Genomic DNA, 144,179 nt, shown 5'->3' on the forward strand with positions numbered 1-144,179 from the left:
GGCAGGGGGTTGGGGCACCCTCTCACTCCCTGAGCTTTTGCCTTCGCAGCTTTGCCGCTTTAGGAAGGGTCCCCCAGTGCGATCCTCCGCTCCAGAGCCCTTTGCCTGGGTGGCTTCGCTGAAATGGTGGGTACACTGTATCGACACATCCATCAGAGGCAAAACATCTGGCTTGTGTATTCCTGAAGTAAACTGTAATGAACCACATGATGTACGTTTTTGAAATAACATTAACGCTGCCAGTATTAGATGAACCAACCACAAACATTAAACTGACGGCTGAAGTCCAAAGCAGAGTTAGAAGAAGTCAAGAAGGGAAAGGCTTGTGATTTTCTTGGAGGTGGCAGGGGCAGGCAGGGGTAAGATGAGAATTCAGCACTTAGTAAAAACAAAGTCAATGAACCAAAAGGATGGACAGTGTTCCTCGACAGGTATGCAGCATGGTTTGGGGATCATTCCCCCAGGAAATAAGGTTCAAGTGAAAATTGAGGTTGAGCCTCTCACAGAGGTAGAGATCTGGTCGTTAAACCAGCACTTTTGTCCAGATAGCCTCTCTTTTCAGCCTTATAAAATGAGCAATGGAAATTAATGTATCTAATTCTGTAATTTGACAAATTATTATGTGTTGAAGGAAGCAATTGCTTTCAAAAATAAATATTTTCCTGTATAACAAAATTGACCTTTCTTTTCTTCCAGTGACAAAAGCAAAGCAGCAGTTATTTCCATGGTCTTCCTTAGGAGGAGAATTGAGTACCTCAGGAAAGCAAGTTCTTCCAGCAGCTGCTGACTTCAGATTTTGCAGTCTGTATGCCACTCTTGCTACTCTATGCAAGAGTACACAAAAGGGTGCACAGAGGCGCCTGTTTGGTCAGTGATTAATTCCTCATCTTTTAAACAGGAGTACTGCAGGCACAGCAGAGCGCTAACTCCCTGCTAGTCAGGAGAAAGCCAACAACTAGCAAGGTGACCCTGTGCTTCTTCCCTAACAAATACCTGCAAGATCCTGCTACCTCCAACAAAAAGCAAGCCTCCAGCACTCAAGGTAAGCCCCTTGCCTCCAGGCTGATGGCCAGCTGCTTCTTCATACCCTTTTGCCAGGATGGCAACAGCAGGGGAGGATGACAAGACCCTGGAGGTGCACAGTCCTTTGCCCCTTCCCTGTCTGGCAGCAGACTCTCTGCCCCATAATTGCACATCAGACTTCTGGGTGTCTCTTCTGGGTGTCTACGCAGTGCTGGGACAGAAACACTCATCAGCATCAGTTCACCTCCCAAGGGCTTTACTCACCGCCTGCTCATGAATCCACGCCTCCAGAGGCACTGTCCTCATTCAAAAAGGGAAGAGATGTAGTGTGCCCTCTGTGCACTTCACCAACCCCATGGAGGTCAACATATTGAATTTGCACACTTGGTATGTAGGTACAATCTCCTGCACCTCCTTTCTCCTTTTCCAAGCGAGGGTTTATCAAAGCCATTTGGAGAGTGGGGGAGGGAGGGTAATTGAGCATTCACAGCCAGAGCTACACTGTGTACAGGTTCTCTTTGATTAATTTTGCCTTTTCTTCCTCCTCATTGCTGCAAAACATCTTCAGTCTTATGAATTATCTCCAGCCATGATCTATCTGTGGAAGTGAATTATCCCTACGACCTGTGTGTTTGTTTAATCCAGAATTTACTGGCTGCCTTCAATGAGAATTTTGCCTGGGTATTAGTTGCAAACTCTTACATCCTGTAACACGGCTAACAGGACTGCAGTCCCCACTCTCGGTAGAGGTGATGGCCCAAGACAACAGCAATCAGCCAGAAGGACACAGAAAGACAACCTCCACCCGACAGGAACACTGTGTAATGCGTTTGTGTTCATGTCATGGCCTAACAAACACAAAGTAACTCAGCACCAAACACACAGTGGGTCAATTAGCTCCTCTTTTCCAGGGAAATCTTTATCTTCTAATCATGTATAAACAGATAATAAACATTAAAACATGATAGGGTAAAACTATCAAGTTCACAGTACCTTCTTCTACAGACTTTAATTTAGAAAAATCCAAACAAAAAGATGCATTTCTTCTTCAGGCAGCTCCTGCTCCACGCTTGGATGACCTGTTTGAGACTCTTAATGTCTTTTTTGCTGGGGTCAGGGCAAAACAAGGCCTTACTGTTATTTTTTCCCAATGTTTTATAGCACGTGATACTTTCCATTTAACCAGTTTTGAGTTGCTGCCCAAGGAAAATGACTCTTCCTGCTAAAAATTAACAAACAACAAAAGAGAAGCCTGGACTAGTCAAGCAAATGTCCTATCAAAATGTTTCTGACAACGTTGTGGTGCTTCAGTAGATGGCGTCCACTGCCAGGCTGAGTGCGGATCCAGCAGAGCCAGCACAAGTCCGGAGCAGCTGCCGGTCCCGGCTTTGGGAACAAAAGCCTCATACCTTTTGCAAGACTAACAGAAGTTCAGCAACCCATCTTATTGCCTCCCTTTAAGTTTCAACTGTGAAAAGGTAGGATTTCCTTTTCTAAAGTGCGTTCCTCCACCCTGCTTTGTTACGATTTTACAAAGCAAATTGAAATTGTTTTTTGGATGGAGAGTATTTTACCCAGGTGGTATTACAGTGGGACATGCAGGTACCTCTCAGGCAGGACCATATGCAAAGCAACCACTACAGCTTTATCCTGTCAGCCTTGCAGAGCTTTCAAAACCTGACACAACAGTCTAATATGATATCCTTTTTGTTTTCTTCAAGACTGTTGTAACATTCTACATAGATTGCCTGGTATTATTGTAGCAACGGGGAGAAAATATTAGCACCCTGCAGCATTTAATTAGAAAACATGACATCATCTGACACAGAACAGGCTCTTCCATTAGATAAGAAGGAACATAAAAACTGGGGACTGGCAGCTGTGCCAGTGAATACCTACCCAGTCAGATTTATTGGTTGGCTACTGCGTGATCTGCCACGTTGCAGCAGCTCTTCATTTTGCAGGTTCTTTCTGAACAATTTATTGGAGAGTGTTTAGCCTGTTGAGGCCAGAAATGAAGAAAGCATAATAAGAAAAGCAATCAGTGGCTTTTTAAAATGTTGGGTTCACTTTGGCTCTTTTTGATAGGCTACAGCACTCGGTCAGAGAGTAATGTTTCCTACTGCTGCAGTGCTGTGCTGCCAGGAAAAACATGGTCCAAAGATAAAGAAGTATCATAGTTAAAATGTGACATACCTGGGAATGCAAGAGACAATGGAGATTGTCTCCAGCTGTAGTGCTGTGTTTTCCAACTGAAAATACAAGTCAACATTTACCCACAGATACCACAGCGGGAAAATGAATCATGCCCAATAATGAGAGTAAGAAAAAAGTATTTCATAAATAAATGTTGACTTTTTCTTGGCATCTCCATGATAAAACAACAACTAATTATAGCTTAAGAAAATACTGACATCTCCAGTTTAACAATGTATGTACACCAAACCTTAAATTTACACCGTATGAGCCACAGATGAGAAAACAATGTTTGTTTGCAATCATCTGAGACACTTTTTGATCATTCTAGTTGGAGTTCAGGTGTACCCCTCCTGTCCCTAGCTGTACCCTTCCCTGCCAATAATTGTGCTCCTAAGATTGCTTATACATTTTATGTTAAGTAGAAAAGAAGGACTGCAGGGACAGGGACTAGAGGGTAATTACCCAGGCCCCGCACAGTGCCTTCATCAGGATTACTGCAGTATTATTGTACTTGTTTTACAGGCCTCATGAGTATCGTCTTTTTCCCTGGATACAGACCCAAGCAGCAAGAAAAAAAGAAAGGTGGCCTACACAGAAGTTAAAGTGTGAGACAGATATATATAGATAGATAGATAGATGTATTTATAAAACTTGAGGGGTAGGATGATGTGGGAATGGAAGGTTTTGTGAAAAGGCATGTATCCTCACTTTGTGGGCAAGCTTCTTTTCCTCTAGATCATTACACACTTGCCCACGAACACAACTCTAATGTGACAGACAGCAAGGCTTTGGTTTCTTGTACAGGCTGTTAAATCTCTGAATGATTCACCATGTCCTCTGTGGAAAAAGGATATTTACACTTCGACCTCCTCATATAATTTTTTTTTAAAAACAGATTGTTTCTGACCACTTTGCATATGAAAATTGCCATTTATTAAGTTGACTTGCAAAAAATATCTGAAAATAACAGGACATAACCTGCTTTCTTTTCTTTCCAGGAACCTTACATACAGTGTTTAGGGGTTGTGAGAAATAGATGTGCATTTCTTCACACTTAGTACATTGCATATTTCAGTGAGATTTATGAAGGTGATTTGATTTTTCACACAGTTCATTGCAACACTATGCTTATATTGACATAGGGGCTGAAGCCAGCAATACTGAACTCAAACAGAGTTTTATTTCTCACCTGAAAACTATGGCTGTGTATTTTTTCTGTGGGTTTTTTTGTTTGGTTTTTATTTTTAAACAAAGGCTCACGGGCTATTGACTTAATTGGTCTTCAGTTCAGGATTATGATTAACGCCAGCTAGGAACTATGAACACTTTCAGTCTTTTGTCTGCACTCAGCTAAATTCTGTCATTTTAATCAAAGGTCAGTTGTTTGAGCACTAGACAGGATACCACACTTAATGAAAGTGTAAAATCAGTTTTGGAAGGCTAGAATGACCCTGAGAACCTGCAATATAAAAAAAACCACACAGGCTTCATGCCAGAGGTGTCCAGCACATGAACAGATAAAAACAAATGTGTCCTAGCATCGGCTGACTGCTGCAAGTTTATAGACTCTCATCACACAAAATCGCTTCCCTTGAGAGTACCATTGTACTGTAGCGTAAAATTTGTACTAGGTGCTTTATATATATTGAAATCCCCATAATCATCTCTGCAAAAGAACAATAACAAAGGCAATCTGACTGCTGGATATGTGGAATAGTCGGAACAAAACCTTTATAACAGAGAACACACGTCTTCATCCCAGAATAATAATCACAAAATTGTTCTTACATTCCCTGGTTGTCGTTATCTCCAAAACAGCCACATTGGCAGAAAGACCCATTGACCATTATGATGAAAATGAACATTAGCCTTTTCCTGCTAATAACAAACAAAGAGTGAATTGGTGGAGACAGCACGTATTGTTGCAGTTTTTCCACAACTGTCACCCAAAGCCAGCCAGAAGTCTGAAGAACAATAGAGAAAAAAAATAGTGCCTTGTATGTGCAGCTATAAATTGGGCAATGTTTGTTTTTCTTTACAGTTGGATTAGCCTGGCTCTGTTTACTGGCTTATTACTTGCTCCCCTCTCATTGGCAGGTAGGTGCATGAAAAGACAACAATTTCAGACTCTCCCCCAGGAAAGAAAGGATCTTGTTAATGGAAAAATAGTAACAATTGAATAACCATTTTACAGTTTGTGACTATATACGTATGATGTTGACCTGGCTACATGATGAATGCAAAACACATTAGGATATGGATGCCTCAGGCCGTGCTCTGGCTCCATGGAGATAGGTGTTATTGCCAAGGCTATCAAAGTTTCAGAGTACAAGAGTGTATATTGCAGTGCACAGCTTGGCTGCAGCGCACTCGAATGTTTATTAGCTTTAGATTTTACTAGTTTTGTTCAAAGAAGAGGTTCTGGGGCCTCAAGCTCCATCCAGCTCTTAAGCTCTTACTCACATCAGATGCTAGCATATCCCTTCCTATTTCCTTCTTGTGCATATGATTGTCTTTCAAACGTGAGCTTGTAACTAGTCAGATATGTTTTGTACTACCACCTACATTAAACACTGTAACCAAGTAATGAAAAAAATCTCGCATAACCTAATCGGTTTTTGCACTTTTTTCTTCATGACTCCTTCCTGGAGGATGTCCTTTATATGTGTGTATATATAAATAGAAGGTACATGTTATATATATGTATATAAGAGCTAAATTGACTTTTCTGGGTGCTAATAAACCATTGCTGCCAATGACGCCTTTGTGAGGTAAGAATAAAAACATGTAGTTCCTCTAAAAACAAACAAACGAATGAACAAAATATAGCCCAACAGCAGCAGGGTGAATGAACAGCCTTCTGTGCAACGGTTTTTATTACCGTACTCAGGTCTAAGACACATACTGCTGCCTCCTGTTCCTACAAACCTGTAGTGAAGGTGAACAAAAAGTCCCCAGATCCTGCAAAATTTAAGTGTCTATTCAGCTGGACTTAGTGGATAGTCCCAACAGAAATCGCAGCAATAAGGATAAAGGCCACTACTTTAATGAATAATGCATCACTCTCTTACATCATCAAATTTGGGGGCAAGGGAGAAACACTACACCTCTAAGACCATTACAGCTAAGCTGGTGATGGATACAGGAGGGAAAAGAATTGGACTATGAGCTGTGCAATAGCTCGTGATATCAATCAGGGAGATCAGAGCTGCAGTCCTGACATTCAGTCTTCTGTTCTAGCTGCTGACTTGTTTGCGCTTTCCAGCTACATCCCAATTATGACATCTGTAGATGTGTTTGCCAGAATGGCAAAGTTTGCAAGCCCACACTCTCCTAAAAGAAAATGGAGTTCTGCTTGTGTAGCTTATTGTTTGGTCTGTCCCCATGTGTAACTTTTCAGAAACATATATGGAGTTAAAACCAGCAGTATTCCACCCGTGCCCTTCCCGTTTCTTGAAGTTTCAAGACAGTTTTCAAGTTATTCTTATTTATAAAGCCTTTCTAGTTCCCTAACCACAGTAGTACAACATTTTAATTTCCTTTTGTAAGTAAAAAATTGTGATAATATGTAAATGGATATCCAAATGAGTGTCTCATTCATTGTTTATCATTCTGTTTCTTCCCCCAAAATTATCAAACATGAAATTATGTTCCCCGAGTTTGTTCCCACTGAGGACTGGGTTTACAGCTTTTACCTTATGACATACAAACATAAATAAAAATTGACCGCATAAGGCTCATAACTTGTCATCCCAACAGAGCCTATGAGAAGTGATTAAAAAGTAAATATAGTAATAATACATCCCTCTTACTATGCTAGAATTGATAATATTTTGGCTAAAAAAGTAAACCCATATAAATTTTAAAAAATCAAGTTTTTATAGAATTCCACATGGGGAAGGTCAATGAAAAGATCAGCATCTAAAAATATGGGCCATATTATCAAATGGCCTCAGCGGTTGCGGAAGTCTTTATGATGTAACTTCTAAAGATTGACAGTGTGCGCTTAATAAGCTTGCTTCAAAATTTACTGAAGCCAGTGAGAGCCCTTCTGCTGTTTTTCAAGCCCTGTATTAGGGAAAAAAGGGAGTATATTATCCAAGAAACTATCCTAGCAACAATCAGACTGCTCAGCCTTGCATTATGGAAGCCAACCGCAGTGCCAAATTTAAGATAGCAGTAGAGTAGCAGAGTCCCCTGCATGGCCACAGTGTTAGCTAATAATACCACAGAAACCTGAATTATTTTGTTTATCTGAATTCAAAGGAAAGTACATGATCCAGAAGATTACAAATTTGCAATTCCATTGCTGTTTTTCCCTTTCTTCTCCTTGTTTCAACTTTTTCACGAAAAATACTAACATAAACCCAATGCATTTGTAAATGCCTTTGAAACAGACTTTGGTAATTATTCTGCCTCATGTTTCAGCTAGAGAGCTTCTATTGAAAAAGTAAATCACTATAGTTAAATAAAAGAGGCAACAGAGCACACATAAAAGAACTAAATACCTGCAGAAGTTCTTAACTGTTATCTGAGAGTAATATTTAACCAAAGTATAATTTCAGTAGCTGAATGTGGCATTTAAGTGAAGACCAGTTTTAGTAATAAAAGTGGTTAAGTGCCTAAATCGTACTGGTTTCCTTGAGATAAAAAGCTCTTATATATACACGAAATATGAGCTATTATTCTAGTTGTCCTGGTTTCGGCTGGGATAGAGTTAAATTTCTTCCTAGTGCTGTGTTTTGGATTCACTATGAGAAGAATGTTGATAACACACTGATGTTTCCAGTTGTAGCTATGTACCTTGTCAAGGACAACTACCCCCTGCTACCAAGCTAGACTGGGAGGAGGGAACACAGCCAGGACAGCTAGCCCAGTTGACCAACGGGGTATTCCATACCATGTGACGTCATGCTCAGTAGATGAATGGTAGGCGTGTTCCAGTAAGTAGCGATCGCTACTTGGTTATCAGCCAGCACGGGTGGTGAGCAATTGCATTGTGCATCACTCATTTTGTATATTCTATCATTATTATTATTATTTTCCCTTTTCTGTTCTATTAAACTGTCTTTATCTCAGCCCACGAGTTTTTCTCACTCTCACCCTCCCGATTCCCTCCCTGCCCCACCAGTGGGGGGAGTGAGCGAGTGGCTGCGTGGTATTTGGCTGCCTGCCAGGTTAAACCACGACACTAGTGCTTTAGGAAATTGGTTATGTTACAGAGTAGCTTAACAGGAGCTTTAATACTTTGAAATAATTAAGGAGGTAAAATATAAACTCAGAGCATTATTTGAGTTTTCTGGCATGCCATCTTCCATCAGATTGAAGCGTAATACAGGAACTTCAGTTACTTCACATCCATTTGCATGTATTATGTCAATGCACAACCACAGCCATCACAAATTCCATGTCTTTAGGAGCCACCATCCAAGTTTTGGTAAGCTTGATCAACTTCAAGTGCAAATTGCTGTTGTGTATTAGAGCAAGGGCAATCTCTCATGGAGTGCTGGGATGCATTGCTGTCCAACAGTGAGATGATGGAAAGGAATGTATGTGGTTTCCTCTCTTCATTTCCCATTCCTAAAGCTTTGACTGGTAATGTACATCCTGCTCAAAGTGGATAGCTAATAATTTTTGATTGTTAAATATTGTCCAAGAGTTTCAAAGAAATGTATGCATTTTTGTGACCTTGTCTACTATTTTTGGAGCATTAATTTACACAGTTTGAACACTACTTTAATCTGAGGGTGTGATCCATTAACCTGAATGTGGGAGGCTCTTGGACATTTGCAAACATTGGAACAATGACTCGATAAATTATTTAAACTCGGACTTCAAATTATGGAATGGAGAACATACTTGTTTTCTATCAAACAATGAAATACAGCTTTCACCGAAAAGAAAATCCCAAAATTTCTGTAAGTCAGTGGAAAAAATAATTTATTGCAATTTCTTTTGCACATTAACATAAAACATTTATACATATATATTCTGTGCTGATAAGGTATACTAGATATAGACAATGTTTATACACAAAGTAATTGCACCATCCTATTTTATAATGCAAATATTCAGAAATTATGAGTCAGATAAGAACAGGTATTATTCACATAAAAATGCACTGTATGTTGAAGTTATGGAAGGTCTACACATCTGAAACCTTGTCCACTTTTACTAACTTTTATCAGCTGATAAAAGACACCATGTCCCCTTAAAGCTTTACATCCCTTAATTATGCCATGATGCCTAGAATATTATCAGGTCCTCCCAAGGAATAAAGTAAGATTATTTCTGAAAATGAGAGAGACCAAACCAAAAGGCAACCATGACAACCGTGTCCCAGCAGCATGCCTTTCAATTCTGGGAGCTCCATCAGAAAAGAATCAAAACACTACAGGTGGTCTAAAATTGTCCAGCAATCTATTATTATTATGACAAATTAATTTAGTTAATATAAATCAATGAGAAATACATTGCAAGTGAACAGCATTTCAGTACAAGTACATTGGCACGTGGTTCAAATGGCAGTATCAGACAAACAACTGCCCCCTTTCAATATAGAAAATGTTTACATAGTGTCTAGAAAGGGAAAATGCAGGATGATATCAAAAGAGGAACCTTTTTCTAACAAGGAATTTACAGTGCATCAAGTGTTAATTCACAAAATGAATGGGAAGCATGGTAACAGCAGAACTAAGTCTGATAAACAACATTTATACAATAATTTTCATAATGCTGCTTTAGTATTATTTTTAAAAATAATTCTTCAGGTTCATTGTTCCGCCCAACAACTGAAATACCTGTCTTTCCAGAAATGTCACTGATTCACGTAACCACTATACTTCAGAGATGAAGATGAAGATGTGAAGCATCAGATTGAAGTGGTTAGTTGTGGTGTGCATACTACAAAATTTTATTCAGTATTATCTTGGTGGTAGACAGGGCCACATGACTGACGTGCAAAAAATGCATATCAAAAAAAGGAAAGCTTGCAATACATGCTCACAGCAGAGATACAACAATACCAAACATTAGGAAAAAAAAAATAGGAAGCGAGCCTGGAGAAAAATGGTGAGTATGATTTCAGAAGTAGGGCAAAAGACAATGTAATGCACATGGCAATGGGAGATACGACATCAAATAACATCCATAACTCAACCTTACTGCCTGGCACGCTATTTGGAGACAGTATTGCACCCTATTCAGCGTCCTCTTCCTCTTCCCTCAGCTCAGAAAGCATCTTGCTTTGCCTCCTTGAGTGCATGCAAGTAGAATTTGAGAAGTAAGGGATTTTATTTGAAGCAACAACATGGTGGGTCAATGCAGTGACAAAACACATTTTACAACTTGCAACTGATATCAGTAAATAATAAAAATAATAAAACACAGCATAGGTAACACAGGTATTTCTTTCGTATGTGTTGTATGTAGGACGGTAACAATTCCTACATTCACTGATGAACTGCTAGCTCTGACTGAGATACTTTAACTTGTTCCCATCAGTAATGTGGGGACAGGGCAGAAGAGAAAGATATTTGAAAGTGGGGAATGATGGAAACCGCAGTCAGACATCTGAGGCTTTCTGCAAGCTTTATTTTTTACAACAAATCTGTTTCTCAAGAGAGAAGCTGCAGCTGAACCTCTGTTAAAATAATAATGATAGTAATAATTAATCTTATAACATGCAAACAAGCGGATGCAAAATGAGTAATTGGTCACAGTTGCTTTTGTTCTATGTATATTTCTGATGCAATTCTAATTTTTGCTGTAATGGTATCACAGAAGAGATACTTAAGTGGAAAAAAGTAAAGGAGCAGCACTCCAAACCAACACTGTTTCTTGTAAATCATGTCTTTCTCAGAAGTAACTACTGCTCATGGTGACTGATACTAGAGATGCCAGCTCAGGAACCAAGTTTGAGGTATGCTGAGCTGCTCCAACCCTATCATTTTCTACAGGCCTAGCAGAGAGACAGCATATTTTAAGCCTTGGTTTCACATCTCTATGCCACTGTAAGTATTTTGCCCTGTTTCCTCACCATATATTAATTACTGGGCTTCACGGTAAAATATTATGCTGACAGATTTGCAAATGCTGAGCTAATCACTCTCTAAGGGATATAATGAAAAGGAGAATATATCACTAATGTGAATCTATCCTAGATTTAAAGATATTGGAGGTAGAAAACTTCACAGTAAAAGAATAATCAGCAGAAATATCTTCAGGATGATTTAAGAAATGTTTTCATGTTTACTTCTATAAGCCACTTCTTGCAATATTCTGGAGTGACCTTTCAAGAAATTTACCATATAGTTTCTGAATATATGTTAACATGCCATATTTGTTGTTATGAACAATGAAATTAACGGCACTGCACATGATAATCCGTTAGCGTGTGTTTGTGTTTGAAAGGTCAGAGAGAATAATATTCTGAAAAGAAAACCAAGACTACACCCTTGCCTAAAGCGAAGCGATTACTCTAAGGTAATCAAACATAAAAGCTGGTTATCTGATTTCCGCTTTTGGATTACAACTATTATGTACAGCCTATAAAATGCCAGAAATAACATGAAGAATACCTTCACAAGACAAAGAGAAACTGCAAACAGTTCAGAAAATCTTAAAGGAGTAAAACTCAGTGCATCTTTTTATGTATGGACAAATGAATTTGTGCAGGGAGTGAAAAAGAATTAAAAGATTAGAGGATTATATTCTTTCACTTTTCAAAATCACCTCTGACAAAATGATTATCAATTCCAATCACCACATGAATGTATCTTTCTCCCAAACTTACTACAATTTAGAAGAGATACCTGTGATGGGAAAAGTCTTTCTATCTATAAGAATTACATGTATATCTGAATTTCAGACTTAACAAAAACTAACAAAAATTAGAGAGACTTTTTGAGTGTGCTTAAACTGTGAGTCTTAAGTGCTCCTGAAAATCAGGCTGACAGTATTTTTCTGCCGGGTTTATTCCTGCCCCCATGTCCCCCTCTACAAAGCTCCATTACTAGATAATAGTATCAGCAAGTACCTCTCAGGACTGCTGTGAGGATTAACAAAACCAATAGTTGTACAAGATCTCTAAAAGGAAATGGCAATGTTTAAAATTCTAAACTAGCTGAACCCTATATTCATATTAAACAGGTGTGAGGCTGAAACAAGGAAAATACCCACGTTCAGTACCTTTCTGAAATTTTACATTTAAAATTACAATGTGCCCTGCTACAATTGACAGGACATAACTTATAATGCAGAAAAAAGTGAAAGGTGATTAATGAAAATACATTTTAAATACAACTATAGATTTGAAAGAATGATAGCCATGTGAAATTATAGTTAATCTTGATATAGAATAAAAAAAGAAAAGTATTATCAAAAGGGCACCCAGAATATTATCGTAATATATACTAAAATACAGACTTCAGCAGAGTTAAAGTACAGGCTCTGCCCTGAAGTTTAATACTGGGGGTTAATACTGGCAGTTACCATTAAAAAGTCAGTATTCATATACTTGGGTACCAGTGGTAAAAAATCTGGATTAGATCTGCTAAAGAGCCCAAAGAGTTTAACAGCCTAATTTTCATTTTCAGAAGCACATGAGTATTCAGACACGTAATTAATTTCCTGTGACTTTCAAGAATTATTTCAGCCAAGGTAATTGATGACTTTCATTATTTTAGTCAAGTGTATTTTTAAGATTAAATACATTAGCTTAAAACTCTCTCTTTTTGTATTACTTCAGGACAAAATTCAAGCGATGCAAATTACTTTTACCCTTTTTTCCTCCCTGTTGCCAACGGGTGGAATGTATGCAACTGCTTAGCTATGGCAAATCAGCTGGCATACTTTACCTGATGAAGTGTCTAAGTTTGTAGCACAATTATGAGGCTAGATCTCATTGGCTTTTAATGAGATTTTGGTTAAAACATGCCCAGACTTCTGAAATTGAATAAGCTTAAAGAACACTCAGTGCTTGAAGAGATTTACCCTACATCATTTTGAGAAGAGGATTTAGGCTCATACGTCATTTAGAAGAAATAGTTTTCACCCTGTATATTTCTAAAGCAAGACCTTTCTCATGCAACAGCCTCTGAACAAGCAGATCCATCTGGGGTTAACAGACCACCATACACATCAGGTGTGAATCTGCCTGCAAGTAGTTGCTGGACTGTTGCCTAAATATTTGAAGGCACATTTATTCTCTCACTGTAAGAAAGCAAATGGTGAATTTTGAAGTGCTGATAACCAGACATGTCAGCTAAACAGAAATTTACATTATATTGCAAAATCTAGAACAGTGGAGAAATCCGTAAGAGGGAGATATAAATATTTAAACACTTGGCATTCCCTCAAGGACTTTTTAAAATATAAAAGTATTTTTTTCAGGGACTGCACAAACTGCAAAGACAAATAATCAAGGACTTTAATGTGCTGTCAAGATAGTAAATGCACTGATGAAATAGTGTCGTACAAAACTTCATTTTTTTCTAGGGAACATTTAGTTTTGCAAATGCAAATGGATCTCAGTGGTTTAGATTAAATTTGTCATGTTTATGCCTTGTTTAAAAAAAAAAAATTACACTCTGGTTAGTCATACCTCTGTCTCTGTACTCTTTCTGGACAAAAACCAAACCTGCATTGGTTCTTTTTTACCCTTCATAGAAACTGGACCCCTGTATTCCAGGTGGAACTGAGGATCTGAATTTTCTGGTGTCATAAGACACCTGAAATTGAAAGAGAAAACATGTAAATGGATGTACTATGCATGCATGCCACACACTATATAAAATATTAAACATGCTACAGATATGTGAGCAAATTAACAAAAGCGTAAAATCTATCTCTAGATCATTATTATACTTGCATACCGATAACGGCATATGATAATATAGTCTGCCACACAGTTTCATGAGAACTCATGTACTTAAATAATGCGTTACACGAGTCCTGTCACTTTCAACTCCAAAGACACTTTGATGTTATGCTGACAATGTGACTTCTTTTAAGATGTCAACACCAATAAAGATACTGCATCACTCACCTGTAAGTATATTCAGAGACGTTGATCTTTCCCTTTTCTCCGGTAGTTTCTGTTCTGCTTGTTAGATTGACAGTATTTCCAAAGAGACAGTAACGTGGCATCCTTTGGCCTATGACACCTGTGACTACCTCACCGGTATGGATTCCTATTGTTATCTTTAGAGAGAAAAAATAACTATTCAAAATCAGCATAACTAATCTGATGCTTCTGACTAAATACAGGTATTATGCTATTTCTATCTACCAGAGTTTATTTTTTCAATGTGCCACTCCTGCTTCTGTGTTTTGTGTCACTTTTTTTTATTGTAGTGCAGTGTCATGGCTCTGCCTCCCACATGAAAGAACAAACTCCATATTTTTCCAGCATGCACCATGCCATGCTGCTATTATGTACCATGAAATTAAAAAAAGTGGAAAGAGAGGCATACTCTGCAGGTCTGTGTTTAATGAGTGCTCAGAAGATGCAGAAATGGATGGTGTAGGTCAAGAAAAAAGATGTTTCTCAGAAGAAACATCATGGTATTTTGCATTTAAAAGCTCAAGAGATAGGACAGGGGTTTGGAGAAGCTCATTCTTATAGCACATTACAGTTACTGTAAAGCCCCAAATCAAACCTTCTCACTTCTTTGCCCAGTGACAAAGTGAAGTACACAGATCTAAGCTAGGTGTTAGACCAATAACATTCATGTAAATAGAAATATGCATCACACTCATTACTTATTTTGCTCTCACAGCCTTCTGATGAGGACAGGTCAATGAAGCCTTCCCAGTTCTGTATTAATGCCACAACATCTTCATAAAATCCCACAATGAGTGAACTTCCACTAAAATACATTGTTGCCAGTAATCATTGCCATAACTGCCTACGGAACTGTATTTTTCTTTTTAATGCAATATTTTCTCATGCTGACGTGAGGATCTAAGTGTGATCAAAAATATCAGTGAGGGAATATTATTGTTCTGTTCATTGAGATGAAGAAGACTCAATGAATTGTACTTGATGAGCAATGGGAATTTGTTGATTAGATTGAAATGATCAGAAAACAGACATAAATGATGCAGACCTAATTTAGTCCTTTAAAAGGTTAAGCACAATAATTAGATTTTAAGGTCTGGGAACTGCACGTGTCACATCTACATGTGACTTTTCATACTATTTGTAGATACCAGTCTCAAAATGTAACAATAACAAAGTTTGCATGGACTGGGACTTGAGCATTATCATATTTCAAGGCATTATCATCATATCAAAGAATGGGCTCTTCATTCAAGCCCACACACTTACTAACCTGTACAGGCTCACCATCTACTTGAACTTGGCCTGCTATTTCCATCATATCCAATGCCAGGTGGCAGATAGATCGTGCATGATGAATGCAAGGCTCTGGTAGACCACTCACTGTCATATACTTGTCCCCAACTGTTTCCACCTATCAAGATACATATTTTTCAATTACTTTATTATCATGGGTTTTAGAATACTAGAATGGACGTAGTGCTTCCTTCAAGACTGCTTGTCCTTTCAAATAGTTTCCCTTCACTTCCATTCAAATCACTCTAATTCCCATCATCGCTGCTTGTTACTGAAGAGAATTTATTGTATGCCCACAATGTAACAAATTAAAATGACACTGTGATTGTGTGAACTTGAGCCTCTCTTTTGGGGTCTTCTGAATTTCTGTAGAAACTGAGCACTATGTTTATTTTGACTCACACCCCTGATTCACTTGGTACAGGACATAAAATTGATTTCTAGTAAAAGCTAGGAATGAATCTTATACATGTAAACACACAAGCATACACATATATATGGGATATCTCTCTCTACCTATCTACCTGCTACCAGCTGCTTCTGCAGCTACACCTCATTCCTAATGAAAGAATGAAATTCACATTGAATAACTAAATAATAAGTTATAATTTACAACCAGGAGAACCAGGTATATGACTGAAAAACTTAAAGCACAGGGTCAGCCGAACCACAAACTGCTTGTATAAGTGTTCACATCTGCTAAACGTGGAAGTAGATTTATATATCCACCTAACGGGTGACTGTGCAGAAATCCTGCTGAGAACTAAGCCCTTTATGTTCCTTCACACATTTAGAGATAAACATACTCTTCTTTAGCTATCAGGTAACACAGTTCGAAGACTGAGAACATAACTCTTTTTTCAAAAAAGCCTAAAATCGAAAGGATGGAAAAGAGTGACATGATAGTAAATTATTGAAAAGTCACAGATTAAATACTTCGAAAAACTTCTGCTTACCTTATAAACAAATGGATTCCTTCGTGAATCAGTCAGAATATCAAATCTCGTGTAAAGATCATTTAAAAGATTAACAATCTTCATGGCTCCCTCTCCAGAGGCATGTTTGCTACAGAAGGCATTGAATCCAACAATGCCACTGAAAAGAATGGTTACATTGTCATACCGCTTAGCTGGAACAGGACGCTTGTGTCTCAGCTCATTTGCCACTGACGGTGGTAGAACAGAGTACAGTAATCTAAACGTGTAAGAAAAGAAAGGCACAAGCAAAACAGAAAGAATGTAGAGAATGGTCTTTATATCAGCACTCTTCAAATATTAACTTAGTACCTCCCCTAGGGTTCATAACATACTTGCATCATCAAAGAGCAATATAAAAGATGTTTACTGAAGAATATGTTATTTGGGAAACACGAACTGATCTACATCAGCATACCTAAAGCCATGACATTTCAAACACACATTAATACATCTAAATTACCAAAAATGAGGCATATATTAGTAATTCTTCTGACATGATCTGTTAATAGTGTCTTGGATCATTTTTCATTATTGCTTAAGCATTTCTGCCATATCCTCAGCTCATATAATCTGGTTTTGCTCACAGAACCATAAAAACTACAAAAAAGGCCATGAAGAGATCAAACGGTTTTCCACCTTTGATCAATTCATGCATTGCTAAATGCTTCCTCTTCTGTTGAGAATGCTGCTCTTAGGGTTTATTGCATGTTTTTTTAATTAATAGTCTGTGTGACGTATTAACACTTCATATTACAAATCATGAAATAAAATCCAAATCACACACAGAGAACTTCACCGTACTCTCATGTGAATTCCTTCAACTTTCTAACTGCCATCTTAAGGTGTATTTCCGTCCTTACACAGCTAAGTGGGCAAGCTGAAGATCTCTGAATGTTTCACAAATCTTGAGCATGATTTTGTACACAGCCTCCTGCACAAACCTTCATTAGTTGCATTTTTGGCAAGTTCACTACTGCATGAGTTATAATTAGTGAATAATTTTGGCACACGATATAGTAACTGACACTGTCTGTTCCAGCGGCTGCCAAGAAGGCTAGAATTCCTGAAGGTAAGATGGCTTTATAAAGCAAGTCAACAGGAATGAATAGAAAAAATATTTTTTAGGCTTCTTTTCTCTCTGACTCTTCCATCCATCCCTTTCAAGTCCTTTTACAATAACTTCCATTACTCTACCACAGAAAAAAAAAATCTGTCAAAAGAATTCATCGCACAACAAATGTGCTACCGCTAAACAAGTATAATCCACAAGAATTTCCTCTATTACAGAGATAGGAACTATGTTTTATAAACGAGAGTCAACCATCAACCCCACACTGCCTGTCACACAAACTTTTGTTTAATTTACCTGCCAGTAGTCCTTGAGCTGAGCTGCCATAGACTAATGCTATGAATCTGATTTTATAGTTACCTGTAGAAACGGATTTGGGGCCCAATGCATATACTTTATTATTGTTTGTTATATACTTATATCTAGATAGTAGTATTATCTAGATAGCCCCAAATACATTTCTACAGGTAACTATAAAATCAAATTCATAGCATTAGCCTATTGCAAAACTTCACCTTTACATAGACGATTTTCAAGGCTTGGAAGATATGTTTTTCTGTTCTATTAACCTGTGAGCATGGCAGTCCAGAAAGACAAAGTGATCTACAGCTGGTTTACAGAACTCTGTCAAACAGTAGCATTTGGGCATTCATCAGATTCATCTTGGTTACAGGGACTGCATGTAAGAAAGTTTGCAAAACTACTGTTTTAGGTAATTTACAAAGCAAAAAAGATTGTCAGTTCACTTCTCACAACTTTCCTTATCAGGGAAGGAGCCATCAAAACACCGGTGCATGTGACAGCTTAGACTGCAGATGACATTTGACAATCTAAATAAAGAAATACCCCATGAGGCATTGAAGTAAAATGTTCTTTCTTGACTTCAAAATTATCAGCCCTGAATATCTCTTATATTCTTTCCAAGATTCTGTTATTTTTGAAGAAGGTAGCTGTAAATAATATATTGCTGTGACTGTTTCAGCTCAAAATCAGGATTTGGTTCTTACGTGTCTGTCTTTTTCTTTTCGTCTTCCAGTGCACGCAGTGTGTGCTGCAGTCTGTCAGTGAGGATCTCAAGCTCTTGAGTCAATTTATATTCCTCTCTGAACTGCTCTCCCAAAAGAACCAGATCACGGGTAGCATCATGCAATGGAATATCACTCAGATATAAACCTCTTCTGGTTAAATCATCCAAGTTCATCACACTGCAATGGGGAGAAATATATAATAATATGGGTGCAATTAAACTTGCCAAAGGAGCATTTAAAACTCAAATGAACAGCAGAGGCTGCTGAATAATAGAAGAAAGATTATGCTTCTGAACTTGTGATGAGCTGTACAACATATCCCTTCTACAAAATACCTTATTTGTGTTCATTCATGTTAACACATGGCTCTTGGTTTTTGCATTTAAATACAGAATTCTCATTGATGCGTTCTGTGGACATACCAAAGGTACACACCTCAGTACACAAATAAAAGTGAGATTACATTAAGGTAGCCTCTTCCTTTTCTGTCTTCATCCACTCTCTCCCTTTTACACAGGAGATTAACATATCATAACTGTATAATCTGATGTGTTAGCTCAACACGCTCTTAGCTAAAGAAGCCCTCCATTCAATCCCCCATTCCAACCACGTCTTTATAATCATCACTGTTCTATTACATTAAAACTACTGCAAAAATCTATGAATCCACATAGGAAACCAAATCATTGCGACATTTCTTAGCATCTCAGAGTAAGAAACAAAGGACAAAACTTGCCAAAAATCATGGAATCATGAGGAATTCCCATTTGTACAAACTAGGCCGGAGCATCCCAATATTTATATTGAATTATTTAATAATCAGTCAAGTTCCGATGTTTAAGTGCTCCTCCCTCTTTTAGTATAAACACATCAAAATCAATGAAATCAATACTTGAACCAATTAATCTCTGTAGTACTACTCTCATAAATGTTCTTAAAATTAGTAACTGTAAAATGAAAATCAATATTATAGAACTCTTAAGGATTAAAGTACCTTGGTGAACAAAGAAAGAGAATGCTGTCTGCTTCAGGCAAGTAGATCATTTGCCCTTTCAGGCGTAAGCAGCTGATTTCTGTGCCCGTCAGTTCATCTTCACACTCCAGCTTTTCCACATCCAACAGCCCCTCCTGGTGATGAAAAGTCACGATTATATAAGGGCAACGGTACATGTTGGAAAGCGTCGCGGTTCTGGTGGCGTCCGGTGAGCTGTCGCTGGCCCATGGAAATCCGGGGGAGGGGGTGTAAGTCTCACGCTGGGCCGTACCCATAGCCGCAGCAGGTCTCCAAGGTGAACAGCCTCTGGCATGTTGGAACAATGAAGCTAAGGGAAGTCGGCAAGCCGGATCCGTAACTTCAGGATAAGGATTGGCTCTAAGGGCTGGGTCGGTTGGGCTGGGGCGTGAAGCGGGGCTGGGCACACACCGCGGCTGGACAAGGCGCCACGCACCGCCAGCACAGGCATGCGTGCGGCGCCGACTCTGGATGCGCGCCAGGCCTCTCCCATAAATTTTATGGAGGACAGGGAGGTGATTCGAGAGCATGGCTTCACCAAGGGCAAGTCCTGCCTGACCAAGCTAGTGGCCTTCTATGATGGAGTGACTACATCAATGGACATGGGAAGGGCTACTGATATCGTCTGTCTGGACCTCTGTAAGGCCTTTGAGACAGTCCCCCAAAACATCCTTCTCTCTAAACTGCAGAGGTATGGATTTGATGGGTGGACTGTCCGGTGGGTGAGGAATTGGTTGGATGGTCACATCCAGAGGGTAGTGGTCAACGGCTCAATGTCCAGACGGAGACTGGTGATGAGTGGTGTCCCGGAGGGGTCTGTATTGGGACCAGTACTGTTTAATATCTTTATCAATGACATTGACAGCGGGAGCGAGTGCACCCTCAGCAAGTTTGCAGATGACACCAAGCTGAGTGGTGCGGTCGACATGCCTGAGGGACGGGATGCCATCCAGAGGGACCTGGACAAGCTCGAGAAGTGGGCTCGTGTGAACCTCATGAGGTTCAACAAGGCCAAGTGCAAGGTCCTGCACCTGGGTCGGGGCAACCCCCAGTATCAACACAGGCTGGGGGATGAAGGGATTGAGAGCAGCCCTGCCGAGAAGCACTTGGGGGTACTGGTGGATGAAAAGCTGGACATGACCCAGCAATGTGCGCTCACAGCCCAGAAGGCCAACCACATCCTGGGCTACATCAAAAGAAGCGTGGCCAGCAGGTCATGGGAGGTAATTCTGCCCCTCTACTCTGCTCTGGTGAGACCCCACCTGGAGTACTGCATCCAGCTCTGGAGTCCTCAGCACAAGAAAGACATGGACCTGTTGGAGCGGGTCCAGAGGAGGGCCACAAAAATGATGAGGGGGATGGAACGCCTCTCCTATGAAGAAAGGCTGAGAGAGATGGAGTTATTCAGCCTGGAGAAGAGAAGACTTTGGGGAGACCTTATTGCAGCCTTTCAGTACTTAAATGGGGCTTATAAGAAAGATGGCGGCAAAGTTTTTAGCAGGGCCTGTTGCAACACGACAAGGGGGAATGGTTTTAAACTAAAAGAAGGTAGATTCAGGCTAGATATAAGAAACAAAATTTTTACAATGAGGGTGGTGCAACACCGGAACAGGTTGCCCAGGGAGGTGGTAGATGCCCCATCCCTGGCAACATTCAAGGTCAGGTTGGACGGGGCTCTGAGCAATGTGATCTAGTTGAAGATGTCCCTGCCCACGGCAGGGGGATTGGACTAGATGACCCTTAAAGATCCCTTCCAACCCAAACTATCCTATGATTCTGTGATTCCATACATGTTACGCACCATGCCATGAACATAAAGTGCCTTCACTATGAAGGCAGTCAGAATGTTTGGAATAGAGTTAGAGTCTACATTAAAAACCAATTAATTTCTTATTTGAACACCATACACTACCTGTATTTGAATAGTGTGATTTGCTATCTCAAAAATATAAAGTATGGTATCTTTTTTTACGTTCATGTTCATAACTTCTTGTTTTCTTCTGCGTCATTTCTTAACAACAGTTTGACAAAAGTATTGCCTATTCTATGAAGTTCTATCTGTGCCTGAGAGCATCTCTAAGAAGTCTTGTTGGTTTCTCTCAGGTACAGTTTTCTATAAATAAATAGGTTCCTTGAGATAGTAAGTGCTACTTTACATGCTGCATTCGTTCATATCATCCGCCTCCTCTCCTGCCCTCTCCAGAGAGAAGGGCACAGAACTGTGTATGAACGTATGAGCCCAAGCAAGAACACATTTCATATTTGTCTCCCATATTGTTATGAAGCAAAAGTAAGTGTAATTGCCTTTCTACATTTACTTTGATACAATGCCATATAATCGGTTGGCCCCTTGCAAAGAAAGCATCAGACATGAAGTATATGTACTTCACCATCCCTATAAATCATTCTACTTAACAGCTACACATGAATTCACACCTGTGACTTTTTCTTGGCTCGAGACTGAAAAGGCACTGAGCGTACTAATGTGCAAAGAATTTTCTCTGAAGACTTCTGAGCTTTCAGCACTTCGTCTTATCTCTCCAAAGCATACTTACTTAAAGAAAAGCCAGGTGAATATTCTCTAGTTACCTTGGTCCTCAGTACAAAGACTGTATTGATATGTGAGAGGATCCCATGGAAACTAATATCAATATGAGGCCGGACCAGGGAGAAAACTGACAACAGACTGCAATTTCCTGGCTGCAGCTAGAATAGAAAAAAAAAAAAAAAGAAAAAGATTGTTATGTTTTATAATAAAAATATACATGGAGTAATTCTATTCAATTTGCTTAGATGACAATACTGAATGGAAAAGAATATGTACTTTATGCGTTTCTCCATTAAAACACAAGGTTTTTAAATTAAGGATTTTACATCAGAAGTATATTGACTTCAAAGTGCAATTCTAGTCTGCAAGATGACTTTGTAAAATTCTGTTAGACTATCACATTTGTTATCTGTCAAACTGTTCCCATTCTACAGTAAAAAAAAAGCTTTCCATGTTTTCCTCCTAAGTGACCTCTTTCAAACTCCCTTTTCAATAAGGTATGTTCTCTAAAGCATCAACTCTGATAATAAGGATTCTGATATCCATCCTCAGTAGGCTGAATAGTTAGTTATAGCTGTTCAGCGAATACCCTTGGGAAAAATCTGGCAGAGCTACTTACAAAGCTCTTCTTTCAAATCTTTCTGCAAAATTCAGAGAGAAATCACCAAAAACAAATTGCAGGAAAAAGCAAGTAACATAAAATTGCATTTTAAAAGTATGTCAATGATTCAGAAACAACATGGTATGTACAGCATCAGCCTACATAATTGTAAAGATCATTTGATGTTTTCATCATCTTTACCTTTTGCTTCTCTCATATTACTACTTTTACCTGTTGCTTATTTTTAGAAACACTGTCAGCTCTTTCAGGCAAAAACTGAGGTATCCTATTCATACACAGAATACATAACATTAAATGGACCTCTGAGTACTCTTTTACTGTAAATAACCAGGGGAAATTGCAGCAGCTGCATTCAGTTCAGAATACATATATATATATCACAAAAATAGTTTGGCTCATCTTAGTTAATACTCATGCTTTTGATGCACAAGCCAAGAAAGTATACCACAATTTCTGTTATTCTGCTCTTCAGTTATTGTGCATCTGACAGCTTAAGTATTTGAAGGCATTACTGTCAAGTAATATAGATAGACTATGTACCTGCTGCTACACTATACAGTAGTATGGGCAAGACCATCTCCTGAACCCCACGCCAAGTTGCACTCTCTCACATCCACTTTAAAGAGTATTCTGCCACTTCCATAGCAAATGTATCTTGGAGTGAGCTACAAGAAAGAATCGGGTATCAACCTAACACCTGAATTGTGGGGGTGATCAGCTTTTCTCTGCTCAAGTTTATTCTCTTACTGCACATGGACATGATAATAAGGAACAGAGCTGTTGTAGAATTAGGGCTATTTTCACAGTCCTTTTTCAACCAAGAGGAGCACAATGTAGTAAATATTATACAGTTACACAAGAACACTGTTTAGACAGAGAATCCTAAAACTATTTTATTAATCTTTAAAATAAACCTAAAGCATCTAGCATTAGGAATCTCTATGATTATTCATGTATGAGAATCATCTAACCTGTGGAAGGACTCTGTATATAGCATTGCCACACTGTGTGACCACCAGATCTCTGTCAAATATTATGTGGAAAGGAAAGGCCTTGCAGAAAGTATAGGGACTGATGCGAGACTCTTGGGTACCATTTTCTTCAAATCTGTCAAGGTCTTCATAGTAGTCCTCTTCTTTAGACTCTTTCTCCTCAATTAAAAACTGAATGTGGTCACATTCTTCATTTCTCAGTTGAATAACCTGGAAAAATGAGGGAAAAAATGAAAAACTGAAAACTCTACTACTCATTAATAACTGGAATGCTACCATGAAGAGAGGAATACATTTAGAGCAGAAAGATGAATTCAAGAATGATATCTGCATCTTGAAAAATATTATATTCTAATAAGTATTTCTGATTTTAGAGAGTCTTTATGACTCCAGGTGAATAATTATGCCTTTGCTTAGCCACAGTTGCTCTTTGCATGATCAACATATTGAAGATCACTCAAATACAATTTGTAAAGCCTGAGTGAAATGCACATCCTGAAATCAGGGGTGAAGGCTCACGTAATGCTTGCTTTTACCGGTATGTACCAGAAAACAGGACTCTCCCCTCCCCTTGAATGAACATGTGGCAAGTCTTGAATTATACAGACCATTTGAATCCTTATTTTGATGAAAGCTGTTTGCAAGGTCTATAACACAACAGCAAACAGTGCTGACCAGAGGATGAGCATGTCACAGTCAGCCAGAAGAAAGGTGGATGGAACAGATGTTTGAATATACAGTCCTGACACATTCAAGCAGTGATGACTGCAAGATTAGGACCAATGGACAAAACTAAAAGCAATGACAATCTTCTCCAAGCTGCATTCCATATTAAATGAAATCACAGCAAAACCAGTGTCATCTACATCAGTTGAATCTCAAAAAAGTGTCTTGAATATAGCATTTCACAATTGAGTAATTTTACTCAAAGTTAGTAGAAAATATGAAATTAATAGGGATTATTTTCTTTGCAGTGAGAGTCATGTATTGCAGTATAATTAAAGCTAATAACTAACAGAACAACATAATTTACCTTGAGAGCCCAAATTCACCTCTTCTCAAGCCTAATTAGATTTAATGACTGGAACAGAACAATTCTATTTACACAGTATTGTTCAGCGGCAACTTTCTGGAACATGTTGCACCTGATTCTACTTTTCATGTAGAGTCTGATCCTAAAGCCACCAAAGCAAAAAAAGACTTCTTAAAATCTCTAATGCATCCTGATTCTGCCCTTTGCACATAGTCTAACCACAGAGATTAACAGTTACAATATGAAAACAGAACGGATATGCACAAACCTGATCCCTAAGGTATTTAGTTCATTAAATATTTCTCCTCCACAATTGTCAGCCATGCTAGCTGATCGGTTGGGGAGTGCTGATTCCTTTATTTGTTCCTATACAAATGGAGGAGTGTAAAACAACAAAACAATATTTTATTGCTAAATGATGCTTAATTTAAGAAGGTAGTGTTCCTTGATCTCCTATTTGACTATTCATTTAAAAGAAAGAGAGGCTTTTCTGGAGGACAGTTCACAGCAGGAGCCTGACTTAGGTGCCCTATACCATGTGGTGCATTAGACTTCTCTTTCTCTTGCATACGTAAGTAACTCAGAGAAAGATCAGCCTACTAAATTTACCAGCTAATGTAGGTATCTAAAGCTGGATGTGTGAACAAGCTCAAACGTTAATGATGATAAAACCTAACTTCCTCAAGAAACTGTGTTGGTAACCCATATGGCAGTGTGTGGCAAAGAGTAGTGGGAAATTATGAATTAATAAGAGGTAAACCTCGGAAAGAATACATGGTGGTCATTTGAGGAAAACAAGTTATGTGGATTTGTCTAGGAAAATGGAACATAGTAGATGGAGTCCTAGTTTTCCTCTGAATTCAGGGTTTAAAGGTTCTCCATGTCTTCCTCTGCTTTTAAATCATTATCCTTGAAACAGTGAGAGACTGTGGCCATACTGAGGATTGATAGAATGCAGTTAAAGTCTTAGTTCTTACTTTCTATCACTCATACACACTCTCACAGGTTTTATTTTATTATTGCTATTATTGTGGCCACGGATAGCTGAGATTATACACAGTAACGTTTTTCAAATTATGTAGAATTATCACTAGAATTGATCTATGCTTCCAGATCATTTCCAGTCTTGGATCTTACTTCAAAGAGTTGCTCTTGCCACAACTGGGAAAAAAGTGCATACTTTGGATGAAAACCTTCTTCATTTGGCAAAGCAGTCCTAAAATTCATTTTTAAAGATCTAATAATTTTTAAGGAAATGTTCATATTAACAGCACATCACCTTCCACAGATATTATCACCTAATGACCATCTTAGTCACTGCATACTAGTATTCTGTCACCAACCTGCACCTGTACTTACATGTTTTTTCCTGCTACCATGCAGCACCTAACAGATTTTTCATAACTTCCCATCTTTTTCCATTTATTAGAAATGAATGATGCATCAATAAACAAAACTCAAGTGTTGGTTAAAAACCAAAACTTATAAAAATAGAACTGCTACATGCTTCAAGACGTTTAGCTAGGTTTGAGACACGACCTTCCACAGATCGTACAAGCTTACACAGTGATGAAGTCAATCATCACACACGATGTGCTATTTTCCAAATCTTTGTAGATTAGAACTGTGTCAGTAACAGTACAAAACTGCAAATTTCTCAGGCATCTTCAAGTTCATTTGCAACGCTATTTTAACCAGACCCCAAGGCATCTAGAAATGCTTGCTCTACTAGTGCATCACATTAGTGCAGCAAATGAACAACAGCCAAACACGTGGAAATGTGTCAGATCTACAAGATAGCCACAGCGCCAGCTGCACATGCTTGGCAAACCTGATATGCTGTGGACATGGCTGGTTTACTGAATTTGATTCTGGTCATCCATGCACAGACCCTTACTAACAGAAACTACAATCATACCCCTCTCCAGGCTAAGAAAGCTACTCATTCATCCTTAAATAACTTCCCATTGGATATGTAATTTCATGATGTCTTTTCTGCTTACATCATGTATGCACTATCTAATCTTCCTATCTCATGATTTCATCCACCTTGTCAGCAAATTTAAAATGAGCACTTCTGGCCATTAACATAATATGTTAAATTCTGTCCCTTCACCCTCGTACCTACAGATCCAATCTAAATGGCCAGATACTTATCTGGCATAAAGACCTGCCCTAGATACTCTGCAGTAAGCTTAACTAGAATAGAACTTATCTATTGTTTCATTCTGCAAGTGAAGTTTGCAAGCCACAGAATTTCAGTATCATTTAAATATTGTTGAAGAAGCCTCTGTTAAATGCTTGACAAATAAAAGTTCAGTGACAGAAGCCACAAAGCCAGGAATCAAGTCTAATTCTTGCTTCCCCTGCAGTCTTAGCTGGTGAAGTGACGTCAGTTCACTACGTCTAAAAGCTCAATCACCATAGTAACTGCAGTTAAAAAATGAAGGGGAAAATCACCCTCCTAGTTTCAAATAGAACATATAACATCTAACTGCTAACCTGCCTGTGCTTTCCACAAGATGTATCTTCAGAGTTTGTCCTTGCTTAGCCAAGTGAAAAGTCACACCAATATTTTGTGGAAGGACAATTCAGAGAACAGTTATTTTAAAATGACTTTGTGGTTTAATATATTTGGTGAGCTTCACACAAGATATTAAATCAAGCAGTATCACTGTAATATAGCATTTATAACGAACCCATGCTATCTGTTAAACTTTCAATGATGTATCTACAAGACATGACTCAATTCTCTAGATACAAGCATGTCCACAAGATATGCTCATTTCTCAGCATGGGAGAGGGACAGAATGTCCTTGAACAGGGATCTTTTTCCATCAGATTGTGAAGATTAATATGAAGTCAGGTTTTTGCCATTTAAAGGTCAATACAGGATGAAATTCTTAATCTCTTCTGATCAGAACCGACTGTGCAAAGCTACTTGACAAATTTCACTGCAGCTGTTCCAGGGTGATCCTGAGGCAAAGCAGTTCACTGTGGAAACGGTACCACTCTTAGCTTTGCAAACCCAAAGTTAAAACTGCGGGGATGTCTCCACCTGGCAGCTGGTTTCAAGGCAGAGACTCTCAGGGCACCGAACCTCTGAGCCTGGAGCTAGTGAAGTTGCCTGCTGCCCTTGTGTCAGAATTACCTTCATGCACAGCTAGCATTTTAAAGTATGGATCAGTATTGCTTGTCCTCCATAACAAGTACCTAAGTAGTTTTCAGTTCAGCTCTCCAGCTGGTCTCATTATGGCTTTGTTTTTTTATATTGCCGTTAGTAATGAGACAGTCAGAAATTACTGTCTTGTCAAGGATTTCCCCTGGCCTTTTCTCATTTGATATTGTAAACCGTCTTCGCTGTCTAAAAGAAAGATTTTGCTAGTCTGCTCTCAGATAATAACAGAAATGCAGAAGTCTGTTTTCCCAATCGATTTTTGGGCTTTGTAGGATTGTACAACATTCTTCGCCGACCCATACCGTTTCTAGCCTTGAGGGAATCTCTGTCCTAACTTCACCTTCATAGGTCACCCTCATTTATACACAACCAACCTCTGACAAGTGAAGCAAGAGAAGGCATAGCCAGAAGGCTGCTAACAGAGATCTCATGCCAAAGCTGGTCACCAGCACCATGAAGATTTTTAGTTCTCATACTGAGACTGGCAGAACTTAAATATTCTTAGTGTGTTCTCAAAGTCAGCAACAATTCTTGGGACAATATCTGCTGCAAAAATTATATAGTCTTAGCTCTATTTAGCTAAAAATGGATTATCATATCAGGAAAATAAGGCAAATTGGATTTGAACTAATTAATCAATTAACGTCAACCTAGGCTTTCCCGACTATTCAAATGGAATTGTGAATCCAAGTTCAAAACAAATTGCCTTCCTTGCAGTGCTAACAGAGTTTAACAGAGACAAACTGAGACCTTGTATTTTTTTTCTTGCCTTCAGCACACACATACCCTAGGTGTTAAAAGAAAAGGCACATTTCCTGAAGGACACCATTCTGGAAAAAAAAAGCCCTACTGTATTTCAGAAGAACGTATGTATATATATATATATATATGTATGTATATATAAAAAGTTCTGTGTGAAACTGCAGGAGGGTGATAAACTTAAACTTTTTTTTTCCATTTAGCTATTTCTCCACCCAAAGAAAGAATCAGGCTTGCCAATGTGACGCCTATCTACAAGAAGGGCCGGAAGGAGCATCTGGGGAACTACAGGCCCGTCAGCCTGACCTCGGTGCCGGGGAAGATCATGGAGCGGTTCATTTTGAGGGTGCTCACGAGCCATGTCTCGATCAAGCAGGGGATCAGGCCCAGCCAGCACGGATTCACGGAAGGCAGGTCCTGCTTGACCAACCTGATCTCCTTCTATGACCAGGTGACCCGCCTAGTGGATGAGGGAAAGGCTGTGGATGCGGTCTGCCTGGACTTCAGTAAAGCCTTTGACACTGTCTCCCACAGCATTCTCCTAGAGAAGCTGGCGGCTCACGGCTTAGACAGGTGCACTCTTCGCTGGGTAAAAAACTGGCTGGACGGCCGAGCCCAGAGAGTTGTGGCCAGCGGAGTTAAATCCAGTTGGCGGCCGGTCACGAGCGGTGTTCCCCAGGGCTCAGTACTGGGGCCGGTCCTGTTCAATATCTTTATCAATGATCTGGAGGAGGGGATCGAGTGCCCCCTCAGTAAGTTTGCAGATGACACTAAGCTGGGCGGGAGTGTTGATCTGCTGGAGGGTAGGAAGGCTCTGCAGAGGGACCTGGACAGGCTGGATCGATGGGCCGAGGCCAACTGTATGAGGTTCAACAAGGCCAAGTGCCGGGTCCTGCACTTCGGCCACAACAACCCCAGGCAACGCTACAGGCTTGGGGAAGAGTGGCTGGAAAGCTGCCCAGAGGAAAAGGACCTGGGGGTGCTGATTGACAGCCGGCTGAACATGAGCCGGCAGTGTGCCCAGGTGGCCAAGAAGGCCAACGGCATCCTGGCCTGTATCAGAAATAGTGTGGCCAGCAGGAGTAGGGAGGTGATCGTGCCCCTGTACTCGGCACTGGTGAGGCCGCACCTCGAATCCTGTGTTCAGTTTTGGGCCCCTCACTACAAGAAGGACATGGAGGTGCTGGAGCATGTCCAGAGGAGGGCAACGAGGCTGGTGAAGGGCCTGGAGCACAAGTCTTATGAGGAGCGGCTGAGGGAACTGGGGTTGTTTAGTCTGGAGAAGAGGAGGCTGAGGGGAGACCTCATCGCGCTCTACAACTACCTGAAAGGAGGTTGTAGCGAGGTGGGGGTTGGTCTCTTCTCCCAAGTAACAAGTGATAGGACGAGAGGAAATGGCCTCAAGTTGTGCCAAGGGAGGTTTAGACTGGACATTAGGAAAAATTTCTTTACTGAAAGAATGGTCAGGCCTTGGAACAGGCTGCCCAGTGTGGGAAGTGGTTGAGTCACCATCCCTGGAAGTATTTAAAAGACGTGTAGATGAGGCTCTTAGGGACATGGTGTAGTGGGCATGGTGGTGTTGGGTTGATGGTTGGACTCGATGATCTTAGAGGTCTTTTCCAACCTTAATGATTCTATGATTCTATGATTCTAATTTGGGACAAAACATGAACAATGTGTTTTTCTCAAGATTTGTTTTTCCTCTTGTGATCATGAGATTTCTTAGGTTTTCTCTGCAGGTTGAGGGAGGTGTTCCTTCCCCTCTACTCAGCACTGGAGAGGGCACATCTGGAGTTCTGTGTCCAGTTGTGGGCTTCTCAGTACAAGAGAGATATGGAGCTATTGGAGAGAGTCCAGTGAAGGGCCACTAAGATGATTAAGGCACTGGAGCATCTCTCATAAGAGGAAAGGCTGAGATAGCTGGCACTGTTCAGCCTGGAGAAGAGAAGGCTCAGGGGGATCTTATCCATGTGTACAAATACTTGAAGGGAGGGTGCACAGAGGATGGAGCCAGGCTCTTTTCAGTGGTGTCTGGTGCAAGGGCAAGAGGCAACAGGCACAAACTGAAACACAAGAGGTTGTGTCTGAACATCAGGAAACGCTTTTCTACTGTGAGGGGGACTGAGCGCTGGCACCAGCTGTCCAAAGAGTTTGCAGAGTCTTCATCCTTAGAGACAGTTGAAAGCTGTCTGAACATGGTCCAGGGCAACTGGCTCCAGGTGGCCCTGCTTGAGCAGGGAGGGGGTTGGACAAAATGACCTCCAGAGGTCCCATCCAACCTCTGCCATTCTGTGATTCTGTGTAACCCATGAAACAAAATCTAACCACTTAATAAAAACAGTATTATTGTAAACAATTAATATCTGCTACCACCTTCAGAGAAACTGGTAATATGTAAGACAAATTCAAGCAAAATTTCATGAAAATACAGACTTAGAAGCATGCATTCTCTCAAGCAGATTTATGTAAGCATTTGTTCTAAACAGCCGGAGAAGAAAAGTGGATAATAAAATATTAAACATCAAATTGCAGATATCAACTTTACACAAATATAAAGAGAACTGCAGAACTTACTAAACCAGTCCTGTGTTGGAACATTATGTAAATGCCTTGGATAAAGAGATTTGGAAGGACAACTTGAGAATCTCAGTTCTGTTCTTGCAAGTCGGAAGGCAACACCCATAATATCAGAAACTTATGGCTAGGCACTGAGGCTCTTACCAGTTCCAAAAAAAATCTTCCTTAAGCAAAATTCTAAGTAAAGTCTAAACAAAAAATTTTACAAAAGAGGCATTGATTGGTCCACAAAAACTGAGGGGATGAAAAGCAGCTCCATTGTTTTTCTGTGCTGTGCTATTTCAAACAATGCATTACTAAGTCTGAAACATGAAAGCATTAATTTACCAAATTATGAGGCAAGGGATCGAGATGAAAGAAGTCGGTCAATTTTTTTCTCCTGTTCTCATTTTTTTGAACGGTGTAAAACTAGCCAGGTACCACAGTGGCAGACTTACTCTGCTTTAAAATCCTCACTCTGTACCATGAATGATTAATAATTGACCTGTGGAGTAATGGAGGGAGACTTTCATTGTCTGTGTGGATAATCTGCAAATTTTGGCACTCTCACTTTACAGAAACAAGTAGCTGATTATTCTCTGCTTATCTACCACTGAAGTTTGTGAGTACTTGTGGAGTAAAGCACTATTTAATGTCATTGAAGGTGTCAAAAGCTAGGCTTTATTAACCAGCAGAGACAAGAAAAAGTTCAGGGTTGAGGGCATGACTTCCTAATAGGGACAGGGGAAAAAACAGGGTAACACACAAAATAAAATACAGACTATATGGACTTTCTTCAGCTTAGAAGTAATACTAATTTTTAGGCACCTATGTGCTTTTGGCTCAGACAGTCTGGAAGAATAGTTTGGATTTAAATTAAACTTTGTGCTCCCTTACAATAGGTTTGACCAACCTATTAAAATTAAATTTCTATTTAATTACAGTACAAGAATAAAATTTCTAGAAAAGCCTAACAAAGTCAAACGAAAATGAGAAGTAAATTTAGAATCAATATTTAAAACTCTTTGGAACATATATTATTTGTGAGAAGTCCTAGATGGACATCAGTACTGTCCAATACAATCTTCTCAACAAAGTAACATTCAGATTGAGGACATAGTTTGTCAAAGGTTTGTTCTGGTAGCTGCTTTGCACAACCCAGATTTCTCCTCTGCCCCACTGATCACTTTTGCCTCTGCATAAACCCCTCGACTATGCTGGCAGAACTCTCTCAGATAGACAGAACACCAAACCACATAAAGGAACAGATGTGGGTAAAAATAACCCAGAAAAAAAACCCTGTTATTTTGAAGCCAGTTCATTTCCTCAGTCTAGTTTATTTTATAGCTTCACAAGAGCTGGAGAGACACAGCTGAAGAAGCTGTTGTAGGACAAGCTTGAGCAGTAAGGGGGACTGCAGAAGCCACCTGTCCTACCAAAAGAAATGCTTGTCAAGCAACAGCTTCAGCACTCTTGCAGCCAACGTTCCAACACGGTACTCCTTGTTTGTCTCAACACTTTGAATAAACAGGGACCTAAGAAGAAGATTGTTTTGATTCTGTTGCAACCTGATTACTAACATCTGCTGTAAAAGTTTGAACAATGGATTTCTACAAAGTAGAATCTAAACAAGGACATCAAGTATATCACCATCACTATACAGAACTAGCCATTCACTATAAACCTGAGCTAGTTATAACAAGAAACCTAAAAGACAAATACTCTGACATAGCAGTACAAATACCTTTGTCACTGGGTTCCTTGTAAATCCCTTACCTAAGCAAGATTGTGTTTTTGTGACACATTCATGAAACTGGAACGGATTTTCTGAACAAGTATACAATGAAACTGTGCTAGAAATGTAATATGGCCAGGGAATAGTTAAAAAAAAAGAATGCTTGCTGTACCTGCTTCTTTTTCTACTTGATGAAAAGTATTTTATATCAGTTGCAATATTTCTAACACCAAAAAGCTTTTATTTGCTGTTTTTCCCCAGATATATCTGCACCTTGGATCAAGCTCTGATTTTATACCATTATATATGCAAGGCCTGATCAAGTAAATCTTTCTGTTGCTCTGTATGGACACAAAGCAGAAGCCTCTTTCCCATTTCACAAGTGACTTTGCACACGACGTTATGTAAGCTCTGTGAACTGAGGACCATTCTTCCACTTGTGGGGCAGTAGGTGTACATCCATCCATGCTCCCGCACAATGGTAGTATGAGACCCACAAACACATCTTGGTTCTGGGATGGACCTGGCGTGCAGGCTGGGAGGAAAACACTCTGCTCGCCAGCCAGGCCTCATCAACGCACATCAGCCTCACAGTCTGCACATAGATGAAGAATCTAGGACACAGAGACAAAATGTCCATGTTCTCACAGAACACAGCAGACAGTAAGAAAGATATGCCAAATATAAAATAAAGTGGAAAAAAGTACACCAAATAACCCAGTACCTAATTTCTGTACATGGCATCTTCTTCTTTGAATAAGGCGATATTGTTCTGAACTGTTGCCATTTGGGTCTGTTTGCAAATTAGTGCTGGCCTTCTCAGCAGATGGCTGACCTGTCCTTAAAGCAACACAAATGATGATGGCTCTTCCTGAGTCAGTACTGATGCCACTGCTTCACAGAGGACAGCAACAATGAAAATGATTGTTTGCCATCACTTCACTTTTGATTTTCTTGATTTTGTCCTAATGACATAAACTTCCAATGTGTACATCCCTTCAGACATTACCTTCATATCTATTTCTGTACCGTGGATCTGTTGAGCTACTGTTTTGATGATTCCAATGACAATATCCTGGAGACCTTCTCTTTCCGAATAGTAATGCAGAATGAGTCCCTTCCCCTTCTCTGCATCCGTGCATCTAAAGGAAGGGGCTCGCATACCCGGGTAAATAGTAGCAAGGTGGTCATGCAAAGCATCCAGGTTCTGGAAGAAGAAATTAAAAACATGATTATAAGGCATTCACTTATTAGTTCTGAAGAAAGTAAGTACATATTCTGTCTAATCTGAACATTTCCTTTCTCCTACTGCTCACATTCCCTGTGCCTTTGCCTTATTATTTGTAAAACTGTCATAGCAGGCTTTTCAGGTAGCTCGTGATGTTCTTTCCATCTACTGTGGCAATATTTGGACAATGAATGGCATCAAAATTAGCACTGCTAAAAATTACTCCAGATAGTAAGAATTCATGCTTGACTATGCTGTATTTTGAAACACTCCGATGGTTAAAGACCTTGTGTGTGTTACACAATCCTGTACCTCACCCATTTTCATCCTTTCCAAATTCTAGTCCCTATAATCTCCTCTTCAGATGTGAATTTAGGTGTCTGAATAAACATGAATCTTCTTCCTTATTCTCAATGAAAAAGGCTAGTCCTGACACTGTTATCAGTCAACCCAAGTTTACAGGGCCTAACAAAGTCTCGAATTTTAAAGTAAAGATTTAAATGATGAAAAGACCAACCTCAAATACATACTTTCTTTGAGAATAAATGAAAAAATCCACAGAATACATAGAATATATCACAGCTGCCGTAATAATGTTTCAGAACAGGTTATTCAAGAAAGGGAAGGTGTCTTCTATTTTTCCAGTTGATGTCCTGGACATCTTATGTATTTAACTTTAAATTTTGACCAGACAAATTGCTATCTGGAGAGGAAAGCTAAATGATAAATTGATAGGCATATCTAATGAGGATATTAAAGAGAACAATGAGATTAAAATCACACTTAGTACACAAAGCTAGCTCCAACTCTGATTATGAAGCAATTATCAAGGCTCCAGTTTGCTATTTACTGTATATTTAACACAGAAAGAGCAACCTAGAGCAATCTTGCTGGATAGTGTTGCAACCCACATAATTATTTACCTATGTTGTAAAATTCATACAACTCCTTCACATCCAATGTCCAGAACATTACTGCATATTTTAAATGTTGTTCTCCCACCGCCTCAGGTAACTGCTGGCACCAGGCTTTGCATATTGTTTTCTGCCAGCACAAAGAGAAGTGAGGTGAAAATATTTCCAATGTGCTGTCTGGGCCATTCTCCACCTTTCATGAGCATCTGTCGATCATCAAATTTGTGGAAGCATACTGAACTTGATTTCATGTGAGTTGTGAAGCGTTCGAACAGCTGCCTCTTCTCCTGGGAAGCCTCCAGAGGAAATGAGACTCTTAGAAATTAATTCTGTAGGATGCACTCAGCCTGGAACTTCCTCCTTCAGTTTTTTAGTTTGTTTCAAATCCATGTTTTTGTTGCTATATCAACACCTCCAAATTAAAGCTTGAAGAGGCAATGATCTGGGAGTCAATTCATTCCAGCTGTTAGTGGGCATTCAATTGCAAAAAGTATAATGCTTGAAGGCAAATTCTGCAAGAACTTTGCAGGGTTCAAGACAATGAAATTGGAAGAGACTGCTTTGAAAAAGTGTGGATGAGAAAAGAATGAGAGAGCTGACTGGCTCTGCGGGAGTGCCCAACAATCTCCTTAATCGGGTGCAGAACTGCTCTTTCAGTACACATGCCTCAGAAACAGCTGGGATATATTGACCTTTTGGAAAAAAACTCTTAAGGAGACACATGGGAAAAGGCAATAATCTTGCAGGTACACAGTCCTCAACACCTGAAGAATTTCAAAAGGAGTTTGTTATGGGAAATGGCCAATGTCAAGGATAGAATTTTTATAAGATTGTCTAATTATTAACACTCAAGTCCGGCAAAAGTGTTGCTAACAAATGGCAGTAGCCCCCTTCTACAAGACCACTTTGCCACCCTACTACCCCACTACTGACTTTGTCCAAGCAGTGTCACAGGCAAGCCCATGTGATATGCCCTTCAGTCTTGACTCTCTAATCATCCAGCGTGAGGGACTTGCCCCAGGATGTATTGCAGCTGCTTTCCAGTCCCCAATGTGTCTTTTCTCCCTATGCATACAGATTATGAGGTGAGTGAAGAGCTTATTGTATTCAGAACCTTGCTACAACACGTAGTCAAGAAGCAGCAGAGATGTGCTTCCAGACCAAGGAGCTGAAATCACTCCCAGATCCTGTCATTTGGACATTGTCACTGTCACTCCCACTGCTATTTTTTGTTGTGTTTGATCCATTCTAAATTGATATTGCAGCTTCTGGAAGAACAAATGCATCTTTTTTCCCCATTTGTTCACCTGCTATGGGCCAGAGGTGCAGTCAGGTACAGACAACAACAGATTAAGCTCTCTCCATGAATTGTTGGCTCCTACACTGCCCAGATGTATGCCAGAGCTTGTGCTGGGACTAAAGACACGAATTCTAGAGCTTTGTAGAGCAGTGATCAGCTCCATGGTGAAACACAAAGGGATCTCCAAGCAAGAACAAGCAGTGATACTAAAACAGGCACATCCTGGCCTGTCTAAAAGCAAAAGAATTGTGATTGGCACCTGAAATACAAAGATATGCTGTTCAGCTCTGTGTGGTACAGAGCATCTGGAAACTTTTCTAAAAGAGGAATTAGTCCCCTGAAATTTATTGCATTGCAATTATGAACAACTAAATAGCCATGTAAATGATTCCCTAAATGTGAGAACCAACCACTACTCCAATGTTCGATTTTCATTCAGTAGAAAGCTACTGAACATAACATATAGGCTTCTTAGGAGGTATCTCTTTTCACGCTGCTTCTCTTTGGCACAGTGTCTTTCAATATGATTTGCAATTTTCCAGGCCTGTGTTTTTCATAGAAAGTATAAATATTAGATTTAGTTGCTCTATCTTTTTCCTCTTTCATGAAGCTTGAAGTACCTGTGTTTCATCTACGAATAAACTAAATTTTCTCTGAGATGTCAAGGGAAACAGAACATAAATATGAGATTTATTTTCACATGCTTTAAAAAGCTGCAGCCCTCAATTATTTTGTATATTCCTAGACTCAGTACAGATTTCAAGAAGCACCTTTCGGAACTCTATTATGTATTTTAAGAATTTGACAAAAGTTCAGCACATTAAAACCAATCTGCACCTATTTTTGTAATAGGTATATAAATTAGTTTCCTGACCTAATCTGACTGCTGGAATATGCAAAAATAATAAATCACAGATAATGTTGATTTTCCATCATAATAAAAAGCTAAAAAGTACACTTCTGGCACAGCTACTAACACATTAGTCGTGTTAAAATTTACAGAAGTGTATAATAGCCAATGTCATCTGTTAACACTCAAATTCAAACAAAGCAGCTTAAAATACTGTCATTAGAAGAATATAAATGAAAGCTGTTCACGATTTTATAGAGGTTTGGTGTGCACTACAAACATGTCCAGTCTTTTCATCATCACACATGGTAAGGAATGGAAAGATGTATACTATATGGAAAAGGGGATGAGGGAAAGGAATAGGGAAGGACTGGCCCATCCATGTGTACCCAAAGTGATGGAGCAACGGGCCAGCTATACCTTTTTTTTTCCTCCTCCCCTATTCTTGCTCAACCCTAACCGCAACCTCAGTACATGAGTCATGTTTAAAAATTACATTTATCTGACAGGTTGCTTTGAGGGCAGCCTGTGCATGAAGCTATGAAATACGAAGGATGTCATATCCCATAGACAGACAACGGTATACAGATCACACATGGTATGCACATGTTGGAGCATACACATACCCTGTCTGTCTGCCCAGCAATTACAGTCCATGGGACTTGTACAAGAAATCTGGGTTGACTACATTTAGGATGCTCTGGAATAATCCAGGTTTTGGGGCAGGTAGTGAGACACAGAAGTAAACATTCCAGTAATCCAGCAAACTATGCACTCGGCTCTTTTCACTTATTATTGCTGGAGAGATTTTAAGGGAACACATGACAAGAGGCTGCTAAATTTCCCGTGAAAATCAATAGAGATTTGACACTCAGCTTCTGGGCAATCTCCTGTGAAATCTTAATCAGTTCAGTGTTTTTAAACTCATTACAACACACAGTTCTCTCCAAGAGTGATATATATCACAAATCTTAAATCCAAAGTGGTTTTTTGAAGTGAACAATTTTCAGGTGACCAAAAAGGGAAGCCCATTTTTTCTAGAAATCACACTTTAGAAATCACATTTCTTCCATGCTATTGAAAAATTGTTTTCATTTTGTTTTGTTTTACAGTGCAGTGTCACACTGTTCTGCAGTTAGGAAAGCACAAAAATTGACTTAACCACAGATGCTCTGTCCCACCCTCAGTTCATGGATGAAGGATAATGTCTTAGAGATAAGCTGTGTATGAGCCCTAGCTCTGTACATAATGTACAATTAGAAATAACCAGCATCTATAATTAGTCAAAGAGAACTTAGGAGAAGAAATATCCCACAAATCTGAAGACCACATTTTCTGTTAGTATAAATAAGGTAAGTCTTTTTACTTAACACACAGAGACAATTTGAATTGGTGGTTTTTTTCATGTCTGTTGCACTCCATACTTCAGTTACATAGGAAAACTCCTGTTAAAAACTTTTCTTTGGAATTTCAGATTTAGGAATGCTTCTGCAACCCCAGCTTACCTGCCTTCTCACTCCTTTTTTATGAAATTGAACAGTCAAAGATGGTATGGGAAAATTATTACTCTGTCAGGTAACTGAATAATATATTAATTGAGAGAGAAAGAGAACAACAATGCCAAAACTGCTGAGCAGTGGAAAGCTCTATGGAATACAAATACCAAGGAAGAAAGTTTTCAGACACCTCTCCACAAATAACTGGAAGATTATACAGTACAACCTATATCTCCAAATCTCAATCTAATCTGTTGACTAGACCATACTTCTGTCTGGCATCTGAAATAATTTGGCACAAAATTCTTACCTGCAAAAACTCTCTGACATTTGAGCCCAGGACACGTAGAATTGTATCATAACCAGATTCTTGACAAAACACAAAAAACATCTTCCCAAACATTTGAAGAATTTCCCCGGCATTTAGATCTAGTTAAAACAGGAAAATATGATTCAGTCCAAACACTGCATTTCACGTACTTTGCTTACTACTTTAGTTTCGTATTCATAAATAAGAAAGACAGTACCTAAACTCTACTCAGATACAGTAGTTCAAGAATATGAGAAAAACAAGATTCAGGGTCCACTTGGCAAATAATGAGTATTCAATACAATATTTCATTAGAATTTACCAATTATCATTACGACTTTGCTGCATTGTGCATTTCACGCATGTATCGCATTTTAGATTTTGATACAGATAAGAAATCACTACTTGAAAATAAAGGAACTCGGTTGTTAGTAGTGCTCATCTCAGGGGAGTTACTTCTGGTTTACAATAGCATGAAACCACATCAGCTGCTCCAATTCAACATAACTACCATAGTCTTATGGGTTCTTGGCTAATTACTGATTCAGAACAAATTCGTATCACACTTGGGTCTGCAGATAAAGTAACGCTGATGGGCATAATTCTACCTTTTAAATTCCAGACCAGAGCTGCAATGATTGAAAATGAATGCAACCCAAATCAATGGCAGATATGAAATGAGATGTGCCCATGCCACAAACATTTCTGTAACTCAGCATGTTTCTTCAGCAGAGAGATCAAGGATTCATTCATGGGCCGCTCTTGCAGCAGTGGTTGAAACCTGGGTGTACTGGCAAGGTAGTTACAGTGGTATATTGTTACTTCATGGCTGCTTGTAATACTGACCATGCTCTGTGGATGAGGCATATTACTGCAGTTTAAGGTGTATCTATGACTAAGAAAACTTCAGAAGTAATAAAAATCACTTCTAGTAATAAAAGGAATAAAAATATCTTCAATAAATTAAAAAAAAAAATCCTTTCTTCAGAGATTTTTTAAAAATTCTCCCTTTGACCAATACCCTGTTTTCACTTCCTCTGTGCTAAATCCTGTTTCTCTCTCCTACATGGATTTTTTTTTTTTGGGGGGGGGTTATCTTTTATGTGATGAATGGGCAAAGAAGATATCCGTATTACTTACTAAGGACCTTGCTTGCAGCTGCAACCAGATCATAGGTTTTGGAATCATCGTAAATTATTCTGACAAGAAACTGTCCTTCTTCATCCAGCTGTGCCTCCTTCCTAAAAAGAAAATAGAACAAAATCTTTTTCATCGAGGGAGAAGCACCATATCAATAAATCAATTATATATTGTTTGGTATTAGTCTTTTAAATAAAATAAGTTTGTAGGTTCTACCTTTAAGAAGTTACTTAAGATAGAAATTAGAAATAAATCTGTTCCATATCTCAGAGTCATTAAGGTACAATAGAAATATTTCAGACCACGAGTGTTCTGAAAATAATAATTAGCTGTGAGAAAATAAACACAATTTTTCAGTGCAAGAGCCTCACAAAGAAGTTACTGAACTAATAAAGACAGAATTTGCATTTTAAAATAGGGGAATATCCAATAATCCAGCCCAAGATGGGCTCTTTAAACACTTTTTAAGCAAGTGTTTTCATTCTGTCCAATTTTGATTAAACTTTATTTGCAAAAGGAATGGGATGTTGTTAACAACCATTTGCATGTATCTTCAAAGAGCAATCTAAAATCCAAATGTAGATATCTAATCAAGTACCTTTTTTTCAGAATTCTGCACATGCCCAGTAGATAGAAATAAAGAAAGAGGATGCTAGGATTTTGTAAGGCCTTGTTCTCACATTGCACGTCAGTTCTTCATGAGTAAAGAGTCACCACTCAGCTAACACACAATAACAATCCACATTTCTTCACCAAAGGAAACAATTCTCAACCCCAGGTTTAAGACAAGACTCATGCATATGTCACGTGCACACTTACTACCGCTGCTAAGTAAAAAACCAAAACAAAATGACTCCTTTGTTTTTCAGGATCATTTATAATTCTCTTCAGCTTTAACATTGATTCAGCAGCTTGTCCAAAAGGCAGCGCAACTCCGTATGCTATTTTTTTTTCCTGAGGAAAACGAGTTGATATCCCTAGGTAATGAACTGTTGTGCCTCCCAAGCCTTGCATTGGACACAAGTGAGTTGCTAGGGCTGGCCCACAAGTGTCTTCCTCCCTATTTTACCCCACGTGCTTAACACAGGAGCCAGGCCACTGGTGCTGCAGTGGTGGCTGAGTCCCAGCTCCTCTGGAGAAGGACAAGGAGCACCTTCCTGGGCAGACAGACGCCAGGGCCCTGAAAGGCCAGCTGCCCCGTGTGGCTGGTCCTGCTGTGCATGGCATGTCCTAGAGCATGCCAATGGATGTGGCAGTGACTCTGCCCCGTTGCAAGTGCAAGTCACATTCTGTACTTGCTCCTCATTCCCTGGCACATTCTCCTTCAGCAGAGAGAGGAGGATGTGCAGGGGGCATACTGTGGTCTCCGAGGAAGCCATGTGCTGTTTGTTGAAGTTCTCACCTGGCAAAGGGGCACAGCCTCCCTTCTCAGTATATTTTTTATAATAGCTCTTCACCTTCTGTGATTTCACCTACAATGACTCTCTATTGAGACAATATGCTTTGCAGAAATAGTGACACAAGAGGAGACATTTGTAGGTACTCATGCTCTAATTTATGTGCTTAGAATGTATTTTGGCTCACCAAAACTAATATGATCATGGCATCGGTAGCATCTTTGCAGGTGGAGGGTCAGAGCTACCTCATTAAAAAGAAAAGATCCCCTTTCATCTAAACGCAGATCTATGCTGCAGAACACTTCAGAAAGACAAAATAAAGGCAAAGAGGTAGGAAAGCCTAGAAGAGAATGACTGAATCACACCTCATGTCACACCAAAAAAAAAATTAGTACAGGGAGTTGTTCTTCAGAAAAAGGCTTAGAATTAGAAAAAATATCAAAAAGGCAGACAATGAGGTAGTTTTTTATAAAAAACTAAGCATATGTCACGCAAATCAAGACATTCATCAACTCAGGACTCAAATAATTATTTTTCTAACATACAAATGAAAGAGAAACATGAGCAAAAAACTATTTACTAGTACCATGGTAATGAAGGGCTTTTACCAGACTAGGACATATATGCTCCTTGAGATAAGGCTGAAACATACAGTTTAAGAGCCAATATTTCTAACTGTTCTAAATTTCTAATGGTCATCAGAGGAATTACAAACCTATAAAAAGTAGATTCTAAATCTATGTAAAATCCTACACCCTCTTTTACATCAAAATCTTTGTCTCCATCATCATAACATGATCAACCATCAATCAAAAAAGTCTTTGACTGAAACTTAGATTCCAATTTTCTAGAGCTGGCATAATTTATTTAAAAAATAAAATAATACAAAATAATAATGCCTGCACAACAATTCAAGCATTTACAGTTATAGTGGAATTACCCAGCCATACAAACAGAAACATTTTCTGTGTTATTCAAAGGGGAGAGAGGTCTGAGAATTAAGTACTCTTGTTCATCTTAAAACTGCTAGATGGTAAATGGCACTGCTGATAAGGCCTGATTCCAATCTCATATGGTAGTACTCTATTGACCTAAATGAAATTACTTGTCATTTAACCCTCCAGTTAGTAATCATCAGTCTTTGATAAACTGTTCACTTATCAATGGAAGTCTGGAACCCATTATTTTCTTTTTCCTCTTCATCTTCCTTTAATCTTGCTCATCACATTCTTTCTGCTGATCAAAAATTATACTACATTGTTTTTATATTTCAAAAATATATCTATTTTTTTTTATTAATTAATGAAGTCTTGTAACTGCTACTTGGCATATACATTTTTACACTCACTCTATGAATAGGCATAATGAGCTAAAAAAAAGCTAAGCAATTTTCCCAAAGTAATACAACAAGGCTATAGGAGAGGTGAGACTGAATAGACACTAACAAGCAGGACAAAACCGGCTGCAAGAGTGTTCTCAGAGATACAAAAAGATAAAATACAGTATCATATTTTTTAAATAATCAATTACAAGAATTTATTCATTACTTGAGGAAACAGTATATTTATAAAGAAGCAAGCAGAAATGGTATGTGTACACGCCGTCCCCTAAAAAACTCTTATTTTCATACTCCAAAATAGTACTTCTGGTCCTCTTCCCCAGCCATTCTCTGAAAACTTCAGATCAGCCTGCAGGATATAAAGTCTCACCGATTCCTGAAAACAGCTCCCATGCCACATATTCCTTCTTTTCCTAAGTAAGAGGAGAGCTGGAGTTACTAGTGGGAAACGTTGTCTTGAAGCACATAAGGTCAGTCAGGGACAAGAAGGTAGGGTTTATATTTCCTAAGAACGGAACTGAAATTAATATGAGAAAAGAAAACCATCTTGATTCTTTGATTCTCATAACATGACATGTAACTGGAAGTCAGATGCAGTTTGGAGGGAAGTTTGCAAAGGGTGAACAAATTTTCCCACATCTCTGAAACACACTGCGATTTCTTTTAGTCTCTCTGATCTCAGCCAAACCACAAAGGATAACACACACATCTGGAAAAGCAATGAACATCCTCAAAATACTGCATACTTGCAAAATCCAGTAGACAGAATTTTTGAGTGTGAGAATTTGCTCTATTAAAAATTGACCCAGTTTGATGATGCTGGTATCTCTTTCAAAACTTCTTACATTTCTTTCCAATTACATTGACTGGAACTTCTCCTGTTTCCTTCTCTGCGTGAAGCCATGCTTCCTTTTTTCTTATTTTAATTGTCTTTAGTTTACTTTGTCAAAGTTTTTCTTCAATGCCTGCAGTTTCTCTGAGCCACCACTTTTTAAAATCACCACTGGTTATTTCAATGCCTATTCCATTTAGATTATTTCAGCTATTTTGTTTTTCTCCAGTTTTCTCTAGCAGCCATCTTCTCTGTAGCCTTCATGATCTATTTCCCATTAAAATAACTTTATTGATAAAGTTAAACAAAAAATAGTTCAATTAGCAATCACATCTGCATTTCTTGGATATAATTTTCCAGGGTGAAACTCACTGCTCTAAGACTTCGCTCTCCCTCAGTATGAGCAATCTTACTGGGTGTTCCAGCAGTCCAGGAAAAGGATGCAGTGCTTGTACTGCAGGCTAATACACCAAAACAAAAAAAAAGATCCACCTTTTATTTATTTTTATTTTAAAAAGACAGAGAAAAATATATTAAAAAAAATTGTAATCCAACAAAAGCCAATCTCATTTTGGGAATTTTTTTCTAGAAAATGTGTCAAATTAAATATTTACTCCTGCAGGGGATTACACTCCTCACTCAAAACCATGTGGGCAAAAATCTCTTTGCTTGTCTTACGAATGTGGCAAATCCCATGACAATCTCTGATCTAAACCTGTGTCAAAAGATAAACTGCCTTTTTAAAGCCTGTGCTTGAAAGTTATTATATTCCAGAACTTTTTTTTTTCCTTTCTAGAACAATTCCTTCTCCATACCTCTATGCCCTGTTGTGCTGGTACATCCCAATCATTTAGCTAGATGCTGAGCTGAAATACAATTCAGTTAGATATTTGTTTTTCTGGGTTATTTTTCTGATGGATGGATTTCCCTGTCTGCTTCATCACCTGGTCACAGAAGTTGCTGTGCATATAGAACAATGTATAGCCAGACAGAGTGGCTAAGGACAGGATAGGAGGTTCAGTGAAGTCAGCTGAAGCCTTTCCGTTGCCTGCAGTAAGCTGGGTCTGCAGCTTCTGAAGCCCATCTGCCTCCCTCAGTAATCTGACAGCAGTGAGAACTTCCAAAAGTCTTTCTCTCTGAAGTATTTGATTAGCCTTAAGACTACATATGATGGGGAAATACTGCTGTAAGCTTATCCAAAATGGCCAATGCAATGTGAAAACACTCCTATTTTTTGAGAGGCACTTGTCCTTCAGCAAGTCTACAAAATTGCAGGTCATCTAATAAACTTGTGTCAGAAAGCATAGCATCACAGCTATCAGCACCAGAAAGGCTGACCATGAGGTAACCACCAGCAGTCTAGGAAACAGGACAAAGTCATTGAAATGTTCATTCAGGTGAATGGACAATCCCTAAATTGTTTCCTCAGGGCTGCAGTTTTCTCACCTAATTATCTGACCCCTACCTGATCTATCAAACCTGCCTGCATTTACACTATAGAACTGGTTCTACAACAAGGGTGATACAAAGAAATATATGATAGTGTTGTGAAAACTGTTATAACTAATACTAAAAGTGAGGCTGCTTTGTCAGCTTTGCGGAGCTACTGTGGTTGGCTGTCCATCGACAGTAATTCCTCCAGTGTGACATAGCTGTTTTTAATTCCATAATCTATGAGTACCACATATGAAAACAAACCTGCCTGTGTGGAACAACAAGGTATGGCTACAAACCTGAGTATGTGAACTTCAAAAGACCAGAAGGCTGCAACTGTTCTCATCTGAACAGCTTCCCCCTCCTGGCTGACAGATGATTCATGAGCTGGAATTAGAATTGCAATATAACATGGCATCCTTAGATGCAAAGAATTTACATTTGGTTGACCATAATCCATAGCTTTATGAAAAACTGTGGCATTTCCCTTGAAATGTTTTGCTGCAATCTTTATTCCCAGTTTTTTACCAGATAAAATTATGGGAGCAAATTAGCATAGCTGTAATGTTTTCTGCAGACCCTGATGTTTGATCACAAAGGCATTAATGGCAATAACATGTTGGTGGCTTTCTTAAGAACTTGACTGGAAATGAGCCAAAAGCAACAAGGTCTGGCAAATTCCCAAGCCCTGGTTAATTCTTTAGTGAAGTAGCAGCACTACGGTAGCAAACTTTTAACTTTTCTATGGCCTTTCTTTCAAAATAACTTCTAAGTCAAATAGAACAGAATTTACAATTAATGTCTCGTTTACATTTCTAGAGACAAAAGAAGGGTGTGTTTTGCTCCCCAGTAAGTTTAAGTTCAAAATTTTAAAAAAATCCAGAATTTTAATGCTCTTGCCCAAATTGACTCCTGTTGTCAGCACATGGGATGTGATACTTCATGGTTCAAAACTCACATCCTATGTTATGCCTGTCCTAACTGCTATGGCCTGGCAGCCCTTTTTATTTACTCTAGACTAATTTTGAATGATTACACAGAGCTATTCAAATTGTGGGAAACAAAGATTCCAGCCCAGACTTTTCTAGAATGCCTTTGTTTTCCTCCAGAATGTTTATATTATCCAGGTTAATGTGAGGAAGTTTACTTGGGAAAAAAGAACCTTAACCATTGCACCATGGAAAATAACACAGCCATATAGAGGGCATTTTTCACGTACAGGTTTGACCTTGAAATCAATGGAAAAATTCCTGTTGAGTAGATCAAAGCAGGATCAAGTCTTAAAGCAGCCCTTCCTCCATCAGTCATGCTAACACCCCCCAAACTGCTGTTGGTCTACTAGCACAGAACAGCGTTACAGGTGATACTATGTGTGTACAATGGGCCCTTTGAAAATCTTTCCCATTGTGAAACTAGTTTAGTATTTGAAAACACACTACTAATGTTCAAAGGTAATGTTAATAATTCACAGAGATGGATGAAATATTAAGTGTGGACAAACACTCCAACAAAAACCATTCTTAAAATCAGAACAGATCTTGCACTGCAGATTTTTAAACCACAGATTGCGCATATTTTTATTTTTTATTTCACACAGGATTTCTTTTTGCCGTCTTTAGAGATTTTACACACATGTCAGGTTGGTCTTACTTATACAGCCCATTTTGCACAAAGTGGATTTTAATGTAGTTTTGCAGTCAGATTGTAGCATTAAAAAGGAATTTCAATAAATCATAATCAAGAAGAAGATTGCTGCTGTCAGAACTTTTTTATTCATGTGAAGTAGCACTTGCTAACCTGGCTCTGTAGTCAATTGTAAAGCTGGAATAAAAAAAAAAATACTACAGAAAAAGAACCCTTCCCATTACAGAACTTTGCATGTAGTAAATACAGAGAAAATGTAATGGATACAAACTGGAAAAAAAGGTGGTACAAGACTGCATGGAACAATTACTTTGTATCCTGAAGATGCACAGGCTTCTCTGTGATACAATAGTATTATTTAGCAGCTGTTGGTGTCACTTTAACAGAACATCTACTGTCCCAAAAGCACAACTGGATCTCCTCCTATCAAAACTCCAGTCCGAAGTGTATGCCCTGGGTGTGTCAACCTGAACACACCACAACAACAGCTAGTTCCAAGACCACCTCTAGGACTTCTTCCATGATAGGTATTGTTTCTGTTGGGACTTTTGCCACCATTGTGCTTAACTATTTTTGGTGTACCAAGGATGGAAAAAGTGCTCGTTAAACTGAAGAGACCAGTCAAAACAATCTTAATGACAAAATAACACTACTGCACTTAGAAACCCAGCATGGTTCTGATCTTACTGATAGGAGCATGTCAAGTTTAATTCCGTTCCAAGAGTAATACTATTAAACAGAATTACATGTGTTAGAACTAAAGATGGTATCAGTGAAACCAGAATCATCGTTTTTGCATCTCTTTTACATTAAAATGGCAAACTCACTGCTCATTATATTACTTTACAGATGGTCTGTGTTTTCAAAATGTTTCTCATCTTTTTTTCGTGTATTTCACAAAGATGCTTTGCTAAAAATTATTAAAAATATTGAACCGCTCTTCTCACTCCTCCCAAAAAGGAAAAAAAGCAAATAGACTTGTACATGTTGTGGATGGTCCAGAGATATTTTAAAACACCCAGCTGGGAAAAACATAAATTATATTAAGTTACAAGATTAAATAAAAATGGGAATCTGTCCAGGAAAATGACGTTCTGGGTAAAGTAAATAGATGTATTTATAGACTTCAGAGCTCTGAGCTATTTCCCAGTTTTACAGGCTGGATATGAGAGTGTTTAATGTAGGTTTTCAAAACAAGATAATCCTAGAAGATACAGTTAACAAATGTACAAGTTCTTTGCTACTACTCCAAATACTAAAAATATTATTAAAAATATAAAGCTAGTATTATTTTGCTTCCTTTTACACAAGTGGGCTAAAAAGAATGGTATTTACAAAATAGTCTTAAGCATTTCATTTATGAAAGTAAGTGATATGTTTATAACACCTGGTATCCTGACAGGTCTAAAAGCACTTCCCAATTCTGGGAAAACTGAAAACTACCTGAGAGATACTGCAAGAACACTCACACCATGTTTCACAACATGCCACAGTTTCCCTTTAGCCAAGTCTTTCCCAGATGAATTAAAGAATTTGGCATCCACACAGTTTAAACTCCTGACCTCCAAGCAGGTCCTTCCGCTGTGAGGAACTGAAGGAGCAGGAAGTGTAGTGTCCTGACCCTACAAATCTTGTGAATATTAACCTCCAGACCCATGAAGAATCATCTATTCAGCATTAGTTTTAAGAAAACTTTAAAAATATTGCTTAGAACTTTGGAATACTATGAAATAAGGACTTAGAAACATAAACAACAATAAATGTTCCTACTTAATACCACTTTCTGGATAAACACTCATTAATGTTAGGAGGTGTTCGGATTAAAAAAATTAATCAATTGTCCTTTCACCACTAATGGCTTTCCAAAGTCTCTTTCTGACATCTGTTTATAAGTAATCTGTATTTTTTTCAAAATTGTTATGAGATTGATTGAACAGAACACTCCATCTGCAGTAAACCCACACGGTGCTAAGGAGGCAGCGAAGAATCAATTTGCATGTTTTTTCACAGACCACTGCAATTAGTTATAACTGAGTCCGTAAGTATGGAATTCCAATCTAAAACTCTAGTGAATAGTCTATTTTTTCATCAGTTTGTTCATGATGAGAAGAGAATTAAGAAGATAATTAACACAGTACGTTTGCAATGTTTTTGAGCATGAAAGAATCAGTAACTTTAGGTTAACTGTAAAGCAAGCATTCTTTATAATAAATTAGTTGTGGGCTGGGAAAGGGAAATACTGAGCCAGCTCACGCAGTTCAAGAAAGCGGGAGCGATGATTCACACGGGACTGATTACCACCACTGCAATATACAGCTATACATGTCTGTGTGGTAAAATCCATAACCCACTTGTTACCCACCTGGATTTTTTCTACAGTTCCTGGGAAGAGAAGTACGTAAGCAAGGAATAGGAAAACCAGCAATTTGATGCAAGAAATCCCAAAGGCATTAATAGGATTAAAAAAAGATTGAAGTCCTACGCACATCCAAACCTACACTTAGATGTTCAAAAGGAGTTTGGCACCAAGGTTCTCTTGCAAATCAGCCCTTGTTGAGAAATACCACAAATAATTGGAAGGCTTTTCACTCGCTTCAACTACACATGATAACTAACTGAAATGCCACACCTCACATTTTGTGCAGATCTTTGATTCCTATCTCCTGTTTAGTTTGCATTTTTATTGCCCAGGCTACACTGCAGTTCTGTAGGCATAATATGCACACACATACACACATATACACATACACATAAATATTTATATGCATATGTATCTACATATACAAAGATGGTTTCTCCAAAAACTTCGCATTCTAAGCTGATGATTATCCATCTTCTCTCCTGGCAGAAGTGACACTGTTAACACTGTAGACAGATTGGTATAGACTATGGTACTGTTTTACATGCTTTTTAAAGGATTGCCATATATATATAGAAACTACGGTCAGCTGAAAACTTAGAAAACATGACATTTTCCAGAACGATATGAAGAAATGAAACTAGTGTCTCATAAAGAGTCATAAGCAATTGATGAGCTTTTTTTTGTTGTTTTGTGAAAGCAGGAAAGATGGACTCGGGTACCACTCATAGCAACATTAATGAAGTTTGCTCCAAGCCACATTTCCCTGCCTCTCCCTGAGCCTGCCAGATGCAACCTACCAGTCACACCCATGAGCCCACAGAACCTGTTCCTCTTCCTCCAGGCTACCGGTTCTTTCAGTACTGAGGCTAGATCCTACTCGGTTAATGCACAACTATTCCATATTTTATCCTTTTCATGGATATATAAACTCAGTCTTGATTTACAGTACAGTTTTCAAATCCAGCCCTGAAGACAGAATTATTCGTTTCTAAAAAACCTCCTGTGGAACTGATCCCTACACTATTTGCATGCACAAGCATTAATTAAGCTCTCCAACAAGCTCATGAGGCCAGTTATACCATTTCCATTTTAAATGGGCAAGACTACCACGGACCAAAAAAGTTTCATTAATTTTGAGTGCCCAGCTTGAGACAGGTGGACCTGTTTTTTCAAGGTACTCAGCACTTTTTGTGCTCAAAACACAGCTTTCATGGACTTTACATGCCACCAGCATCAGACCTACAAGTTATCTTAATTCCAACACCTCTTAAGAGCTTACTGTTGCAACTTGTAACAACAGTCTTTCATTAGAGCTGTTGAGCGTATTTTTCCAGGTTTCTGAAAAGGCAAACTATAGTATAGTATGAATTATTATTACATCTAGACATCGTGGTAAGCAACAGTAATAGGCCAAAACCTTCATTTTTACAGGATTTGTCAACAAATGCAAATTGTGTTTTCCCATATTAGTAAGCAGAAAAAAACGTATTTGACAAGGTGACATTCTGAACTCAGTATACGGACACAATAAGTCAAGCTAGTGCCTTTATTCCGCAGCTACAAAAAGTTTTCTATTATCTGCTTTGTTTAAGAAGCATAAAAATGGATAGTTTTTGCTATGCCAGAAATCCCCAGGAAACAATGTGAGTTTAAAAAAAATCCAATTCTGTCCCCTATAAAAAATTGTAATACGTATTCTTAAAGGCAGATTTGACTAGATTTTCTATTACATTATTTGATTTTGTATTATTTACTATTTTGGAATATAACTGCAAATAAAATTAATCAGAATATCACATCCTGTCAATGAGTTCATAAGTATCTAAATTCTAGTGAAAGTCAGTGGAAGACATTTTTAACTACTAGGAATGCCTTTGAAAATTTACCCAAAAAACATGTATTCTTAAATCACCTACATTTTACTCCAAAAGCTACACTGAGTAACTAACGTCTGACCTATGTTAACCTTTACTAATATGATGCAGAAGTTTCCGTGTCTGTTTAGTTTTCTAAAGGCAAATGATAGCCCTGCAGTTTATTTCACTCTGCCAAAATTGTACAGAGTTTTCTACCACTTCAGTTGAACCCCATTTGAAACTGAGGAGAGAAGCTTTCCACTTACATTGCACCAGGATAAGTTCTCAACCCTCAATGTTTCACCATTTTAACCAGAACAGGACAGTTACAGAAAACAAATTCTCATGAGTCAATTAGTCTGGAGCCTTGATAGATGATAATGTATGAAGTCTGGAGGAGAACAACAAAAATTTCCTTCCTCATAGGATGAGCAATTGACTTTTGCTCTTCCTTTATGTGCACTTCCAGACTATTGGGTCCATGTAAAGTTTGTGCTACCCTACAGGCTCCCCAGGAGTCTTGGCATTTAAGAGCATGTGTGGACAGCACATACCAGCGTAACCCACAAAAGAAGGACCAAAAAGGGCAAAGGCAGGATGATGCCTTAATTCTACACTAAGCATAGAGCACCAAGAAAGTAAGACTATTACTTGCTTTCTGCATCCCATGCTAAGGTACAGCCAGCAAAGGATACATGGCTCTTGGGGCAAAAAATGCCTGTTCTGCAACTGTGCAAGTTTCAACACAGATGTTATTTTCTAAAATCAATTAAAAAGTGGTTTGGCCTCTAGGTCGTTACTTTTTGCAAACACAGAGTTTTCAACTTCTGTTCTAGTTTTTCCATACTCATCAGGCTACACATGGTTTTGTGGGGACTTCTACCACAGAAACAGAAAGAAGATGAAGACTGCAGTTGACTGGTTGTGCCATTTCACTTCCCAAAACCAGATCTTTCATGTACCTCTATGTGGGAAAAATACTAATTTATTCTACAGTCTCGTGATGAAGCGTTTTAATGCATTTCTTAATATGATGTTTGAGTTCTCATTCCTTTTCTTGGCAATATATTTGAAAGTGTCACAGTTTGAGCATCTAACCTGGCCTAAATTCAGATTTAGGAGCCCGTGGGAAAACCCTGTATTCATTTAAACAAACACAGAGGGATACTGTTGGGAAACACAGGATAAATGACTATGATGTACATATTCCCTGCTGACAACATGGCCCTAGCTCCCACATATTGTCCCGGAGTCGTTTCAAGAAGACATCCCTGTTAACGCTTGTTTGTAACACAATTAAACCTCTAGAGCTGCTGAATGGAGTGCTCAGAATTTCACATATATTGGCTGTTCAGTTCAGCCAGATGTGACACCTGTTGCTGAAAAGCTCACATTTTATCATGATAGAAGCCCCTTTTAAAAATGTCTAACCACACAGCTATTTAAATATGTCCACCACAAAAACATACCAGAGAAGACAGAACTTCATAAGCCTTGGATTTTATTTTTTTTTTTTAATGTGGGTAATCTCTCTGCTTTGTTTTGGACAGGTACATAGACAGTAATTCCACACACACTACTCACTATCACATTCACACACTACCACATCACCAAGCAGTACAAATTTGGACTTGATCAGACATGAGCACACAACTGCATGTATGTGAGAATGGTCAGGCCTGACAATTTTTAGTTTACGTCAGCTAGCGTTTATGTTGGCTGCAGAGGAATTGAAGATATCTAATGCCAAAGGAATCTTGAGAACCATCTTTTCAAGCCATTGCAATTGTGGCCACACAATCTGAAATAGCCCTCTGGATGTAACAATGACAAAATAAGGGATTTGAAAGAGGTTTTCTCTTAAGCAGGGAAGGGATAAATCAAAAGTGCCTTCTCAGAAAAAAATGTGGTTAACAGCTCTAAGTCACAGTTTATTTACTAAGAAAATAACTGTTTGCAGACTAGTGGAGTGCTGATCAAAGCAGCATGTCTCCATGTATTCCAGGTCCTAAGTCTCTCCTTCCAAGGAATGAAGGAGTAAACTACAATGAGAAGTGTACATGAAGCTTACAGCTGCCAGTAAGCAAAAGAAATTAACATGCTGAATCATTTTCACTTTCCACTAAGAAAAATCTGCTACTGCAGAATTCAGCAACTGCAGAAGGACTCTCCCAAGTGGCTCTCACTCCCGCCTCTTACCCAGCTTCGCTAAATCCCTCTAATGCTTCTGGGGCTTCATCATGAAAAAACTGTCCACAAGCCCAAATTCTCAATTCTCTGAGTGGCAGCCAGAGAAAAACTAAGGAGAAACAAATTTTTGAGGTTTTGCGGTTGAGAAAATGAATAAAGGCTCCATAATCAAGATTACCTTCTTTCTTTATCTTATTTTGAATTCAACCTATTTGGGATCAACAATGTTGATTCAGAAATTTGAATTGTTCAGGCTCTGAACTGTTTTGGGTTTTAAGCATTTTAATTCTAGTTCTCTAGCAAAACCAAGCCATATTTCCACTGAGCTGACAAAATTGATATTCAGTAAGATTTCAGAGTATATACTCTAATTTTTCCATGAGCTTAGTGCCTCATTGTCAAGATGAGTTGATGTATAAGATCAAGATTGCCTGATGTGTAAAAAAAAGTCCATTGCTTACTTATGTTTAAAAGTGGATGAAAAAATCATGGAGTCTAGCTTTCCCAAGAATTCCACTCTGGGACATTTAAAAACAACATCAATATGTATCTTTTTCAGATAGGTCATGGTTTCACAAGCATGTTGAAAAATTAATGAAATAGCAGAAACGGAGACTTGAAATCATCTTTCTGACTCAGTTAACAGTAAGCGATGGCAACAAAAACACCACTCATAACAGCATCAAATTCCACTATTTTGTCTCTCAAATTCTATACTTAAGAACTTCATTCAATGACACTTTTGACTGAAGAAGCTACAGGAGACAAGAGTTTTCCTGCTTCCGATGCACCATACCCTTTCAATTCAGTATTTAACATTGAACTGAATGTACTTTTTTTTTTTGAAGAATGACCTGTTTTCATTACTTCAGTTTATTCAGTTCTATGATTTCTTTTCACTTCCATCAATATTAAGTACAAATTCACCCACTGGCATTTGAGAATCACTCAGCAATCACAACCCACCACTCTGCAATGCTGATTCACAGCTTCTGCAGTGACTTCAGGGAGAACAAAATAGCAATATGTGATCAGCTTAGATGTCAAATTTTGTACTGAACTACCCAAGGCCTTTCTGCTTCACAGAAATGCTTAAGTTGTTGCAAATTCAACCACACTAACAGTGCAAAGTTCCTCCCATTTTTTTTTAAACAGCCAAAGACTGTTGACTTCAACATTTACTCCTCCAATTCAATCATCAATGATTCAACTGATTCAACCCAGCATGCCACAACACTGGTCTATACCTTCGCTTTGTTTCCTAAATAATGAACAGTTCTAACAAAGCCTTTGCAGGAAGTCTGTATTTGCTTACATAAGGTAAAACATCTAACCTCTTCCACAACATCTCTGTAAGTGCACCACAGGAACTTAAAATACCTAAACCAACAAGCATTTAGTAGCTATCAGTTGACCCTGTACCACCCCCTAAACCAGCACAACCACTATAATCCATTCCAGTGAGATATATAGCAGTTTGTTTGCTGGTTTCTAAACTCTAGGATACTATTTTTAAAGATAAATCCTGCTGAATAAATATCTCGTTGCAAACATCTTTTGCATAAGGAGCTATGGCAGCTGTTGCATATATGTTGGCTCTTTCTTGCAGATCACGTTCCATTCTTCTGTTTGGATGGTGGTGTGGTAGAGTTTCCTGCCACAAAGCCATCTTCTCTGTGAGTTAATAGCAGAGCCCAGCTGTTGGGCTGTTACAGGACAGAAATGTTTCTCAGCTGAAAGACAGAAACAGGACGTAGCAGCTTCCTGAACTTTCACAGCTGACCTTTAGCAAAATATTTCGTATCTTTCTATTAAATTTTTCCAAAGCATTAAATGAGTAATACTCCTTATAGGCTTTAGTTATCTTCAGTATTCTATTAGGTATGTGTAAAATCTTAGAGATAGGATGCATCAGGAGTTACGACCAGGTTCTGACAGTCTGCAGCATGATCTTGTACTAGAAGATGAAACTTTGCATCTTCTCAGATGGATCAATCGTAAACACAAATTCTGTTCAGTGGGTAATCTGGACCATAATACTCAAAAGCATCTCGGTAAGGGATTGCATGCCAGGAAAAACTGAACATTCTTTATTGTATTTTATATATATTTTCTTACAAATTTCATGGAAAATGATGTATGTATCACTTTTTTGTCCCCTAAGTCTCTTAACTTACATGTGTCATATAAAACCGGTATCAAACCATAAGGATTCAAAATAGATCAGTGTATTTAGATAAGGTATGTAAGAAAAATAAACTTATATAGCTCACAACTTACACCACAAAACTGTGTGTCATTGACTGAAAACTCATCTATGCAATCCATAGAACTGCATTTGCAAAGAGTAATTTATAGCCTAACTGTCAGGGATCACTGGAACAGTGAATGTCTGGTAAACCAGAACTGTGGACTCTCCATCTCTGGTGATTTTAAAGATTCAGCTAGACAAAAGTCATAGCTAAGGCCCGATCTAGTGCCAGTAACAGTCCTGGTTAGAACAGACTGGTCTAGATGATCTCCAGTGGTCCCTTCCAACCAACATTTCTATGACTCTCTGATTTCATGGTACTGTGTAAGATTACTACATTCTTAATGAATGGATTAATGAAAAAAAAGTGTCACTGTCACAAAAATCTCACAGTCAAGAACAGTCCTTTAACTCCAAAAATTATATTAGGACAATGGCAAGACAGCTACATATTAAAATTGGCCCAAAATAAATGGGAGAGAGGAGTATAGAAGATGTCCAGCTGAAAGACGACCATTTTCTCCAAGTTGGATTCTCCCTTAAAACATATGATATCAAGAGATCACATTAAACACTTTCTTCTAACTACATAGTTACCTGAAGCCTTACAAAGTAAGTTTACAACTCTGTAAGCATTTATGTCCTTTTAAAAATATTTCTTGTAGTTTTGCCCAAGTATCAATACTACCGTATTTATGGTAAATAGAATTTTGTTTGCGCTACCCATTTAAAACTTTTTGTGCAATCTCATAATTCATCAAGTTTAAAGTGAAGACAGTCATCTCATTGGAAAAACACTATACTGCCAGACAAGCAAAGGTGGGACACAAGAAATCAGGTTCAAGAGAAGAAAGCCAAAAATCATTCTTATATGTACATTCTTATACATATTTTTCTGTAGCAGTGACTTCTTTTAATTTCAAGCTGAGCACATTACCAAAATCTCACAGTAGTTTCAGATAGAGTGTACTAGCTAAAAACTGTATTTCAGTTCCTTCAGGAACGCAAAGAGATGTGATTGTTGCATGGTTCTGGTGGCCTGACTCAAGGAAGGGCTTTCGTGGTTTCTGGGACGTTTCTGCACATTACTTCTACCATATACTTTGTAGAATCGAGAGAACCGCAAGGATCAATGTCATCTCCGCTGCGGCTCAATAAAGATGGATCAAAGCGAGTCTTTGCAGCGTTAAGAAAGGCTTCGAACAGGACGAAACGCAGCAAGAACCGTGCTGGTCTTGTCTCAGCCGAGAGCCACCTCCTGGGGACCGCTGCCAGACAACAGACCTTTATACAGACCTGCCGGTACCGGAGAGCCGCGCGGGGCGGCAAACAGGGCGCCGCCAGGCCGCGGACGCCTTGCGAGGTACCGCCGCGGGCGGGCAGCCCCAGCCCCCGGCCCAGCCCGCCCCCGCGACGGGGCGGCAGGACACGCACGAACACACGCAGACGCAGGGACACACACTTACTTGATGTCCTCCCAGACGGCGGGGCCGTAGTTGCGGATGACGAGGAGCTCCAGGGCGTGATTGACGAAGCCGTACTGCGGGGCAGGGCGAGGCGGCGGCACGGTCAGGCACCGGGCGGGGGAGCACCTTCCACCGCCCCGCAGCATCCCACCCTACCCCTCCCACCCATCCCACCCCGGTGCCGCTCGCCCCGGCGGGAAGCAACCTCTCCGAAACACCCCCCACCAATCTCCCCCCAAAAGAGAGGGCTGGGCCCCGCTCCCCTCACGGTTCCCTCTTCCCAAGCAGATTCAGCCTCTTCCCTCCCACCATGGGCCCAGACCCAGACCGGACCCGGGCGGACCGGACCGGACGTCCTCCGTCAGCCCCGGTCTCCCGGGTAGGGAAGGTGGCCCGGCGGAGCTCACCATGGTGCCGCCGCCAGCCCGCCGCCGCCGCGGAGCAGAAGATCGGTCCTGATAGCCTCACCGCCTCCCCCGGCCGCCACCACCCCGAGTGGCATCTGCCGACAGCCAATGGTGAGCGCGGCCGCTGGTCTAGTATCCAATGGCGGGCGCGGCCGCCGTGCTCTCCTCCAATCAGAGGCGGAGGCGGGACTGCGGGTAGCTGGAGGATGCGGGGGCTGGGCGCGTGGAAGTGGGAGCGGCGGCGCGGGGCCGGCGGCCAACCCCCCTCCGCGGAGCGGCCTGCGGCGCCGCTGGCTTCGCCCGGCGGGGAGCTGGAGGGCGCGGGCTGGGCCGGCTGCCCTGGTGGGTAGCTAGGTGTGTTCCCTATGCGCACTGCTAGCTCTGCGGCTCGCCCTGCTCCTCCTCAGGTGCTGAGGCGGCGGCAGTCGGCGGGATAACGGTGTTTGCTGTCGCCCGAGGCCGGCGTGTGTGGGAGAGGGAAGGAGGGACAGGCCTAGGAAATACGTACATCCCCCTCGGTTTTATTTTCCCCGATGCTCGCCTCAGCGGGGAACCCTTCGAACTCTGTCTTACGGTTTCCTACGCATCAAAAAGGATTTTTCAAATGCTTTTCTCCAGCTGGAGTTGTTTGGGCTCGCCTGACACTGAGTCAGAAGATTAATCAAAGTGCCTGGCAGGTTCCTAGTGGTGAGGAAGGGACGTGTGGGGCAATGAGCGCTCTGGTGTCAGTGCCCTTTGCGATGGTTGCCTTTGCAGAAACCAAAATGCTTCCTCAGTTGTTTCATATCCCAATGCAACCGCTTAGATTTTAGGAAGATAAATGCCCCCTAAAAAGTGAAGAATCTGAGGGGCAAAATGATCACAGACATTTCTGTTTCTGTGCATTCTGTGCACTCTTTCCAAAGGCTAGTAAAGTTAAAAGCGAAATAATGAGTGCTTTCAGTAATGTTTTTTTTTCTGTTGCTGAGTCCTTGTCAGTAGCCAATGTGAATAAACACTGCATTGTATCAGTCACCTGCTGCATATGGATTCTCAAAGTGTTCTCCAAGTAAGGTATGACCCTTACAACAGGAGTTTTTGAGCAGAGGATTGCTGGCAACTTGCCGAGGACAGTTCAGAAATAACACACTGTCATCATATGTTATCATATACACAGAACAAAGAAGATAGTGCAGCACTTGAAAAACCCATTTACTTTAAAGCCCTTTGTATCATCTGAAGACCTGGCCCCAGTGTATGAAATAAAAATCCTAAGGAGGCTACTGATTTTTTCTACTTGCTTAAAAAGAATCAAAATATATTCAAGAGATAATGAGATTATCTAGGAGGACTATAGGATGAACACTTGATGGGCTACTACTGTAGTAGCTCTTGGGCAGAGACCTTGCTACGTGAAGTCAGTAGAGCCATAGATGCTAATCGATCCAGATGGATTCTAGATGTAAGTAAAACTGCAAAAGTTGAGTCCTTAGTAAGATAGTACAAAATAAGTTTAAAATTTGAACTGTTCACATACTTCATGAAAAAAATTTAAAAAAAAACTTCATGAAAAAAATTAAAAAAAAAAGTATGTGTGTTGGAACTTCATGTAAGTAAATTAACAAATGACAGCATTTAAAATCTTTTGAAATCTAATCTATGGCTTGGCGAACTTTTGAATCTGTGTTAAGATCTGTTAAAATTGCTAGTAAGTCAGGAGACAAATTATGGGTGGATAGCCATTAGAAATTTGGCAAACATCATCTCAGTAGGCATTCCAAGAACAGTAGAGGGAAACCCTGCTTTTAGATCACTTAGGCATAATAATCAATTCTATTTAGTTAAACACATTCCAAATCTACTGGGAAAACCAATTTTTTAAAGGATGACCAAGAACAAAAGTTTCAATATAACCAGTTAAAACCATACAAATAATATGCTAATTTTGAAGGGAGGAAAGAAAATTTTTAGAAAAAATAACCAAACTGCTGGTTGAAGATATCTGTGTAGAAAACCAAACAAAAACTGAAGAGATGCAGATCTCTAAGAATCTCTTCAATCTCCAGGAAATTGGCAACAGAGATGATGTAATAAATCATGCTGTTGCAACCAGACAAAAGGCTATGTTTCCCTATAGCTGAGGAGGGACAGCTTGTTACCAATTAATTAGGATTTGAGTACATCAGGTCACCATCTACTTTTCCTATTTGGTAGGAAGGAAGTTTTGGGAAAATCGGAAAACATATCCTACAGTACAAATGTTGTAGTTACATGCCCTTTGTAATCTTTGTATGTCTATTGGTGGTAGTGAATCTACACTACTGGAATATCTAAGACAACAGCTGGGAGTTTTGCCCTCTGACGTTGTGTAGTCTTCCTCTTCAGACACCTATAAAATAGTTTTGAGGATACAAAATGTCAAGGAAGTCCCCGTCAGCACATCCCAGGCAGGAAACAAGAAGACTGGATTGAGAATCAGTGTTTACAACATCCCCATTCTTCATAAGTTTCAAGGGAATCCGCTTGCTCAGTCTGTATAAGGGGTAAACCCTCATGCTCATAAAATGATACTAGAGAGATTGCATAAAATTCTTTTTGGTTATGGTTTTTGGAAAGTAGATTATCCTGGCAATTTTGTGTACCTGAGTGACACTTTTTCAAAAGTGTTGATATCTGCAAAGGTCAAAATTGCTTTAGACAATTGTGAAATTGCCTTTCTTCTTCTGATTTGTTTCAGGCTTGGTAGGTTGCATTTGCAGGCTGTTCTTGCGATTAAGCCATTATAATACAAGTGCAAGTTCTACTATCCAAGCTGAGATTTGTAAAATGTGAACTGAAAACAGCACGGGCAGAGTTAAAGCAGACAATGATTGATTTAGTTTTCTAAAACAGGCATCTCCTTTTAAAAGTTTGGAAGATGCTGAATTAAAGAATTCAACCAAGTGATTTGCTGAGAGGGACCAGCCTCTATTCCAGATGCCTGCTGAATCAAGACTATCGGGTAGGTCTTAGGCAAGATTTGGTTTCAGCTGAAGGAAAGGCTCTAGGTCAACAAGATAAAGTACATGTCAGACTAAGCTGTTAATACTGGGCTGTGTTTTCAAGGCCCAATCCTATCAGTATCAGGACTGTTAGGTCACATGCATTATGCACATCATGCAACCATTTGGACTGTATCTGATGCACTTCCATAAAGCCTGCAGCTTATTCACTATAGCACGCAATCTCATTCCCATTTGGGGACCCTCATGCACTAGGTACAGCTCATGACCTGCTGTCCAGCTGCTTTTTGGTATTCAGGAGTGGGAGGGTAGCTATGGCAGTAGCCGCAACTGGGACGTGCATGGGATGGAATGCTGGCGTGAAAGGAGCCGTTTAGAAAGTATTTTCTGTAACTGAAATCCTACAAGGCAGCTTCTCCACTTTATGTCCCCCTGAACATGTTTCTCACAAGGAGTTTCCTGAACTGGCTATCAGAAAGCCAAAAGAGTTGCAGTCAGTGATTACAGGAGAAAAACAACTGCTGTGCGTTTTAAGTGGTGGTATACCTGTTTTTTCCTGATTTGAGATGCTAACTTCATCTGGAAATTCTTGTTGAGATCCATAAAAGCAAAAAGTAGCATCAGAAGATGGGAAACAATTTCAGCACAGATCTACTATTATGCTGTATGAAAGGGCAGTTGCTGAGACAATAACTTTGGGAAAACCACTAGCTGGTTTTCCAAGACCAAGACCATCTACGTTCAGTTCAATATGGTTTGTATTAATACACAAGCACTATAAAACAAAGAAAGTATTTTAATAAGTTGCATTTTTTACTTTGGACTTTGCTCTTACAGTTTATATTGTTACTGTAATCCTGAATAAAAATGCTGCCTTATATGGTATTGCTGGATTTCACTTACTGAAGATGGGAGTTACTTTACTGACATCAAACTGAATTATGGGTATTTTCTAGTTACCGGTTTCAAATCATAGTGGTCTGAGAGCTGACATTTGGGATTGTCATAATAATACTTCTCAGGTGCAGAAATACGCTCTCTTTTTTCAAGATCACTTCAGCAAGATTCATTATTTCTGCTGTACCACTATACACTATTTCACTATATCATTACATTAATTTTCCAGTACTAGTATTGACAAGCTATGACAGAAACAGGCCTCAATATGTCAATGCTGTTCTGCAATGCAATAACCTGTGTACATTTGAGAAATTCTGTGGGCTCTGTTGCATCCTCCTGTAAGAGGAATGTAATCTTAGCAATGCAGAGCAAACTAATCATATGTCCAAATCTTCCCTAACACCTTCTGCAATCAGTGGAAGGACTCGTGGTGATTTTCATAGGCTTGTAGTTCAAAGCTCCTCGGAATGTTATTGCCCTCGATATTTGTTTGGCAGGTTTTGTCTGGGCTGAAAAAATCAGAAGAGTGGAAGTGTGTCTATGACTTAATCTGCCCCTTTTCACATCCTTTGGATGTTACTGCATGTATTCCTCTAGGTTATTTCCCATTACATGCTGGGCACTCATATAAACATGGCATTTGTTGGTGTAGTGGCACAAGAATTTGTAACTTTGTACTGCTCAGAAGATGGGAAACAATTTCAGCACAGATCTTCAAAGGAGGCCTTATAATGGGGCTGCAAAGCAATGTGCTCATTTCCATTTATATTAGGAAACCACTGGCTCAACTTGACTTTACTGTCAGCATCAAAAATCTGCTGAAGCAGAGGAGACACAACTTTATAAGGTTGTTTACTTTGGTTTAGATTTTTTCACAGTTTATTATTTCTTTGACTGGCTCTCCAGCTTCATGTTCCAGCCTAACTGCATATTTAACATTCAGATCCTCCTGTTCGTGCTCAGGAGAGTACGTATCTTTAAACTGTTGCATCTAGATGTAGCAGAGGTTCCAGAACCATTGATTATCTTCCATCTTTTATTTGTGCTTCAGTATCAGAGCAATGCTGAGTAACATAAGACAGTGATTTTTACTGTCTCCCTTTGCTCAGTTCTCTCCTTTTGCTCAGTTCACCGGACTGCCAGTGAACTCATGCAAATGGGATTGGGAAATTTAAAAAAAAAAAAAAAAAGCTTATATCTGATTATTTCCTTACTATGCAGTTGTGAGCAGCCATACCATCAGAGGTGGTTTTATAGGTCTCTAAAGACTCTTGCGGCACACATCTTGCAGACTTTAGAGGTACAAAAGAAAGTCCTAGCTTTCGTTTCAGAAACAGCCTCAAAGTTAAATTTGGTTCCTGCCAAGCTGACTTCTGATAAACTGGAACAGGGCTTTGAAAGCAACACAGTCCCTGGTACACTATATGGCAAATAGCCACAAAAATTATTGCTGTTGCAGGAAACAAAAACTCCCCTTCCACTGCTTTTGCAGAACAATGAGCAGGCATAAAGAACGGTAGCAGCTAGAGTGGCCTGCTAAGTTATAGGATGGGTGGGGTTTGAAAAAGGGTCCCCTTGCCAAGATTCAAGAGAAATTCCCCTTAATTCTGATGGCTTTCAGCTGGAAATACTGATTTTGCCTCCTGTACTATCTGTTGCAGCTGTTTCTGCAGAGAACGCAAAAGAAAATGATGGGAGAAATAAACTGGGTTTGGGAGAGGTCTGAATTCTTCCTTTGTAAGAGTTCATAGGAAAAAGTAGATCTGTTCTGGGGCTCGGTTATCTGTGCACTTCACTGTTTGTCAGTTTCTGTGAGTTCGTTTGCTTTGGTTTTGCACAGTAGTTCAGAGAGAAAGAAAACATCAGCTCCACACTAATTGCACTTCCTCTGACACCAGCAATGAGAATTTTTTTCCAACATCCCCCTGAAATCTTACCAGGTCTTGCCTGAATGAAATAAAATTAGTTGAATTCTTTTGGTATAGCTTTTACTTTAGCTATGTCACTATTAAGATTCAAAGGACCCACTTTTCATTTATTTCAAGGGCCACTTACACCTCTTTGGCAAAGAAATTGAGCGTGATAAAAATGTATCTTCCATCACATAGTGTAAATGTGAACAGGAATCAGCCCCACAGAATCTTCATGAACTAATAAAATAAAAATTCACATAGTAACAAAACTATTTCTGGACATAATACTAAGGTATTTGTATATTTATATAAATAGGATTGCACAGTCTCCGAAGACTTTCACAATATCATACAACATAATACAAGACATAAGCTTAAAACCAACTGATTTATTTCCTTGCAAAATCTCCTGGTATTATATCAGTTAAATTGCCTTGTTTTTTTTTATCTCAACAATTTACTTATTAGCTTTTTGATTCCTTTTTTTCCATTGGCTTTAATTTAAGTGAAAAGATTAGTTAAAAAGTGAAGGGACTATTTAAGATCTAAGTGAAAAGATTAGTTAAAAATAATTGTTCCTTATTAAATACATATTCATTCAGCAAAAAACTTAAACAGAGGAACAGCTTCAGTGAGACCTAAATTCTTAACTTATGCTTAAAGCTAAACATAGACTTGTGGGTTTTTTTGCAGAACAGGTCTGAACACAAGTACATAGTAAAGCACTTTCTTGAATCATTATCTTAAATGCGTGCCTAAATCCTATTTACTTCACTGAGATTCAAGCATATTGCTTTATGTGTACACTTAAGCGCCTTATCAGGATTCTTCTCTGAACTAAGGCTGAAGTAGACATGGGAACGTTTTGAACTTTCCAGAAAAAAAGTTAGTGAAATAAAAAGGAATTCTACAGCAATTCTATCCTAGCCGGTAATGTAGCCTAGGGTGTATTAAAAAATAGAGAGTTATAAAAAGTAATGTTGGAAGATTAATTTGATCTGTAATAAGAACTTCGGCCTAGGGCACATTTTATTTTACAGCAATAGACTTAGGAAGGTGTCAGGAACTGCCATGAGGAACATCCTACTGAATGACAGATTTATATGAAATCTAGCTTTGAGAATGGCCATAATCCAGTCCAGCAATAGTTCTTTCCTAGGGACAAAAGGAAATTCACTCCTAAGAGTCCCTCCCATTTGATAGATATGGAGAAATAAATCTTTTTTGTTTAAAAGCCTATTTGTTTTTTAACATTCAACAGATGACAGGAATAGACAGATTCCTACTGACTTCAGTCATTACTGGCTTAATATCATGAGCGTACTGAAGAGTTAGTAGTTAAATACTCACACATTTTTAAATCCAGGAGCACCCACATGGGACTGCTACTAGCCTCTGGGTATTTATGTTAATAGAACAGAATTTTCCGACCAAAATAATATTGCAAAGATCAGTCGCCAAGATTTGCACAGTTCTTGTTTCCTTGAAACACTGCTGTTAAAAATGTTACAAATATGTATGCTTGGATATGTCCATGTATATATCCAGCATGTGCAAGAGAGATGTGTATATATAGAGAGAGAGACTTTCAGGTTCCATTTTTGAGTCACAGAATTATTTCTAAGCACCTTGGATGGATAGAGGAGACCTCAAGCAATAGAAGGATTCAATATTTCAAGTTTTGTTCAAATGCTGCTTACAGGAAATCTGAATTAAAATATGTTTTTAAAATGTTCTTAGTGCTAGTCCCTTATAAGGGTTTCTCTCAAGATGGTACGTGTTCTGTATGAGTTTCTACTGCAAAATAGTAGGATAAAACAGTGTATCGAGCTTCAGAATGAACCAGTCAAGTTCAGAAAATGAACAGAATGGCACCGTAGTCTAATGTAATTGCTCCCCGTAAATAGTCAGAGAGCAAAATCTGATTCAGTGACAAGCAGCTTGAAGAAAGACTTTTATGGCTTGATACTCCAAAACCCAAGAGTTTAAGAGGTTAGAATAATAACTAATAATATCTGATACTACTGGCAATATTTGTATGTGTGTAAGCAGTGCAGTTCTCCAGCCTGCAGATGGGATCAAACTGTGCGGCACAGAGAAATTTCTGTGCAGATGGATCTGCTAGTTAGAGAGGCAGAATCCTGAACTCAGGACTCGTAACTAACTCTATTCTGCCAGTCCTAGAGGCAGACCCTTGAGAGTTCTCCACTCCTGTTCCACCATCCACAATAGAAAAGCTTCTACTCTAGTCATACTAATGCTTTGTATATGCGTTCATATGTTTGAAAGCATTTCTGTTCACCTGTAGATCCCCTGGCAACTTTAAAGCAAATGTAGGCATTTTAACAACATGTCATACCCACATTGCTGTCCCTGAATAAGGATCATAGCTTTAAACTGGTGTGCTTCTGTTCCATTTTATACAGTCTGACTAGAAGTTCCTAAGCAAACACTCCAAAGCATGTTTTATTACACTTTTTTAAAAACATTTCAAATTTAAATTACAACAAAAAGAAAACATTTATTGCTCTAATACATAATAGCAAGTGGATATTATTTTTTGTAAAGTATTTTAAAAACCCAAGAACTAAAGTATTGTTTGATGATTACAGAACTTTAGTATGTGATTATACAGTGTTTTAATCTATATTCATTTTATACACAAAATAAAGTTCATGAAACAGTAAGCAGCAAACTCTGCTATGTATATATGTATTAGCTACAATTAACAGCCTGATCCAGAAGATGCTGAACACCCTCAACATATTGACTCCAGTCAGTGTTAGAAGATGGTCAGCAGCTTCTAGGATAGGGCCCAAATGATGCACTGGAAGGAGTATGTGTTAGCAATGACAATATTTTAATGGATATTTTCTTTATGGAATCACTAAGAAAATATATTTTAATAGTCATTGATAAGCACCAGCTCACAACACAGCATGTGACCGCATCACTTGCACATTACATTTCCTGACACACTGCATGTACAATACATCTAGAATTCTCAGCACAGAGAGGACTGAGAGAGTTGTTACGTAGCACTTACAAATTACCACAGGGAAAATGTAGTTTTTAGTAGCATTTTCAACAGTGAAGTTGCAACATTATTTTAGTGACTATGTTCCTTATGCAAAGGAAAAATAAAAAGTAGTCAGTGACATACTTCCTGAAATTTTAATACTGGCTTTCAGGTGTTAACAATCTAAAGTGCTTTCATGTTTCATACATTTTTAAAAATTTTCAATTTATACAAAAAAATCAAAATATTTATAAATTTATTCTATACACTTGTGAATGTACAATTTAGTCTATTCCCGTCTCCTCATCCAAAAAATTGGCATTGCCATCTCCCAAATCTCTCTTTTGAAACCAAGTCTGTGAGTTTGTTCCTTGAGTATAAGCATCCAGAAAATAGCAAATTCCAGGGATATCACTGGGAAAATTTGGTGGAAGCTCTTCTCTTGAGCGAGGTGTGAACACAAAACCTTGATATTCCTTTAACAACCTAGAACAAAAACGAATCATCTGGATTAAAAATGAATCAGTCACTAATTGTTACTACAAGTGCAGACATTCAATAATTCTTCATGTACAGCAGGGCAGAATGTAGCAGGGCAGAATCTAATTTAATATTTATATGTTATTTACTGAAAATATTTTTAAAAATACTGTTTATTTGGTAACCTTGATAACCTATTAGCTTGTGCACCAGCGCAAACAGGAGCATCGCCTCTCTTTTTTTGTCTTGTCAATGTTTTGCATGTAGGTGCTATATTTGTTGTAAATATTTTCAAAAACTATTTAGTACTGAAAGGTAGCTCAGATTTGCACATGAAACTGGCACCATAATTAAGGTTTCAACTAATGAAAAGCTTATTAATTGACAATACTGGTGACTGGTATCTAAGATTCCAAACAATTATTGCAATATACAGGAGTTGTGCAAGGTGACATAATGTTATCAACATATGTTTAGAATTTGTGTACAAATCAAAAAGAAAAAAACACTAAACAAAAAGGAGGTTAACACGTCACTCACTAAAGGGAAAAAACCAAACATACCACAACGATAACAATAGTTTAGCCTTTAACCAAATTGCCTATTTTCTAGGCACTCAGAGAATTAATTCTCTTTTTTTTCCCACAGTATAGCCATTCAAATATTCTCGAGATGAATACCCAGCTATGCAGAAACCTACTTATGCCACAAGTTATAGGCAAGTCTTGTGTGAACGAAGTGTCTAATGGTTTTAAGGCTGTAGTCAGTATCATTCAAAATGATTTTCCATATGGATATGGAAAAAAAAAAAACTTTTGGCTAGCACTGTTCTTGTGACATACATAAGCACTGGCGATGCTAATGCTATCTCTGTATTTGTTTAGAGTGCATGATTGAAAAGGTTACTTAATGTGTGCCCTAATACCTGTGCTACTTTTATCTAAATCACCTATACAAGATAATCTAAAGCTTCGCACCCTGTAAGTACCTAGCACATGCTGCAGGGGATGTCAGGATCCTGTGCCAAATTCTCCATCTGACATTGGACACAGAACCTCGCCACAAGGCATTATCAGATACATGGCAGTGGGTGCAAGCTGAGTAGGAACAACTGAAGTCCAGGCTCCAGTGAGGGTAGCAGAGCTTGCTTAAAAGGAAAAAATAATTTATATCCATATTTCTGGTTATTTTACCCAGCCAGCCATATCACTTTCTACTAGTGGATTCACTCTCTACAGTTCATTGTTATAAAACTTTTGGCCACTCTGGAAGAAACAATAGTCTCTATCAGCTCAGTGGCATAAAATTCAGACCTGGACTTGCAGTTCAGATGTAGACTGTTGTTACCATCAAATTCAAAACAGTTTCCTATTATTTTGCCTGGCACCTATAAGCCACTATTCCTTGGCCACAAACATGTTGCAAGGTGATTTTTAAGTACAACCAAACAGATAATACAAAGAGATTATTAGGTTTGGAGGACAAAGGAAAGATGCTTTATTTCCCATGGGAAAGCCTGCTAGCTGTCTGCGTAATCATGTAGTACACATTACTAAAAATGTCTGATCTGAGTGGATAAATAGTACAGCCTAAGTTCCATACTAAAAGGTTTAAACTGAGTTGGGATCAAGACCTGTATAAACTAAACACTGGCATGGCTGATTCATTGCAACCTATTCATTCATCTTCTCTAACCAAAAGAGAATGAAGATGTGTAGGGTGATGTTTAACAATTCTTCAGTGAGGTTATTTTCAAGGGCACCTGCAGCCAGTTTGGCATCCAGTTCACACTGAAAGCCACATAGCTCAGAGGAGCCAAAATGGCAAGAGGTATACAGCTGCAGAGTAAGAAGCAAATTTGGGCCAGACAGTCCATTTATTTTAAATTTAACATCTGAAAAATAAATATCAGCTGTTCTGTTCCACCTTTTTTCTTGCTGCTGCTGGTTGCATTCTGACTAAAAATAACCGTGGTGCATTCATGAGCAGTCAGATAAAAAGAGAAAAAGGAAAATAGACAGCAGTACTTCAGAGGGGAAAAAAAAAGAACAGAAAGATAATGAACTATTACAGTAACTACTTCAGGTGGACATTTTACAGATATGAAGCACTGTACCTGTAAGTTGTTGGGCTGACATTTATTTTTCTAGGTATACTGCAAGATTCAAACTTGTTGGCAAGGGTTACATTATTTCCAAAAAGGCAATAACGAGGCATTTTAACCCCTACAACTCCAGCAAAGACAGATCCAGAATGAAGGCCAATACGCATCTTTCAATAAAAGACAGAAAACAGCATTATTAGATAAAATAAAATGGTTAAAGTAAGTTTTATAAATTCTTCCTCTATTAGAAAAAAAGAAACAATGAGCTACTAATATGAATTGAGTTAATACAGTCTCCTTAAAATGTCTGTATTCCAGTCATCGCTGCTCGTGGAGAGGAAACCAGCTGAAGTTTACCTTGCTTTGCATTTATAGTAAGTAATCCTTCATCTGATATGACTGTGATAACGCTGGTCTCTGTGGCAGTAAATTGATCTAGAAACATAGCAGGAGTTACTATGACACTGGGATACTTTCCTGGGAGGAATTACATGACACAATGTTGTTAGACTGGTGACAGTTAACGAATAGTACTTGCTTTGCTGTTAAGGTCTGAAGACAAGTCTTAGGGAATAGCAAAGACAATACGTATATGCTGTAGTTCCAACTGAACTCGATTGACAAGGTCGCACACAGAGTAAATCCCAATCCCAAAGTACAGTATTTTTATAATTAAATTATACAGCAGTTGAAACATTTTGATACCTCATCTTTGTAACTCATACTCAGATTTTTGAGTTTTGCTTAGCTGGTGCTGCTTTCTATGTTCCTTTTTTTTTTTTGGAGATGTGTTCTTTTTCTTATGTGCATTATACATACGTAGACATGTTTTCTTCAGAATAGCACTCTGACACAATAATCACATGATGTCGGGAAGCTTGCATATCTACTATGTGTGCTACTCTTTACATATCAAGAGAATATCATATCATTATAAAGAAGTGACAATTTCTAATTTTGAGTGGAAAAGCAGAAAAGCCTGCAACAAAAGCAAAATCCATCCACATAGCAAAGATGGCTGAAATACGTACATCGATATATGTCTCATTTAAGGTAAGCAGTTTGCAGGCACGCCTTTTTCTTTGACAATTGATATATAACATGACAGTAGTCTGTGTGACGTCTTTGTTGCTTTGCAAAACAGCCAATGCTTTCATGAAGCATTTCATTAAAATAGATGCATGCTTTCATTAAAAATAGAAAGATTCAGTTTTCTTCTAAGAAGCTTCTAGTAGGTACTTATACAATTTTTTTCTCCCTATTTTAAAATTAGTCTTTAAAATGTAATAGCATTCCTCATTCAAAATTATAGAGGTAGCATTTGCGTGGAAATTATAAATGTTATAATATTGTCAAGATGTTTCCAGATTTTTTAAGCATAATTTAATTTGATATTGTGAAATACAAAAAGAACGACATTTATTTATAATGTAATACTGCTGTTCTCGGTGACAAATGTGGAGCATGTAATCCTCTTAATGACCATTTTCTTTGTCTTGGAATACAAATATTCCTTCATCTAAAATCAAAGAAGCCTGAAGTTTTCTAAAGGAACAAATGAACAGATAAATGTTAAAAATGAGCCAATGAAAGACATAATGAACTGTGACACCTGTATTAAAAATAATAGGACCCCATTCCAGGACATTTGAACTTAGTAAAAGGTCCACATCATGTGTCATGCACACAGGCGTTTCTCTTTTTTTCTCAGTGAGAGGTAAACCTACATGAAAAGTTCAGTACGTGTGTAAGTCCTCATTGAAAGGAAGCCATAAATATAACTACCACTGAATCTAACAGTTGCTTTGGCAGCATTAACACCATTATCTTATGGTCGTGGCTCAGTATCTGACTGTAAAACAAGAACAGCAACAGAATCCTTTAAAGATGTGTGGATTACTGCAATCAGAACATGTCTTTGATGAATCATATTTATACCTGTTACCTTAAAAGACTTAGGTGTTCTCATTGGGTCTAATTTTGAGAGAGGATTAGTCTCCTCATTAGAAAACAGTAACAGAATATTCCATGCCACTGACAAATTTATTGCTGCTGAGACAAAAACTGCAGCATGTCAGTGTGCACCTGTTGATTTCACTGCATTTAAGTCTTTTGGGTTGATTTTCAGATCTCTGTTTCATCTCTACCTCTCCACAAAACTCTCATTCATAGAACTAAAAAGGTCAGCTTCTCCAGCCATACACACTTGATTCCCCAACTTATCTAAGTTAATGCAACGATGTGAAATTTCCTTGAGACAAAAACCCCCACAGCAACTAAACAAACAAAAATGCCCACTTTAACCGTATAAAATATAAAAAAATATATGACCTTGATAGGCTCTCCATGGGGAGACACCACCTCATCTGACAGCTCCATCATCTTCAGGGCCATCAATGCTATTTGAACAGCATGTGTTTCACTTTCTTTGTGTAAACCTCCAGCGACACAGTAGGCATCTCCAATAGTCTCAACCTAAAACAGGCATATTTGTTCCTTGCTGTTAGACTGTTTGACATATAAAGGAATAGTCTGTGGCTTCAGTAAAAATTGTACCTACATATTGACTGAGTCTGATTTGTCCTGCTAAATTATTTAAGTCCCGGGCAAATCCTGCAGTATCATTCAAAAGAAAAAACTGCACAACTTGTATTTATTGCTGGGCACGATGCTAAAGTACTTCTCCTTGCTCACCTGCTGTCAAGCACCCAGAGCTACATCAAACACCTATTATTTACTCCAGATTCACAGCACTGTCATTGAAATTTATTTTTAAAATTAACTTTTAAGTTTTGATGAGTTTCTCTCTTGGCTGCATGAACAGCTGATTCTGTTGATTTTTTTTGTTGTTTTGTGATTTATCTTAATATGTCTTTCTTATAATGAAGGTTTAGGGCAAAGTAATTTTTGGACTGCTATTATCCTCTGTCCCATTTAGTCTTTATTTCCTTTCCTGCCCCAGAACCCCACAGAAATGCAATAAATTGTGTACCTTGTAGACATCTAGCTCTCCACATTGGTAATCAAAGCGAGTATAAAGCTCATTAAGCATGGTGATAACCTGCATAGGTGAGCATTGGGAACAGATGGCAGTGAATCCAACAATGTCAGAGAAAAGCATTGTGACATTATTAAATTTCTTGGCTTGCACAACTTGTCCCTGCCACAGCTGCTGAGCAACCTCTCCAGGAAAAATTGAAAACAGAAGATCTACGGTCTTCTTCTTTTCTTCTTCAAGTGCTTGATGGGCCTGCTCAAGGGTTGCTTTTAGCTTTCCTAACCTCTTCTTCAGCCCATCCTGAGCTCTGGCCTGCTCTCCTATCAGAACAACATCTCTCAATGCATTGTGAATGGGAATATCTGAGAGGTACAATCCACGTCCTGTAAAATCTTCTAGTCTATCCACACAAGGAGATCCCAGGAATAGGATGGCACTGGATTCAAAAATATAGATCATTTGGCCTTTAAGATCCATTACCTGAAATAGTTAAAGAAACAAGAATTCACGCAAAACATGCACGGCAATGGTTTAGAAGCAAGAAGTTTTAGAGGAAATACATTTTGCTGAAACGTAGGAAAATCAGACTGGTCCATAGTCCTTACATTTTCATTCAGTGGCTTAAGAGAAAACATGAAGTGCTAAACCACAGAGCCATCAAGTAAGTTTATTTTGCTTGAGCCTTCTGGTACAAAAGTTAGACCACAACTTAAGGATAAACACCTAATTATGTTTGAGTGGCAGTATCAGTTTTGGCTTAGGAAGAAAAGAAAAACAAAAAGAAGAATTTTGTGCATTTTCATCTATTGATAAAATGTTACTGACTATAGTGGCCTATGAATTTCTGCTAATAACTCTAATGGTTCATGCACCACTTTCTTTGTAAGATAAAGTGAGAAAATCTTCAATTTTGTCATAGGATGTTCAGTACTCACTGCAATTTAAAATTAAAGGCATAAATGGCAGAAATATCCCATTTTAATGATCTAAAAACGCAAAATATTTTGTGTGAAGTGTTTTTATGTTCCTTCTGTATTCAATTGTGTAATGTGCAAGGTGCTGCAGAGCTCTGCTTAACATTGCTTTGAAAGACCATTTTTTGAAGAAAACCTGTTACTTGCTAATAGACATTTGCATATGCAAGTACATGCAAAAGCAAAGCAGAGTCTACTACCCCTTGTAATCATTAAACTGTTGCCTAGTGCAGATCTGAGATGAAGTAGCTAATCAGTGCTACATTTTTTCCCACTTCATTAATAACTGGGTGAAACCTTTATTACCTTTCTTCATTTAAGTTCTTGGAGTTTTGAGTCTGAACTGGCAATTCATCCTGGAGTGCCTCCGGTGTATATAAGCTGGAATTCAGCTGGGGCCAGTGATGAATAAAAACAGTCATTGAATATTCAATGTTTTTTAATGTCCCAGGTCATTTGCCACAGACCCAGCTTCAGCAAAGATAGTAAGTAATCCCATCATCTGAAACTAAGTGGGACCTTTGGCGATAGCATCTCATGAAAACATCAGAATATCAAAGATACCAAAATACCAAAGATACCAAAGGCTGAATGAGCACAGGAAATGTCTACTTCTTTCCCCAAATCCTAGAGCTGTTGTTTCCAGATGATTGAGGGGCACTGTGGTAAAGCTTTCCCTGCCACTGTCTTTGTGTTGGAGATGCCCTTATTCTCAGCAGTATGGCACGTCATTGGCTTTATCTCAATTCACTGAGTTTATCTCAATATTTCAAATTATTATTTTTTTAATAAAATCAAGTTAGCAGTCAGATTTTACTTGTGTAGAAGTCCTAAAGCAGAGTTTTGACTGAATATTGGCTTCAGAATCTGAATTACATTAGTAGAGTGCCCTCAATATATGACTATTATTCAGTTGTATTAGATGTTGAGAGTAGACAACGCAAAGTGCACCATGTTTTGTGGCTATTTTAACTCTATCTGAAGAAAACAAATTCCTCACGTAAGTAATGGTTATAAAAAGTCTCTTACCATGGATGATTTCATATCAGTATAATCCCATCTTCTGACTCGTACAGTAAATTGCATATTTAGCATTGTCATTATTCCACTAAAAGTGCAGCTTACTTTGGGGGTAAGAATTTCAAAATACTCTTCAAAATTGGGCTTAGCTTGAAATTCTCTCCTGGTCAAAAGTCGTCTTATCCCATTTCCAATTTGAAGAACTGACATATCCTTGTCAAACATAAAATGAAACGGGAAAGTCTTACAGAACACAGAGGCAGGAATCACAAGTGAAGACTGTGGTTTACATGGAGATAAGGAAGGTTTTGTACTTTTGACTTGTATAGAGTACAGCAAATAAGGCTGATTAGCAAACTCAGTGCAGTCATTATGGAAACAAGGAGGCATGAGCATCACTTCCACCTCAGTTTCATACAAAATATGAGCTGCTGCTTTAATAATACCAGATAGAATAAGACTTGTGATTTTCTTAGGAAAGAAATAATACACATTTAGGAAGTCCTGATCTTTCTCCAGGCATAAAATGGAGGCGTCTTCAAGTCTGTCCTTTTTTCCTGCTTCTTGGCTGTGGCCACTCTGCTTCAGCAGAGTAGTGAAACTGTTCAAGAAGTCCTTAAGGGTTCCTCCAATAACCCCTAATATGTGTTCATCCTCTTCATAGCATATTTTGAATAGCTCTTCACCAAGAGATTCCCGTAGAGACTCCACAGGAACACCTGCATGGAACCACATTTTAGTCACTCATCATGATGAATCTCAGGCTAACCTCCACTTTTTTTCATGCTAGACCAAACAAATCAAATTAGCAATATCCTTCCCTGATCCAGCACTGACACCTGAGGGCCCTCTCATTTAGGAGTCCTACTGTAACCAAAGACATACTTGTGTTGCCTGGAAAACAGGGAGACAATAGGTTGTAGTTTGGAAAGATCCAAGACTCAGTGTTCTTTGCAGAGATGTAGACGGAACAAATGCATGTTTTGGCACAGGATTTAACCCAACTCCCTTAGCCTGATTTCTTCCCTTAGAAGAAATAAAGTAAGAATTTAAAAACCTAAAATAAGAATAAAAAGTAAGAATAAAACAGGATCTGTGCACACATGCAGATATAAGTACTATGCCTGATCCAATAAATTAAATGACCCTAGGAATATTCCAGGGCACTGAGGCCAATTGGCACAGAACAGCTCACATCTTTGCTGGTAAATTTGTTTTAACAGGATAGCTGCATGCAGACTGACTGTTGGGAATGTTCCAACGCCCCAACTGTTACTGGGAATCATTTGGAAAAGTGTTATCTGTCACAGGCCAACTGTGTGCCTGGACCAGCTTAACAGTTCAAGTGTACAGAAGACCACATTTCAGTTCGTGGAAAAGTTAATTACATTTACTATTAATTACTATTACAGACGTAGCCAGAGAGTTCCGTATTGCAGCTCTCTTCTGACAGACTACAGTCCTGCAGAACATGAAGAGGATCAAACATTTTTTCATGAGTATAAAGCTGTAACTTATTACTGAAGGTATGTTACAACTCCGTCTAAATGTCGGATCTTAGGGGTGGATGATCCTATGACAGCTCAGACTTGAGAACCTCATCTCTTTAAGCTCATATTTTGACACTCTGAACTGTGAGTTGCAGAGATCACAGTTTAGGCTCTGCGTTGTCAGCACCACCGCAGCCCTTACATGGAGAAAATTATTTCTTAGTAACAAGACTAATATATATATACATATATTATTTTATATATATAACATATACAATCTATGTATTTTTGATTATCTCTATTATTAAACAAGCTCACATTACCTGCTGCATTAGCATGATCACTGATTATTTTTTCAAAATCTTCTCTATCCCCAGTTTTTCTGTAAAGATCATAAAAATATAAATAAAACCCCTGAAAAATCAAGATAAACATGGTAAAAATAGTAAGTAACAGAAGTTACGTACCCTGTCTTTAATGTGTACAGACCAAGTTTTGCTGATCAAATAGGCAGTTTTTCATTAATTCAAAATAGAGTCTTGGTAGAATCTTAGATTATCCTCTACACTTGTGATAAATTAAACTTTTAGTGGTCTGAGCTCATATTATGGATTGAGGCCAAATGCTATAGACTGTCATTGATTAAAAACTCTTAGGTTGCAACAGTCCTGGTTTTTATTTGGTTCCGGTTTTTTGCTTGAAGCCCTAACTATATATCATAACGTATTGTAAAATATGATTGGAATTTATATTCAAACATTTATTGGAATTACATTGCATTAAATTCAAAAGAGGTGAGACAGTATTTCTGTTTTGAGAGGAAATACCAATAACAACTATTAACTTCAAAATTACTTGTTCATTGGTAGTTATCCAGATTCTGTGACACAAAACTGCAGCCCTCTGAGGTCAATAGAAGTCAACCTGAATGTCAGACCCAAAATGATAAGAAGGACAGGTAGCTTAGCCTAACCTCCATATAAGCAATAAGCTTTTGATACATGCTTTCTGAATTTCTTCACGTGAAATATCTTAGATAAATTTATATGCAAAAGCAATACAGACATTTAGATCTGTTTTACATTTGCATTATTACATCATTCAGAATAGCATAATAATTTTTTGTTTCAAACTAATCTCTGGGAAGCAACACATAATTAAAGATAGGGAAAATATTCATATCAATAAGCCAGTCAGCAATTGCAGTGCACATCTGACCAGCTATCTTTGGTTCAGTCAATGCATGTAAAGTGCTCTGAAAATATCAAGTATAGTTTAATAGATACATTGTAATTATCTGTTCTTATCAAGGTGAGCCACAGTGTAGTTTCCAACTGCGTTATTTTTCTCCACCTTCGAAAGGAGATTTAAACTGAGGGGCTTATTTTTTCAGATGCATTCAATAAATTGAATCCTCAATGTATAATGAGACGCTAAGAAATTCTCACTCCCTACAAGGCTCAAGTGATTAATATTGGGTTAGTACTAAGGCATGCTGAAAATCAAGCTGAGTTCCTCAGAAACAGAAACCAGAAGCCACGTGAGCCCAGTGAAAACATGTATGTCAATATCTGTAGCGTATGATTGTTCACTGTATCAGAAGCCAAATTTTTTTGTATAATACTAATCGTTTGCATTTAAAATTACATTCTTGGGATCTTAGAAACACTGGGCTAGATCCATATACAACCGTATCTATCTTTCCATCTATGCCTGAGTAGTCCGAGTTCCTCCAAAACACTTGCTCATTTTAAACAAAGTCCTTGCCTCTTTCCCTGCACAAATGGCTAAATTTGCCCATTAAGTCAACTTTGTGAGTGATTTAAATATTTGTGAATATTTAAAATAAACTAAATAATTATTAACTTACATTACATGAAATGCTGCACACCAATTTGACAAGATAATTGAAAACAGATTCCAGAAGTCCTGATTCCCAGTCACCACCCCAGTCCTTATGTCGGCAAAACATTTTTGCTGTGAAGTTAGTTGCAAACCCCTTACACATACATACCTGGTTTCTTTTATTCTGTGTTTTGCAAGTGTTCTCTGAAGTGCAAGATTTAGCCTTTCAAACTGGGGAAGAAAAAAGGTATGTATGTTGATCAAAATGTCATTGCTGAAAATTTAATCATAAGAATAACATTTTTGTAAAGAGAAGAATTACTTCGCTGTCCTTGGGACTAACATCTTTTTTCAAGATGGTATAGTTGTTAGAAACAGCATGTCATTTCTGTGTTTGGGGTTTAGTTTATGTTGATGTCTTCAGCTCCAGTACCACTGTAATTAAGCCCCTTAGCTCATGTGCGCCACTGGTTGTGCATTTTAAATGTAATGATGTGATTTACCTCCAATTTGTCAGATGGCAATAAAGACAGAGCTGCTAAGAAATAAATATAACTAAGCCAACTTTCTATTATTACACATTGCCCCCCAAAAAACCCACCATATCATGGATGCAAAATGTAGACAGAAATCTTTTCAGTTTAAAATATATTCTCCTAACAGAAAAAGCCAGTTATATTCTGCATTCTGCCCAGAGCAAAACAGTAAAAAGTGGCTCTTCTATCTAGTAACTTTTCTTGGAATATTAAGAGTTAAATTTTTTTTCAGGGTAATTTTCAGAAGTGTCAAGATTGAAGTTGCAAAAGGTAACAGAGTTTCAAATGCAGCTGTAAAAGATCAATATAGCATTATGTGCTTCAGATTACCTCCTTTTCTGTCTTCAAGACTATAGCATTTCAAGACAATGTTAGAACCATTTATTTGATATTTGTAGAAAAAGAAGAATTTTGGCTATGTATTCTGCAAACCCAAATATCCTCCAGATGAAAATCTAGTCACCTAGACTAGATTAGATAACCTTTGTAAAAGGATTCCGTAATAAAAGACCCTTTAGAGTATCATGAAGATTTACTTTCATTTACCTCAATCCCATGGTTCCATATCCTTTCTGTAGTTCCTATAGAACAACACTTTCCGAACATGCATATTTCAAATTGTTGGGGCCAGTAAAGCTGACTTATGTATGTAGTCTCTGATCATTCGAAACCCAAACTTCCCATAAAGACAGGATCATAGAATAGTACTATAGTGCCATGATGATAGAATTTGGCTGTGAGGCTTGCTGTGGTCTGGCTTTTCTTTGGTTCTCATTCGCTGAAGAAACTAGTGTTTTCTACTGCATCTTTTACTTTTTGCATTTTCAAAAGGAAAGTCTGCACACCTGAAGAAAATATCATGTGAAAGAAAGGCAATGTATTCTGGAGACTTTTTCCAAGCAAAAATCTGAATTGAATAACTGTTCTACCATGTATATGAACACAATGTAAATTACATCTGTGTATAAACTGGTACAGTAAGTGGAATGCCATCCAATTAATTACTTATCTCCAAACAACGTTCCCTATATTTCTGTAAACACCCAAAGAAGCAAATAAAACAATCACACGCACTACATTATATCTCAAATTTAATCAAAGTTATTCTGGATGCACCATGTCCTGGACTTCCATGCACAACTCACTGTTTTCATGAGGAGTTCATGAATCAGTCAGGGTCATGATGCGGCCCCCTGTTTTGGAGTTTCCCATTGGAAAGAAGATTATGTTAGTCGCTGATGGTTAAGCAAGGCACTATAAAGTATCTAAGCAATGAGAAATATGTTTTTAAACAAATAAAACCCTTCTATGGAGAACCGGGATTGGGAAGATGCTTAGGTCTTGATCCCAAATCAGCATGAGAACAGACTACTATACTTGGACAAAGCTCCAATAGAACTGTAAATAGCAGTGACAATAACCTTGAACTTCAGTAGCTCCTGGGGTACCTGGTCATAATATCCTTGACTTTACCAAGATTTTGTCCCAGCTGATGAACAAGCCTATCATGATTATATAATAGGCAGTTGCATACATTTGTATCACTCTTTAAAGAAAAAAAATACCAGTTATTTCATTAAAAATCCCACCAACAACTATATACTAGAAAAGCAACACAGCGATCATGACACCATAAAAAGGGTGCTTTGCCAGTTCATTCTTGAGTTGAAAGTTCTTTCCTTTATACGTTTAAAGATCTGTTTTCAGTTGAGTTGAGCAGAGACATAAGAATACCTTTGTAGTAAACACAGACAGCAATGTTTTTAAAAATAGCGTGGCAGGAGGTTAGCATCATAGCAGATGAAAACAGCTATTTTAATTTTTTTGTGATAATGACTAATGTACTTAGCAGAATGGATTCAGTTAGGTGAATTGATGAGATGACCACATAATTCACATAATTAGGTAACACGGCAGAGTTTCTCTAATTGTATGTAAAAAAATTGCTACAGAAATGCATGGATTTAAAAGGAACAATTAAAATGATCAGAGGAAGGTTGCATACGAGACAAAAATATAGGGAAATACAGTGGAAGGGATGGTGTGTACAAAACCGTGGCAAAATTGTACCCAGAAGGAATCGAAGAGGATGAAATGAAGTTTTAAACTATGCAGAACTAGATAAGAACACAAACTTTGAAGTCAGAACAACTTTCTACAGGCTTACATCTAAAGGCTGGCATAAAATGCTTATTTAATATTTATAATTAAACGCTATTAAAGTATTATTATTATGCAGTATCTATTTACCTCAGGAAAGATTAGTTTGCAGATGCTTTCAGTTAATGTGTGCAGGTACACCCTACTTCTGCTTGTTTTCCTTTGTGGAAGGTTTCCTTGAGCATCTTTTTCATGGACTTCTTTGCAGATGGGCAAAGCTGCCCTAGAGCTGTTTTCTGTGCAGTCCTTGTCATGTTCCTCAGTAATGTGACTTTGAGTCAGTGAGGAGAAAGGACATTCCCCTGTGATCTTCAAGTCTTTCAGTTTTGTACAGAACATATTGTACGAAGTCTCTCTCTTGAGATTAAGAGTACTTGGCTTTGTGTTTAGTAGTTCTCTTCTGTTTACTAACAAGAGCAGAAGATGCCAGAATAGTAGATAAGGCAACCACTGTGGAAGATTATTGGTAGCTATTAATCACCACAGGAACAAATGCGTGCCCCTACAAAACAAGAAGAAAGAAAAAAAAAATTAAAAACATTTATTTTCTCTTTTAAATCCTATGACGTGCCGGTTTTATCATATGTGCTTTAAAATAATGGCTTTTCTAGGACCTTACTCAGGAACGCACTTAAGCTCATGTGCCGTTTTAAGCATGTAATCCCTACTGACTTCAGTGCTTCAGGTAATTAAAGCTGTGTGCATGGTTAAGTTCTTGGCTGAATTGGGGCTCTAGTGATTCAGGCAGAGGAGTTGTTTTATCTGATATATCTTTGGTCACGTTGATGGATGAGGTTTCTGAAAGAGCAGAGAGCAGAATTCTAACCTTTTCAATTCTTCATAAGCAGCTATTAAAAACTACCCGATATGGCACAATGAAACTGATTTATTATGGATACTTAAATCTCAATTTACTTGATGCCCAAGATATCCTTTTTGTAATAGAGAAATGTATGACTAAAGTTAGTACTTGCACTTCTGGAACAGCACACCATCCAAGACCAAAGCTTAGCGCCTCATGTAAAAGCCACTGACTGGTGACAACTATAACATCATGGGAATTTGACCACGTAACTGAAGTTGCCTGGAAACACCAAGGGATTTTTATGCTTTTGAAGGTGGTATCTTTCAAACACCACATTGGAAAAAAAGGGCTGAACTTTTCATTTTAATAATTGTTCCCTGTTTGTTACATTTATGTCAGTTAGACTTAATCTGAAAAACGCTCTTCCCTTAAGGGCTTCATTTTCTATTGACTGTATCTCATTGAATCAGATCCTCTCATCCTCATATAATACTGTAACAAGGTAATCCTTGAGAGCTTTTGGTGACTCTGGAAGCAGCTGAAGTATTACATTTGTCTCTCTGGAGATACAGTACAATAACTATTTCTTTCAGAGGCACTATGGCTTTAATCAGCCTGTGCACCACACTGCTTATTTCTGCCCCTGAGATACCCAAAGGGCTTTTAGGGTCACACAGCAACTGTACCAGGGTTAAAACATAACTAATGCCCCTATACGGGTTATCAGCTGCTTCTTTTGAAACAGCTGGAATGACTGGCACAGCAGAGGGGGGCTGCAGACCCCGCACAAGTGGCATGGCTAAGAGGAGAAACAAGCAGAAGCTACTTTGGCTGGCCCTGCTGCTGAAAAAAAATACTTGGCAGAAAAGGCCTTTTTAAAGTATGCTGTAATACTGGAGGTGTCAGGCCAGCTTCTAGAGGACATCTATCAAAATTATTAAAGAATGACTTGAAGAATCAATAAACACAATGCTAAGAACACGAGGCTGAAGAATGTTTACATAACATTCTATATTTCTGATTTCTGTTTTTACATAGAAACTCATTTGTTTCCCCTGCTGAATACTGTTGTGTAGCAAATGAGGCAGTGAAAAATTTCAAGCAAGAACCACACTCAGTACATAAATATACATAATAATTCTCTTTATAATGTAAGCATTGTTATAAATATGTAAAGGTATTTTTATTCAGGAGCCATTATATAACCTTGTATTACTTTACTAAAAAAGAAAAGCAGAAAAGAACCACTTTTTCTGTAGTTAGACTGATCTGTGCACTGAAATAAACTGTTAAGAAAAGTAGTAACATACATATGTATGCGCACCATTGTCAAAGGATAAAAAATTTTATGGCTTTGATGGATCTTACATGTATACTCACGTGCTTTGCTGAATTTGGGCCTTAAATTTCAAGATAAATCTTGAATTTATAAAATAACACTACTAAAACTTTTTGAATCAAGTATACTACCATTTTGGAGGAAAAAAATTGCTGAAATTTTTGTGAAAAAATGTATAATAAAACATTTAAAACATCTCCTAGTGAATGTAATACTGCATTTATATGTGCTGCTATTAAAAAAAAAAAGTTTCTCTCTCTGTGAAGAATCTAAGACTGAATTAATGGTTAAATTAGATACCAACGAATACTTACTGCATTTGCACTAAACTAAGAACAAAGGAAGTGAATGACCTTCAGTAATTACCAATAGTTTTGATGCAGTTTTTTTTCCTGCTGGTGAACCTGTTTCTCTGTTTCTAAAAGACAATAATCTGAAATTATCTGGGGGCTCACTTCCATGCTAGCATATTGTATTTTAATTAAAGTACATCTGATGTGATAGGAAAAATATTCAGGCAGGTAGAATCAGCTCTGTGAAGGAAGCGATGCCATTATTTTACACCTGGAAAAAGGCCTGAAGGCCTACATCTGAAGTCTCCAGAAGCTGCCAAGTGGGAAGGAGATGGTCATGGTCCCAGAAGATGGTCATGGGCCAAAACTTATTCAAGGGCAAAATGGGCACTGACTGAAGGTCCCTGAGTGACAAAGCTACTGTGTCTGCGGCTTTGTTTTGCGATGCAACCTGCCATCCTTCGAGCTGCAGGACACCCACATTCAACCTCTTCCTGCCCTGCTGGGGACTGGAATCCATGCCCTTGCTCTAAACATGACCTTGGGCTCCTGCCAATTGCTATTTATGACAAAATCATCATTGATTTGCAAGAAAGTGGAGATCCACGATGTTTCTAGTAGTAATACTGTTGTACAAAACCAGTATCATCAATGTACAGATCTTTAAATTCCAAATAATGATGACACAGTTCCTAAAGAAAGCTTCCTGCAGAATGATTTTCTAAGTATCCTGAGGTTCTTGTTTTCCCAGGAACAAACGGGATGGTCCTTTGATAACATATATCCCAGTTCAAAACCAGTATCAACTGAATAGGCATAACAATTTTCAAGCAGTGACCGATTCAAGACTCTTCCTGACCTCTGCAATGACAAGACCACCTAAACCATTTCTTTAAATAAACAAAGTGGAAAACCTAATTCCATGACACTTCAGAGGATTCAAATACTGAAAAAAAACATGCATATACTATGTCTTCCTTTATTAAAACATAAAGTTTGCATCTGGTATCCTAAGTGCATCTTGCACTTAATATAACTAAAATTCAGGAAAAAAGTCTATTGTGTAATAGGAAAACCTATGTCACTCAAATGGTAATTAGACAGTGGTTTTATAGGTCTGACAAGGGAAAGATAATGAATCGCCAGTGTACAGTTTACAGAAGGAATTTCAGCAGTATAATGGACCTTGAAGTATGAAAAAGATGATGGCACACATCACAGGTTAAGTCAAACATTTGCAGATGTGTTTCAAGAATGAAGAACACCCGCCCTCCCATTGTTCACAATGTTTAAAGACATTTTCTGACCATAACAAAAAAATTAGAAACATAAGGAAACATGGGAAAAGTTTCTGGTTTTAATTCCTCTCCAATCATGCTTTGAGAGAGCTCATCCCAGGGGAGCAGCAATATTTAATGTGAATTCTCCATCTCTGCCATATTAATTGCTGTCATATTTACCTTGGGAAGCAAAATTGAAAATTAAAATTAAATAATCTGCTGTGAGATCAAACTACAAGCAACCAATTTATTCAGTGTCTGGCTGAATGCAACATGGCACTGTGCCACTCAGAAAAATGAAGATGACTTTACATAGTATAGTCATAGCAGCAGAATAACTTAACAGTGCTCAAAATGATTTGCGCAAACATTTCCTAGTGTATTTACATCTATACTTGTCTTACAGCCAAAATGCCTTCCTGTATGCTTATTTGTACTAGTTGCTTCTGAATATTTTCCTCTGCTAAAACATTTCCTTGACAGTGCCATGAAATACAGTGCAATGAATCAATCATACAGTAAAACCCCCTAATATTAACACAGCCATTTTTAAGAATTAAGCAATACCACTTGTTAACAGTAGCTCACGGTGGTTTATAATTTTAGCTTATGGACATGGGACAAAAATGAGAAGCAACATTAAATACTTTTTCTTATTACAAGCAGAGTCCTTTGCTCAGAGTAGGACAGAATATGGCATTATGCTACAATGTCACTTTTTTGTTTTTAATCATACATATCACTTTGTTAGGTGAGCTGCTGCATGTTGAGCAAGAATTAAAAAAAAATTAGTTTGTTTTGCAGCAGTCAGAAAATAGCACTGGATCTAACTTTCTCCAGCACGAGAGTGATTGCACCACTTGCAGGAGCTCAGTGTGGTCTGGCAGCCATTCCCTCCACAGAAGCAGCTCTTAACCTCTGTCTTGCCTTTATATAAGACGGAGGCTTGCAATTCCCACTCAGCTCTAATCTCTGTGGGATTCAGAAATCACTGCCTTTTGCCCCTCGCCAGTCAGTAGGCCCCTGCACAGAGCAAGGCAGGAACTGTTTTACGCACAGGCAAACCGCAATCAGCTTCTAGCAAGACTGGTTAGTACCCATCACCCTCTCAGTAGCAGCTCATTGTGGATTCAGCTGTTGTGCCTGTCAGCAGACAAGCACAGGAAAAATAAATAAATAAACAAATAAACAAACAAATAAATAAATAAAATAATTTTGTCTTATTAATCTGATGTGCAACATCCGCACTTCACTTTTTCTACTTCAAGTGCTGTGTGTAACAACAGAATCAAAGCCCTGGTGATTTGTCCGTTTCCAAGGGTTTTAAGGAGGCTTCTAAAATACTCAGAGAAAATGGCTCAAGTCAGCATCAATATATAAGTTAATATTTTAAGAAGTCAAAGTAAGCATTTATTAGTCTTGTTAAATCCTGTACAAATAAGTAAGCCTTCTTTGGCTGCTTCATTGTTAAATTAAACACATTCAGAGTGCACGCACCTTCAAAGCATTAATTTGTTTGGGTATTGCTGCTTTGGATAGCACAAGATGTAAGTAACTGGAGGAGATATAGGTGAATCTATTTACAAATTTCTAAGTGGTAGTGAGTCATACCTAATAGAAAACTGCCAGTTGTTGACTTAGGTAGAGGACATCTTGGAAAAGATGCGTCCTTGTGAAGAGGAGTGAGATGTTTTCCTGCATCTCCCCACTCAGAGACTAACCCATCAACTGAAATTTGAGGATGCCTCATTTATCCCTTTCCAGTAATTCGGTCCTGTCATTAACACAGTAAATACATTTGCTAACCTACATGGGGATAACTGTGTCATTACACAAGAGTAATTTAAAAACCGTATTGTGTGTAACTTGTGTATTAGGTAAAGTGCACAGTAGGGATAGGATTTCTAAATCTGCAGCAGCAACGCAAACATCATTAAAATACTAATCAGACCAAACTGCATAGAGAATATAACTCTATAAAAAGAAAATTGCAAAGCCAAGGAGTTGAGCTTTAGGAAATGCCAAATATAGGTGACCATTCAATCCTATATCATTACCACCCTTGTGTAGATATGGGCTTTACTTACACTACAAATTAGTACCTTTTTTTCCAGCAAGATTCTAGGCTCTTTCAAGGCACAGATTTTTGCTTTGAGCAAAGGCAATAACTGATGAAAAGGTTGTTATTCCTCTCTGTAGATCAGGATGAGACATGATATTGGACAGTGGACTTCACAATAATTTACTGGTACCCAAGAAATTACTGGATTCAGCAATCTCAAATTCCACTCTGGCTCTCAAAATGAATATGCTTTGTCAGGCATTAACTTTCCTGCTTGTTCCCCCAAACTTCCAGCCTTCTTTCTGACAAGTCATCCCTAGTTCTGATCTGTCTGTACCCCAGAGCCCTTTAGAGTAGTCTTACCATTTTTTCTCCAAAGCACTAATTGCCATTGTGTGCTGTGCAAGCCCAGTTCCAGTGTCCTTACTGCCAACCGTAGCTCTGTTTGGGGCTATTTCTAAAAGAAGTATACTGAAAACTTTTCTGTAAGTCACAGCATACTTTCGATAGTAAGGAAATACCACAACACACCACAGCACTTACGGAACTATCTAGTGGAACTGCAGTGATTACTAAGCTAAGTACAAGGTAGTAAAGCAGCTATGATAAAACAATACAAGTCATAGCAATCAATTATGATTTTAACAGTCCAAACATTTTAGTAAATCCAAATTCAGGGTTGTAACTCATCCCAGTGACTGTCCTATATGACTGCTTAGGGCAAGCTAAAAATGTAGACCTTGCTTACAAGAAAGACCTTCCCCCCCACATAATGTGGGATTTGCTCACCTTTCTACCTTTTTTTCTTTATGAAGTGTTTTAAGAAACAGAAACATAGCCAAGTGTTTCCTCTGTGCTCCAAGTCGAATGGATTGTGATCAGTGTTGCTGCAACATTAGACAGCTACCAAGCCAGGAGATGAAGAAAATAATTACTTTGTTTTCTGAGAAGGAAGTAAGTTATCTCCTTTTCCATCTTCTCCCTATTGTAATCAGCAGAAAATAAGTTTCACGGAATACATAAGTAAACTTCAAAACTGCTAATATGTCTCATTTTAAGGTCATCACGAGACAGACATTTCTGCTGCTTTAAAATACTAGCATTTGTATAATAACACCAAGCTCTATACTTTGATATAGAAACCAGTGTTCCTGAAGATCCCTAGTCTTAAAGTATCACTGAATTTCTGATACTGATTTTGTGACTGACTCATTTCCCTCTAATGGCCTGAAGCAAATCCCTGGTTCCAAATATAGGCCTGGGAGAAGCCCAGACTCCAGATGTCAAAGTTATATTGCAGCCACGTCTCTGTTTCAATTAAAGGCACAGGGGGAACCCTAATTACTGCACCCATGTTTTGGCATGTAGCTAAAGGAAGGACTGATTCCCAAACGTTGCTTATAAAATATATATTTGTCATTTTAAGTATCACATGTACTTTCACAGGGTAAATATTTTTCCTGTGCTAGGACCAAATAACAGGGAGGCATGCTGAGAAGATAGCGTGGGAAAAATACTCTCTTCCTGTGAGCCAAAGCCTCTCTGCGAAAACACTCCATGGCAAGCCCAGCAGGCAGCCTCACAGCACCTGATCCTCTGCTTCCCCCCTCGCGCGCTCAGGCGGAACCAGCAGCCCTTGGTTGCGGCGCATCCTCGCACCCTCACCCCTGGTCCAAAGCATGGCTTGCGCCACCAGCTAGGCAACCTATGATGGAGATACTACCCCCGAAAAGCCCAGCCTCCTTACCCTGTGGGGGCTCTTGAGGTTGACTGCTCACGGGCATTTTTCCTGAGGCAGAGCTAAAGATACCTCACAAACACTAGAAACAACCTGCTGTAGGTAACCACAACACGTTATTTAAGCTGATTTTTTTTTTTTGAGAAATCCTGATATTGAACTGACAGAACTGATGATACCTCAAGTGATCCAGGTACCCAGATGAGGAAGCAACTGAAACAGAGGAGGTGCTGCAGTGAGGACAAGCAAAACCAAAACCAATCCGAAGTGTCTAGAAACTATTCTCAAACCTTAAATGAATATATTTTAAGTATAGCATTTAATCTGCACTTGCAGTCCGTGAAAGTACAATACTTTCATGAAAATCGTAAGAGGAAAGCTAAGAAATAAATTTATGTTTTCAGAACTCCTTCTTTTCAAGAAATAAAACTTGTCCCGAGGACATGTGATGTTCATGACAGTTAGCAGGAATTAAATGTAAAGATCGAAGTCTTGCTAGAAGCCAATGGAATGTAAATTAGAATCCACAAAAGGAGAAGGGCTGTGGTTTAGAATATGAAGTAATTGTCAATTGTTGTGCTTGCTGATTCTTTCCAAATACCTACTTACAGTTGAATCTCTCAAACTTACCAGTGTATATAACTTTACTCATTTAAGTAGACCTCTACCTTCGAATGTCTGCAAAATCTGATTTTTATTTAGTTTATAGATCAAAAACATTTTTAGGAGCAAAGAAAGTAAAAAATAATTGTAATTACTCTGCAATAACAGTGAAATCTAGTAACTTTTTATCTCATAGTATTTTTCACTGAAATCTTTAGCTAGTATTCATGACTTAGCCAGGATTGCGGCATCTTCTATAACAAATGAAACAATAAACTATTTAAAAATTCCAAATTTCTAACACATGAAGTAACTTCTCATTTGAGAACCATGGTCTGGATTAACTGTGAAGCATCTTCAGAGATGATAAAATAATTCTCCTACTTTTTAAAAGACGCTTATCTTGCTGAGACTTGTACATGCATGTATTCATCTAATTGAAGTTGAATGTGGGTAACTGTTTATGCGACTGACACACAGGTTTGCATAAATACCACTATTGTTATTGTTTTCCCAAAGATACCGGAGCATTGTAGAGCAATATAAAACATTGATTAGAGTGTCTTATGATAGTGCATATGGTTAAATATTCCCTTTGTGTTCACAGCTTTAAATTATAATGAACAGCAAGTTTTATAAATAATGGAGTACTAAAAGTTTCTCTGAACTCTATAGATCTCAGAGAACAGTTTGAAAACTAGGTCTGTAGAAAGCAAAGTGTTTCATTAGTAGATTTCAATTGCAGAGTTTTCTGACTGAATATTTGCCAGCTGCCACTTCTGTTTACAACGTCTACAAAATCATTTTCACACTGAAAATCACTGACTATTACCTTTCATATTTATTCATAGTTAAGCACTCATGCCAACTCCCATTGAAGTCGATAGCAGGTTTCTGGATATAGCTGGAATATGATTAAACCTAACAGTCTGTGACTGTTGTCACAGAAATACTGATTTGCATGTTTTCTTATTTTTGAAGCAAAATATGGTGTTGGCTTTTTTCATTTTGGGTTTTTGCAGGTAGGTGTGCAGATGCGGTCGTGAACACAGCACTGAGGTCATTTTAGATTCTGGAAAAGTTAAATACTATGCACGGGAAGCTAATAACAGGAACTTCTAATTAGAGAAAATGGTTTATCCTGCAGCAGCGAGGTCATGACCTTGTAATTTTTCTGATATGGAAAAAACTATATTGATTGAACAGGTGTATTCAACCCGAATAGATGGTTTAAGAGGTGTTTTCACAGCCATCATGCAGCTACTGATTCTGCTTTATCTAGAGCCCGTGGCAAAGAAAGCAGCTCTGAAGAAGAGGAGAAATCAGCTACTTTCCCAATTGTTCTCTTCCATGGTATCTGTAGGGCAGGCACCTTCCCTTTTGATTAAATGCTTACAGATGGTTTCTGCTACAAAACATGTTTAAAATAAATGAAATTGCTGATTTGGCCATGTGCACTGTAAATTAGTAATTTCATTTTTTATTTCGCTGATTGGTGTATTCACAGCCCATCCCTTTCAAAATCTGCTATTTTAAAAAAGATTTGAGTACACAAAAGCAATGGATCTTACCTTTGTAAAGCACAGTTCCAAGGGTTATCAGCACATCTTGTGAAAGTGAATGCTCTAGGAATACATTACAATACCAATTTCCCTATTGAGGAAACTTAGCTGCTTTCTAATACTCTTCTGGAAAATACAGCAGATACGCATTTAAAGCAGAGAAAGCTAGGTAAAATGGTAAATATGTGAATTTATACTGTCTTTAAAAACACAGGCTTCTTTTTTTCACCAGAATGATGAAGCAAAGTAAAGGTGTGATGTTTTGTGAAATACTGAGCTTGCACATGTGGTATTAAAAGAAATCAATGTTGTTAATTAATCACAGTAAATATGCACTTCATGACCAATACTAGCCTGCTGTTAGTGTATACCACCTCTGTAACAAAACTAAAAATTAAATAAATCGAGGCAGATTTTGGCATCCTGTAGAATGTTCAATCTGTGATACTTGTTATTGTCTCCAGTGCAATTGCAGAGTTATCACAGCTACTGATCTTTTAAATACTTCTCTTCCATTTATTCTACTTTTCTTCTAAGCATGTGAAAAAAATCAAATTGCACGAAGTGTTTCTCAGATGACTTTTGCACAGGAAAAGTCAGGACATGCAAATGACAGCAGCAGGGAGAAGGCGGCATGCAAAACTAACTCTAACTCAGAGATAACTGCCATATTCACCACATATTCTGTACGTAGAACTTCCCCTTCGCCTTGGAGGCAGTTTGATGTAAAGACTGAGGTGAAAATGTGGCCTGGAGGAAAAATAAGCTGAAAATATTTATGGGTGGTTATTCTGCTTTGACACTTCTATTTAAAAACAAAAGGAATGTCTGGGACAGACTATAGCAGAAATCTAGGTTATTCAGATTTAGAAATGTGAGATCCTTTACAAAGAAATTTCTCAAGTCATCATTAAAATGTAGCTTCTTGTTTTAGTAATATTTTCAGTGAAAATCAGAGGATCATTGAGGCATTGATCATGAGGCAAAGGAAAATATGTAACATATATGCTACTTTTCCAAACCTTCAGTAGTGCTAAACAAAGAGAAAAGATCCATCCTTATAGCTAAAAAATACTATCAAATAATAGAAGCCTTGGTCAATGCTGCTCCCCCAGTTATAACAGATGCATTTAGAAAGATTTAGTGTGTTCCAAACCATGCATTATATCGATTCAAGTACCTTAGCTGTGGAATTGCAGCTTCTTGTAGCAGCATCAAACTTGAATATTAAATCCCACAAAAATAAAAATAATGTCATCCAGCTTTTTGGAAACTCTGGTGTCTGCTTCGGTTCTGGACATCTTAGTGCCAGAGTGCCAGGCACAGACTGGCACAGAAACATATGCTTGGCTCAAAATGCTTGTAAGTTCCATTGAAATTCACTGATTTCTGTGGCAGGCGTTTCAGATTAACAGCGATAAACAGATTAAGAGATTTCGAGGAATGGCAATCCAAAACAGGGTTAACAAAGAACACAGTGCAGAATCTCTGGTCGGATGTACAAATCACCGGCCTCTAAATTGACGTACAATTTCAGGGTTTACATATGGAGGCAAAGTAAATGCATTTTAACCGCAAGGATCCTCCTGCTACTTTTCCCACAAACTTTTGTGACTTTCTGGGCAAGGCCCTCAGGTCTTTCTCTCATTGGGAAAATGCAGATAATTTTTCCATAGAACAAGGGAGGTGACTTCACCAGAGGACTTGGATTTTCCAAAAGACTAGAATCACATGAAAAACTCTTAGCAAAAAAAATATTCGTCATCCAAACTAACATGATGGTTCTATGATATAGAACCTGAACATTGTGCATTATATGAACCACAGGGTAATCTTCCAAGAGTTAATCTAGGTAGAGTACCTAGAACTGCCCACGGTTCTTCATCTCACAACCTGTATAACTGCATTGACTGCATTGACTGTTAACATCACAGTATTCTTACCAAAGTCTGAAAGATCAAAGCTTTGCTCCATTTCTCAGATAGCACAGTTTTTCCCATTTATCGTAGCATTATTTTGCAATATCAGCTGTTCTTTATTATGTGGGAGATACAAAGGAGAGAAGGGAGGTACAGACAGAATAAAGGAGCAAGGAGGGAAAAAGAGAAGAGAAGGAAGCCTATAGAAGGACATGAGAAAAAATCCGTAAGAAAGAAGGAAAACATAGGCAATAGAACAAAACAATTTGCAAAGGCACAGGCTGTTCTCTTACTGAGATATTGCTTCTTCTCTACTACAAATCCACTGAAATATGGTGGGTACTTATGCAAACAATTTTTCTCTAATCTATCAGTATAGCCTATAGAAAATGTTGAAATGATAATTTCAAGGAGCTTTTCAGCAATATTTTAAATTTTAGGGGAATTTTTTTGTGGTAGTTACAGCTTGTGTTTCAACCAACTCTCTTGGTTATGTATTACTCTCTGTTGCACAATTAAAGAAGGATACGTGTTTATCACCCTGATTTGGCTGCCAAGATCCAATTTCTAGTTTCAGTGGTTTGCCTCACTAGCATCTAATGGGAGTCAGGGAGTGACATACCTTGTTTTGCTGCATTGTTTAATGAGGTTACCCTGCGTTAATAAAGAAGTAAAAACTTTCTAGACTTGGACATTTCATATGTTACTTTCTAGTATTTTGTTTTAAATGACAGCGGTTTGTAAGTTAAAGTTTGTTACTGATTTAAGATTTCATAGTTTTACATTTTATTTTTTAAAGGTATTTCACTTCTCTTTTATAATATGTCTATAAGGAACCTCTTTTCTCTCTCCATCAGGCCTTCTGAAATACCACGTAGAGCTGCACATGCATCTGAGATCCCAGGATGGAAGCACTACTTACCTGGCTTCCTTGAAGACCCTGACCTGCATTCCAGTGAGGCAGCATGGAACTGCACTAGTGTCAGCAATCACCAACAACTGCAAGCCGTACCTTCCTCCCACTGTGCCACCACAGAAGGTAAGGACCTGTAAGGGCACTCAAGGTGTGGCAGTTTATGCTTCAGTGCTGGGAGTCTTTGGGTTTTAGTCCTCAGGCAAAATGTGCACGGAACACAGCTTGAGAGTCTTGCTCTAGAGGCTAGGGCTCCAAATGAGAGCATCAGCTAACGAGAAGTAGCAGCAGATAGGCATGTGGAAATGACAGCTGACCAATGGACATTAAGTGCCAGTCATCCTTGAAGGCTGGAATCTGAACCCTGAAGTGGCAGGCAATGACTGTAGAGGATCTTGATTGCATTGCCTTCACTGAGGTAATGGGGTCATCTCAGATTTACTTCGTTGAGAACCAAAACTAATATCAAATGTAATTGATAAACACCTTTGTCTCAACACTTCAGCTTGCACAATGATAGATAAACTACCCAGGTATCGTAACACTCACTTTTAGTGTAGGAGCTGTCCCACACCAAAGGCCCTTCAAGTACTAATTCCCACCAAAATCTTAAAGAACCACTCTGTATGTGCTGTTTCCTAAATCTGTAAAATGGGCATCCATCACTGAACACCTGTTTTTTTTTCATTATATTAAGAAACCACATTCATGTCAAAAATGGGGCCAGATATTAGGATGTCTCCAACTTGCTATGTTGCGTACTGGTGCTGTGAATAGTAGCTCCAAGCCAGCACAGAAAACAGTTCAGCTGTTTCAGAGGTGAAAAGGCAGGGATACTGGACAGTGAACTGTGGGACAAAACCTAAAAATGAACGAAAATCAAATTCTGGCCCTAGGAAGTCCATATGTACTCAGAGGTTTTGAATGTCATTTAAATATTATCCTGAAAAAAAATGCTCATTTGACTGGAAAGTTAAATTTATTGTTAACTGGGTTCTCGATGAAAGAAATCCCATAACAAATAATAGTTTCCACCTCTGTGTTTGTGTATGTGCACAGAAAGAGGATGCTGCACGACAGGTTCCCCCTTTTGCTGGAAATGTATGAAATTCCACGATGAAAAGGCTGAGACACCAAGTGTATAGTTGGGGCAGAGGGAGAGAATGAGAGGCATGAGTTGTTATATCCTCATTATATCCTAGAGGATATAACCAGAGACACAAGTTTAAGGATAAAGAAAGGTAGCATCTCTTCGATGCAGAATTTCCTGCCAAGATGAAAACAATATTTTTTTAAGCCTTTTGGTATTCTGGAGCATCCGGAAGCACCATGAATCTTGCGGAGTGTGCACTCTCAGCAGGTGAAAAAAAACAGGGAGGAAAGAAAGTTTGCTGCAGTATGTATAGTCTTCCTTTACATTGGGTCAGAAGGCTTTGACATTTCTGCTTACAGTTTAGGTGATGCTGAAAATTCAAAACATTTGTTTTAAATATTTGTACCTGGCAAGTTCCAACAAGACAAAAGCGCTAACTTTTCAAGTATCCTGTGACAATGGAGAAATGAAGTTCTCACAGTATCACAAGTACCTTTGCTGTAAACCTTTCCTCTGGGTTTTCAACTCTGTTTATAACAGGCATCTAAATCCCGCACTGCCCATAATATATTAAACTGACAACAGGATTGCATTCCTAAGTAATGCAGCTTCTTTGCTGAAAGACGGAGTACCAAACCTAAGTTTAGCATTAAAGATCTGAATGCATTCATTAATATTTTCATAAAGATTATGAGTGTTTTCCATAGTTGTGGAGTAACAGTTGGGAAAGAAAACAGTGAGGATATAAGTACTTGCATAAACCACCTTTTTTTGCATATTTATTCCAGCATTAGATAGATCAGCCATTTACAATACAGTACATTACAGTAACTGCAATAAAATGTAACTGTATTTGTTTTAAATATATCAACCCCATTAGATGCTTTTCTGCCACTACTACTCTCATTTCAGTTTCTTATCTTATTTTTTCCCTATTCCAATTTATTGCTAACAAAAATCTGTCCATAACATGGACAGGGATGGACGTTCTTTTTCAGCTTTTGCTACATGTCAATCATAATCCTGTATTTCATCAGTACTCCTTGTTCTTCACCGTTTCAAAGCCTATTTGAAAAAATACTTTTACCTTTTAATTCCCCTCTATCTATCGTTTAAACCTATTTTTGCCTAGAACTTAGAATTGCTTAGAACTGCAAATTATTTTCAAAGAGGAAATAGAAGGAAGATATCATGAAACCACATTTCATATATTATATTAATCAGCAGTTGAAAACATTTTTACTGGTATTTGCTAGTGCCAGTCTCTAATCTTCTAAGAGAATAATTATTCTGTCATGATGCCCACCACTATCAGCTCATGCATGGTATAGTTGCACACTTCAAACTTTGACTAAGTCATGACTCTGTTGGTTCTAAAATTTAATTGTTACGGTCAATAACTTTTTCCACATATAGTTGACTACCATGCTGCATCTCCCACAGATCTGGAGCATGTGACATGCAGAGTAAGTGCAGAGCTGATCTAAGTTGATACTAATTTTCAGATCAGCTGTAGATTTTCAGTGTCATACTACAAATGTAGTCTCTGCCTCATGAGCCTATCACAATGTTGTGCAAGCCATGCCTAACTCGTGACTGAAAGAATGGTCTTCCCTGTGCTATTTCATCGCCACCACATAACCAAATATCTTTGTCTGGGAAGGGAGCTATTTCATTACCTTTTAGTATTGACGTAGGCCACCATTCGGTCAGTGAGATTGATACTAGGTCAACATGTGAAAATTCTTATGGAGCCTTTGCTCAAACTGAAATACTGGTATTTAACCTTCTGTCTGGTGAGTTCATCCTTGGGCAGGTTGCTCAGCAGAGAAATTGTGCCAATGTTATCTTGCATTCTGCTTTTTCTCTATTGCTGTTGCGAGGTGTATTATTTGTTTATTTTAACCTCCCAGAAGGCCCAAATTAAGATCAGGGCCATACACAAATATGCAGTAAAAGATGTTGTTTGCTCTCTGAACAACTAAGACAGAAAAATGGGATATGAAAGGAAGCGTTACGATGCCTCTTTTAGAAGTGGGGAAATAAGGCATGCTGGAGATCACAAAAGAAACACTGCAGCTGGGCTAAGAAGTGAAGCCAGATACCTTGAACAGAGTTACACAAGTTTTTTTGGCCAGGAGTTTAGTAGCTCTGAGTGATTTACAAAAATCAGATCAAACCTTACAAAAATTTGCAGCCAGATTTTCAAAATAAAAATGGGATCAAAACACTTGCACATATCTACAAGTGAAATTCAAATAGATCAGTAGGATTCATAAAAGGGTGTAGGTGCTATATATAAAAGCAGAAAAAGTAAGGTGTCCTCACCCTATAGCTTCATGCCTAACACACACCAGGTTTAACTTCATTCTCTCATTTCCGAAGGCTCTGTAATTACTTATAGGAAAGGCATTTCCTCTTGGCTGGTTTTATTAATATCATGCAACCTGTTTGGGAAGCTTTAACTGCATCAAGATACGCATTTGATTCAATCTAAAATTAATTGTAATTATTGCTGTCATGTTTTCCTGAAGTTTTTGAGAAAACACAATCAGTTCCACATTGACCAAAAGTCTTACTAAGTTTCTTAAGCCACAAGACTATCCTTCCCTTCATACCATTCTTCCCATGTGGAAATTCTAAAATCCTGCCTCTAAATATGCTTTGTGAGTTCTGTGGACTAATGGCTATATTTTCACCAAAATTTGAACAGTTTATCAATCCACCAAATATTTTTCTCAACATGAGGCAAGTGGTTTTGCACTCTGTGCAAATAGACAACTGTGAACATAATTTTGGCAAAAAGAAAAAAAAAAGGAAATTTAAAGTTAGATTGTGCATGCTTTCTCCAAAGACATGGAAATTTTGCCATTTTTAGCAGTGCTATTTAAAACAGGAACTGCAATGAGTATTTTAGGCTCCAGGGTGCCTGCAGTCAGGGCTAGGGAGCCACACAGCTATTAATATAAGCAGACACCTCTCCCTATTAACCAGAAGACAGCAACTGGTTACTGTCTTGTGTTTTCAAATTATAGAAATAATTACGAGCAAATGCAAAATCCCAATTTTTCCAAGTGACAAACTGGAAATCTTGCCGAGGTGTTCCTCCATTGCAGTCAGCCTTTTATTAATGCTCTTTTGTGTGTGAAGAGTTTCTGTATTTGCCGAAGAGGGAAATCAGCTTTCCCTGAACAACTTTTGTCAGTCTCCATCTGTATTAAGTACCAAGAGAAATGCAAGGTTAAAATGAAATTAAACACACATTTACCTTGGTCAGCATTAGAAAGGCAGTCATCACACTCCTGTCTAATATACCGAAGAGAAACCTGTTTCTGGGATCTCAAAAATAACTGTGCTATTATTCATTAGTACCGGAGAGTTTAGCAGCAGCTACTGTATGTGGCATCACAGAAACCATAAGTTTTACCGCACCCTCTGGAACTGATGACATCCTAGAATTACACCAGGAGGATTCCCACAAAATACGTTTTCCCCAAAAGAGTGATATATTTTTGTTCTGAATACCTTAGAATGGGGCTGAGAAAGAGATTCACTTCATAAATGTATGTTTCTTTCAATTTTCATTTGTGGAGGAGAAAATAATCAAAGGATTTTAGCACATTGCCTTATAGTAAGAAATTTTTACTCACACCGAAACAATTGGATGATTTGCTTGGGATATTCCCTGCAACTCTCTAATACAAATAGCTGTCTAAGGGCTAGATTCCACAATGCTTGATAACATCTTTGGAACGGGTTCCAGCCTCCTTCATGATGATGCACACACCCTGCTTTCTAGATTACAACCCACACAATTAAAGCTCTCTTCCTGAGCCACTGCATGGCTGACCTATTTTCTATATGGACTTAGCTGAAACAATCAATGGGCATAGCCATGCGTAAAGTGCAAGGCATAGCCAAACAGTCCCAAGAGAGGGTTTCAGACAGCTCCGTGCCCCATAGCCCCATGCTGGGATGCAAGTCTTCAGGCATTTTTCCCCTTGCCCTAGGGCAGAGAAAAAGTGGCCTCAAGCAGGGAGAGCAGAGCATTCAGTTCACGTTCAGGCAGATACATATGCACAGGAGGTACAGACAGGGGGTCTCGTGAAAGAAGTACCCTCTCAGAAATTACACATAAGCTCACAGCTTGGTTATCATCTAGGCTTAGTGTGCTGCCTGTAAGAAATTAGCCTACTGCTGCTGACTTGCATGAGGAGGTGCCTTGTCTGAATACTTCTACTAGCAGGGCACCATTCTTTTGGAGCAACTACTTCTAGTATGAATATGCAAATAGAAAATCAATTCACAAGTTGGCTTTCGGTAACACAATTTAAAGTGTCAGAGCAGTAAAATCAAGAATAATGGCTACCACAATAGTGCCAAGTTCGAGGAGCAAGGAGGGTGCCTAAAAGTAGCAGTGAGGCTCTGAACTATGGAAAGGGGCATTTCAATCAAACGAGAATGTTAGTTGAAATACTGCACAGTTAAATGTGAAAGCAGTAATATTCTTAGCAAGGGCATTGATTCCACTTAACAAAACTATCACGTAATAGGAAATACGAATGCAAAATAAGTGGAAGTGAGTATCACAAGAGACTATGCTCTGATAGGGCAAGATTCTCCCAAAGGTTGAAGGTCTGTGGAAGTCCTAAAGCTCAAATTTACTTGGGGTCTACAGCAATGAACAGGACTTGGTGAGGTCTCTCTATGGTGAAGTAAAATTCATCCCTAGAGAATGTATTTGCTCTGACTTAGGTCATGAAGCAGCAGAACAACTGACAGCAGTGAAACCTGCACTCCTACGAAAAAGGAGTAGATGTCAGCTTGCTCCAGACTCCGCATCTACAAAAATACATAAGCATCCTGTATGAGCTACAGGCCATAAACGAGGAGCCAAAATGACAAGGAAATGCTAGCATTGACCTAAGAGTGGCATCACGCGAGTAGGACAACCAAAAAACTGGAAGAACAGCATGCTACCAAATGAGTAGCAATCAATACCTATGTGACAAGTAGAAGGCTTCATTAGAGATATTAACATGGTCTTTTCAATTGTTTCATAGCAAGTGGATCTATAAGCAAAAACCTTATAAAAAAACCTTCTGTCTCTAGCAAGTTTTGCTGCCTTTATTACAAAAAAAAAATTGTTGTTTACACCTTAGCTAGAAGCCCTAGCCCGTTCATGCACATGCTTAAATCCTATTGGAATTTTAAAGTTAAATAGATACTAATATTCTGTCCTGAACAGTGCTGCTTTCTTGAACAAAGACTTATGCCCTGAACACTGACTTAAAAATACAGTATCTGTTCAATGATAAACTTGAATCTCTACTCCTGGTACAATTAGTCATGCAAGACTTGCTGAATATATATCATATATATTAAAGCCATATCTCAGACACTCAAAACATGCTGAAAAGAATATTCAAAGTAATGTAAAATGTGAGATTTGGCTTAATTTAAATTTCAAGTGCTAAAAGTCTTAATTGCAATGCTAAGCATCTAAATAAATGCGGTGAATTTTAATAAACACTTAATAACACTTTAATAAATAGACAATAAAAATCTTTAAAAAGGAAATAGTACAAAATGTGCAAGGAATTCCAGCAAAGAAACTCTAATGACAGCTCTCCACGGCTCCATTTTCATTTGCTAATAAAATGTGCAAGCTGAAACGTAATGATTTCTAAACATAATTACAAGAAAATTCCTTAAAACATGTCCTTTAGTTTCCAATAACTATTTTAAAAGACTTCTTTTTACCTATACTGAACTTTTCTCTAAATGAATAAGTATAAAAAAAGGAAACTTGCTGCTTGTCTACAGAGTAGATACAAAATATGGCCAGTACTTTCTAATACCTATTTCCTGTTGTTGATAATTTAGAATGTTGTGTCTGTTTCCTTACATTACTGAGGTGCTTGATTTTTTTTTTTTTTTAACTAACATATAATTTACAACATCTTTTGGTTTAACAACTCATTTCAGTTAAAAGGAAAATAGCTGTATTTGCTACAAACTCTACCCTGACTTCTTGGATTGCTTATTTTGAGTCTCGGTGGTTTTTTTAGAATTTCAAACAGATGGCATTTATCTTCATAATGGCTGTGATATTTTACCTTTTATTACATGACATAACCAGGTTTTGACTGCTACTGATGTTTTGAGTATTATATTTTATTATAAACTCTTACTTATGTTCTGATTTCACTATGGGATTTGTTTTTGAAACAGACTGTCATAGAATGGTTAAAGACAGATTTTTTAAAGAAAGCATTAATCAGAATAAGACAAATATACAAGGCTTTAGTACTTACTTTTATGGACACGACATTAAAGGCTAACCTTGACTTCTAATTTTTAACAGTTCTTCGAAAACTTAATTGAATAAATTAAGTGAATACTCAGCAAGTGAACCAGTGGGAGAGGGGATGGTGAGCCATTTTATTGATGTCAAAAAAGGGTAAAAAACCCACTGTAGAACTAAATTTCTTACTTTCTCCTCCAATGTTTGCCTCATGATCTTGCATTGTCATGACTCATAATAGCTGCAAGCTACATGATTCTACGGAAAAAAATACAACCAAGAGATCTCAAGACATGATTTCCTTCTTTCTCCTTCCTTACTTTTCCTGCCTGCTTTAGATCAGCATGATTTCAGCAATTGCTTTTGTCTTCTGAAAATGTGGAGCATAAAGTCTTTTATATCACCATTACAGTATTCCTCATGCTTCCTTACAATCACCTAGTTCATTTAAGGTTCTTGCTATTGGCAAAGCAAAGAAAATAGTCATCAGAACTGCCGAATGTATGGCCATATGTAGCGCCCCAGAGCAACACAATCCAAGCAAGAAACTTCTCTACAATAAAGAGAACTTCCCATGCTTACATTTGTAACATATTTGCAGGCATTCTCTGGTTGCTTAAATTGCTTAAATTCCCTGATTAATTATGTAAAATAGTCTGTTACTGGAATCTCTTTCCAGCATGGGCTGTCACCACCTTTTGCTCCTAACCCTAGGACCCAGCAAACCCATTTATGTGATTTAAAGTGTATGCTTCCTTGCGCCTACTTTCTGTAGTTTGGAAACAAATCATCTTAATCGTAACTACAAGAAAAGGGAGTGGCTCCACTGGGAGTTTTGTCTTAGGAAAAACTGTAAGATTAGACCATTTCCAAGTAAGTAAAACACTTTGTTCTATTTATGGAAAGATAATTAAACTCTTACACTTGTTATGAAAAATTGCTGTTACATTTTTCTGTAACTCTGTACTCTGAGACTTCACAATGGAAAATCTGAGTGAATAAAAATTTCTTTTTCCTATTAGTATTTCAACTATCAAAAGTCTTACCATTTCTCTTTAGACCAACCCGCATGCAGCACAGTGTAAGTGCATTGCCCAAATACAGCGTTACAAACACTTCATTTCACCATAATCCTCATTTTTAGTAATACTGCATCCTTGCTTAGGAGGTTTTTCCTGTTAATTCATCCTTTGAACTTAGAAAGCCATCTCACTACATGCACAGAATAAGCGACCAGCTCTGAAAATAGAGCTATTTTAGGAGCAGCATTAAATCAAGCCTGAGAAAGTATATGAGATGTATAAAAGTACTCCTTTACATCCGAGAGAAAAACTTTTCAAGTGTCTCATGTTTATACATACAGATGATTTTATAAAGGGACTACTAGGCCTAGGCTAGTAATGGTTGCTGAACTTCAGCCACAGAAACAACTCTATCCACTCAGAAAAGGAATTACAAGCCTAAAGTCTTGAAAAAAACAGAAAGAATAGTGGAGCTAAGAAAATCGACTGAAAAAGTAAACTGCCAATCCTAATGAATACAACACACTTTGAGGTTTCATTTATTCTTCCTAGAAAAAAAATAATTGGAATAACAAATGAAGTTACTGATAGAGCATCAAGTGTGTGATTAAATATCAGGTTTGTGTCTAATTCATGAAGTGCAATGATAGAATTACTCTGAAAACCAGATAAGAAACCTTACCTAAGTATAATGCAGCAAAACTAGTCTGAATGGGTTCAATTAGCTCGACGGGCACCAGCAGCTAGCAAATTCTTAGAAAGCCTCACAATGCACAAAGGCCGCCGAAGCACCCCTCGTGGCTGAAGACCTCAACGAGCTCCCAGATCGCTTCCAGCCCCAAATCGCTGCATATTTCGCTCAAGACCATATTTGGCTCGGGGCACGGTGCAAACGGGGCTCGGGGTGCCGAGGGGAGGGGGCTTACCGCGCCCCCCCTCCCGATTCCGGGGCTCAGCCCCACACCGCACGGCCGGGCGAGAGACCCGGCCCCGGCCCCGGCCCCGGCCCCAGCCCGGCCCTGCCCTGTGCGCCCCGCTCCCCGCGAGCACGGCCGGGCGCCCCGTCCCAGCGCTGTCCAGGGTCCCCGCCGCGCCGCGCCGCTCCGCGCCCCGCTCCGCGCCCCGGCGCCGCTCACTCACCATGGCGCGGGGGCTGCCCGCGGCCGCGCAGCCCCGCGGAGGGGCTCTGGGCAGGGCGCCGCTGCCGATCCCCGGCGCCGCAAAGGTGTATTTGGGGAGCGGGCGCGGCGCGGCGGCGGGGCCGCCGGGGCGGCGGGCGGGGGCCCGGCGGGAGGGGCCTCCCCGCCGGCCCAATCAGGGCCGGGGCGGGCGGCCCCGGCCGCGGCGGGGGCGGTGGCGGCGGCCCGCGGGAGGCGCGCTGCCCCCGGCCGCCCCGCGCCGCTCCCCCGCCGCCGGCAGCGCGGCCGGGCCGCCGCCAGCCGCGCCCCGCCGAGCGCCGCCGGCACGGCGCGCCCCTTGCGCGGCGTTGGCTGTTGGTGCGGGGCTTCAGCTGGGCTTCGAAAAGGGCACGGACCGCCCGGCTGCCGCACGCTCCCCCACCGGGGGTGCGTATTTCCCCGTCTTCGTGCAGCACCGCACGAATTTAGACGTGGAGAAATGCCAGTTTGCGCAGAGTCAGGAGCTTCTGTTTGCAGCTGCTGCTCGGGTAGGAACCAGTGTCATCAGGGGCTTCAAGACGTTGTGGCGACTGATGTCTCTTCCACACAAGCATCCTTCCAAATACTGTTCAATTTGAAAATTGTATGCTACCGTATTTGTTTTATTTGCACTTTTTCTACCACGGCTTTGGTTTACTTGTCGCTAGTGATATTCTGTGCAATCTATAATATATACATTTTTGCTGTAGCTTTGGAGTGTGACTATTATAACTAATACATTCTAACTAGTAGCTAAGCAATGACAGGAGGGAAACAATACCTTTCCAAATAAGCACAGAAAACAAGAATCATTCAAACCACTTCAGAATACCGGATAGCCAAGTTCAATTTACAACGCAAATCCATAAAACACCTTTTATAGAGTTGCCCGGGTCTGAAATCATACTCTTAATCCTTGCATGTCACCGTCGAAACAGAACGACAACTCCACATTTTTTAAAGCTTCACAAATGCCATAGCATATTCTTAGTATTTTCACCGTGCAAACGTTGGATGTTTTTTGGAAGCCCAGGCTCAGAAATAGTTATTTTGTTGGACTTAGACAATTAACAGTGACTGACCTCACAGGAGGGTTAATTGCCTATCAAGTCACATGGAAGCAAACAGAATATTTTACCAAGAAAAACAGCTGTTGTAAGCTGAAGGATGAGTTTGGAGGAGCACCATACCTACGTGGCAAGAGAAGAAAGGGTATCATTTCGTGTAGCTCCCTGTTGTAGCTTAACAAGCCAGGGCGGAAGAGAGTGTTGAAATCAACCAGAACAAAAGCAGCACATCTCCAAGTGGTTTTGAACAGACCAGCTTTACACAAGAGAGGGTATCAAAGCTCAAGGTGTGAATGTTTTATTGCCTCCTTGACTGTCAGAACTGAAAAACGGTTTAATAAATATATCTGCTTCACACCATGCTTCCCTCCTTGCAGTGTTAAAAGAAGAGAAACCTGTCAGCTAAAAAACTGATGAATTCCTTCAACCACCGGTTAGTCAGCTGAAAATAACCTGCCGAAGCCCATTTTGTTGCCATTTCTGAAGTTACTGACAAGTAATGTGAAGCTTAATTGAGTGCTAAATAGTGTAGGACATTGTGTACCTCATAAAATTACTGTATTAATAGATAAGGTATTGATGCAGTCTCTTGCCTTCAGAAACAAAGATTAGTCTCAAGGCAAGGCGTGGTCTTGCTAATGTTTGCCCTCACCTACAAACTACCCTAACTCTTGCTGTTCAGCCTCCCTTTTCTTGCCTCAGGGAACGAGCTTTTTCTGTAAAAAAAAATAGAACCAGCTTCTGAGCATCTGATATAAATGAATTCCATTATCAAGTTTTTGTACCAAAAAGGAGTAAGAGCTTCTGTTGCACAGAGAATGCCTATTCCAGGATGCGCTGTGCAAATTTAGATATGATGATCACTGCAGTGTAAACCTGCTGTGCCCAGTGTGACAAATTAATGCTAGGGAAGAAAGGTGAATTTGGACATTTGGTGAGTAACTGGATCATCATCACCCAAAGGTCTCCCAGAGTTCTTGAAAAGCCACTGTTCGTCCCTATCACGTCAATCACTATGTGCCTACTAGTAATGACTTGCAAACTTGCACCAAATAAAAAACAAAGAAAATGCTTATGATTAAGATCTTTGCAGTGAGTATTTGGAAGAAGAAAATGATATTTCAAGTGATATTAATTGAAATATTAATATAAGGCAGTATTCATTTTACTTTACCCATTGAAAAGTTAGTTCTCTAAACAAAATTAGATTAGATAAATTTCTTCTGTAAGATCCTACAAATACCAAAAAGATACCATGTTTTCATCAAGAAACACTTATGTCACACTTTAAAATGGCTACATTTTCTTCAGTTTCTTCTTTAAATTAAAGGTCTCTTTTTGACCACTAAAATAGAAAGATTATATTATATGTAATGATGCTAAGATGTATGTATAATCAAATATAAAGGCATCATAATTCAGAGTATAATTAGCACTCCTGAACTGCCATTTACTGGCATCTGCTGTATTTAAAACAAGTTCTCAAAATCAGATGTCTTCAAAGAAACACCTCTCAAATTTATCATCTCCCCCATGGCAACTGAAATTTCTGAAAATACAGAAAGCTGCAGCCCAGAGCTGTGGTGCTGAGCAGCTGATGGCTCAGCCTTGATGGCCTCAGGCACCAGCACTGTAGGACTGGAGATGCTCGCAGATCACAGAACTGCAGAAAGACTGAGGTTGGAAGGCACCTCTGGATTTTAGCTAGTTCAACCCTGCTGCTCAAAGCAGAGTCAACTGGAGCATGTTGTTCAGAGCAGTGTCCAGTCAGGTTTTTAGTATCTCCAAGGATGAGGACTCCACAACCTCTGTAGGCAACTTGTTGCAATGTTTGACAACCCTCACAGCAAGAAAAGTTTTTTCCTGTGTCTTTTCACAGGAGGCCCCTGAGAAGAGTCCAGTTCCCTATTCTTTTCTCTCCCAACAGATATTTATGCACATGGATAAGATGTCCCTGAGCCTCCTCTTCTCTAGGCTGAACAGTCACAGCTGTCTCCACCTCTCCTCATATGTCAGGTACAGCTGCCCCTTAATCATCTTAGCAGCCCTTTGCTGGGCTTGCTGCAGAAAGTCCACGTCCCTCACGTACTGGGGAGCCCATACCTAGACCCAGCACTCCAGATGTGTTTCACCAGTGCTGAGTAGAAGGGAAGCATTACCTTCCTCCACCTGCTGGCTGTGCTCTTCCTAATGCAGGTCATAAAATGTTTATTGCAACCCAAATGATATTACTTGCATTTACCACTGATACTGGTAAATACACTGAAATTACACTGAAATAGCATTGTTGCAACTGTGCAGTGCTCCCCTTCAGTTAGTAGTCCGTTTGGCTGTAGTACTATGCTCATTTAGGTTTTCAGCTTTTGAATCCAATCTGGTCAACCAGAGTCCTCATGGACTCCCTGGCTCAGTTCACCTCTAGTTTGTGGATTACTGAACCCAGGAGTGATGTGGCTATGCTGTGCGTCTTTTTCAAGACATGGGCAAACTTAATTCTTGTCTTAACTATATGCTTGGCTTTGTAGCTTTGATTTCTTTTTCTTTTTGCATCATTTTTCTTGACTGTAATTGTAATTTCTACTCCACTCCATAATGATACATTTTCAGTATTGCCATTCAATGACATTTATTGGAAACTCACAGGAGGAACACATTAGCTTTTCATTCCAGCGCAGAGGAGGTGCACATGACACAGAAAGGTGACAGTTACCTGATCCATGGCACTAGTAATCAAATTAGGTTTTACAGAGGAAGAAATGACAATTATTCCTGAAGGCGGATGAGAATTTGAAAGCCTAAAAAAAGTTGTATCATACACTGTATCTTTTTAAGAGCCTTCTGAGATCAATCTAAGTGCTAAAAGGTGTGCTGCCAACTGAAGAGTTAATTTAATTTTGCACTACCTAAATTCCATCTGAATTGAGATTAACTGTGGGTTTTGGATACCTCTACCACCTGGTTTGTATTCTTTTATTGCTTCACTTGTTCTTACTATAGGGAGTTGAAAACATACTACCACTGATGTGCCTGAAGGTGTCTACTGGACTTCTTATTAAAATTATATCAAATTCGGAGGAGGTTTCCGTGATTTATCCACATCTAGCTCAATTTGTCCCTTTCTGGACAATGTTAAATCTCAGTTAGAAATTACTTATCCTTAAGGCTCATAAATACCTTCCTCACGAACATGTGTCTTGCTTGGAAATATACACATTTCAAAAGGGTACCAATATTAAAATGTTTTCCCTTTGCCCTTTTCCACTGAAAGACTCCTTTTCAAATAGTACATGTCATATTCTTACTGTTACCTAGCTTTGGTCAGTCAGATCTGAGTATTTTTCAGGAGTAATGTCTACATTTTCACCAAAGAAAGTTTTGTGCAGAATTTCAAGTCTGCCTTGAAGAAGGGTTTTGGTTCAATGAATGAATAAAAGCATGGGTTCCCCATTCTTTCATAGACTTCATACACATGCAAGCAAGCTGTCCTGGAACACAAGATTTCTGAAGATCAAAAGGATTTTTGTTGCTGTTGCAAGTTTTCTTGGTAAACTGCTGTTTCCTGAAGGGCAGGCTAGATTTACTGTGTGTCCTCTGACAATAAGTCTGCATGTTGTATAGAAAGACAATTTTGTGAAGTTCTTACGGTGATTTACCATGGAGAGTCATGGAAATATTACAAAGGTTCTACCAGCAGCGACAGATAAATGGGATTCTTAGCCTTCATCTTCATTGGAAGTTACAGGTAGTCAGACCTCCTGTGGAAACACCTTCCTGCCAGCTGGATTTGCTTTCTTGCCCAACATTCTTATGTTCAGTTGGGAGATGGGTGTAATACTTGTTTGTACTGATCAAGTATTAATACCTCTTTTTAGACGAGGAAGCAGTGATACTTGACCGGAGGATAAATTGATTTCATTTCTGAAGTCATATTTAGGAAGCTCTCAACTTTAAATACAAGTTCCAGCTTGGGTAATTGCAAACTCTTTGCATCCTCCTCTAATTTAAATTGTTACAGCATCCTTCCTGTCCCGAGCGAGTTGTTATGAAATCTTTGTCATGCGTTCTACTAAACATTAGCTATGCCTATCCTGTACGATCCGGAATCATTTTTCAGCTCCCTGCTCCAGGTGCGTGTCCCGAGGACACCCTGACTTTGTCTCGGACGAGCTCTGCAAATGCATTCTTTTCCATTGTGCCTTGATTTCTATTCAAAGGAAGCCTAGGCAGGCAGGCAGGCAGCAGGAAAAGCAGCTGCAGAGTGCTCCCAAAGGGAGCACAGAGCTCAGGGAATTAGGAGTACAGGGAGCAAACACCATAAAGTGCCTTTATGCTGCAATACGTTTTAGCCTTTTTCACATTTTATCTTCGGATTAGTGAACTGATTCCTGTAGGTACAGGAATTCAAGTCTAGCAAAAGTTTTGGTATTCCTTGACATATAAGAAACTTGATATACAAAGATTAGATTATTCATCTATTCAATGCATTTCTTACAGCTAGGAAAGACGTAGCTATATTAGACAGTGGTGGAAAACTTGTGCTGAGACGATGTAGCCATTCCAAACTGATTTTGCTGCTATTTAGCAGCCTTTCACTGATACTGTAAGTCAGTTATTATACAGAAAAAATATTTATGTCTGCTCAGTTTTGAGAAATGTTTGTTTTATGTACTGTAGTCCACTGCTGTAATGCCACCCTTTCTCCACAGTCTCTAAATATCAGCTTAATTCAGCTGTTATAATGATGCAAGAAGAAAAAAACCTGTGCACAAGTTGGCAATCACATTCGAGGCGTTCATTTTATCTGCTGTCTTAGCATTATTGAAAATAAGATCAAGTATTATTCTTGTGCATAACAGTCATTCTCATTCAATATTTCAATCTCTGATCTTCTAAATTAGATAAAGTTGCATAATTGCATCATTGTAAAAATTACTCATTCACTTTTGTTAAGGAGATTCTGTTTGCATTATGTCGAGTACAATGGGTTCCAGTCATTTTTTACATGTTTGGATGCTATGAGAGAACAAATATATGCTAAGATCCAACTTCCTATACACATAATCTCTCAATTTTCTATAGATAGAATTGCTCATGAAAAAATTCTTGAGTGAATTCAAGAAGCTTCTCTTTTGGATACTGTTTTGCAAACATCTGGATCCACTCTTGATTTTGTGGGAAACTATCACGAGTAGTTAAAGGGACTTTATTCCTGAAAACCTTTTGTGTCAAAAGAAAATGGAACACAGTACTGAATCATCATCACTGAGAAAGCAAGAGCATTGTTTGCAAATAAAATTAGGTTGACCTCAGTTTTGCAAATGCTGGTTTGCATAGGTAAAGGTTTCTCTTTTATTCTAATTACCTACCATGGCAAATGCCTACTGACCACGCTGTAAACAAGATAGGGTTTCTTGTTTTCAGTATTTGTTCCTGGATTATTTTAGTTTGAAACATCTTAGCTTGATTCACATGGAGTTGAAATAAATGGGCTACTTACAGAGCAAAGGTATTATCATCAACAGAATCTAGCTCTCAGCAGTTGTTGCTGAATTCTGGAAATTTTGAATAGGCTCATCATACTGCAAAGAACGGATTGGAGTTGGCTTTCTAGTTCATCAGAAAAAGCCTGCAATCCCCGTTCCACGCCCTGTTAAACTGTGTTGTGTAATTTTAGTAAATGCAAATAAATACTGAGCTACAGTGACCTCATTAACCTCAATTCATCCAGTCAGAGAAATCATGGCTAGATAATGGAAACGTAGCTCAAAATTCATATGGAGAAAAAAATAATAATTCAGTCTTTTTTCAGGTTATTATTTTTGAGAAAAACAGAAAAATACCAAAGAAGGAACCTCTTTCTCACACGACTTCTCATGTGGTCTATGCACATGCAGGCAGTCCTATTTTCTTCTCTGGGAGCACTCAAGCAAATGTGAACTGCACTCTCAAGGAGTTTCCTGTAGTTTTCCTCCTCCTGCCTGTCAGATCTTTCCTTTTTTCCCTTTTATTTCCTTGCTCCCTGCCCCCCTCCAATATATCCATCCCTTTTTTTTCCTCTTTTAATTCCCAGCAATAGTGCAGGCTACTGTCAGGTAACTTTCTTCTTCTTTCATTGCTTCTTCCATTGCTTCTTCATTTTCATTTTCCTTTTCTGGTGAGGAATAACACATTTATTGTAGGGAGATAGAAATGGAGTGGCTTACAGAGAACTGACAAAGGAACTGCCTCCTGCCTCTCTCTGCGGCAGCAACAGAGCACTTCCTATGAAATAACACCAGGAAAAAGTTATTCCAATAATCTTCATGAAGCCCAATGCATTGTGTCAGCTGAGCACTGGTCGTGTAAGAACAAACACATATTGATTAGTTCACGACTGACTACATATGAAAGTGTATTATCACCTGAATTTGATGCATTAAGCACATTAAGCTTTGATTTTCTACAAAATGAAATGTTGGTATCTCCCCCCTGCCCAAATATACGTGTATCTTTCCTCATTCTAAAACTTCCTAAAGTCATTTTTAATACGTCCCACATCTCAGCAGAAACCTTCTCTTTTATGTTAGGCATGAACATTTGTCATTTTCCCTTCACCTCACACTTGTATTCATCACAAAGAATTAGTTCTTTGCAGTGCACATTGTCCTGTAATGAGCCTGACACTCCTTTTGTTCTGTACACCTTTCCATGGAATAAGTCTATGAGTAGATTCTTTGCATAAAATCAGTACAAAGTAACACTTATGCTTTCAGTTTTGAATAATTAAATATGATAATAAGACAACAAAGGAAGGAAATCTGAAATTGATTTAATATAATGACTAGAACCAGAATAAGGAGAAGAGAAAAGAAGCCAAGTTCTGAAAAGCCAGAAGAGCTACCTGGCAAAAGATAAAAATATAGGTAAGAAGAATAAAAAATTGTGAATAGTAATAAAAGAGCAGCATCACTTGAGTGATTTTATTCTTTTGCCTCTGAATTTCAAATTCCATACACATTAGCTGTTCTATGAAAATTTCCACTGCTAGGTTACACCAAGTGCCACTGCACTTGCTGCAAGATAGTCAATAGTAAAAATACGTCCCTGCACTGCCTACGCTTGTACTGTCCAAACTGCTGCTCACAAAGTTAACAAGGAGAAATGAAAAAGCTTCAAAGTGTGTTTTGATATTTCCAGTCCTATAATAACTAATTTGATATGAAAAAGGTCCTGAAAGTTAGAGCTCTATGTTAGAGGAGTTTTGCACAGCTGGATCATGCATCCTTAAAACTGAAGCAAAAAAAATCCTTCAGCCAGCAGACTAAAAGGCATTCTTCCTCAAATAGTAAAGATCGTATGCACCTGTTGTTAGCCTCATCACTTCCCCTAGTACTTTTTTAGTATCATTAGGTTTACCATGATTTTCTTGAGGTAGCTCCTTAGGTGAAAAATATTAAGTGAGGTGAAAAGTACGTTTTATTATGTTTGTAATATTTTCAAATTATGTACTCTACACTAGCAACGAGGAAAATACAAAGCATGTATGTGGTCTTACAGACACATGCACCAATGTTCACTTTTCTCCTGCACACACAGGTACTGTCACCAGGATAGCCCTGTGACATTTCTTGTAACAGAACCAGAGCTCCTTTACCTCACATCTGAATTTAAAAAATCTTCACTTTAAAACCTGTTTTTAAAGTGAAAACGTGGAGGATGGAAAGACCTTCTATTGGCTATTCTGTAAGGGTTTGTTCTGTTTACAGCGGGTTTCGGTGTCTGGGGTAGGTAAACGGGGCTGGGAAGTTGGCTGATCTTCCCGCTAAGGAAATGAGCCCACTGAATAGCTATCATAGGCAGCATCACCATGGACTAAATTATTTACAAAGATACGGATTTTTCATTTAGCAAGGCACTATATAAATATCATTGTAGCTTAATTAGTATCATTTGTAGGTGGTACGTGAAAGCTTGTCTCTTTATAAATGCTTTCCTAACCTCAGAAGTGTATTTAGTTATCTTTCCTGATTAGGAAAAACACAATCACACACCACAAAACAAACAATCAAAAGCTGAGGCAAAAAAAAAAGTGTTGATGAAGTTAAAGACAGTTTTATGATCCGGGTCCATCCTGGTCTGCTTCAGTTTGAGTTTTTAGTTGAAAGACTTATTAATAGAGCTTTCCAGCACATATCCAAATAAGGAAAAATGTTTCAGGACCAGGGAGAAAAGATTCAAAAAGATTGTTTACCGGCCATCCTTTCTAAGAAAAATGCTTAATTTAATAAGCTTTAGAATGAAGAATCACTTCAGAGGTTCTGGAGGTGGTGGTTCATCTATTTGAATAGCTGCAGATACGAACAGCAACGTGACGTTGGCAGTGATTTAATTTTTAATTTTTCATCAATTTAACTTCAAATGTAATTAAACCATAAAGTTTCATTTTATTCAAATCTACAATGCTATTTGCCTAAAAGAGAAAATAATTCTGCACTTTCTAAAATAGTTATAATTCTGATAAAGAGTGGGCTGCTGAAAGCATATGAGAAGAGATATGGGCAGGCAACATACAATGAACTGGATGCTAACCTTTCCAAATGGGAAGCCACCGGCTTTACAGATCTACTGTTTTTCACTTCTCCTGATATCTCCTCAGCCACAAGCAAGTAATTCCTTGATGAGTATAAATTTTTGTATCACAGAGCAATAGTAATTTACAAAGTACAAAGCACTGCAACTTCCTGAAAGTCAACATATAGAGCCTAAAGGCTGCTTTAAATTATACGCAATATTAACCACCCTATTACAAAATTATAGGAATCAGGGATCAGTGGAAGTGTCAGAATTGCCATATTGGAATTATTTTTTACAGTTGGTCTATGCTGACTTTGAGGACAAAATTTGTTGTGTTGGTGTACAGAATGGCTACACCTTACGCTCAGATCTGAACTGTTTGGAGCTGGTGCTGTTGGAAAAGAGATTTTTGTGTTGATGGGTTTTGATTGTATACTAAAATAACTAAAACCAAAAATGTTGTAGAATAGGTTGAGAATTTTCATCCCCTTCTTTTTTTCCCAGATATTCTATGCTTAATTTGTACCATTTGCTTGCATTTTTAAGTTTTTCGTAACTACTATGTGAGTTTTCCTAGTTAACATAAGATTGAACTAGGAAACTTATAAGCCAGCCTACTTGTGTGTGGTGGAAACATGTATAGAATCAGATTATCATTTAAATGGTATATTCCCAATCTTTCCTATATTCAGGAAAAAGCCTGCCAAAATCTGCTCTTCCTGTTCATATAGTGTACACTTCCAGTAGCCAGTCTTTTGTTCCTTTACTCACCTGCACAGATAGTCAATCCAGTTTCTGACCAAGTCCATAGTGAATGGATTAGTTATAACTGCTTATAAATGTTCATGGGTAAAAAAAATTATCTGCTTGCTGCTTTCAGGAATGAGCTGAAAAATTGAAATTGTAACCATTTTTTTTCCTAGCAGCCACAGTTTTAGAATTGTCAAAACTGAGATGTTATTGCATTGCTTCCTTTCTTTTAATCCGCATGTTATCACAGAGCTCACAATAACAAAGAGATCTCAAGATGAGACAATTCATATGCATAAGACATTCTAAGCAGGGGTCAAGTTTCCTCCATCTGCTTTAATTCTATTTCAGTTATATGTATCACCTCAATGTATAAACTGCTGCTGTCCCGCAGGTGGTTTTGTCATTTGTGATGCAAACCAGTCTCTTTTTAATATCTCTCTAACAGTGCTAGAAAACAGGTGATGATGTCCTGTTGTAGAAATCCGCATGTGGGAAACTTCTGAAATAGATTACTAGACTAGACTCTGGTGTGCAGTTTTGTGTCTACCACTCTGTGAGGGTGTGGGTCTGTAAAGCAACAGCAGAAGGGACTAATTGACTTCAGCAATTGACTCAAAGCATCCAAATGGACTTCCTGCCTTGGGTCAAGCATGACACCGACGGACTCACGCACAGAGTAATAGCAGGTGGTATTCACATATAAGCATATTTGAAATAAAACATTCACAGGTGGGTGAATTTGAGATAAAGATGCAAAAGATGTTTGATGACTGGAAAAAATACATGCAGCTAGCTACATTCTAGTTTTGGATCTTATTGTGTATGGGGAAAAAAACCCCACAACTATGTTCTTGATTATCCTGTGACTTCTGGACTTAATTATTCTATGACTCCTGGAAGGAGTGAGCACTTGAGACATTCCAGTGAAAACGTCAATATCCCTTGGTAATGAACAAAACTGGATGGAACAATGTGTTGTCTTCCAATCAAAATATGAAAGTTATATTTTTTTTTTAAACAGCATTATTCTGGAAAAGGCTGATTGGAAAAAAAAAAGAGATATCCAATCTCCTATGTTTCAGTTAAACTGTTGGTTCCCATTAAACTGTCAGTTATATTTTTAACATGCAAGTTACTTTATTATCCAGGGCATTTTGTCAATATTAAAAGTGATAGCTCGGTGTAGGATCCCATATTCAGAACAAAGACACAGCACAAGCATACTGGGGATGCTTGTTCATCACTATGGACTGTCTGTGGCTACAGAGAGTAGGATATGTGTGTGGAAGGATTACTGTCAATAATAGCTTCCTAAGTGATATACAGAAATGCAAGAGTGTACTGTGTTTTGTATTGTACCTCTTGCTATACCTGTGGAATATCAGTCAGAGAAGGACACCGAGTAACAGGTTTATATTATGGAATTCCTTGCTACTTGCTTGATTACTTGTTACGATAAATTCAGAAAGAACTAAATAATTAATTTTAAGGTACAACAACAAAACCACTAAAAATCCTAGTCAAAGAACACTTTAATTTTTTTCCCTGGTCTTCTTGTTCCTAATTTTGGAAGATACCAGGAGGGCCCCTGAACAAGGAGAAGGAAAAGAGAGTAGCTATACATTTGAGAAATATTTTTAAATAATCAACATATATTATAGCAGAGACTTCACAAACAAATGACAAATGAGGAAAACAACCAATTCTCAAAAGTAAAAAGTAAAAAACTGTTAATCCCTGTCTGTGCAGATTTACTCCATAGCTACAGTTTTCTATGTTATCCTGTGCTATTTCAAATATTAAATAAGATTGCCATTACTGTTTTTGCAGTGATTGCTACTGGATGTGTCAGAAACTGATATTCAGCATGAATGATTGGACTTGGTGATCTAAGGGTCTTTTCCAACCTAAATGATTCTATGTTTCTATGATTCTATAAATGCCATATTTGTATCTATGCTCTATTTTTTTTGTGTAAAATATGTGTTTTAAATTAACTAGTCTGTTTTATCCATGCCCTGAATCAAACCCAGCAGAAACTTAAAAGGATACTGTTTTGCTGTCTTAATATCTTGATTGGATCAAGGTAAGGGCAGAACTTGAACCAGTTCATTGTAGCCAGTGGAAGAAGGACTAAAATAAATGCAAATAAACCTATCAAAAATATATAACTGAAATATATGAAATGTGACATATATTATTATATGAATAGTATACTTTCAACAGGTTTCCAAGCAGAAAGGGGACAACATGAAATGAGATTTTCAAGGGGATATAGCATCTTTTACTAGGAATGTATCAATTTCTATAGATAAATGGAAAACTACACAAAAAACGTATTTCAGGCCAGAAGGCAGATGAGGTCAGCATCCACAAACCTTGCAGGGTTACTCTGTTCACATGCAGCTTCCATGCCTTTTGTCCAAAAATCTCTCACCTGAGTCTTGGAATGATGAATTAGTTTATGAACTTTGTTTTTGGTTCAGTGAATATATTTTCCCATGTTTCATTGAAATAGATTATATGCTTGAGATTGGATTATTTTTCCTAGTTAAAAGAAAATAAATCCAGCAGAGAAGTACATTTAAAAATGTAATTATCCCCTTCTGTGGGAAATATATTACTTTGTGAGATAGACAATTTAATATACTAATTGAATTGAAGCATTGATGGGGCCTATTTGAAAGCTTATTATGCAATTTCAAAAGGACTCTATTGAAAGAGAGATAAAGGCTTTTAGTCATGAGCAAAAAAATTATTTTTTTCTTCAGCATCTAGGGTAGCAGTACTCTTTTGTACCTGTCATATTCACATCTGTGTTTAGGAGAGCACTGCACAAAACATTCAGCTTAGCAGAGCGAGGCAAGCTCTTTTATGAATATTAACAAAAGACACATCGAGATGAATACAGCACATATCTGGGAGGAACCCCCTATAGCTTTTTTAAGTGATATCTCTTGAGTGTCAAGCTATTTTGTGACTTTTGGCCCCAAACATCTAGCCACTGAAGTTACTAGGTCTATTCACAAACATGGAGTTTAATGTAGTATTTTAAGAGTGTGTCAGTGAAGGAGAGCAACACAAGTCTCTTTCACCTAACAAGACTACTGTAAATTTCAAATTTTGGCTCTTCATTGAAGCTCTGAGAGAATTAAAAGAGCTAATTGTTATAACCATCAAATATATTATCTCTTAGTATCCCATGCATTAATAGAAGAGCTTTGAATTTCAAATAATTATTATATTAGCTTAACAAGAAAAAGATTTTAAATAGCATGTTAAATTTTCTTAAATTATTCATATTGCCTTCTGGTTTTCAAATAGAAGTGAGATTTAGATGTAACCTTTGACTTCAGAATTGCAGGCTAAAAGAAAAATGATCAAATAACAAAACACTGTGAAAGTTTGACAATAGATGTTGTTTAGAGGGCATGTGCCTGCTAACCTCTGAAATGTAAGAAACTTTGTGTGTCTTGCCTATAAAAGAATACTAGGTTTTATGGAAATTACTGATTACCTAATGTGTGAGTCATGGCTTATATTTCTGTAAGTAACAGAAATTTTTGACCCATAGACTCTTTATTATCAATGGTATACCAGAAAAAAAAAATTCTATCAGCGTCAGAGCTTTGGTTGAATTCAAAAGGACACAGATTTACTAGAAGCAGAAAAAGCAGAAATTAAACAGAACTGACAGAAAATGGGAAGTGTGAAAGGGAGGGAGGAGAAGAAATAATTCTGAATATTTTTAGTTCTGCTCTTTGATCTCCTTTATTGACTCTGTAAAATATCACCAGCAGAAAAATCATGTATAAAATTTCACAGAAAGAAGAAAGCAAACATAGGCTAAATATAGATACAATGTGTAGAGAGGATTTATCATATCTTTTACTTTCTGGTGTAGTTAAACACATAGATAGACATCTTTTGAAATGGTTTTGGAAAATGGCTGCTTAATACAGTTTTATGGCCACTGAACTTCTTGTTCATTAGAAAAGCTCCACCTCTAACCTCCTGAGGGAATAGCACATAGACAAACTACTTTTTAAACGTGATTAGGGAAATACACTCAATAGTGTCATAAACGTTTAGGAAACGCAGTTGTGTATTTGGGGCAAATCCTGTCCTTTTGCAATGCAGCAGATTGGTTTGATCGCCTGACTGCGACTGCCTCATTCCTGGCTGGTCTCTTCCCTTCTGCCCTCTCTTGCCTTGGACCTCTCAAGGCTTCTACCCACCAGAGGGAAAGTCACCAGATGTATTTCTTTACTGGCCTTTCACATGCATGAGTTGTTTAAACCAGACCTTGCTTGGTAAATTGCATGTGCTGCTCCTCCAACCTACACCTGTACAGACATCTTTCTTCTCATCTGCAGCCGCTTCAGGTTCTTGTGACAACAGCAGCAGTTGTTTCCATAGCAGATCAGCTTTAGGAATGCATTTTTTTTTATTTCCAGACATCTTGTAATGCAAGTCAGCTGCAAGAAACAGGAGTGGGCAACATCATTAAGTCAGCTGAATTTCTGCAAACCACCAGCAAGCACTCTGTGGAGCCCCAGTGGTTCCTAGGCTATAATTTGTGAAATTCTGGTCTGTGAAAAATCTTGTGGTCTGCCTACATGTTTTGGCAATATTTATTTGCATTCAATGGGAAGTCTACCTTTGGTCTGGAAGAAGGATGTGATGATTAGAGGAATCCTTGCTGAAGATTGTGCAAAAAGTAAACTGTAAGTGTAGGAGACACTGGCTCGTCCTGCCAAGCCATTTCTTGCTATGATCACTTCATTGTTTTATTTGGGTAAAAGACTATTGCTCTTCTCCATTGTTTCCTTTAAAGAAGTAGGATACAACATGACAGCACTATATTGTACTGCACCACCGTACAGCGTATTGTATCTCAGGTTCCAAGTGAAACAATTATTTCCATATGATTTCTGTGTTCCAAAAGGTGATTCACTATGTCCTACTCTCATATGCATAGACTTGGAGCAATGTTTACATTTCTTTTATGGAAGAGAATGAATATGCACATTTTAATGTTCATAATGAATGAGCTTTTTTCTATGTAAAGGAATATTTCGTAGGATTGAATGTAGCTTGCTTTATACAAGGGGTTGACAGGCACTGACTAAAGCTATTTAACTTCCCTGTCCCTGGATGATATCAGAACAATGAATTTATTTGTTATCACAAAGGAAATATTTTTACTTCTACAGACCTTAATGTAGATAAACCCTTGAGTTTATCATATGAAGTGGTAATTATTTGAACCATATTTGAACTACTTATGGTCATATTGCTCAGTATTTTGTTAAATGGATTGTGTACATGAAGTGCTTTGATATTCCTGATGTGATGTGTAGGTGCGGGTATTTACAGCTATAGCACAGATTGAATCATGTCACAACTAAATGCTAACCTTGGCTGATCAGTCTTAGATCATGGAAGACTTACAGAGCTTCAGTTCAGAAATGTTCACCTGCTTTCCCACCACTTACTTTTCTTAACAGGGAAGACATCTGAGCACTATTCGTCAGTCAGCATACACTGTATTGCCGTAATTATCTCATAAGACCTCATCTGTAGTCACTGCATCATACTGTGAGAGCCAGACACTCTTAAGACAGACAGACACTTGTTTAGTTTGTCTCGTGATATACTGCTTTTTCCAGTGTTTTTCTCATGGATTTTTGTTAAGCAAAAGACCCAACACAACAAAAACAGTTGTTCCATTTCTGCAGTTTCAGATCTTTACTTATAAACTTTGCATCCGTGTTTTTGGCCTCAGCTCAGGTAATTACATTACATACTTAAAGCGACAAAGACTGTTTGACACCTTCATTTGTGTTGTCTTCTGTCAGGCAGCTGTTCTGGGCATTGCAGGCACATGAAATACAGTGTATATAACATATAACTTCTTACTTCCATCTGACTTTTTGGAAAAAATGAAATTTCTGGTAGATAAAAAGGGCCACTGCTTATGGATTAGTTCCACGCTTACCTACCATTATCATTATATCCAAAAGAGACTAGCCTAAGAAATTGAAGTGCAAAACTCTCTTCACAGTACTGAAATGCTAGCTTAAAGGCCAGTCATGACATATACAGACAAGGCAAAGATGTAAGACAACTTGTAAATTTAATATCTGTTCTCACGATTTTATTTCTGCTGAATGCCATTCTTCATTGACTTCAATAGTACTACTCCTGGGATAGATGGATGGTACACAAGAAAGATTCATTCATTATTTTTCTGTTTTAGAAATTTTAACTATTGAAATGAGAAGCATTGACTGTCAGAGACCCGTGGTCTCTGTGCCTGCTCTTGCAGACAAGACTAACTTGTAATGCCCTGTTAGGCATGCAGCCAGTTCTGCAGGATGAGGCTCATAGGCTGTCTGCTTTTTCCTGAAAGGGAAGGAATGCCTCTGGAGCTGCAATTTGGGAACCTCTATACCTCATTATACTGTACCCTAAATAGTAAGCATCCAACCAAAACCACTATTGGATTTCTGCATATTTCTGTTGCTCACAGGAATTAAAGTTGTAAGAGAAAACAAAACTGTAATTGTTGGGTTTTTTCTGTGTCTATGAGCACAAACACCCAGTTATGATCACCACAGCTCTTTTATCATAGAATCATGGATTCATAGAATAGTTTGGGTTGGAAGGGACCTTTAAAGGTCATTTAGTCCAACCCCCCTGCAATGAGCAGAGACACCTTCCACTGGAACAGGTTGCTCAAAGCCCCATCCAACCTGACTTTATTATATGCTTTGCTTAAAAAGACCATTCATTAAACAAAAACTTGATGCTTTCTCTCCCTTTGCTCCCCATACCTTCTTTTAACAACTCAAATTTTTAATTTTGTTTCTAATTTCACTTCAGCAGAGCAGTATTTTCACAGCTGTTAAGGCAATTCTAATAAAAAATCTTGACTGTGTGTTAACAGAGAAAGTAACTGTCAGTCTTATGTAGCAAGCCTTAGTATGTGGCCTTTCTCTCTAAGACCCAACAAGTGGGACCCTAATTGTACAGCAAACCCTTTGCATTTATCTTTTAGGCAGTACACATGTATTTTTTCAATAGCTCTTTTTAGCTTTTTGCCTTAAATATTGTTCAAGAAAAAAAGGTCTGCAAATGCTAGAGAAATGAGTTTCGTTACAAAGCAAATTTGAAAATGAATTATTTTATCTGTTTGATATGTTCCCTTTATGAAGACTTGTGCAAACAATTAAATTTGTGCAATCAAAACTTCATTATATCCATTTTTTCTTTACTGATTTATTGTTACATTAATTAATCTGCATTTTGATGATTGTGGGAATGTTGATGAGTATAGAAACATTAGCCTATAATTCCCATAGATTTATTAGGAGTTGAAGGCAAGGATTTCTGAGATTTACCTTTCCTCTTTCTGCTAGTCTTTATCTGTTCTTCCCTGCCTCAGTGCTGGGAATCATAAAATCCCCTTTTCATGCTATCCCACCACAAAACATGACCTGACATTGAAGGAGTATCCCCATCATGTTGCCTGATGCAGAGCTGCAAGAGGCATATTTGTAACACACATTGCTATACATCTCTTCAACCAAAGAAGGGCACTTCTGTCAGGCACTCATAACTTACAGAAACCAAATGATTTCCATTGTAGCGAAAATACATCGTGCATATCTTCTTGCCCATCAGCAAGATAGATTAAATTCAATTTTAGGGTAAAATTGTGTATAGAAAATCTATGGGGAAATACAGTCTTTATACCATCTCTGTAAATCCAAGATGTAGTATTACGCATATTTTCTGAAGCCAAGAGCCTTCATGAAGAACGCCCAACCTGCTAGCACTTTCCTCCTGTAAGGAGTTGTGTAGTCTCAACCCACATGTTAGATGCAGGCATAGGGGCTCAGACAGATGAAGAAAGATGCTTTTCCTACCCATTTCTTTATGTAGCCACACTAGACCAGGTATAACTTTTTCCCTCTCAAAAAGCTTGGTCTTCTGTGTTTCAGTTTTCCAGAGGCCTCTAGATCTTCCATATAAACATCTTCCCATATAAACAAAGACTAAGTAATTGTATCAGGACTTGCATTAAAAGAAAAAAAAAATAGAAAAGGCACAGAAGTATAGGTGTAGAAAACTGCATCTTGTGATGCAGCTGCTGGAGAAAACCCTCAGGATCTAATGCTTGACTTCTTGACCTGTTTGGTAAAAGGAGGAGACATCTTGCCAGCACCAGGTGCTAATATAACCCCATCAGTGTGAATGACTGTTGGCCCCACTCGATGACACTGTTTGAGATTGCTGATTTCAGTTCTGTACAAAGTTGCAGTCAGCTTACTCATTTGCCATGTTTTGAATAGGTTCAAGGTTGTAACCCCAGCCCTGTTGAAACTGATGTTAGTGAGACCAGGATCAAACCACTGAATACTAGCTAAACACAGGTAAAAGATGGAGAAAAAGGAAACAGGAAACTCAAGACGTTGAGATAACTTTAAATATTGGGGATTCAGGAATATCCATTTCCTCTTTATTTGGTAGCTCAGTCAAATCTGCTTAGTTTAATGATTATTTAGCGTAATCTCACCAATTTTAATGAGCTGATTTGGCATTTGTACAGGTGCCACATGTGTTTCCAAGAACTATCAATTCTAATTGCCCTTGCATAGTGGACCCGACATAAACTGTTTCCAGCTTCAAATCAGACTTGGCAGCTGCGACACACACACCAGATTTCTATCTCTTCTGGGGGGCGAGGAGAGCTATGAACTCCTAGTTGCTGCTCTGAGAGATATCCCAGCCCTGCCAACAGGGAAAGCCAAAAGCTTGCTTCAGCCAAAGTCTTGTTGTTGTCAGCTAGTTGTCTTCCAATAGTTAATCTTCATATATTGTTGTGCTAGCTAAAAAATAACTAACAATAAGTTTCATGAACTTCCACTTTACTTAATCTGTGAAACATGAAGATAAAGAATTTGATCATCACTTTTCAAGATCCCTATCTAGAAGGTGATAAATTCCCCTTGTTTCCAAAATAGGCTTTTAAGGCTGCCCAAAAATGGCAGATGAACCCAGTGTACAGCAAACAGAAGGAGATTGTCAGTCTGAACTGTTGGGTCCTAAGGACTATGCTGGCTTGACAGGCTTTATTACCCTCCGCTTCCTCATTACACTTGTGCTTCTCTTCCTTTCCCCAGTAGAGGAAATAAATTAGGGGGAGGAATGAATGTTTTGTGTGGGAACAAAATGTAAAATGAGAAAAGAGTATCACATAAAAATTCCAAAGACTGAGTTGAAACCAGTGTTATATTCTCCTCCCCTTTGAGCATTTGAAAGTATCAGCTAGAAAACATTTATAAAAGGTACCTCAATTATTTCTAAGGAAGCAGGAAAAGGACAAAAGATGTGAAATACTATATTAGTGTCTGTGTCTGTTATGCATTCTGTAAGGCTTCAAGGAGGTTGAGTTAAAAATGGAGGGTTTTATTTCCTCCCCTCAGAACAATGGAAACATCTTTCGCCATTCTGGTAAACCTGGATGAGATAAAAGCAGAAAATAAAGAAAAAAATTCCACTTCCTTGAGTACTCTGGTCCATTTGGGGAGTCTGGTTTGTATTACGTAAGAGAGAGAGAAAAAATATATATATTACATAATAGAAATATTTTAGTTCACACTGTTCCTTTTTTTTTTTTTTTTTTGCTATGAATAACATGCATGTTGCAAGGCAAAAAAGAGTGAAAGGCAGTAGTTCAGATTTCCTTATATGCTCCAGTGATATACTGAAATAAAGCTTACAGTTTATTCTTCTTACATCCTCCTCAAACAAATCTTTATTAATTCTCTGTTTAAAATAGAACAGATTGTGTGTCCTCATAATGGGCCATATCCTGCTATCAATATTTTAACAGATCCCCCATGGACTGTAATGTGGAGTCTGCTAAAAAATTGATGGCACCATTATGTTTAACTGCAATTATATTTATAATTAAATTTTTTTTTTGTATTCATTCAGATTCTGTTCATGAGAAACAAAAGTGCCCTGGTTAAACTAATTAATTGTGAACACATTGTGTTTTGTTTATTTTGGTAATGTTTGCTTTAGTCTGAAAACCTGTCAAGAATGTTCATGCTTTCCTGCTATGGATTAACGCACAAAAGTTCAGCAGCTTAGCACAGATTCAGAAGATGTTGCAAAAGCCATTTGCCATAATTATAGGAAGCAACTGTTGTAACAAAGTATAATATATCTACAAGTAGAGCCTTGTTGAATAAAGCTGCATAATAGAGAGGAAGGAAGGCTAGAAATTGCAGAACAGTAAACCTACGATAAAAACTGAAGTACAAGAATTTATGAAAAAATCTTATTTTTGGCCTTCTGACTTCCATCAGGGTTCACAGAGCAAGGGAAAACAGAACATGAAATTTCAACAAATTACTATGAAATCTCCACTCAAGAGCTATCTGTTTTAGAAGAAATTCTCCATGCCATTTAAAATAAAGCACACGGATTTATTGTGAAAAATACACTGAGCAATTTATTTAATGGGCAACATTTTCCAATGTAAGAGAAAGATTAGGGTAAATTTCTGGGTTGTATTACATTGGAATAAGCCTTTTAACTACAGTTTTCCTTTATTGACCACCTTAAATTCTTATTTCTGATTATTTCCTACCACTGACAGATGGAATTAATGTATTGCTAGCTGGATTTGATCCTGTTCTTTCTCTTTTGTTCTCTCTGTTTCTCTTGGTAGCTTTTTGAGTTTTTCTTTCCTTCCCTCTCTTTGGTGCTCTGCAGGTTTTTTTACCATGTTTAAGCACTTCAAAATCTTTTAATGTACTAATTTTCAGAAACCATCAGGAAGATAAGGTATGACTGGGTTACTATCAATGCATAAGATGATCAAAGCTTTGTGAATATTATCTTTGGATTTTTTTTTTTTTTTTTTTGCATGATATACACTAAATATAATTAAGGTTCCTAGCCTTTCACACTTCAGAAATATATATGTAAGTCTATTTCCAAATGTGGGGGTTTTTTTCAAGTGTTCAGAAACAGTATTATAGTAGGTGTGTATACCTATATATAGGCTTGATAGATACATTTTTTTAAAGCACCTAATTTTGAATGGCTAGATTATTATGTATGCCTCAGACAGTTTTTTTCAGCTCATAATAGAAAGCAGGATAAGCCAACTGAGCAAATTGAAGAACAGAATGAACATGTTGCTTCGCCCTTCTGCAGTCTTTTAGAGAATTTGGGAGGCGTTGGGCTAGGTTCTCTGAAATGCTGAGTACCTCTCACACAAACATTAGAGAGAGTGGGGGCTTCTGGGCATCTTGATTTTAAACAGAAAAACTCTTGTTTCTGGCAGAGTTTCTGACAGGAATGGAAAATGGCAGGTTATGAATGACAATTATTGTAATGAGAATGGAAAACAGCCCCATCTTAGCTTCCTGTCTTCACCATATTAAAGCTGGGCTTTTGTATCCCTTCTTGGCTGCAGCGGGAGGACACATATAGTATTCCTTTTTATGCTGCAGTGCGTTCAAATCATTATTCAGTAAATATCACTGAAGGATCTGCTGCAGTGACAACATGCGGTTTCAATGTTGATCATCCATCATGTGACTCAGTCTATGTACTTAGATCCATTTGGCAAGTGATTTGCAGAGGTACTTACTCCCAAAATCAAATCTTACCTTTGCATGGCAACTAACCTACTAATTTATGAGAGAACAGGAAGGAAAATTTTCTTGTCTTTACTTCTCAGCAGTAAATCAAAATAATCTTGCAAGTCTAGGAACTGTTTCCCTTGCTGTATACAGTGCTACAGAATTAATATAGTCAAAGTCAGTTGCTTTATGAATTCTTTGGTCTTGCAAACCAGAGAAGACACCCAAGAGTTTAAACAGTTTTCTTATTTATGTATAGAAGTAAATTTATAAATGTGTGCAGATGTGTTTATGTATAGAAAATCATCTATTCCATTTATTCCAGGTTATAAATGAACCCTATTTCAGCAAATTAAAGAATACAATATCCCATAGTAGAGGAAAGCTCCTGCTCTTTACAACGGCACAAAGATGTCAGTTTGTCAAAATGGGCAGAATGAGGAAAGGATAATCCTTCTCTGTTCCACACCCTGGCGCATGAGAAGTGCTGCAGTGTGGTGATGCACGTTTGCCATGTATTTTTGGGCCACCAGTATAAGACATGCATCAAAAATATTTGCAGCAAGGTCTTTTTCTGGAGTGTCTATCTTTACATAGATCTTTCAGTCTGCTAGTTGGTATAAACCTGCAATATGAGAAAATATCTTGAAAAATCTAAAAAAACTATATACAAAACTAAATTTATACAACACAGTGCAAGTGGACATGCTCAATCTGGTTTGCTTATAGTTGCTTTCAGAAGATCCGCTTAGAAGTCCTGTATGCTCATATGTCTTACTGATAAGAGACAAGACAGTAATAACCAGAATATGCAGTATTTTTTATGATTACCAGAGGCTTGAACTTAGCATTGCCCCTTTTGTGCTTACATCTTAAAGATGATCCTACTTGCTGTTTATGCTGTGACATAATATTAAGTAAATAGATAAAAAAGCTTAATTACAGTTTCAAGGCAGATGCACCAATGTCTGTTATTGTCGAGATGCAGATTTTGTACATGTGCAAATTTTGCACTAACATGTAAAATAGATGGAGGATGATCTCTAATACTATTTAGGAACATTATATATTTCACATAAACTATTAGTGTTCCTAACTTTAATACAGGCACTAAGTTTCTGTCATAAAGCTGATCCTATTAGCTACATGATGATAAGCCTTATTTCAGTACCATTTAAATGAACCATAATTATAGTTAAAGCTGAATCTCAACACCTATCCTAGCTGATTACCGTATAAAATCAACAAATAAGCATGGTTTCAAAGGAATAAAATTAAACCTTTATCACCTACCAAACCCGTATGACTACTCCAGCAAAGCTGTGGGAAAAGGATTATAAAATAATTTAGTGAGATATGTTGTGAGACAGACAATATAATATTCCTTTTGTATTACATGGTAGAGCACAGAAGCTTTAAAGCTCATAAACTGACAATTCAGCTAGTGTTGAATTGCCCTTGGCTGGAGTAAAAGCCAAGGGAACGGATTCTGCATCTTACTTGGTCCTCTATCCCAGACAAGTACAGGTAGCCATATCCTACATTCTGATGCTGTCATGCAGAGGGCATGCAGAAGTAGAAAAGGGCAGAAATAAAGCCTCCAAGTTTCACGTATTTACTGCTTACTTGTGGTAAGGTCCTGAGATTGATTTTTGTCAGTTTGAAACAAAATTACATGCTCCAGATATGGGCAAAGTAGAAAAAATTCTAATAACCTGTCTTGTGCTGCTTGTAGGAGAGCTAACACTAGCATATAATGTTAAGTTATCAATAGCAGTATGCATTTACCCATTTAATGCACCGCTCCAAGAAATACTGTGGATTTTGACGGGACAGGACTTCTTTTTTGGTAAGAATCTGATACAGATTTTATATCTCAATCATGTCTTAAAAATGGATCCACCTAATCAAAGGCTTACATTCACCTTGTCATCTCTTACTCAAAGCTTAGCATTCAAGCAACGCAGCAAAACCACCTTTGTTCTGAACTCAGTGGGATGTGAAATGCCAGTATAGCAAGAAAACACCATTTCTCCATGTAGAAACAGACCATCAAAGATGTCAAGATTAATTATAAAGTGGGCTGTCAGAAGTACTATCTGCACTGAAAAAACAGACAGCAAACAGATTTCAAAATGGAAGTAAAATGCATTTTTTTATACATTAAAGACTAGCTATGAATTCATTTCTTTGTCATGAGCCACAACTATGCCATCTGGTAGGAGAAGGAAGCTCTTCAGGTTCTAGTCACAGTGAATACAGTTGGCTCAGCTGAAGACTATGTCTATACTGCACATTGCAGTACATTGTAGAACTGCCAGAGTTATGTATAAATGGAGGAGCTTGAATACTGTGGGTAATAAAACCAAATTAGCGAAGATTTCTGCTTGGGTTAATATATACTGCTTTTCATCATAGGATTTGTACATTGAAATGCCAGTTCGATTAGCTTCAGTAGAAATGTTGCTATATTGCTTCTAGTATCCAGTCTAGTGCCAGCACGACTCTATGTAAACTAGCTGGCATATGCTGAACCAGATTTTGTAGGAGTAATTAATATAGATCATTATATTGAGTATGTGCTACTCCAGTGATGTAAGAGTCAATTTACCCTTATGCTAGTAATCTCAAGAAGCCTGTTGCTTCTCACAGGCCCAGACTGAGGATGTTGCAGAGGAATTGCCAAGGCAATATCTCATGGGAACCATTAACCTTTGCTGCTGACAAAAAAGGCATGGAAAGCACGCTCAGGAAGTTAACGAGTGGCACTGAGCTGGGGGAGCAATTTTTATGCTGGAGTGTACCTGTCCACTTTTGTGCTTCCAAAGACATTGACAAACTGGAGTGAGTCCGGTGGAAAACCACCAGGCAGGCTGGAGCAGATAGTGCATGAGGAGAAGCTGAAAGACCTAGGTTTGTTCAGTCTGCAGAAGAGGAGGCTCAGGAGAGTCTCGTTTGAGTCTTTACTATTTCATGGAAGGCTATAGAGAAGATGGAGCCAGAATCTTCACAGTGTGCGCAGCAAAAGGAGGCGAAGTAACAGACACAAACTGCATCAAGGGAAATTCTGACTAATGAAAAGAAAAAAATCTTCAGAGTGAGGGTGGTCAAACACTGCAGCAGGTGGTCCAGAGATGTTGCAGAGTCTCCATCTTTGGAGATACTGAAAACTCAGGTGAACAGGGTCTTGAGTAATGATCTAACTGAAGTTAGCCCTACTATGAGCAGGGTGCTGGACCAGGTGCAAATTGAAATGATTCTGTATTTCTGTGATTTTTAATGGACTATGGAGTTTCCTCTGGCCGTGAGACATACATACTCATGTCCATGCATCTAAACTCTCTTATCCTCAGAAGGTGATCACATGCAGACTGATCACTGGGAACAGTCCCTGGCCCATGCTGTCAACTGAACTGTTTGGGAAAAGGTTAGCTGGAGCAGGTCCAAATCACACCAGGGAGTTTGGTAACGTTTAAAACTATGGAAGTTGACCAGCCATTGGTCAACCCTGTGGTCTGACTGCCCTCCTTAGTTATTAGTTTGTGTATAATCATACCAATGAGGGTAAATAATGTAGTTTATAATCAGATGTGTTCATCTAAGTGAGTTCATCCCATCTGTTTAAATGTTTTATATATAAAACATTTAAACAGTTGCTATAGTGTCTCGATTCCATTAACAGGCTTTCTGCTATCAGAATGTAAAGATGAATTAGTAAAGTGCCCTGTAAATATAATTAATTCGTATCTAGCTGAAAATAGCTATGTAGGTCATGGATGTATAGAATTATTCTCATTTGGAAAAAAAAAAAAGTATTTTAATACATATATGTGATTTTGTGGTTTTCCTAAGGCTGACTTGATTTGAAAAAGTATTGTCTAAACAGAAAGTGTGGTGATTCATTTTGGTTGAAATACAAAGGCCTTTGGTACAAAGTATTTATCCACCAACTGGTTTGAAAGGCTTCTTTCTGTTTTTAAGCTGTCATACAGCCAAATTCCTCTTTCAGACAGAAGCATGTGGCTACCCTGCAGTCAGCAGATATGAAGTCATTGGAAGCTGTTTGTAAACTTACAATGATACAATTTGGCTCAAACTTTTTAGTACTTCTGCCTAGTCTTTTTCAACAAATTATTAAATAATCTCAATGCAAAGCTTTATTCTAAATGCTTTTTCATATATTTTGTGCAGCTGACTGATACTGAGCATGTAACAGTAATGAGCGGCTGACCTTGCAGTATGATCAGTAATCATTGTTTTTTGAAAGGAAAGGCCCTTTGGGCTCAGCCTTGCAAAGTGCATAGCATTATGGTTTTAGTTCTGCCAACTTGTTCAACATATACTTGATACTAAACATCTGAGTCAGCTCACAGAAATAATGAGGTTGCTCTTGTATTCAAAGATAATCACACACTAAAGCGCTTCTCTGGGTGCAGCACATATCTCCCGCAGGACTGGCTTTCTATCTGATGTGCTTATGCATAAGCATCAACTCGGCTGCTGCTCTAGTAAACTACAGTGTTACTCTTCTCAGAATGGCTGACAGCAGCTTGGGAAATATGGATTATAGTACCTGTCAAGAATTTATACTACTGTTTGCTAAGTAAATTAAAAAGGTCATAACCACAATTGATACTGATGCAGAGGCATAATCAATTGTCTGCATTGTACATTCATACAGCAATGATCAAGTTGGAGGGCATTTCCTGTAGGTTAATAGCTAGCTGATAGTCCAAGCTCGTTTACAGTTATAATGAGAAAGATAAAGTAAGTTTGATTTTAATAGTGCTGCAGTTACAGTGCTAGAAGTACATGTTATCCAGAGCAATGCTAGAAAATAGAAACTGTGTGGTTGAATTCTCTCTCACAGTTGAGGAGTGAAGACTGCTGTTCAGTGAAGATGCAGTCAGATCCTTCTTTCCTGGGATATATATAGGAGCCATGATTTTTGGAGATTTTCCAGAGCTGCAAGTTGTCTTTCTCCTGTTTTGCCTTCTATTTAGGAGATGCACGACTTTGCATCAGACCCAAACAAACTACTTAGGCTAGAGTAACATGAGGTCTTTCACTCTGTCTTATTACTTGCTGCTCTTATTGCAAGCTTTAAACATGAACCGCATCATTACTTTTCATCAGAGTAGTTTATTTTATAAACCAACCACAGCTTCACATACAACGACATCCAAATAACCATGCAAAGCCTGCTTTTTCATTAGGTGTCTCCAACTGGCAGTGAGAAGATTTAGAAAATTTACTAATTTGTTTTGAAATCCATGTAGCTGATGATAAATAGATTTTGTGAGTTGCTGCGGTGCAGGGTGCCTCCCTGTTCTCTTCTGCAGGGGCTGGCTGGATGTCCTACAGTAAAGGTTAGGTTGTTGTGCTTACTCCTGCTTTAATGCATGGCTAGCAGATTGGCCAGGGTAGACTTCCCAAGGGTACATTGTAAATGCCTTTTCAAATTTGAAGAGCATAATGGTGAATTAGCATATTCATTACTGAAGAGGTTGCTGACTGAAAATTAGCAAGTCACAGACCTTTACTGCTAACTCCGTCATCCATTAAGAAAACGCTTGATCTCTCTCTCTCTCTGTCATTTCAGAGTACACTGTGGGAAAGAGAAGTTCCAATTGAAATTCAAGCCAAGTAAAACAGAGGAGAAAAATGTTGTTTTCTGTGAACTGAAAAACTAGGCTACAAGTTTGCGTAGATGGAGGGGGCTCCAAAGGGCCAAACTTTTGAAATCCTTCGTGCTGTTTGACAAATATCTAAAAATACCAGTGAACTTGAGTTCCTTTTTTTTTTTTTAAACTTTGGCAGTTCTGCTACAGTTTAGGGTATTTGCCACTGATTACAATAAAGAACTTATCCATAACATGATTTTTTTTTTTTTTTAAAACCCACATTAAGTCACTTGGTTAAGAAACCAGTGTACTTACTCATTTCCAGGTAATATATAGATATATTTTGAACATTTTAATATCCTCAAGTGCATTCCTGTGCCTACAACTACTATTAGTGGATGCTGATGACAGAGCTTAAGAACAATTATGGAGTATCACCCAGTTTAGCTGGAATGCACACACTAAAGGGTCTGAGAGAAGCTACCATACCTAAGAGATCTGTAGAAAATTTGATGGATATTACTAGAAATCTGCGAGAGAAACACTATAGCACATTAGTGGTAATGTGCCATAGCAAATGATGTACACTCAGAACATTTTTCCTGTGATTTGCAGCCTTTAATTACATTGACTAATTGCATAGCAGGCTTCAGGGATAGAAAAATGAAAAAAATTTATTGGAAGATCCTCTGGTAATATTGCTAACGGACAATGTGCATAAGCATTAAGAAATAGGACATCTATGATAAATGTAATTTAATTATATACTAAATGTAAATAAGAAAATACAGCTGGGCAAGGAATTCAGAATCTGCTAGCATCCATTTAGGGTTGCAAGGGCAAGGGCAGTATTTGGGGTTTATTCCTAATTTTCTGTCAATATATGGCTTGTGTCAGAATACCCCTGGCCTAGTAACTCATTGATCTTTACTGACAGCTGTGGCTGACCTTCACATCTTCCTCAAGTCCACACTCAGTGATCATTAATGTTGTAATGACTCGTCCCCAGTGCCCCTGGAAAACCAGCTTCATTCCTGGTATCAGGTCAACAACATTCCTTTTTGCCAAGTTTTTAGAATTTATGTGTAAGAGTTTACTTGAGCACAGGAAGTTTTTAAGTTTTTATCATAAAAGTTCAATCCTCTTGACTTGCAGCACTTCTCTTCCCCACCCCTTCTCTTGACTGTTGTAAGTAGACACAACTCAGAAAGGGAGAGGAGTCACCCACAGTCTAGTTACTGAAAGAGTCTTACCATAAGGGACAAATGCAAAAAAAGTCTTTGCATAAGGGACAAATGCAAAAAACCCCATTTGCCTAAGCATGTTTGCATACATTCCTGTTCAATCAGGTACATAAAGAATGTAACTTAAAATCATTTAAAATACTGTTGAGCAATTAAAAGTAATACTTAAGAAACCCCAGAGAGCACAACATTGAAATTGTGCTCAGAAATACTGGTTTTTCTCTCTTTTTTTCATTTTTCATCAGGAATATCAAAACAATGCATTTCTTTTTAGGTTGTTTGACTTGAATTGGTATACTGTATTTCATTTCACTGTCTCCAAACATTTAACTTTGTGTCATTTCAATACTTTCGGGGGCGGGGGGTGGTGGTGTCTGCAATGGTGCCCACAGATTTTGTATTTTGGAGGGCAATGTCTTATTTTTTTCCTCTACACTGACATTCCTGATTGAACTATGTCTGTCTTCAATAAATCTAAGGCAGATTACTTTCTGCCTGAGCATCAGAGTGTCAGCACAGCTGGCTGTGAACCCTGGAAGGAGATGACGCTTTGACTTTAGTACACCTTGGCTGCTCACGGGGCTGTAGCTGAGTTAGTACTAACCTAACCATCTTAGGTACTGACAAAATGTGGCTATGGCAGTAAGTAACTCAGTGCATGTTGACATCACCTGACAAATTCAGTAAATACCGGGGAGGCTAGTACACACTGAGTTCTCTGTTGCCATGACTACACACACTGCCATCTTCTAAAACCAGTGTCACTATTTTGGTCCTTTCTTAATGTCTGCAATGGAACAAACCTGAAAATAATAACAAAAAGTAAATTTCATTTCACATGCTGCTTGTACTCTGGGTTATGAGAAGTTACGAAAGTATAATTTGTCTTAAAAAAGAAAAATCACCACGCAAGGCACAAAAATGCCAGAGTTTATTTCCGCTTTTGCTTAAATTGTATGAATGGTTTATTCAAGATTTGCAAACACTGTATCTTGAGTACAACTGGCTTTTTCACTTGCAGCTACTCAAACACAACATGATTATATATAATAGGAGTAGCATTTAACCCACATAAAAAAAATCATAATCTGACAAAGTGCTAAGTAAACTTTATTAGTCCTTTTGACAGGCCAAGTGAGACTATCCAGAAGCTTTCTTAAGACATTGTTTAGTACACCATTTTAAAGAAAGAATTTACTGAAGCTTATGCAGTAATATGTAGCCAGAGAGTGACATAAGGCCTTGCTGATGACATAAGATGAGAAAATATAAAAATATGCAACTGATTATAAAAACAATGTAGAGGAACTGCCTTTTAAGTTGTTTCTGAAATGTCAGGCTTAAACAGTTCTTACAGACGTGGCTGGAAAGCAACTATGGGAATATAAAATCTTATTACTTCTACTGGACTGACAGCTGTCATCATTGGTCTGCATATGTTGTAGCTAATCAATTATTATATACCCCAAAACTTGAGGACTAGCTGAAAGAGCAAGAGTCTATGACCAGGCCACAGAGACAAGGGGCCCAGTGCAACAGTGTTTTGCCTTCCTGGAAGCACTGTGAAGGTGGGCCACTTCTTCTCCTACAACAACAGTGCACTGCAACATAAAGAATACATTATTACCTGATTTTATCTTTTTTACATTAGCAATAGTCTGAGAAATTTAATTGTAATCATTCAGAACTAAAAAATAGGAACTTTTCAAAGTAAAAAAGCTCAAAGCTTCTTCTGGAGCTGATCTGTAACATGCCTTATTTGCTGCTTTTGTGATTATCCATCTCTTAATAAAGTATCAAGACCCAATTATATTAAGAACTATTTAATTCCATAAACTCCTGGGAAACTGTGTTTTTAGAGATGATCACTATATGTACAAGAGCTGAGGATAAATCAAAGTACCAGCCATGTAATCGACTTGCTGAGCTGTTTAGGCAAATCCAGAGATATCACGTCACCAGAAAAGCTTGAACCTGGTGGTCACACTGGAGGATATCAGATATTTATATAACTCTTTTCAATCTTATGGAAAATACAATCGAAAGTTTTCTGAAATTTTCTGCATATTCTTGCTGGAACTTGGATTTTTTCCAAGCCAAGCTCCTGTTTCCTAGGGCTATTGTCTTTCAGTAGAAATCAACTTAGATCAGCCAAAACTAACTAGTAACCAGCTGAGTAGTTTCACAAGTCTGCTGGTATATGAAGTAAGTGATGAAATACATTTCTTTTACCAAAATAGGAATAGGTGAATAATTTTGTTAATAGAAAGCAGGTTCTTCTTTTAGCTAAGTTTGGCTCAGGAATGAAATCCAATTTATTTATCTGACTTGAACCGTTAAAGCCTTCATGTGACATCTGCTTAGCCTCAACCAAAATTTAATTACAGGTGTGCTGTTGACCTGCTACAAGCATTTGCTATTCAGATGACCAAGTCTAAAGTTTCTGTATTACCGTAAAACAGTAATGTAAATGAAACAGCTTACCAAGACTCAGATTTAACTAGCTAACATCCATGCAAATCTCTGTGTCTAATGTTTGGTGCTAGGACTTCATGATGACTTTTAACCATACATGTGTAAATTCACATAGCTTTATATTAGGAAGTGAACATATCAAATGAATTATTAATAGAACAGAAAAAAAGAACTAATTTGTTATGCATGGAGTGAAATTTGTGCTTATATATAAAAAGAAAAAGTTTAATCCTATGATTCATTGGGCCATACAAGGAAAATATTTATAATCTGTTTGAAGAGTACTGCTTCATTAACAGAATTCAATAGGTAAAAGAAAAAATCCTGTATTAAAACAACACAGAGCACCCATAATTTATACCTACATTTTCTCTGATACACTTCTGCATTATTTCATAACTTTGGCTTTATCATACAAGGAACTTGAAAAGTCAGGGTAATATGCAATAAAGAAAATACACTAATAGCAATTAAATAATTACATGTTAAGACAAATGCATTTCCTCTGCTGATTTCACATCTAAGTCTAGTGCTAAAACTTGAATTTCCTACCCTATCCATAGCATAAAGCATTTCAATACAATCAGTTTCAGCAAAAAAATTGACTCAGGGAGTCAGGTTTTGCTCTGATTTTGACAGAGTTGTGCAGTGGATATGTCACTGCAAAACTTGTCTCAAGAAAGTTCCAAGTGTCATTTAGGGAATTTAAAAGAACTATAGCTGAATCAAAGAAGAGCTTTGATGGCAGCTATTATGCAAGTTATTTAAGTGAAAAATTACTGGTGAGAACTGAGGAAAGGTTCTCACGATAATTAGATGTAATGATAGAAGTAGCTGGCAGAGCAACATAGCATTTTAATTTCCCTACAGTTATTTTTGGACTTAAGTGACCCCCAACCCAGCAGATAATAGATCCAAAAGCAAACAGTATGCCTCTTCAGAGGCAAGGATATAAAATTGGCTGGTTTATATCTACAGTTTGTGAGACTGCTCCATTCCTGGAGCATCATTTAAAGTACAATGCAAGGCACTGGGTCAAAGATAGTTAAGACTAAATCCAGCCCCCTAGCAATGGCTGTCAGCTGTTTCATGTAAGACTGACATTGTCTGCTCCTAGGTAAATAAGCTTCCTATGAACAAGGATCAAATGTGAGACTTACTTTAAGCTTCCGTTTATTGATCAAATATATCTGGAAATATGAATCCCATGAGTATTTGCTAGTTAAAATGTAATGTTTTCAGTCTAGCAAAACTGTTAGTCAGAGACAGCAAATTCACTTTTAATGTATAAAATAATGGTATTGGCTGGAACCTCCATTCAAAAAACCCAAATCCTGGATGACTCCACCAGATAGCAAAGGTTGCATATACACATTGAGGGATACAAGCAACGAGTAAGTAACAGCTCCCAGTGAGAAAGGAGAGAGGCATGTAATAAGTGGGAATGGCTAAGAACATAAAATATTACCAGCCTGTGTGGAAACAAATTAAGCAGATTTAACCCATACTACCATTTGTTTTCCTTTGGTTCAGGCAAGATATTTTTATTTACAGAGAATGAGGTTGAGGTTAGATCTACAAAGAAACTTAGTGAAATACATTTGGTAGCTTTGGGGAGATGGGGCTGATCAGCGACTGTTTGGTACAGGGTGGAACAATTTGTCCTCCTTCTGCCTAGGGTTGTTGGGCACTGCCAGAATTACAGTGATCATATTTCCAGAAGACAAGCCTTGGAAATGGAGTAATGGGAATATACCTAGTACTGCTTCCAATGCCTGTTGAAGCTCATAGCAGAAGGCATATGCAATAGCTCTGATCAGGCTATGTATCTATCCGTGACATTTCTCTCTCAGAGAATCAAAGGATTATACTCAACAAAATTGTGAGTGATATCTGTTTTCACATCTATATTTAAGAATATGTAACAATGCATGCCAGGATTTCTCAGTTTTCGTTTATTGTTTTGACATCAGCAAGAAAAAGTGGGTGTCTTAGACCACCATATGACAAACGAGATGATATTGCATGGTCACTGTGGAAACTGCATTGCTGAAAAAGGGGTTCATATTTTTCCTTTTGTAATGAAGATAAACCATAGCATTTTTTAAACGTCCCTATTGTTACTTTGACGTCACGTTGCCAGAGTTACAAGTAAAAACAAGGTGCAAGAAATATCTGGGATTCTTTTCCCTTTTTTTTTTTGACTGAGGTCATTAATATCATTCAAAGTTTGAAATATGTAATATTCTACATGGAGGAAACAGATTTTCTAGCAAGAAGGTGGCTTGATAGATCTTGGTAAATGTCCGTTGAAGACAACAGAAAGCACTCACCACTTTTGATGGAAAGCGGTCATCTGATCTAGGAAGCAGATTCAAAAATACGTATGCTTTCCTTTGTTCTGAATTTACTAGGTATTGATTCAGTGAGGGTGTACAGAGAGTACAACTGTAAAAAAGACTGATCCTGTAGTTACAGAGTAGGCTGTCCACAGTACAGCAAAGTTTAGTAGCATTATAATAAAGGCGTGAAACTCAAGTGGAAAACATTCTCTGATGAGGAATACAAACTCCACACTGGCCAAGAAAGTGTTAACAGGCTGCTGTGGACTAAATTAGCCCTGTCCTAATTTACTTGTAAAAGTTATTGCAGAGGAGGATGTCAGCTCACCCGATAGAGGCTGGAAGGAGGTCTGGCTCTCCTTAGCCGGTGCATTTGTGGAAGTCTGGGGTGTGATGGGCATGGCCAGGTTTTCTTATCAGCCAGCTACCACCAGTTATGCTTGCATAGGTATATAGTGTTTCTGTCACTGCATGGGACTGGTCTTTTTGACACATCAGAGTTGTGGTGATTGAATTATGCAGGTCCACCTCAAAGAACTGAAAAAGCAGATGTAAATAATACACTTGGAAGAGGTTGTCTGTGGAGCAGGCTGCAATGAATTTTTTACAAAGTGATGTGACCACCTCCACTATTGCCTGGTGTTTTATTTTTCCCCCTTTTGGTGAGTCTTTGTTATCACATTCAGTCACATAAGGACAAAGCCCTGTTGTATGGAAGCTGCATCTCTGCTGTTGAATGTGATGTTAAGCTGGTGGTCCTGGAAGGAAGAAAGTGGTGTCGGTAGGGTGTGCCACTTACAGAATCAGGGAATCATAGAATAGTTTGGATTGGAAGGGACTGTTAAAGGTCATCTAGTCCAACTCCCTGCAATGAGCAGGGACATCTTCAACTAGATCAGGTTGCTCAGAGCCCCGTCCAGCCTGACCTTGAATGTTTCCAGGGATGGGGCATCTACCACCTCTCTGGGCAACCTGTTCTGGTGTTTCACCACCCTCATTGTAAAAAATTTCTTCCTTATATCTAGTCTAAATCTACTCTCTTTTAGTTTAAAACCGTTACCCCTTGTCCTATCGCAACAGGCCCCACTAAAAATCTGTCCCATCTTTCTTATAAGCCCCCTTTAAGTACTGAAAGGCTGCAATAAGATCTCCCTGGAGCCTTCTTTTCTCCAGGCTGAACAACCCCAACTCTCTCAGTCTTTCCTCATAGGAGAGGTGTTCCACTTACACTGGGCAGTCCTCTGAGAAGCGGGATTAATTGGTCTGCACACAGTGTGCCTCTAGTATCTCAAATAACAGCTCCTTGCAGTGATGCAGGGTCACGTATGTACGCATTGAGGAATTTTTGGAGTCAAAGCATGGAGCTCTGTAATTCATTTTGGTGCTTGTCCACTGCAGGAGGAAAAACATCCTTATTTAAGTGCCGAGACTTCTTTTATGATGCACAGAGATTGCTGGTGGGTCTTCAAACATAAAAACCTGAAAAAGCCCTAACCTGCCCAGCTGGGACAGGATTGTGGCTTAAGTACCTAAAACACTTTTCTTGTTTGTGTCATTCAGTGCTCAGCTGCTGCCAAGCCTGTGAGGAATCTGTGCTTTCTGAGACCTGAATGCTTTGGTACTAAATTTCTTGTTGCACCTGAAGTTCTGTTTCTGAATATGTCAAAAGCATCTTAGCGGGTCTGCAGGTGCTGGTGGCTAACCTCCGGATTCCACAGAACCTTACAGGGATACACTTAGACTATGCTTGTATTAGCTAATCTTGTGGCCTAATAGGGCTGCTTGGCATCAAGCCCTTAATGTCCATACTATGCAATTCTCAAGGGGTTTTGCTTCAAACAAGATGTTGTGGACTGAACGGCCAATTGTGGTCAGAGCCCATCAGGTGGTGTCTAGGGTCCATCTTCAGCTTTCATTTCATTCAGAAGGAACCTATTCATGTACTCCAAGACTCTTCTGTGATACATAAACAGTAAGTGGGAGCAATTAGGAGATTTACTTTAAAAATGCACTCCTGGTATGAACTAAATATGTGGGTGCATCCTTGAGTATCAAAAAGTGTCCACATCCAAAATTGGATGAATTATGCTACAAAATGTATGCTGCAAGTTGCTGCCAGATGATGAAGAGCTGGATGAGAAGACAGGGCTTTGTGTTTCGTATCGTGAAGAATTTATCATACTAATAAAATAAAGCATGCTCTATATTCTATTTTTTTTTCCCCAATAAGCCTTTGTTTTGAAAAAGTTGTTCGAATTTTCTGGACAGTTAGAGATATACTCAATGGTCTGCTGAAACCTCTCCCTGCTGTTACAGGAAATAAAATTATGCTATAGAAAAATACAAATATATGAAATGAGTCTTCCATTTTCTAGTTCTGCAACTTTTTTCCACTGGCAAAATTGACTAATAAGCTTATTTAAATTCTACCAAAAATTCTTTATTAATAGAAGTTTCTGTCCCATTAACCATTGGACAGGAATGACTGTTCTTTTCTGTGTAAGGAAGAGTTCAGCTATAAATAAAAAAGGAGGGAATACTTGACAAGCCATCTCCTTACTGCATGGATGAAGAGATGGTGAGTGTCTTCTGCAATAAGTCTTGAAGAAAAATCTCCTATCAGAGAATAGTGAAACTGGACTCCCGAAATGAAGAACTCATTTGTTTTAATCTACGCTGGAAATATTCAGATGTTTTGTGTGGTAACAACAATGAAGCCATAGAACAGAGAAGTGGAAGATACAAAGTGTCATCTCTTCACGTGAAGAGCATTTCCAGAGAGGAATTAGACACAGTTCCTTCGCTCAGCAAATGAAGATTTGAGTTGACCTGCATATAAATTCCAGTTTCCTTGTGTTCTACAGATACTTATCTGGTGTACAGCCAAGTATTTTGCATATCTTTTGAACAAAACAGCCTGCTGGCAGTGCACCTAGTCTCCTATGCAAAGACCTAAACGAAGAAAAGATTTGCACACAAGCTGTCAGTTTAAGTCCAAAATCTTAATACTTGAAAGTCTCAGGCACTTAGGAAAAACAATTCTGCCATGTTCCAGCAAGGATTTGAGTAAGCTCAAACTTCACGCGAAAGGATCAGCAAGGAGTTTGTGTTAGTCATGAACTCTTGCAGTTAGTACCCTATGCTGACTTTTGGTATGAAGGATTCTTCATGTTATGTGAAAAACTTGCTATAAATTCTTTGGATTGATTTGGTGGCAGAGCTGTTCTCCAGTCTTCCACAGCATCTTCAGAAAATGAATCTGTGTGAAAAGTGGCACCACAAGGTTTCAGGCAGGTATTAGCACTATAGAAGGGGGCTTTTATCACTGCAAATATATGTAGTTTGGAAAAAATACACCTTTTGGTAATGCAATTTGAGCTTTTCCTATTGGTAGAGACTTTTTTAACAACTACCTGGTGACCATTAATTCAACATTTAATTTGGGTGTGGCTTTGTCCTTGTTTACAAGCAATTAGTGTCTTAGAATCTGTTTGCCAAAACAAACAAACAAAAATGAAACATTATCTCATTTTAACCCTCAGTATTAGTCTTGCTTAAGATTTATCTTGTCAAGGATGGAAAAGAGCATGCTGGAATGTAGCAGCTGACAAAGATCTGAAGAAAATCCAGGGCAGACCAAGCATTGTATATTTTTAGTGAGTACCACAGGGCACATAAGAGTTAGATAATAATAGGGATAAGGGAGTTGATCTGAAGTGGAACTAGGCACATAAGTTCTATTTAAATCCTTAACTGTTATTTTAGACAACTTGCTCAGTACCTCAAGTCCGTTGCACATTACTTTTGATTTTAAGGTCCTTGCAGACACAGCCATGCTCCAATAGTCCAGATCTATCTCAGTTTTTAGCCTGTCTCCAGCCACTACTTTCATGTGTCACGTGACTGATGATAACCCTCCTTTGTGTAGCCAAGGGGCTAGACCAGGAAGTTGACCGAGTGTCAGATCTTCCTGAGCCTGGGGGAGTTCCAACTCAAATGTTCCACTTTGCATTAGAGTGCTATTCCCACAAATTATATGCTGTGTTATTCTGAGACAGACGCTTTTTTCCTCTAGTTGAACTGTGCCACAGTGCAGGGAGTCCCGAGATGAAGGCTGGTTTACGTCAAGCAGTTGATTAATGTGGACTGCTCTGAGAGCAAGGGCCAATAACTTAGACTGGACTATATTCAATCACAAGTCATGGCCATAGTTATGTGATCTTTTTTCATGGACCTGGGGTGTTTCAGCTCAGACGCTGATATACGAGAAGGGCAACGAAGCTGGTGAAGGGCCTGGAGCACAAGTCTTATGAGGAGCGGCTGAGGGAACTGGGGTTGTTTAGCCTGGAGAAGAGGAGGCTGAGGGGAGACCTCATCGTGCTCTACAACTACCTGACAGGAGGTTGTAGCGAGGTGAGTGTTGGTCTCTTCTCCCAAGTAACTAGTGATAGGACGAGAGGAAATGGCCTCAGGTTGCACCAAGGTAGGTTTAGATTGGACATTAGGAAAAATTTCTCTACTGAAAGAGTGGTCAGGCCTTGGAACAGGCTGCCCAGGGAAGTGGTGGAGTCACCATTCCTGGAAGTATTTAAAAGACGTGTAGATGAGGCACTTAGGGACATGGTGTATGGGCATGGTGGTGTTGGGTTGACGGTTGGACTCGATGATCTTAGAGGTCTTTTCCAACCTTAATAATTCTATGATTCTATGAGGTTGGGGGTTTTTTTCATTCTTGAAATTTACAAATCCTGATTTGTCTCAGTACAAAAGTGGTGTTAACATCACTTGCAGCCTACATCTACTCAAAAAAGACTATTAGGTAGCTATTTGTCAAAGTTTTTAAGATAATAGTATTTCAGGTTTGGTGTGCATTGTGCACATTAATGGCAGGCAAATTTTATCTTGTCACATAGCTGACCAAAGGAGAATTTGATTTGAAAATTACTGTAAAGATTTCAAAAAATTATTTTTTCACCACACTAATGGGCATTGCAAGTTTTTACACAAAACAAAAGATTTTTAGAAGTTGTTATCTCCCTACAGAATACCAGAGATTTCCTTTTCTAGTCAGGACGGATTGGACAGTCCAGGATTTCAAACTTTGCTGATATTATTTAAAAGCATCTTTGAAATGCAAAATTTAGGGTTAAGTGAAGTTGCAACATTTGAAAGACCACAAGAATGTCATTTTCTGAAAAATTCTGTCATTAGCAACAATCCAGATGCGATTCCTCATGTTACAAGTACTGACAGACGATATGGAAGTGAGGGAAGAAGCAGCAGTTTGGTTTGTATTATGTATGATAGGCTTCTCTATTATGACTGTAGTATAGATATGCTTATGCAACTGTAGCCGTGTCCTGTTTTAGCTGTAAACACTCTGCTTTTGCTTGTGGACATATTGATTCACTCTGAGTCATTCCTTCTCTGTCAGAGTTGCCAACAGCAATAATTACTCTGAAAACAAACAGAACTGGGATCAAGGCTTCCACATTTGTTTTATTCTGTGGTTTCTGAGACAGGCAATCAGATATGAGGAGTTGCGTACCAGCTCTGATTCTCCTAGGGGAGGTTTGGCTACAGATACCACAATGGCACTTCTAATGCTTCTGATCCTTGCTAATACACTTCCAAAGGAGCCCAGAGCTGTAACAGGAGCAGGGGGCTGGAACCAGGCTATTGTAAGCAGCATGCATTTATAATTCCTCTTAACTTGATCAGTTTATGAGTCTTGAAACCAATTAAGGGTTTATTTTTTCGCCTGTCACAACTCTGACTGGAGGACTGTTACATACCCTTGCTGCTCTAACGGTAAGAAACTTCCTTCTGATTTCCAGCCTGAAGTTACGGAGAGCGAGTTTTGGCTTTTTTAATTTTCCTCTGCTGATAACATAATTCTCACATAACTTCAGTAGTTCTTTTCTTCCCTGGTATTACATAGAACACATCAGGCAGGGTGTCTACAAAGAGCACTTGGTTTTGTCTTGCAAAGTTAAGTGATCCAATCTAGTCTATGCTTCTCTAGACATTCTCCCCCATCCCATCACTAATTCTAGCACCAATTTTGTATACATGTTTTAATTAAAACTCGATCAGTCTCAAAAATGGGTTTTTATCTTGGTACATTAAGGAGTTGGGTTCCATTGGTGGTCAGTTGTCCTTGCATATCTCTGCTGTTTCACAAGCTTGCTCTCACGTCCATCATATGCCAAACTCACTGATTATGCAGCCATCCAGAAACTGTTGTGCTCAGGCTCATAGGGAAACTGAGGCACATATGGAACATTATTTCAAGCTCCAGTGTATGCATAATGATCTTTCATATCCACTGTCAAATAACATATCCAAGTTTTTTCATTCCACGTAACAAGCATTTTAGTTTTGCAGAAGAAATGTCTGTTAGGATGAAAAGCAATGGGCTTGGGACCTATGTTGCTGAATTTCACTCTGAACCCATTAATTTACTTCCAGGCTGCCTGCATGATAGTTTGGAACTCCTGCTGCTTTAAGAAAGTCTTCAGATTTTGTCTCACTCCATGAATCCTTTTCTCTTGTTACTTATCATCTTACCATTCAGATTCGGTGGTTAGTTTCCTTTAAATTAAAAAAAAAAAAAAAAATAAAAGCAAAGAAAGTACCAATATTGGAGAATGTGGCTGAAAATGGGTTTCAAAAAATGGCATCATTTTGCCATCCTTAGGGGATACATGTTCTAAAATTATCATCAATAGAAAACTTGCACGTTACAGCTGCACTGTGTGTGAATTTTACAATGAAAAGAAGGCAAGAAAGTATCTTTTTATCCTTATACGTAAGTAAAAATAGGTATCTATTGTATCTATCAGTAGAAAAAAGTATGTCCATGACCACCATGAGAGAACATGGTCTTTACAACACACTGTCTTTATCAACATTTGATCCACTTCATGGAAAAATCTTAAAGGGTCTGGGACCGCAAAGTTAATAGTCATCTTTATATTGAATGAGTCATTTCAGATTTGCTCCAACATCCCCTGAGTCCAGTAGACTGTCATCTCATATGCACAGCATGTGCACATCTTTGTACTAAAATGAAGGGAGTTCAGTCTGTACTTCCTTTACAAAAGTAATTGCACTGTACTGCAGCCAAACTTGCGCAGAATATTGCCATTTTATCAAGTTATATATTCAGCATAATGAAATTCAGTGAAAAATGCAAGTTGCTGTCTTTGACATGATGGATGATTTCAAAGTCTATGAAAAGCAGAGTTAATGTGAAAGCCTTGATTCCTGATAATGCAGTTAGCTTGGAAATTTGGGCAGAGCAATGTGAAAAGGAGCTATTGCCTGACTTTTTTTTAGTCAGTTAAGCACATAAATGCTTATGGACTCTGTTCCCCTGTTCACACATTTTTGTAACAGCTCAAGGTAAATGCAGAAATCCAAAGGAAAGCTGTAAAGTACAGGCTGGCAGAAGAAATACTTGCTAGTGAAACTGGTGAAAAGGCTGAATCTTATCTGGCTAAAGCACTAACTTTTCAGTTTCTGGTTTCTTATTGGAGAGTTGCAAAGTTCTGCCTCAAAATGTGAAGCTGAAAGTTATAGAAAATACCAATGCTTTATCATCAATATTAGCAATATTCAGGAAGACAGCAAAATGTAGGGGTGAATGGAGATAATGTTACATCAGTACTGATTTTTTAAAAAAATCTTACTATTTCTAGCAACACAAATAGAATAAAGCCTCTTTGCAGAAACACTTAGTCAATGGAGGAGGTTCAGGTAGAAAAGAAAGGGGAATGTTTGCAACATATCTCAAGGCTGATATTGGATGTGGGCGTGTGTTCCTCTTTTGGTAGATAGGACCCTGAATTGTGGAATTCTACATGAATAGGGCAAGTATATGATTAAGAATCTATTCCTGTGGCAGTCAGAATTGTGTTTAGGACATTATGGTGAAGTCACAATCTTCCTTTTCCTACTTACAGTTACTTTTCTGGACCAAAGTCAATATACCCAATTAGTAATATCTCACGTATAGCGTAACTTACCCAAACTGATGAAAGTAGTAAGTTTGTACAGAGAGTAAACAATGTAGTAGAACTGCTTGTACAGTGTTAATAAGCATGCTATACGCATTTACAAAAATATTATTTTAGCTGGGTATGCTCAATATTAACTCTTTTTTCTTATTGCTGCCATTTTAGATTACATGACACTTAACGGAAAGTAGGACATAAACTCGGCACACAGGAATTTTGCTAGCCCAGATCTGAGCATCTTCTATTCTGTGCAAGAAGATACCACTATCTGCGCTGTAAAATGGGAAACTTGTACCAGTTGTTGTGTTATCTTTCCTGTAGCTTGCTATGAACAGCCAGAAAGTTTTATGCAGCCAATAGCATAATGTTTTTTATAGATTAAACCTCTTCCCAAATACGAGCAACCTGAT

General features: G+C 38.4%; 2 protein-coding genes across 3 annotated transcripts; both read right to left on the reverse strand.

Moving 5' to 3' along the window:
* Positions 1-9,145: 9,145 nt before the first annotated feature.
* Positions 9,146-57,591, reverse strand: GUCY1B1 (guanylate cyclase 1 soluble subunit beta 1). 2 transcript variants are annotated; one of them, XM_075149441.1, is made up of 14 exons: positions 57,506-57,591; positions 57,099-57,172; positions 40,328-40,428; positions 39,188-39,306; positions 34,099-34,296; positions 23,808-24,038; positions 22,256-22,372; positions 19,649-19,782; positions 18,634-18,831; positions 16,537-16,774; positions 15,558-15,698; positions 14,270-14,424; positions 13,826-13,952; positions 9,146-10,475 (listed from the first exon to the last, which is right to left on the reverse strand). In XM_075149441.1, exons 1-14 carry the CDS (start codon positions 57,506-57,508, stop codon positions 10,452-10,454), a joined length of 1,860 nt encoding a protein of 619 aa, XP_075005542.1. In that variant the 5' UTR covers positions 57,509-57,591; the 3' UTR covers positions 9,146-10,451. The 2 variants fall into 2 exon arrangements, with proteins under 2 accessions (XP_075005542.1, XP_075005541.1); XM_075149440.1 differs by having other exon boundaries at positions 9,146-10,864.
* An 8,150-nt stretch (positions 57,592-65,741) lies between these two features.
* On the reverse strand, positions 65,742-102,110 carry GUCY1A1 (guanylate cyclase 1 soluble subunit alpha 1). The gene is made up of 9 exons (XM_075149442.1): positions 102,002-102,110; positions 80,016-80,427; positions 77,399-77,460; positions 75,708-75,766; positions 73,904-74,613; positions 71,895-72,380; positions 71,234-71,377; positions 68,915-69,069; positions 65,742-66,804 (listed from the first exon to the last, which is right to left on the reverse strand). The coding sequence occupies exons 2-9, from the start codon at positions 80,262-80,264 to the stop codon at positions 66,603-66,605; spliced, it is 2,067 nt and encodes a 688-aa protein (XP_075005543.1). The 5' UTR covers positions 80,265-80,427; positions 102,002-102,110; the 3' UTR covers positions 65,742-66,602.
* Between the last annotated feature and the right edge of the window lie 42,069 nt (positions 102,111-144,179).

This window comes from Calonectris borealis, chromosome 4 (genome assembly GCF_964195595.1).
Source record: "Calonectris borealis chromosome 4, bCalBor7.hap1.2, whole genome shotgun sequence".
In the NCBI taxonomy this organism is placed as follows: domain Eukaryota; kingdom Metazoa; phylum Chordata; class Aves; order Procellariiformes; family Procellariidae; genus Calonectris; species Calonectris borealis.

Coding starts and splice junctions, on each gene's coding strand:
- GUCY1B1 (XM_075149440.1), bottom strand. Junction 15,699..16,536: donor GGAATCCATTTGTTTATAAG/GTAAGCAGAAGT, acceptor GTATCTTGATAG/GTGGAAACAGTTGGGGACAA. Junction 13,953..14,269: donor GTCTCTGAATATACTTACAG/GTGAGTGATGCA, acceptor TTTCAATTTCAG/GTGTCTTATGACACCAGAAA.
- GUCY1A1 (XM_075149442.1), bottom strand. CDS start 80,264: ATGTTCTGTACAAAACTGAAAGACTTGAAGATCACAGGGGAATGTCCT. Junction 75,767..77,398: donor CACAGAATAAAAGAAACCAG/GTATGTATGTGT, acceptor TGATCTTTACAG/AAAAACTGGGGATAGAGAAG. Junction 74,614..75,707: donor TGATCATGCTAATGCAGCAG/GTAATGTGAGCT, acceptor GGTTCCATGCAG/GTGTTCCTGTGGAGTCTCTA.